General features: G+C 39.9%; 3 protein-coding genes across 5 annotated transcripts in view; 1 reads left to right on the top strand and 2 right to left on the bottom strand.

The window, feature by feature from the left end:
* BTAF1 (B-TFIID TATA-box binding protein associated factor 1) overlaps window positions 1–10,306 on the bottom strand; it is a 117,979-nt gene extending 107,673 nt beyond the window's left edge. For all 3 annotated transcript variants that reach the window (XM_034662944.1, XM_034662945.1, XM_034662946.1), the window contains exon 1: window positions 9,984–10,306. In XM_034662944.1, coding sequence (XP_034518835.1) covers window positions 9,984–9,997 — 14 coding nt within the window. In that variant the 5' untranslated portion in view covers window positions 9,998–10,306. The remainder of the gene's footprint in view (window positions 1–9,983) is intronic.
* Window positions 10,307–21,320: 11,014 nt separating this feature from the next.
* Window positions 21,321–23,078, top strand: FGFBP3 (fibroblast growth factor binding protein 3). The gene is made up of 2 exons (XM_019796265.2): window positions 21,321–21,473; window positions 21,783–23,078. Exon 2 carries the CDS (start codon window positions 21,870–21,872, stop codon window positions 22,641–22,643), a length of 774 nt encoding a protein of 257 aa, XP_019651824.2. The 5' UTR covers window positions 21,321–21,473; window positions 21,783–21,869; the 3' UTR covers window positions 22,644–23,078.
* Window positions 23,079–69,099: 46,021 nt separating this feature from the next.
* On the bottom strand, window positions 69,100–134,461 carry TNKS2 (tankyrase 2). Its single transcript, XM_034662943.1, is given in 28 exon segments — window positions 69,100–71,479; window positions 72,295–72,451; window positions 74,545–74,731; window positions 78,113–78,218; window positions 80,201–80,275; window positions 81,127–81,224; window positions 83,428–83,548; window positions 85,131–85,213; window positions 86,097–86,349; window positions 88,077–88,265; window positions 88,980–89,089; window positions 91,724–91,943; window positions 93,370–93,535; window positions 94,416–94,561; window positions 97,811–97,890; window positions 100,180–100,351; window positions 103,184–103,262; window positions 103,347–103,438; window positions 106,196–106,317; window positions 107,347–107,533; window positions 110,246–110,312; window positions 112,574–112,668; window positions 113,038–113,113; window positions 113,276–113,312; window positions 117,266–117,361; window positions 119,505–119,729; window positions 133,967–134,121; window positions 134,123–134,461. Coding segments are annotated over 28 exon segments (3,498 nt in total). The 5' UTR covers window positions 134,164–134,461; the 3' UTR covers window positions 69,100–71,416.
* Between the last annotated feature and the right edge of the window lie 9,718 nt (window positions 134,462–144,179).

Genomic DNA, 144,179 nt, shown 5'->3' with positions numbered 1-144,179 from the left:
CATTGAAATTGCAAGGATTATTAGAAACTTTTATCAACAGCTATATGCCAAAAAACTAAACAATCTGGAAGAGATGGAGGCCTTCCTGGAAACCTATAAACTACCAAGACTGAAACAGGAAGAAATAGATTTCTTAAATAGGCCAATTAACTATGAAGAAATTGAGTCAGTGATAAACAACCTTCCAAATAATAAAACTCCAGGCCCAGACGGTTTTCCTGGGGAATTCTACCAAACATTCAAAGAAGAAATAATACCTATTCTCCTAAAGCTATTTCAAAAAATAGAAACAGAAGGAAAGCTACCAAACTCATTCTATGAGGCTAATATTACCTTGATCCCCAAACCAGGCAAAGACCCCCTCAAAAAGGAGAATTACAGACCGATTTCTCTAATGAATATGGATGCCAAAATCCTCAACAAGATCCTTGCTAATAGAATCCAACAGTACATTAAAAGGATTATCCATCATGACCAAGTGGGATTCATACCTGGGATGCAAGCATGGTTCAACACTCGCAAATCAATCAATGTGATACATCATATCAACAAGAAAAGACTCAAGAACCATATGATCCTCTCAATTGATGCAGAAAAAGCATTTGACAAAATACAGCATCCTTTCCTGATTAAAACCCTTCAGAGTGTAGGAATAGAGGGTACATTTCTCAATCTCATAAAAGCCATCTATGAAAAGCCTACTGCAAGCATTATTCTCAATGGGGAAAAGCTGGAAGCCTTTCCCTTAAGATCAGGAACACGACAAGGATGCCCACTCTCGCCACTATTATTCAACATAGTACTAGAAGTCCTTGCAACAGCAATCAGAAGACAAAAAGGGATCAAAGGTATCCAAATCGGCAAAGAAGAAGTCAAACTGTCTCTCTTTGCAGATGACATGATACTCTATATGGAAAACCCAAAGGAATCCACTCCCAAACTATTAGAAGTTATAGAACAATTCAGTAAGGTGGCAGGATACAAAATCAATGCCCAGAAATCAGTTGCATTTCTATACACGAATAACGAGACTGAAGAAAGAGAAATTAGGGAATCCATCCCATTTACAATAACACCAAAAACCATGCGTTACCTTGGAATTAACTTAACCAGAGACGTAAAGGACCTATATGCTAGAAACTATAGATCACTTTTGAAAGATATTGAGGAAGACATAAAAAGATGGAAAAATATTCCATGCTCATGGATTGGAAGAATTAACATAGTTAAAATGTCCATACTACCCAGAGCAATCTACACTTTCAATGCTATCCCGATCAAAATACCGAGGACATTTTTCAAAGAACTGGAACAAATAGTCCTTAAATTTGTATGGAACCAGAAAAGGCCCCGAATCTCCAAGGAACTGTTGAAAAGGAAAAACAAAGCTGGGGGCATCACAATGCCGGATTTCGAGCTGTACTACAAAGCTGTGATCACAAAGACAGCATGGTACTGGCACAAAAACAGACACATCGACCAATGGAACAGAATAGAGAACCCAGAAATGGACCCTCGGCTCTTTGGGCAACTAATCTTTGATAAAGCAGGAAAAAACATCCGGTGGAAAAAAGACAGTCTCTTCAATAAATGGTGCTGGGAAAATTGGACAGCTACATGCAAAAGAATGAAACTTGACCACTCTCTCACACCATACACAAAAATAAACTCCAAATGGATGAAAGACCTCAATGTGAGACAGGAATCCATCAAAATTCTAGAGGAGAACATAGGCAACAACTTCTATGACATCGGCCAGAGCAACCTTTTTCACGACACATCTCCAAAGGCAAGAGAAATAAAAGATAAAATGAACTTATGGGACTTTATCAGGATAAAGAGCTTCTGCACAGCCAAGGAAACAGTCAAAAAAACTAAGAGACAGCCCACGGAATGGGAGAATATATTTGCAAAGGACACCACAGATAAAGGACTGGTATCCAAGATCTACAAAGAACTTCTCAAACTCAATACACGAGAAACAAATAAACAAATCATAAAATGGGCAGAAGATATGAACAGACACTTTTCCAATGAAGACATACAAATGGCTAACAGACACATGAAAAAATGTTCAAAATCATTAGCCATCAGGGAAATTCAAATCAAAACCACACTGAGATACCACCTTACGCCAGTTAGAATGGCAAAGATAGACAAGGCAAGAAACAACAATTGTTGGAGAGGATGTGGAGAAAGGGGATCCCTCCTACATTGTTGGTGGGAATGCAAGTTGGTACAGCCACTCTGGAAAACAGTGTGGAGGTCCCTTAAAAAGTTAAAAATTGAACTACCCTATGACCCAGCCATTGCACTACTGGGTGTTTACCCCAAAGATACAGACGTAGTAAAGAGAAGGGCCATATGCACCCCAATGTTCATAGCTGCATTGTCCACAATAGCCAAATCATGGAAGGAGCCGAGATGCCCTTCAACAGATGACTGGATTAAGAAGCTGTGGTCCATATATACAATGGAATATTACTCAGCTATCAGAAAGAACGAATTCTCAACATTTGCTGCAACATGGACGGCACTGGAGGAGATAATGCTAAGTGAAATAAGTCAAGCAGAGAAAGACAATTATCATATGATTTCTCTCATCTATGGAACATAAGAACTAGGATGATCGGTAGGGGAAGAAAGGGATAAAGAAAAGGGGGGTAATCAGAAGGGGGAATGAAACATGAGAGACTATGGACTATGAGAAACAAACTGAAGACTTCAGAGGGGAGGGGGTGGGGGAATGGGATAGACTGGTGATGGGTAGTAAGGAGGGCACGTATTGCATGGTGCACTGGGTGTTATACGCAACTAATGAAGCATCAAACTTTACATCGGAATCTGGGGATGTACTGTATGGTGATTAACATAATATAATAAAATAAAATAAAAAAATAAAAAAAAAAGATCAGCCCAGCAGTATTTCAGCATTCTGAACATCAAGGCAGTTATACCTGTTCCAAAGAGCAAGCTGAAAAAGAGACCATGAAGTAGGCACTGTATTCCTTCAAAAATCTCCACCCTTCCTAAACTTTCCTTTAGTCCCCTGCTACCCAGCTTCATTAGAACCACACTCCAGGCCAAAGACCTTGACTCCTCTCTAACCTAATGCTGATCCTGTCTCACAGCCACACAGTTCCTCATGCCTCTCCTTATGCAAAGCCTTTTATCCCAATGCAGTGTCATGTAACCTCTGCTCCTCCAGCAGCCAACTGTCCTGGGGTTAGCAGATCAGTTCACTCTCTCACCTAACCCAGGCCTATTTATCCTCACCATCTTCCACCTTGGTGGTAGCCAAACTTGCCTCCCTGAATAGAGGAATGGGGATACAAGAATACTTCTTTGGTTTTTTGGAGTTCTCCCTTCCTCTATCCAGGACAGCAGAATAAACACCACACAAGGGGAAGAAGAAAGGGATGAGCAGACCAGGATCTGACAAGAGGGCAGTCTGACCTGTTACCCCACGGTAGAAGGGTAAGCATCAGGGCCAGGACACAACGGAAAAGGCTGGTACAGTGAACTGGTGGGGGAGGGGAAAGGGCATGAGACAGGGTCAGTATTGTGTTGGAGGGCAGGTAGGGCCCTTGGTGAGGGAGGGGTGTGACAGAAGCTAGGTGGTCAGAAGAGAAAGGAAGTTAAAAGAAGGGCTAATTGAGGAAACACAGTACTTACCACAATACTTCTTTTGGCTAAAACTTCTCTTGCAGAACAGCTAGTAGGAAAAAAATGCCATTCTTCATTCTTTGAAGGATAGACAGATGGAGGAGAATGAGGTAATAGATGTCAAGCTGTATGAAAGGTACCAACGACTGGAAGAATAATTTAAATAAAATATAAGGCAATTATATTTGACAATACCTACTGGTTATGAATTTACTGGTAAGAAATCTGGCCTGTTTTCAATTTGGATTTTAATTCAAAGAGAATTTTATACAAGACATGATTCATGTTTTGTTTACCAACCTGTGACTTCAGGCAATTGCTCTAAATGACGAGAAAAACAAAAGAATACATGGAAGTTTGCAGAGGTTATGCTGGCAGCTGCAATCTAACCCCTCATCTCTTCAGCTGTTTGCATTATGATAATTCATGAAGTAAAGATATAAAACGATACGGAAAGAAATTACAGGTATTTTGAACTATGTCCTAAATTACTATTTCATCATTAACAAACAAATATATGTTGCACTGCCACTCCTAAAACATTTGAAGGAAAAAAAAAAGATACGGCATGCCTGGCTGGCTCAGAACATGCAACTCTTGATCTCAGAATCATGAGCTAAGCCCCATGTTGGGGGGCAGCGATTACCTTAAAAAAAAAAGTATAAATATAACTTCTTCAGTCTATTTCCGACCTCAATATTCTCAGAATAAATTTAAACTTAATCTCTTTGAAAAATAGTATAAGGTCAACTAGCAGAATACCTCACAAGGAAAGCTTTGTAACCTTAACTAAGAGAATTATCAGTCAAGTTTGTCCATTTTGTTATGCATTTTTTTACATTTAACAAAAGTGCAGTAAAATTTGAAACAGAAAATATTTGAATTTTTTTACTTTTCTGTGTGACTTAGGGAATAGGAAAAGAAAGTAAATGTCTAATACAAACACTGTATTAAGTCTCACATATTATCATTAAACAAGAAAGTTATGGTCAAAAGAAAAAAATTCCAAGAAATTCTCTAGACCAATGTTTTTAAATGTATACCTTCTAGTTCATATTGTGGGTCATTTGAAACCATGCTAATGTTATATTTTTTAAACAAGGAAGATCACTTTAAGACACCACACAGTACACTGAGATCAATATGAAGATGTGAAACCACAGCAAAGCGAGGTGCAAGGCCAGGTGCATGCTACAATAAACTGCATTCCCTCACTACCATACTAGAACATAATTCCTTACAATAGGGACTTTAGGGGCACCTGGATGGCTCAATCGGTTAAGCGTCTGCCTTCTGCTTAGGTCATGATCCCAGGACCCTGGTATCAAGCCCAGCACTGGGTGCCCTGCTCAGCAGGAAGTCTGCTCCTCCCTCCCCCCNGAAGCAGGCTCATAGCAGAGGAGCCTGATGCGGGGCTCGATCCCAGAACGCCAGGATCACGCCCTGAGCTGAAGGCAGACGCTTAACTGCTGTGCCACCCAGGCGCCCCTAAATTTTTTTTCTTAAATGGTGAATCTATTTTTGTTCTCTGCTGTTTCTCTAGTGCCTAGAACATAGAAAGCATTCTACAAATACTCATTAAATGAATGCTGAAATAGTACAACCAAACAGTTATTTCCTTTAGGACATTTTTTTTCTAACCTCTACACTTGATCCACCCATCAAGCTACAGCCTTTTGCATGACTTTATCTTAAAAAGAAAATCTAGGTTCTTCAGAAGAAATATCTGTTATTTTCAAAGTTCACACAAAATTGTGCACTTTAAAATGGTTAAAATGATGAATTTCGTTATGTGTATTTTAACACAATTTAAAAACAACAAAACGCTTTATATAAGTACTCTGAGGAATAAACCAAAGAAACGGGGAGGAATTTACCATACAGATTGAAATGAAAGCTATATACCTTTCTACCTTTCCTAGATTTTTTGTCCCTTTTTTAAAGTACAAAATATTTGACATATTATTATTTACAATAGTTCTGTCATTCCTATAATGGATTGAAATGAGCAGTAATGGAGGAACAGGCCTAACAAACACAAGAAGCCTGTGCTGTCTTAGAGATCATCAAGATCATTTTAGCATTTTCCCTGTCAGTAGGAAGGATCCACTGGAACTTCCCCCACATTAAGAAACTTCCTTGTATTTGGTAGAACAGGACTGCTGAAACAATGTTTCTCTGAAGTATCAGCAATACAGAGAGAATTAACAAAACTGAGCAAAGTTCTGATCAAATGTAGCAATTTGTTTCTTCCATAAGAGGGTGTGTTCCCCTTTCCAGAAACATTTCTGAACTCTGCATTATTTTCAAATGCAAAAATGTCACAGACCTGAGAAACCGTTTCTAATAATGCAGTCAAATCATAACTACTGTCTAGACATTTTAGACATGATCTTTATAGCTTAGGTCACTAAGGAAAAATTCTCTAAATTGTATTTTTAAATTTATATGATCAAGGGAAAGCTATGTTCCTATTAGCTAGTCAATGTACAATAGTCATCTCAGCCAATTATAGCAAAGTATGAAAAACAACCTTTAAAAAAACAACACAAAAACCTGTAATAAGCCACGGTACTCAACGCTGTCACAAATTCACCATCTTCTGTAATAAACGTATCTTAACAATGCTTCTAAGGCTGTCTTTACTGTTGATGGCCCAACCCCAACCAAGTGATAAATGATACTGGAGAAATGCTCACAAAGCAAAAGAGCACTATTCAAAGATTTAACAGTTATTACTTCAATAGTTTGCAAGCAACACTGAAAGCTGTAATATATATTAGTGTTTTTGCTTAGGTTGGGTTTGTGGGAGCAACTGGCTAGTTGAATGAGCTTCGCTGACCTTCCAGCATTCACATCTTAACAGCAACATTGTTCTCTACTCCTACATTTGTATACTTGTCTCTTATTAAGGGTCTAAATGAGTCCATACATTTTCCAGTAATACTTCACTGCATTTTACTGAAAACTTCAAATGGTATAACTGTATTTGGAATTTTAGAGAGTTTCAAAGTTTATTTGTTTACAAATTTAACTCTCCCACAAATCAAGAGTTGACCATGTATTTGATAATTTTGCCGCATTCTTATAATTCAAAGTATGGTAAAACTAGACCTTTATAAAACTATATGCAAGGTCCAAAAAATTTGATCACACAGAGTGCAAAGTTGTATTATATCCAATTTGCATTATAAAAGACCACACTATCACAGAATTCAATATGCTATACACTTTTAAAAAATAGTTCTGATAACATTATGTTTTTAAAATTCTAATCCTGGCAAATATCAAAGGTATAATGAAAGTTTGTCTTCTTAGGGAAAAACTATAGCTGAACTATAAGGACTCACTGAAAAACACTGGAAATGTTCTACTACATACATAAACTAGGATAAAATCATGACAGCTATTAAAACAAGAAACAAAGTCACTCGTTTGTTTAAAAAAAAGTGTGTAGAGCACCTACTAGGAGCCAAGCACTCTCCTGGAAAGAGAAAGATCAGACATGTTCCCTTCTCTCCAGAGTGTATGTAAATCCAAGCAGGGAGAACAATTAAACAATTATAAAATATACAATGAGTGATGGAAGTACATATTGGTGCAATAACTCAGATGAAATAAAACCAGAGAAAGCTTCCCAAAGTGACGTATAAGCTTAGACACCAAAACTAAGGTTGGACTAAAAACTAAGGTTAGCCAGATTTGGGGAGGGAGGTGGAAGGGCAAGAAAGAAATGTTCCAGACAAAAGAATGGGAGGTGAGAACACAGAATCAAAATGAAAGGGAGAGAGTGATGCAGGGAACCTGACACAAGGTGAAGCTAAAAAAGTGAAGCAGGAACTAGTTCACAAAGAACCTAGTAAGGTAAGTCTGTTAAGGAATTTGGACTTTATGCTAAGACAAAAGAAAACACCTAAAGGTTTTAAGGAAAAAAATGACATTAAAATTTGCATATTAGCAAAATATGGCTGAAGTGAAGAATAAATTAGAGATGCCATGGGAGGCAGGAAGAGCAAATGGCTGCTTTTGCAGGTGTCCTGAATCAGAGATGATGGTGGTATGGAACAAGACTGTGGTAACTGGTCTGGTAAGAAAGAAGACTGGCTGGAGAAAGATGAGAAAAATAGACTAACAGGATTGGATTTGGTAACTGGCTGGATGGGGGGGGGGGAAGAGGAGAGAGGGAAAAATCATTTATTATTCCCAGATTCCTGAACCTGGGAATTGAGGGAATGATGGTACAAACTAACCATTTCCCTTCTATTGGAAATATTTACAAGGTCCTAAAAATATTCCAGGGCAAAAGAATATTTTAGATTTGATTCTAGCAAATATGATTTGTATCTCTTGAGCTATCTTCCACCTATTCCACATAAAATATAAATATTCAATTAAGTCTGTATTCTACAAGCATACACCAACAAGAAAGTAAATTCCGTTAGTAAAGAAACATGCTTAGTGTACGGAGAAGACCGGCTTGAAATTCAAGTTTGCTATTCAAAGTGAATCTTTCTAATAAAAAAAACCAAGAACTGACAGTATCCCCAAAACACAGAAGGTGTCTCAAAAATGTCTTTCTTGAACCATCATATTAGCAAAATAGACACAGGAGTAGTTTTTAAATAAAACCATGACAGGCTTTTTAAAAAAAGAATTTAACAGGATTTTGACAAAGAATCTACATAAAAAAGAACACTACTCTTTGAAATCCAACGTCAAGAACAAAAGGCAGTGGCTTTCAAAACCCACTCATTCACTCAGAAATTTACATGCCCTAAACTTCTGAAAACAGATTAGCATAGGGCAGCAGATTAGTTTCTCTTTAAATACTTTCATTTTGTCTCTATAAAACCAAATCCAATACTGTGAAAACAATCTGCTCTAAGGGAAATTTCAAGAGCTAATCTTTTTTTTAAATTTTTTTTATTAAGTAAACTCTCCACCCAATGTGGGGCTCGAACTCACGACCCCTAGATCAAGAGCCGCATGCTCCACCAACTGAGCCTTCCAGGCACCCCAGGAGCTACTCATTTTCTTAAACATTGTATCACCTAATGAACAAATCTCATATTAAGTTGCAGTATCAATGTATTTATAATATATATATATTTATATAGGAGGTAACAAATGAGAAGATACACCTTTCAATATTCACAAAAAGTTAAATTACCACTTTATCCTCTCAAGGCAATTTTATATATCACAAAATAAGACTTTCCTCACACTGACTGAATTCAATTAACGTATGAAATAAAAATTAGATGCTCCATACTACAGGTACCTAGCAACCCCCTTAAACTAACTCCCATAGACTTCTCCCACACACTATTTCATCAGTTATCTAGGGAAACTGTGAGGGATGGGTTAACCTTTTGGCTTGCAAACAGACACAGCTTGAGCACCTACTGTGTCAAGTGTGTTCAATTAATTGTGAAAAATGAATGAAAACTATTTGTTTTCTGAACTATCATTGCTTCCTTTAGTCTATATGATAGAAAGACCCAGTTCTCATGAAAACTTACCTCATCAACGCTAGTGAACTTGGTGATTCCTGATTGCTATCAGTGCGACTATCCCCTCCCTACATTTCCAAAATCAAACCTCTAACAAAAAGTTCTCCCACCATTCTTATCATATTGAAGGAAAGGACTTTCCTCCCATAGCTATACGTCTTGTTGGCTTTTCTACAGTTTCCCTAGACGTTCCTGTTGATAGGCAACATTTTAAAACAATTTAAGATTTGTGATATCTTTCACGCCTTAGTTAAGAAAGACGGTGCTAATACAATAACTTGCCAAAGATTACAATGCTGACTGAATGCTGCTAAACAAAAGAATTATACTCTAAGAAAAATGTCCTCAGGAAAGAACATATCCCTAAAGCCATAAATAATTTCTAAAACAATTAGAAGTTTACTTAAATAATAGTAATTCAAATCTCCCAGACCTCGACAGTTACTACCAAGTTTTCCCATGAAATGGAGGTTAGGAATCAGCCTCAGGAACGCTAAGAGAGGTAACAGGCTCTAGAACTGAAAGGGGGAAGAGAAACCAGAGAAGAGAAGCATGGTGAGGAAAGAGCAAAACTAGTTCTAACGTGGCACAGGGCACAAGAAAAAGACATTTTTGAACCGTTTCACGATGAGTAACTCGAGCCTAAACCTTTACAGACCCAGAAGCGAACTCCGAAGTCTTTGGAAGAAGGAGCCCGAGCCCGGTGACAATGGGAACCGCTCCTTTCTAGGAGTGAGAGCACCGAGAGGAGACCGTGACTAGCCTGGGCCACCTTCCCGTCCTCTCTTCAGGAGCGAGACCCACCTGGAGACCGCCATGGCCGGGCGCCGGCGGTTCGGGACTCCCCGCGAGCTACGCGCCGCACCGCTGAGGCGCTAGTTTCCAGAGAGCAGAGCGGCGAAGGCCCAGGCCGCGGTCAGAGGGGAGCGGCCGGAGCGGCGGGGGCGTCCCGCCGTGGGCCCTTGAGCATCTGCCCCGCCGCCTACCCGAATTCGTCCCCGTCGCGGCCGGGGAGCAGGGGTCTGAGGCGGCAGTGGAGGCGGCAGTCCTCCGACCCGCACGACTTCAAACCGGGGGCCCCCAGCCCCGCTCTTTGCTGACGCAGGCGTCGGCACGCTGGACTGAGCGTCAGCGCGCCGGAAGTGACGTCAGCTCACCGCCACGGCCTCCGCTGCGCAAGTGAGGCGAAGGGGTACGAGTAGTTTCTGTTCGGCTGCGTGCGCCTGAAAGAAAATGTTTGTGGCTATGTGTCGTTAACCAGGCAGGAAGGATAAATAAGGGTACCCTTTTTTCCTAGAGAAGGAGAATGGGCGATTTAGCCAAGGTTCTGGAATTTTAAAAGCTTGGTTTCTAATTCCTTACTGCCCTGATCCTCATCCAACCAGACTGTAGACAAAACAGGATCCTGAAGACCTTAGGTGCTCTACTCAAGGTGGTGATGCCAGAGGGAAAACAAGAAAGATTTACAGTGGCACTTAGGACACGGCTCCAGTGTTTGCCATATTCGCCACATGTTCTGCGTAGCTATTGTAGGGAAGGTCTTCTGCCAACCATTTTGCCAAACCGAGTTTGTTTTCTCAGTTGTTTATGTTGTAGATACCATGATTTTCTCAACCCCACGTAAAAATTCTCAGTCCCCCCCCCCTTTTTTTGGCTTATCTGGCTATCGGGTAACTTAATTCATTAGGCTTTTAAACATTCTTCTGTCACTTAGTGCAAGTCCTTACCACCTTAAACTTGATTTTTATGATAGTGGCTAAAGGATTCTTTCTCCAGCTTCTTCAGTCAAGTCCATCTTAGAGGCCACTAACAGATCAAAATAAAAAAAAACACTGCTTTTGGAGCACCTGGGTGGCTCAGTCGGTTAAGAGACTGCCTTCCCCTCAGGCTATGATTCCAGGGACCTGGGATTGAGCCCCACATGGGGCTCCATGCTCAGCAGAGAGCCTGCTTCTCCCTCTGCCGCTCCCCCTACTTGTGCTCTCTCTGTGACAAATAAAGAAAAATTTTTAAACACACACACACACACACACAACCACAGCTTTTATCATGTCACTCTGCACATAAAATTTGTCCACTGGCTTCTCATTACCTGAAGAGTCTATGTCTCAACCCCTGAGTCGGCTTTTCATCTATAAAATGAAGCTAGTGAGAAGTACTATGAAAGGTTATGGAAATAAAATGAGGTCATGTATCTAGGAAAGCTTGCAAGAGCTTTGTAAACCATAAAGTAGTATGTAAATGTAAGGGAAAAGAAATGAACTTAGTGCCTGCTATGTGGTAGGCATTTGGCATTATCTCCTACAATTCCTAGGCTGACCCTGTAAAGTAAGTTTTAACCTTCAATTTATTTTTTTTGAGATTTTATTTTTAAGTTATCTCTACACCCAAGATGGGGCTCAAACTCACACCCCAAGATCAAGAATCACATACCTTACCAACTGAGCCAGCCAGGCATCCCATTAATCTTTAATTTAGAGGTGAGGAAACTAAGCTCAGGAAGTTTAATTTGCCCATGATCCAAGCTAGTAATATTTACTGTTGTTCATTCATTCAACAAATATTTATTTGGCACCTGCTCTGTGTTAGACACTTCGCTAGGCACTGTTTGTACTGTTAGACAAAATCTAATTAAGCTGATGTTCAAGTATCTTCACATTTCACAGTCTTCTCACACCCACCTTCTCAATATATTTCCCACCACTGAAACTAAAAAGTAGGTACTACTTAACTAATCGTGTACTACATCCATTTATTCAGCCAAAATTAAGTACCTACCCCTTGCTGAACTCTACTAGAGATTGGAGCTTCAAAAGAAACCAAAACAGACAGGGTTGAACTTACATCCTAATGGAAGGAAAAAGAGTAAACAGATAAAGAAGAAAATGTCATGTTTATGTTCCATGTAAAGTAGAAAGATGGGATAAATAGGGTGATTAGAGACTCTAGACTGGGTAATTAGGGAAAAACCAAGGAGGCACTTAACCTGAGGCCTGAAAGACAGAAGGCAGCCAGCTGTGTGAAGATCTGGGTAGAGGATATACCTAGTGTAAAAGCCTAAGGGAAGTCTGCTGTGTGGGGAGACGATCTAGGAGATAGAAAGGAGCCCTTGTAAGGAATTTGGATTTTACTCTAGATGCAGTAGAAAGTCATAGGAGAATTTTAACATGTGAATAAAATGATCTTATATACATATTAAAGATCTTACTCTTTAATATCCAAAGGTAAGTAGGTATATAGTTTGAAATGATATTTAGAAGAGGAAATGGCTAGTATCATAGGTTTGTAGGGGATAGTGTAATAATAAAATATATTGATGTCAGACTGTCTTGTTTTCAAATCCGTCCTCACCACACTTAATAGCTGTGTGTCCAGAAGAGTTGTACAACCTTTCTAAGCTTCAGTTCCCTCATCTGTGAAATGGGGATAATAATAGGACCTCCTACAGTGTTAGTAGTAAATGACATAATGAATAAAATGCATTTAACCAAGTGACTTCCACAATAAGCCTGCAAAAATATTATTAACTACATTGATTTTTCTTTTTATTAACTATGTGAACTTGATTAAGTGACTTGACTTCTATGTCTCATCTGTTAAATGGCGATGGTCATCATACTGGTCCATGACACATATTTGAAATCCCTGCCAGGTGGTTTTCGAATTTAGAGTTTTTTTAGATTTAGATTTGGCTTTTACGTTTTGATTGGATTTAGTAATCCAATGCATGTATCTTGTATTATGTCACACCCCAACAGCTTCTAGGGCAGCACCCTGTAATCAAATACATTTATAGCTCTGCAGCAAAATGTATGAATAGCCAGCCATACTAAGACAAATAAATCAAAGACTGTAAACCAGTTCAGGTCAGGTTTTGCTCCCAAATGAATTTTTTTAAATATGGTTTTTAGACCCTTTTCAGTTTCAGAATTGTAAATAATGGATTACAAACCTGTACTCTGTAAAGTTATGGTAAGGATTAAATGAGCAATACATGATACACTTAAAAATACTAAGTGCTAAATAAATATTGGCTGTTATTTTTTACCACCAGAAAAGTGGTTTAAAAAATCAATGGCAGGGGCGCCTGGGTGGCACAGCGGTTGGGCGTCTGCCTTCGGCTCAGGGCGTGATCCCGGCGTTCTGGGATCGAGCCCCACATCAGGCACCTCCGCTATGAGCCTGCTTCTTCCTCTCCCACCCCCTGCTTGCGTTCCCTCTCTCGCTGGCTGTCTCTATCTCTGTCAAGTAAATAAATAAAATCTTTAAAAAAATAAAAAATAAAAAATCAATGGCAGGCCTTCCCTGGGCCTGTGTCCGAGCGTCCACCACTGTGGGCCTGCTCAGACACTGAAGATCTAACTGCAGCCATGAGCAGCAATGAGTGTTTCAAGAGTGGACGATCTGGCTATGAGGCCTGGGGATGCCCTACTAGTGGAGGCCATGGTCATGGAACGAGAAGCCGTGGCAGAGGTGGAAACCTCAATAGAGGTTTCCAGTTTGGTTCCTTATCTCTCCCAGACACCTGTTATCACTGTGGTGAGTCTGGTTATCTTGCGGACGACTGTGATCTTTAAGAGGATGCCTGCTCTAACTGCAGTAGAGGTGGCCACGTGACCAGAAGCCTGAGAGAGACAGAGAGAGAGAGAGAGAGAGAGAGAGAGAGAGCAGTGCTGCTACAACTGTGGCAAACCAGGCCATCTGGCTCATGACTGTGACCATGAGGATGAGCAGAAGTGCTATTCTTTTTTTTTTTTTAATTTTTTTTAAAGATTTTATTTATTTGACAGAGAGAGACAGCCAGCGAGAGAGGGAACACAAGCAGGGGGAGTGGGAGAGAAAGAAGCAGGCTTTCAGCAGAGGAGCTTGATGTGGGGCTCGATCCCATAACGCTGGGATCACGCCCTGAGTGGGAGGCAGACGCTTAACTGCTGTGCCACCCAGGCGCCCCCCCTCCTTTTTCTGACTGATGGTTGTATTATTTTCTCTGAATCCTCTTTGCTGGCCAAAGGTTGGCAGAGTCTACTCCCAGGCCAGTGAGTTTTACTTGCCATGTTAAAGGAGAAAATGGGAAAAAATAAACTTTATGCATTTAACTACAAAAAATAAAAAGGGTATGTTTAGTTTGCTAGAGGTGTTATGTATGATCCTTTGTTAAAGAAACCCTTTCCACCCCACTGGTGAATAGGGATTGATGAATGGGAAGAGTTGAGTCAGACCAGTAAGCCTGTTCTGGGTTTCTTGGATATGTTCCCATGTAGGAAGTAAAACCAATTCTGGAAGTATCTATGGTTTCCATAAATAACTTTAATTTTAGCATAATGATGGCCTTGGATTGTCTGACCTCAGTAGCTATTAAATAATATCAAGTAACATCTGTATCAGGCCCTACAAAGAACATACAGTTGAGTGGGAGTAAACAAAATAAAAAGACAAATGTGTGTTAATGGCTGTGTGAGAAAAATCGAGAGAAAGGCCTAAACAGGAACAACTTCATCACAGCACTGAGGCTGGATATACATGAGGTGATGGCAAAGGTTTAGAACACATTTTTTCAAAGACTAAATCTAAAACCCAGAGTAAACACTTATGCTCAGAGTGAGCATAATTTGGAGTTATTCGGGAATTGCAGAGAAAGGCATTTTCGGAGAAATCAAGCTGTTATTTTTGTATACTATATCACTTAGACAACTGTGTTCCAGTTTTAAAAAGTCAGATGGAAAAAAGCAACTGAAATCCTAGAAAATAGGAATGTAATTTTAAACTACCCAATAAAGCTGGAGGAGGAAGGGGAGTTTGACTAAAGTTCTTCTTGTTTGTTTCAAATTTTCCTTAATGTATATGGTGCAAAATGCCATAATCCCATTCTCCTCCCTACCTTCCCAGACATAGCTTACGAAGTTTGTGTATATACTTCTTGTCCACATTTTTATCATTTTGCTACTTATAATGTGTATCCATAAAGAACAAAAAGTATCATGTATAAGCTCATTTTTAATTAATTAATTAACATTATGTTTCCAAGATCTAGTCCATAATATGAAAATCCGTAATTTATTCACTTCTTTACTGACCGATACTTAGGTTTTTCCGATTTTGCATTATTATAAATGAAGCTGCAGTAAGCATACTTTTTTTTTTAAGATTTTATTTTTAAGCAATCTCCACACCCAGTGTGGGGCTTGAACTTACAACCCCAAGATCAAGAGTTTGCACGCTCTACAGACTAGCCAGCCAAGTGTCCGTGCAATGAGTATGCTTGACATGAACTTTACATATATGTGCATAAACAAATATAAAATTATTACAAGTGTATTGAAAGAATACACCCCAAACTTATGATAAAATACAGGTTATCCTGGCTGGGAGTGGGGCAGGAGGAAATGGGATTTGATAGGGGTAATGAAAGTGGAAGATTTATGTGACCTTTTTTTCCTTAAAAAAAAATTGTGGAACACAAATATAACAAGATATTAATATCTGTTAATTCTTAATTGTAGGAATATACTCTTTAAAATTGTTTTTGTTATTTTCTGTTTTTTACATTTATTGTAAAATATTTCAAAAATATAAAAAAGTTGGAAAAAATATGCAGTGAATACCCATATACCTACGACCTAGATTCTACAATTAATATTTTACTATATTAGCTTTATAACATAACTATTTACTACTTATTTCCCTCTATTCATACCATCCAATTTTTTATACATTTAAAAACAAGTTGCAAACATCAATACACTTTATCCCTAAACACTCAACACTGATATCACTAACTTAGGTTGAATCATTACTTACAGATTTGGCTTCTTTTTTAGGTAAAACTGACATGCAATAAAATATATAAAGCTCAGGTATAACCTAAACCTTTACCAAAGGTTATTATTTACCAAATAAAATATATAGAATATAGATATATAATATATAGAAATATATAACCCCTAGGAAGCTCCTTTTTATCCCTTCTTGGCTAACACAAGCCATCATTCATCCCCCAGAGGCAGCAGTATTCTAATTTTTTTCCACCATTGATTAGTTTCATTTACTCTAGAACTTCATATAGTTGCAATCATACAATAGGGGCTCTTTTGTGTCTGGCTTCATTTGATCAACACTATGGTTTTGAGATTAACTCACACTGTTGCATGCTGCAGCAGTTCATTCCTTTTTATTGCTAAGTAATAAACAGATTTTTATTACAATTTGTTTATCCACTTACTTGTTGATGGATAATTAGGTTGTTTCCACTTTGGGGCTATTACAATGATTAAAGTGCTATAAATATTCTTTTACCTGTCTTTTTGTGGTCATATGTTTTCATTTACATTGGGTAAATACCTAGAAGAAGGATGGCTGGATTACAGAGTATGTAACCTTATAAGAAAACGTCAAACAGTTTTCTAAAGTGATTGTACCACTTTATGCTCCTACCAGCCATGTGTGAGAGTTCAAGCAATCAACTTTTTGCCTTGAGCATTGTATTAGGTACAAAAGAACTAAAAAAATTATCTTTGTCTAAAAAGCTTACATTATAATTTGCAAGATTAGGCAAATACTGATGAAACAAGGAAAATTTGAATATTGAACTATGCAAAGCTGATTTTACATGTAGAAAGAATTATGTAGTCTTAAGAAACCTAGGGCACCTGGGTGGCGCAGTCAGGAGAGCACACAACTCTTGATCACAGGGTTGTGAGTTCAAGCTCCACACTGGGTGTAGAAATGAAAGAAAGAAAGCAAAGAGAGAGAGAAAGAAGGAAGGAAGGGAAAAAAGAAAGCAGAAAGAAAGAAAGGGAGAAAGACCAAGAGGCTGGAGGCCTATTCACTGTAGTAGTTTGTTGGGTCATGTGCTGCAGCTAACTTTCCCTAGAAGAAGGGAAGGAGGTGCTGCATAGTTCCTTATGGTAATGTATTTCCTTTGTATTATTCACAGGGCAGGACTAAGAAGTTAATCACTGAAATTATCAAGAAATTCACCCCATTCTAAACTATTAGGTAGCATATGGTATGAATCCAAACAGACCTGCTGTATCACTGATGCATTAAAAAGATTTTTTTTTAAGATTTTATTTATTTATTTATTTATTTGACAGAGAGAGAGAGAGAGAGAGCCAGTGAGAGAGGGAACACAAGCAGGGGGAGTGGGAGAGGAAGAAGTAGGCTCCCAGCAGAGCAGGGAGCCTGATGTGGTGCTTGATCCCAGGACCCCAGGATCACGCCCTGAGCCGAAGGCAGAAGCCCAACGACTGAGCCACCCAGGCACCCCTAAAAAGATTTTTTAAAATCAATATTAAAATATTTATTTCATGCTTTCTTACACATCTCACATCATGATATTTTTTAAAATGTCTTCCCTTCAAAAACTGGGGATGTACTATATGGTGACTAATATAATAAAACAAAAATTATTAAAAAAAATAAAAATAAAAAAATAATGTTAAAAAAAGATTCAAAATCTTATTTAAGATTCAAAATAAAGGAATTACATCTCCTGTTGAAAAATAAAATAAAATGTCTCCCCTTAGACTACATCAAAATTTAAAACTCTTGTACATCAAAGGACACTATCAACAGAGTGAAAGACAACCTACAGAATGGGAGATAATATTGCAAATCATATATTCATAAGAGGTTAATATTTAGGGGCGCCTGCCTGGCTCAGCTGGTGGAGCATGCAACTCTTGTTCTTAGGGTTATGAGTTCAAACCCCATGTTGGGTGTAGAGATTACTTAAAAATAAAATCTTAAAAACATTTTTTTAAAAAAGAGGTTAATACCTAGAATATATAAAGAACTCCTGTAACTCAACAACAACAACAAAACAACCTGATTGAAAAATAGGCAAAGAACTTCAACAGATGTAGTTGCTGAAGAGATACAAAGAAGAGATACGAATGGCCAATAAGCAGACGAAAAACATGCTCAACATCACTAATCATTAGAGAAATGCCAATGAAAACCACAATGAGATACCACTTCATACCCGTTAGGATGGTTATTATAAAAACAACACCACGCATGCAAGCAAACAAACAATAACAAGCATTGGCAAGGATTTGGAGAAATTGGAATACTTGTGCACTGTTGGCAGGAATGTAAAATGGTGTAGCCATTATGGGAAACAGTATGGAGGTTCCTCAAAAAGTTAAAACTAGGGATTCCAGGGTGGCTCAGTCAGTTAAGCGTCTGCCTTCGGCTCAGGTCATGATCTCAGGGTCCTGGGGTGGAGCCCCTCAGCATTAGGCTCCTTGCTCAGCAGGGAGTCTGCTTCTCCTTCTCCCTCTGCCCTTCCACCCCTGTGCTTGCTCTCTCTCTCTCCCTCTCTCACTCTTGCTCTCTCATGTGTGCTCTCTCTCTCTCCGTCTCAAATAAATAAAATCTTTATTTAAAAAAAGTTAAAAATAAAATTACCATATGACCCACTAATTCCACTCTGGGTAAATACTCAAAAGAATTGAAAGCAGGAACTCAAACGGGTATTTGTACAGCCATATTCAGAGCAGCAATATTCAGAAGAGCCAAAAGGTGGAAGCCACTCGAAAGCCCGTTGAGAGGTTAATAGATAAACAAAATATGGTGAATACATACAGTGGAATATTACTCACCCTTAAATAGGAAGAAAATTCTGACAAACGCTACAACATGCAATAACCTTGAAGACATGCTGAGTGAAATAAGCCAGTCATAAAAGGGCAAAAACTGCATGAATGCACTTCTATGAGGTGCCTAGAGTAGTCAAATTCATAGAAACAGAATGTTGAATGATGTTACCAGGAGGTGGAGGAAGGAAGACACGAGGAGTTACTCTTTAATGGGTACATTTGGAAGATAAAAAATGTTCTGGAGCTGGATGGTGGTGATGGCTGCACAACAGTGTGAATGTACTTATGCCACTGAACTGTACTCTCAAGAATGGTTAAAATGGCAAATTTTGTGATACGTGTATTTTACCACGGTTTATAAAAAGTAACTTGTGGGGAGCACCTTGGTGGCTCAGTGGGTTGAGCGCTGGACTCTTGATTTCAGCTCAGGTCATGATCTCAGGGTGGTGAGCTTGAGCCCGCGTTGGGCTCTGTGCTCAGCGTGGAGTCTGTGTGGTATTCTCTCTCTCCCTCTCCCTCTGCCCCTGCCCCCCTCCTCCGGATTGTGCTCACGAGCTCTCTCTCAAAATAAATAAGTAAAGTCTTAAAGTAAAATGTAACTTGTGGTAAGACATACCTCTTTCTGGCATGGCAAAGCACATCTGTGTGTCCCTTTTCCTTGGGGAACAATGTTTCCGACAGAAAGCTCGGTCTCTGGAATATCTCTCCTAGTGATTATGACTTTCCAGATACTGAACTTTTTCATTGTAATTAGGGCTCAATGTCACAAGATGTCACTCTTTAGCTGAAAAACTCTTCCAATTCAGCTCCGTGGCTGATAACAGGAAGTAAAGCCGGAGCAACAGACAAAAGCCTCTAACTATCCTCATCCATCGGTGCTTCACTCCTACAAAGACAGTTTTCTGGGAAACAGGAGGTTTCCGTCTTTGAAGTACATTAGTAAGCTACTCTTGTTTATGAAACTTACACTAATATTTGTTAACTTCATAGGTACTTTTCATTACAAATCAGACTGATGTAACCAAAACATAACTAACTTTGAAAGTGATAGTATAATACAAAGCTGAAATGTAAAGATTATTTTTTTAAAGATTTTATTTATCTATTTGAGAGAGACAGAGAGAGAGAGCAAGCATGAGTGGAGAGAGGGAGAGGCAGACACCCTGCTAAGCAGGGAGCCCGATGCAGGGCTCTATCCCAGGACCCTGAGATCATGACCCGAGCCAAAGGGAGACGCTTAACCGACTGAGCCTCCCAGGCACCCTTGAAATGTAAAGATTATTGGTCACTGAGTCAGGTGGCATGTGGCTTTATCACTAAATGATGTGTGACATCTGTAAATCATTTAATCTTCCTAATCTCACCAGAGAAGTAAAAATTTCCTTTCTTAGGTCAATATACACTGCTATATATTTAATATATGCTAATATATATTTAAATACATCCTCCTAATTCAGAAATATTTTGGTTTATATAGTAGTAATCAAGTTAAAACTGTTCAAATACAATGTCAAAAATGAGTCCAGTAACAGAAAATACAGTCTGCAACAAAACATTAGGAAATATAGTGCGACTTCTTGACATCTTGGGTAATTATTTTAGGAATGTACTCACGTGTATAAAACAATTGTAAAGTAGTATAAAAACTCTTGAAGTGAAAGGAAAACATTTGTTACTGAGAACATTTTTTAAAAAGATGATGGAATATTTTAAGCTTTGCTTAAATATAAAATTCTCAAGATTCAAGAACACAGTAACTCTTAAAGATTACACCATTTGAATTGGCAATATTATCTTGTAACTTTAATCCAAACAAATTATTTTTTAACTTCTAATCTTTGCAAGCAGTTTGTAATTGATTTATAACACCTAAAAATAATCCCAAACCCAAATGCCCACCCCTGGGTGAACTGCAGGGCCCTATGGTGTATTAATAAACGAGGGCCTAGGGGCGCCTGGGGGGCACAGCGGTTAAGCGTCTGCCATCTGTCTTCTGCCTTCGGCTCCGGCTCCAGGCGTGATCCCGGCGTTATGGGATCGAGCCCATCAGGCTCCTCCGCTATGAGCCTGCTTCTTCCTCTCCCACTCCCCCTGCTTGTGTTCCCTCTCTCACTGGCTGTCTCTATCTCTGTTGAATAAATAAATAAAATCTTTAGAAAAAAATTAAAAAAAATAAACGAGGGCCTATTTCTATTTGTAGTTAACAGTTACTAGGATTAAGATTACATGATTAGGATTAAGAAGACTACCAAAGTGCCGGGTGAGAACACAGAACTCAGAATGATATGAAGACAGTGCAGTGCCTGGTTTAGAAAACAAAACAGTTGTTTTGTTTCTAACATGAAATTTTTGTTTAACTCTTAAAAACTTAGATCTTTCTGTTTAACTTCATGTTGGGATGATTAATACGTAAACAGAAAGAAAAGAATGATCTGTTAAAATATGCGTGATTCACTTCTCTCATACATTTGGGGGTGTGTGTGTGTGTGTGTGTGTGTGTGTGGTGGTGGTGGCTGTGGTGGTGGGAAACCTCCCAGGGTGAGAGAAGTCTGGGAGGGGCAGAGAGTGGGGAAGGCCCCTCCTGTCCCATTCATAACACGTTCATTCACTGGGAGCCAGCGAAAACGGACTAATCTCTCATGCAGTCATTCCTTCTACCCCAATAAGACTCCACCACCTCTCCTAGAACTCGGTAAGTTCAAAGTGCAGTAAAAATGCATGTTTCCCAAGAAGAATCTGAAATTATTTTGTAGATAGTATACTAGAGGGTGAAAAAAGGAGGGGATGGAAGTGGCAATTTTCAGGAATCGCTTTGTCTTTGTCATTGCACTGGGTTTCAAAAAGATACAAAAGGATTATTTGGACAGTAAGCGATTTTTCTCAGAGGGTCTCTCTCAGGCTGCTGCTACCCCCTGGAAACCAGCGTACGGGAACCGTAGACGGCACGGGAAGGGTAATTCGTAGACGCCTTTGCAGCAGCAGTCTCTGCCTCTGTCCCCAGGTCCGAGGGATGCCGCTCTCCTGGCCCAGCCGCCACTGAAGCGCCCAGGCGTCCGGAAGACCCGATCTGAGCACAGACCCGCGGACCATGAGTCCTCTGAGGCTGCAAGCGTCGCTCTCGCTGCTGCTCCTGCTGCTGCTGGGGGGCTGTCTCCTCGTGGCCGCCCGGAGAGACAAGGGCGCGGCAGGCAGCGCGGCAGAGCCGGCCTCGGGTCCCGCGGGCGGCTCGTCCGGGCGCTTCGTCAGCCCCGAACGGCACGCGTGTAGCTGGCAGCTCGTGCTGCGCGCCCCAGGGCCCGCAGCGGGGAGCGAGCTGGCGCTGAGCTGCCAGGACCCGGCCGGGGCGCTCCAGCGGTGCGCCTACCGCGGGGAGCCGGAGCGCTGCGCCGCCTACGCCGTCCGCAGCGCGCACTACTGGAAGCAGGTGCTGGGCGGGCTGCGCAAGAAGCGGCGGCCGTGCCAGGACCCCGCTCCGCTCAAGGCTCGTCTGTGCGCAGGCAAGAAGGGCCACGGTGCCGAGCTGCGCCTGGTGCCCCAGGGGTCCTCACCCGTGCGCCCCACTGCGGCCGGCTTCCCCCGGGATCCCGAGCCCCAGGCCAGGAGCCGGGAGAGGCTCCGGGAGCCTGCTCCCGCCCCCGCCGGAGGGGCCCGACTTCCCGCGAGCAAGTCTCCCAGAGGGAAGCCCTCTGAGAAGACCAAAGCGGGCAAGAGGAAGGTGGCCTCGGACCCAGAAGAGGAGCGACCCCTGGGGACAGGGCCGGATCCCGACGGGTTGGACGAGAACGCGAAGCTCACGGAGACCTACTGTGCTGAGAAGTGGCACTCTCTTTGCAACTTCTTCGTCAATTTCTGGAACGGCTGAGGCTGCCCGCCAGGGAAAGAACGTGGGTGGGGGGAGGTACGCAGACGGCGAGGAGACTTTAAGGGCATTTTAGGCCAAGAGATAAGGGTTGGAGCGTGAGAGAGGAGTCCAGGTTCTAGAACGGGGCTGGGGGGTGGGAGGGCGTGGGCCTTGGGATGGGAGTGTAAGGGGTCTGGAGAATCTCTGAGACAGCAGAGAAGTTTTAATTTTTGAAAAGTCCGACCCTGATGAAGAGCAGAAGAAATAGTGGAAACAGAAGTAGGCATACCTTAAATGTACAAAAACTGTAGACTGGGAGAGAGGCGAGTACAGAGGAAGGCTGGGAAAAAAAATAAGGGGGGAAAAGTGACAAAAGCGATGTAAATCTCCTGTGGGAAACAGGATACAATGTATATTGTTTAACACTTTTATATTAAAATGTAGTCACGAGCAATTGGTAACCTGAGCCGGGTTGAATTGTTTAGTGACTTCTCACCCAATCAGATGACAAGATTCCCAACTTTTCTTTTTTCCTTTTGGAATTAGTATGAACTTGGGTACTGCTTGGTGTCATAGATAACCTCTGTTGGGCTAGAAGCCATTCAGAAGTCAAAATTGCCTCCAATGAGAAGATTTTCAGGATGGTTGCCCTTGGATTCTTTTAAGAAGTGTTACTTTTAAACACAGGGATGCCTTATGTTCTGAAACTTTCCCATTAACCTTTTAAATTCAGAGGTGGATTGTAGTGCTCCTGTAGGTTTCTAAAAATAATTCTCTTTATATTTGATCGTATTTTTTATAAGTAGCTGAAATTAAGTATGTATCTCAGAGTCATTTGGACCACTATGGAAGTTATATCTCTGTTTCATGGAATTAATTGTTAACATATTTCATTTTAAGTAAGATGCAATGATAACTTTGCACATGTTAGGTGCTCAATAAAAACTGTATGAATTGATTTAAAGAACTGGCAGGGCAATGGAAATTCTGACCGCATATGATATAGTTCTTGAACTAAGTTCCCAAACATTTCCTGAATTGTTAGGAAAAGACAAGAAGTCTGCATAAAGCAACAGTGACAAACTGGCAAACCCTGGGTTGTATCATTGCTCTGCTGGGCCTGCATGCAGTTCTCTTTCATGTTTCCTCTTCTTCTTCCCTCCCAATTTGGATTTGTTGCCAGCATTTAAAAATTAAATAATTTCATATAACATTTCAGATTTCTGAATTCTCTTGAAAAATTAGATCTACAAACATTGGGACCTCCCTTCCCATGTGGTGACAACTGGCCGACACTGAATATTGTCTGCCCCCTTTAGAATAGGCAGGTTTTCTAGAGTTCTCCACTGCTCCTACAAATCCACAGTAAACTTCATTCATTTATATTACAGGCCTGAGCCCATAAGACATTTAAGCCACTGATAGATATAAGGCTTTTAACTTTTTGCTGACTATCTATTCTTCTCACACCTTCCCCTTCAAAATAGTGGTAAATGCAACAATTTTACAGAGAGTAAACATCTCCTGAACTCTTTCCTCTTTGACCAGCCTCTAGGAAATGTTAACTATCTCTTACCTAATCTATACATTCTTATATTCATACAACTGGCAAAATATTCAGATTGCACATCATTCCAGGCCAGGTTTCTGAGGTCACATACTGAGTAACACTGACCATTAGATAAAACACATCTTGGCCAGCGAAAGGAAGTTCGGAGTAGCTAGAGACCACTCCCTTAAGATAGGGACCAATGTACGCTTTCTCTAAAAAGTTTGGCAAAATTTGGGTGTCATCAAAGAAGGGTATTGGAAATGAAACACTACCACCTAGAACCATAGCTAGAATGATACATACAAGACAATGCCAATCCTTCTTGTGTGCCCTTTGATATTCTCATGAACTTACCTCTATGAAAGAAGGAAAGGCCAAACTCTAGGCCCAAGTACACAGTGCAAATTGCTACTGCTTTTGCTCCTTTACTCTTTAAGAAGAACTAGATCAGGACTTCATCTCAAGAACAGAATATGGACTGATATTCTTTCTTTGCAGTGAAGGGGAAATGGACAGATCCTGCCATCAGCTTCCAGAGTGACTTTGACTAAGTCCCAATGTGTCCAATATGTACATTGAGGGGAGTTAGGCCAGGTTAAATCTGTATGGCACATTACTAGCACTCCAGAATCCTATACATTGTTTTGCATAGTGACAATAGCATGTGAAAATCAACAACTACTCTGTGTACAGTACCATATGTTATACCCCAAGAAAGGTTATGGAGTTGGAAAAGCTCCAGAGACAGATGACTGAAATAGCCAGGGAAATAGAGAAGGGTGTATCTGGAGCATCTAGAAAGATTTGGAAGGTTGGGCCAGAAGGACAAATCTGTAGGTGGGAGAAGACAGGATCAAAATGTCTAAAATAATGCGGAGGATGGACAGGGAAAACTTGGGTATTCTCCACCCCCCAACTCCCCCCGCCAAGTGCCATCCAAAGGGGGAGGGGGCACCTGCTTGGCTCAGTTGGTGGAGTATGTGGCTCTTGATCTCAGGGTCTTGAGTTAGTCCCCATGTGGGGTGTAGAGTTTCCTTAAAAATAAAATCTATTTAAAAATGTGAAGGGAAAGGCATCCCCGAGTTTACTGTCCGAGCTGGGATCAGTGTGGGCATCAGAAGTATCTAGACATCTGTCACTCAGTCTATTGGAGACAGAGAAGTTATTAAAAGTGTTGAACCATCTTACTCTCTTGTACGTCCCAAATTATTTAGCACAGAGATAGCAGTGAGAAGTGGAATTACACCCATGTACTCTATTCCCAGTGTGCTTCTATTTTTATTTTTTTAAAGATTTCATTTATTTGAGAGAGAGAGAGTGTGTGTGAGCAGGGGGAGGGGCAGAGGGAGAAGCAGACTTCCTGCTGAGCAGGGAGCAGGACGTGGAGCTCCACCCCAGGACCCCGAGATTATGACCCAAGCCAAAGTCAGATGCTTAACCAACTGAGCCACCCAGATGCCACTCTTTTCTTTTTCTTTCTTTTCTTTTCTTTCTTTCTTTCTTTCTTTCTTTCTTTCTTTCTTTCTTTCTTTCTTTCTTTGAGTGAGCTGGGGGGGTGGGGAGAGGTGCAAAGGAAGAGGGACAAGCCGACTCCGTGCTGAGCCTGATGTGGGGCTCGATCCCATGACCCTGAGATCATGACCTGAGCTGAAATTAAGAGTCCAATGCTTAACTGCTTAACCGACTGTACCACCCAGGTGCCCCTCCCAGTTTGAAAAATCTTTTTTTATTTCTTTATTATTATTATTATTATTAATCTTAAGTAGGCTCCACACCCAATGTGGGGCTTGAACTTGGGACCCCGAGATTAAGAGTCACATGCTCTACCAACTGAGCCAGCCAGGCACCCCACTTATTAAGGATTTTAACTAAAGACAGAATCAGCAACAGTACTATGGGAAGCTATATTGGAGCCTGAGGCAAAAGGAAAATCAGTGAAGAATGATAATGTCTTCATTGATAAATTTGATGTTTTGTGTATCAGGGATTGTCTTGCATTAATTTTGATTTTTTAAAAAATATTGCATTAAAATATTATTTATCTTGGGACACCTGGGTGGCTCAGTCAGTTAAGTGGCTGTCTTCAGTTTGGGCCATGATCCCAGGGTCCTGGGATCAAGTTCCAGGTCAGGCTCCTTACTCAGCTGGGAGCCTGCTTCTCCCTCTGCTTGCTGCTTCCCCTGCTTGTGCTCTCTCTCTCTCTGACAAATGAATAAATAAAATCTTTAAAAAATATATTATTTATCTTGACTACTGAGTTTGTTGGTACTCCATTATATTTTGCACCCTAGACAAAAAGCCTCACCAGTCCCACTTACCTCCTAGTCCTGGCCCTAGGAGGCAGCCCCCATGATGTGGGCAAGCACTGCTGTTGGAGTCAGGGATGACTGGTTTGAATACTAATTCTGCCACGTCTTACTCTGGGTTGCTTTGAGAAGATTGCTTCATCACTTCATGTTTTTTTCTCTTCACTTGTTGAAGAAGGGTTACCTATTTCTAGGGTTACCATGAAGAATAAATTACGTGACATACTGGATACTGCCCAGCACCACGCGATACTTGGCATGTAACAGGTACCCAATGAATATTATGACATCTTTTTTTTTCCCTCATAGAATGATACATTTAGAAATGACTTAATTAAACAATAAACAAATAACTGTTGATACTGTGTCAGATGCCCTGGACTTTGTTTGGGGCTGAGGAAGCAGGGTGGGGAGACCCTGACAGAGTACTAGCCTTCAACAAGCAGGGATTTAGTATTACACCATGAAACCCTTAGAAATCAATGAGAACAACAACCAAAGAAATTAGACTTCTTCATGTAAGACATTAGAAAGATGAAAGGTGAATGTAGGTCTGGTTATCTGGGAAGCCCACCTGGAAGGTGTTAGCTTGAGGTAAACTTTGATGTAACAAAAAACAGGTGTGGGAAATGAAACCCTAAATTAAATGATGAAAAGAAATGATGGAAATCTAAAATTCTTGAGCTGACTCCCAGCTCTGCTTCTAGATCTAATTCTGGGCAAGTCCTAAAAATGTTTGTGTCTCAATATGGTGTAAGGAAAAAATGTATACTATGCTGCAGAAGTCTCCAGAAAACAACGCTCAGGTAACATTAGTGGGAGTATAAATTGGTATAACCTCAATGGAAGTCAAGTTGGCAGTTTATTTTAGCAAAATTTAAAATATCCACACCCTTTAACTTGGGAGTTCTCTATTTTTATCCTTCAGACTTATCAGTACAAGGACACATAGAAAGTCATACAAAGTTTTTTTTTTTTTTAAGATTTTATTTATTTATTTATTTGACAGAGAGAGACAGCCAATGAGAGAGGGAACACAGGCAGGGGGAATGGGAGAGGAAGAAGCAGGCTCTCAGTGGAGGAGCCTGATGTGGGGCTCGATCTCAGGACTCTGGGATCACGCCCTGGGCCGAAGGCAGATGTTTAACGACTGAGCCACCCAGGCGCCCCCATACAAAGTTATTAATAGCAACATTGTTTATGTTGGCAAAAAATTAGAAACAACTTCAATCAATGGCAAATTGATTAAGTAAATTGCAATTCGTTTATGTTAGATTGAACTATACTGTGTGAACCAAACTAAGGCCATCTTGGACAAATACACCATGATGACTATGCTGTGACCTGAAACCTCCTTGAGCACAGGCCCCTTCCCACATTCTTTCCTTTTGTATAACCGTACCCTTAAGCACACCCTAGGGGCATAACCTCCTTGATCTGCACTGGAGATATGACTAAGACACACACCTATTCTTTAGCATCCCCCCCCCAGGTCCCCCAACACTTACTCCCAGCCTCCAGGGCTACAAAGAGTAGCTGTTAAGGGAGGTGGAGTGGAGGAGATCTACCGGTTTTGCAGAGCCCAAGACGTGCTTCTGTCTGTAAGTTCCCTTAATAAGCCATTTCTTGTCAAGCTGGACTTCTTGGCCTTTTTCTTCCCTCTTATGGTCCCTCAGCCTTTGGAGCTCATTTTGTATATACTTCCCTTTCACGGAATACACATGAAACTATTATTTGACCATTTTAACCTCAAAAAGTGACAATTTTATATGGTTCAACTTATTACAATACTATGTGGCCACTTAAAAAACGAAAGATCTCTCCATAAACTGATATCCAACACTGTCAAATGTATACTATTAAACAAAACAAAACAGATAACAAATACATATATATGTGTGTGTGTGTATGTTTTAATATTAAATATATAAAATCAGGGAGGGGAAGGTGGGGAGAGTCAGATTCCCAGTTAATGATTGTTAGTGAAAACTTCTTGACAGAATGCAAGGATCCCGTGTGACAACTGCTTACTCCAAAGCTTGAAGCTCAGTTTTCATTTCTTCTTAACAAGGTGGGGTAGTTTTATCCTGAACATTTTGGTCCTCCATTTGGAACATACAGTTGCATATTACATTAAAACAATAAGTTCTTGGTCCTTGCAACCTAAACACCTATGACCTCAAACAAACAAAACAAAATCTATCTAAAAGAAATCAAAGTTAAATCCAAATCCTTCAAATAGAATAAATATTTATGTTATTTTATTTTATCAACTCTATGAGTTCTATACTGTGGCAGGCTGTATATATGAGTATATATGTATATATAATTACTTATATTTATCCTACCTCCTAGGATTCACACTCCTGTGTAATCCCTTCTCCTTGAGTATAGCCAGAACCTGTGGCTTGCTTCCAACCTCAATAGGATGCAAATAAGGACATGAAATGTCACTTCCATAACTACATCACATAATATTGCAACTGCTTTCTTGCTCACAGACTCTATTGATTCTCTCTTTTGCTGAATTTGATGAAGTAAGCCACCCTATGGGAAAGCCCACATGGCCAGGAACTGAAAACAGACTTTAGCTGACAGCTGGCAAGGAGCTGAAGCCCTCAGTCTGACATCTGCAGGAAACTAATCCCTGCTGACCACTCTGAATTTGGAAGCAGATCCTGACCCAGCCGAGCCTCAGATGAGACTCCGGCCCAGGCTGATACTTTGATTGCAGCCTCATGAAAGATTCCAAAGCAGAAGATCCAGCTGAGCTGTCTCTGGCCCATAGCGCATGAGATAATGAATGTGTGTTATTTAAGCCGCTAAGTCGGTGCTTGTTTGTTATGCAGCAATAGATAACTAAGATGAATACATAAAAATAACTTTGAAATTATTTTATTGTGCACATGTGCAAGTGTGCAAGTGTATCTGCAAGGTAAATTCTTATACATGGCTTAAAGGACAGGAGGACATGTACCCTTAGGGCTTCATTTTTTTAAAGATTGATTGATTGATTTAGAAAGAGAAAGCATGTGAGCATGGGGAGGGGAAGAGCGAGTCCCAAGAGGACTCCGCCAGGAGTGTGGAGTGCACAGGTGGGCATGACCTAGAGATCACCACCTGAGCCTAAACCAAGAGTTGGATGCTCAACCAACTGAGCCACCCAGGAGCCCTGCCCTTAGGATTTCAAAAGATGTTGACAGATTGTCTTCCATAACGTTGTACCAATGAAATTCTGAAAAAGACATTTTCATTGAAATTTTCTAAAATATAAATGTATAGGGTTGCCTGGCTGGCTCAGTTGGTGGAGCGTGCAACTCTTGATCTCAGGATTTTGAGTTCAAGCCCCCCATTGGGCATGGAGCCTACTTAAAAAATAATAATTTTTTTAAAGATTTTATTTATTTATTTGACAGAGAGAGTGATAGCCAGCGAGAGAGGGAACACAAGCAGGGGGAGTGGGAGAGGAAGAAGCAAGCTCATAGCGGAGGAGCCTGATGTGAGGCTGGATTCCAGAACGCCGGGATCACACCCTGAGCCGAAGGCAGATGCTTAACGACCGTGCCACTCAGGCGCCCCCCAAAAATAATAATTTAAAAAATAAAATAAGGATGTATAAAGAGTAAAATGTGAAGATCTCTATTCAGCTTCTCTCTCTCTTCTCCCTTTCCTCTTCATGGCAAGTGACCGCTGACTGGTATAATATATCAATATATAAAACTAGGGTTTGTTTTTCTCCTCTGGATGTGATAGATACTTAGACGACTGAGAAATGGCCTGAGGTTCTTATCTTAGGATGCATGTAAAGTTTCAGACCTTGTTCAGTACCAGTGTGTATATGTATTTACAAATATACTGGGTTTTTTCTTAGATAAATGGAATCATGCTATATGTTGTATGCTACAATTTACTTATCACATAATATATTTTCAATATGTTTCTAAATTAGCATATGTAAATATAATTATACTTCAGGCTTTTTCATTGGTACATAGCACAAAGTATGAATACAAAATAAGTATACTCCTACTTAATACTCCCCTCTTTTTTATTGGAGTACAGTTGACACATAGCATTACATTAGTTTCAAGTGTACAACAAATGATTCAACAACTCTGTTATGCTGTGCTCACCACAAGGGGAGCTACCCTGTGTCACCATACAACACTATTACAATACCCCTGACTATATTCCCTGTGCTGTACTTTTTATTCCTGTGACTTATTCATTCTATAACTGGGAGCCTTGTCTCCCATGCTCCTTCACCCATTTTGTTCTGTGTATTTATGGGTCTGTTTCTGCTTTGTTCTTTTGTTTTGTTTTTTAGGTTCTACATATAAATGAAATCATACGGTGTTTGTCTTTCTCTGTCTGACCTATTTCACTTAGCATAATACTCTCTAGGTCCATCCATGTTGTCATAAATGTCAAGATCTCATTCTTTTTATGGCTGAGTAATATTTCAATGCATATATACATCCCATCTTCTTTATCCACTTGGCGATAGACATCTTGGCTTCCATATCTTGGCTCTTGTAAATAATGCTGCAATACACATAGGGGTGCATATATCTTCTTAAATTAGTGTTCTTGTTTTCTTTGGGTAAATATCCAGTAACAGAATTACTGGATTGTATAGTATTTCTATTTTTATTTTTTGAGGAATCTCCATACTATCTTCCACAGTAACCACTTCCCTCTTGATGAACAAAACTAAATCTCTTGGGGCATCTGGCTGGCTCAGTCAGTGGAGTGTATAACCCTTGATCTTCAGTTGGTGGGTTCGAGCCCCACCTTGGGTATAGAGATTACTTAAAAAGAAAATCTTTTTAAAAACTTGTTATTTAAATAAACAAACAAAAACTAAATCTCTTTAGCCACATGGGAAATGATCACAAAGTTGAAATCCCCTGAGTACTTCCATAAAGTTTCATTCTACACTTAAACCTCTTTAAATAGTAGTTGTCTTAGTTTGCTAGGGCTGCCATACAGAGTACCACAAACTCCGCGGCTTAAACAGTGGAAATGTACTGTCTCAGAACTCTGGAGGCTGGAAGCCCAGAGTAAGGTATTAGCAAGTTTGGCTCCTTCTGAAGACCACGAGGCATAATCTGTTCCATCTCTCTCTCCTAGCTTCTGGTCATTTTGTTGGTAATATTTGACATTCCTTTGCTTTTAGATTCCTGCCTTCTTCACATGGCATTTTCCCTGGAAGTATCTGTCTCCAAATGTCCCCTTTTTATAAAGATACCAGAACTTACCAGATAAGGACACCAGATAAGGAGCCCATTTCCCTGTAATAGGACCTCATCTTAATTAATTGCATCTGCTATGATTCTATTTCCAAAAACGGTCACATTCTGAGGCACTGGGGATTAGGATTTTAACTGAATTTTGTGGAGGACAAAATTCAACCCATTATATATAGTAACAAACCTCTCTGCTCTCTTCAATTGCCACAAAAAAATCAGTCCTTTGTTATTATACACAAACACGTTCCCTTTTCCTATGGATAGAGTTTTCATTATTTTTTTTTTCCTCTCTCAATTTTATTTAACGAGAAGGAGGTATTTAGAGACTGGTCCAATTTGGCTGTAAGTCTGCCTGGCACTCATGGGAAATGCTAGGCACAATGTACTTGGCATGCTGTCAGTCTGCCCTGCTGTTTCCATCCAGAAAGCAAGTATGTGCAGGAATATTATTGGGCCCATAAAATGCCAACTTTCGACCATATCTCATTGCCTGAGCAGACTGTCACCTGAAAAATCCGTCTTAATTTTCTGCATTCTGATGACTGAAAGAAAATTCCAGGAGTAAACTTCAACAGGACAAAGTTCAAGGCCAAAACAAGATTACTTGAAACAAAGGCCAAGCTAGAAGCAACAGGCAGTCAGGCCACCTGAGAAAAAAGAAACAATGGAGAATCCATTTCCTTGGCTTTTCCAGTTTCTGGAGGCTGCCCACATGCCTTGGCTCATGGCTGCCTTCCATCTTCAAAGTCAGCCATCACCTCACTCTGACCTCTGCTTTCATTACCACATCTCCTGCTCTCTCACTGTCCAGCCCCCCTCTCTTACATAAAAGGACCCTTGTGACGGTGTTGGGCCTGCCCAAATAGGCCAGCAGAGTCTCCTCATCTCAAGGCCGGTTGATCAGCAACCTCAATTGTGTCTGCAACCTTAATTCCCGATAGTTATCGAACACAACTCACAAGTTCTGGGGATTAAGACATGGACATCTTTGGGGGCCATTATTTTGCCTACCACAAGGGGCTAGGTGAATATCCAACAAAGCTAACTCCAACACAAAGAAAAAGGAGAAAGGCGACATTACAGGGCTGCCTGGCTGTCTCAGTTGGTAGAATGTGCTACTTTTGACCTCAGGGGTTGTGAGTTTGAGCCTCATGTTGGGGAGAACTTCTGAGTCCTATGCAGGGAGAGTGGTAGGAAAGAGGATTGGATAGGAAGAGCCTTGGCTCTTGCAGCTCTGAGGAGACCGCAGCCAGGCCCATGCGGAGCCCCAGGACAGAAACTGGAGGAGTCCCACAGTGGACAGAAATGGCCTGGGTCCAGCTCTCCTGCAGGCACAGCCATTGCTGGGAGTGGCCTGGGAAGGACATGCTCTGGGCGTAGACACTGCGGCAGTTTCTGAAGGCACTGCTGCTGGACACGGGCAACTAACGACACGGCTCACGGTGGCTCTCACACCAGTTTAATAAAAGAAACGATTCCCATTTGATTGAGGTACATTTTCGGTCTTTTTTCTTCCACTACCACAAAAGGATATTATATGACAGAGACCAAAATGCACGGGTTCAAGTCTTGGGGTTCCCACTAACCAGCTGTGTGACCTCGGACAGTGTATTCATCTCTCTGGGCCTCAGTTTTCTCCCATGTAGAATTGGGAGGAAAATACTAGTAATTTCCCATAGGGTTGTTGGGGGGATTAAGTGAGCCGTGCATGGAAAGCACAGCCCTTGGCACCTTGCAAACATGCAGTAAGTGCATCCCTAGCACCCCCTTTCCTTCAGTGCACCAGTGCCAGCCTCTACGGGGAACCTTCAGCCTTAAAGGGCACTGACACGAAAGGGTGACCAGCAACCCTCCACCTTAGCTAAGAACAGCGTGAAAAGAAATATGCGAGAAATGTGCAGCCACAGAAGAGAGAAGTATCTAATGAGAACGCCCTCCAGTGCTCGCATCCCTGATATGGAAGCAAGGGGGTATGTGAGACCTCCTTCCATGAGGACGATGAGGACGACTTGAAAAGAGACAAGAATGTTTGTGGCCTTGGAGGCTTGGGGACCACAGCTGACCTCCCACTCCACTCTCCTTACTCTGCAGGGCCCTCTGCTTACAGCTGCAGGGCTTTGATGCACTTAACCCAAGGGTGTCCCTCCTGCGACCTCTAGCTCACCACATTCAAACTCTTCCCTCTTTCAATTTTTAAAAGCAGGCATAAAAGCAGAGCAAAGCCCTCCTCTCTCCTTTAAGGCAAGAAGGCCATTTCAGCAATATTATTGGGTGGTCATCACATACAGACAACAGCAGTTAGAAAAGATCATAGAAAGGGCCATCAATAATAGCAACGCAAGGTAAAAGTCCTAAGAGCTAACTTGGGACTTTTGCAAGAGCCATATGAGGAACACAGAAACACTTCCAAGGCCAGAAAAAGACCTGTAAATATTTACATTTACATCATGTAAAATATTAACTCATGTAAAAATGATGACAATAAAACCACCAACAGGATTTTGGAACGTGAGGCCACTGATTGTAAAGTTCTCAAGGAAACCTAAAATTAATTTGGGGGATGGAAGGATGCAGGACTGTAAGTTTCAGAAAGACCAAAACAGAAAGAAAAGGATGTTTTCATGAAGCATACAACCTGAAATGGCTAAACACGGAATCTCCCCAAGGACTGTTGGCAGCACAGTGCAAAACAATGTAAATGACGAGAGGCGACTGTTTCTAGGTAACCACAGGGACTCTCCGTGAAAGGCCAGAAGCTTCCGACCGACCAGCACTTCTGTTGACAGTTACCTCCTTTGAGCTGGGTGGTCATGTGATCGCGGTGGGGCTGAAGACCCTAAACCTTTGATCCATATGTTCTTTTGTTCCCACGCACAATGATCACAATGAGAACGATTCTTCTCCAAATCGAGACAGGGATAGGGTCCTTGTGCATTGATTTGAGGACGTGGGGAGAGGGATGAAGAGAAGATGGCCAGTGTGGGATCCCCAGGACGGGGAGAGGTCACAGTTTATGTTCAACCATGAATAAGTATTCCTTCACAGTGCCCCAGGATGAAATATTTACCAGCATTTACAGGACTTACTTACCCTTCTCTCTTCTCATCCCTTCCACCCCTGGCCCCAAGGCTCTGGAATGCTCTCAATTTGGAAAAAAAAAAAAAAAAAAAAGGAAAAGCAAAGCAAAACAATATTGAACACAACAGCACTCGCGCGCGCGCACCCACACACTCAGGATGGGAGTATTTCGAAAACTTACCAGCAGCAGTGTGCCTAGAGGAAAGATATTTAGGACAGTCCTATCTATAATTCCTCCACTCACACCAGAAGCCTCAATCTGTGGGTATGCAACCAGTTCCTTAGATGGGTTTGGATGTTCCCGCAAAGCCCTGTAAAGTCTGCAACATAAACCCTTGGGGAAATCTGGAGGGTGAAACCACTCTGAGTAACTGAATGGCTGGCGCCTACAGTGTTATAAAAACTTCGGGTGAGTCACCCAAAATGAAGGGGGACCTCAGTGCAAGCATGTGTGCTTACATGTGTGCCTAAAAGAAAGTAGGCCACCTGAGGAAGGCAGGGGGCCGAGTTAAGCCTGGAGAGCCGGGGTTTTTTGCAGCGGGATAATCCGCTGGGTTGGTAGGATGTAAGAGGGGAGGGGCAGGGAGTGGCCTGTAGCGGCATTTGGCTGCAGCCTTTATTTAGTTCCTAGCAGCCTCAAAGTTTGACAACTGCTTAGTGGTAAATTTGTTTAAAATAGCAGAAGATGGGGCACCTGGGGGGCTCAGTCCGTTAAGCATCTGCCTTCAGCTCAGGCCATAATCCCAGGGTCCTAGGATCAAGCCCCACAGCGGGAAGTCTGCTTCTCCCTCTCCGGCTCCCCCTGATTGTGCGCTCTCTCTCTCTGTCAAATAAATTTAAAAAATCTTTAAAAAATAAAATGAAATAAAATAAAATAGCAGAAGAGGTGGTCTCTTTTAATAGCCACGCAGTTCCATTTGCCATTAGAACCAGCACAACTATTGTTTAGAGTCTGAAGTATCTTCTTTGAATTTTGAAAATAATTTGGAAAACCATTTAGGCATGACTGGTGTGTTATTTTGGTAGTGCAGTTTTACAAAATTTAATATCGATGACACAAAATTTCCTTTGTTTATCATTTGTTTATCTCCATGTTTGCCATTAGTTCTGAGTGGAAATTCATAGACTTCCATACTTGCTGACTATTGAAAGGGAGAGCTCAGATCGAAGGGTGGGAGGAGACTTGCTGCGGTCTGTGAGTCTGTGGGCTCATGCAGGTGGGGTGGGGGTGCCTGTTCCCAAGTCTGAACCCTGTACCTGGTCGGGCAGCAACTGCTCCCTATTAACCTCCCAGGTATAACAGCTGGTGGGAATCAAAGGCACCTTATACTGTGTGGTGTTGCTCACATAGACGGGGGTCCCAGCCCCAGTAAATTGTGCCGGGTCCTTCCCCGAGGACGCATAAGAAGAGACACATAAACTTGTTGAGTGTTTCCTCTCAGATAGCAGGAATGCAGTAAATTCTTGCTTATGATGATGGTATTATATATTTCCCAGTACCGCTGAGACACAATTTTCTTGCTTCTCCTCTGTGTTCAAATTCGTAATTCCAGAAGTACTCATGAAAAAGTTCAGTATTCACAATACATACCAGCTAAAAAATGTTTTCAAAGGTAAGTGATTCATATAATACTTTAATTTGTATATATGTGGGTCTGGACATAACACGCATAAAAGCTTGATAGCAGTGCTTTATATTGGCAACGAGAAATGGACATTGAATGCCAGAACCAGAGGTTGTGGGTTGGAGCCCCACATTGTGTGTACAGATTACTTAAAAGAAAAAAAAAATCTTTAAGAAAGGATAGAAGGAGCACCTGGGTGGCACAGTCCATTGAACGTCTGACTCTTGATTTCAGCTCAGGTCATGATCTCCGGGTCGTAAGATTGAGCCCAAGTCAGGCTCCAGGCTCAGTGGAGCCTCCTTAAGATTCTCTCCCTCTCCCTCTGTCCCTTCCCTCCCCTCCTCCACTTGCACTCTCTCTTCTTCGCTCTCTCATTCTCTTTCTAATAAAATTTTGTAAAAAAATAAATAAATAAATAAAAATTAAAAAGAAGAAGAGCATGCGACTCTTGGTCTCTGGGTTGTGAGTTTGAGTCCCATGTTGGGTATAAAGATTACTAAAAAAAAAAAAAAGTTTTTTTTTTATTTTAAAAAAACTTAAAAAAATATTGTATGGGTCTAGATATTGTTTTAAGAAATGAAACACTGGGGATGCCAATGCCTCAATTGGTTAAGTGCCTGCCTTTGGCTCAGATCATGATCCCAGGGTTCTGGGAAGGAGCCCTGCATCAGGCTCCTTGCTCAGCAGGGAGCCTGCTTCTCCCTCTCATGCTCCCCCTGCTTGTGCTCGTATGCTCTCTCTGTCAAATAAATTTTTATAAAAAGAAAAATCTTTAAAAAGAAAGAAAGAAATGAAACATTGCACTCTAAGTGATAGCAATTTATATGACGAAATTAAATTATTTAATATTTTCTGCAATGTCAATTTATCATATGCAATTCCAATACAATTCTTGAATATAATATGTAAAACTTAAGGTTCATTTCTGAATTAAAGAAATTTATAGACAAATTCAGTTGCTACTGCCTCAGCAGAATGAAGTATCTCAAAATTGAATTGAATAAAAACCATCTAAGAACTATACTGACTCAAAAATTATTCTCTAATTCGGCATTTCTGGCAATAGACCACAAATTATGCTGTTATAATCCCAACAACATAATTAGCAATTTTGCTGATATGAAGATAAAAAATATGCAATAACTTGTGAATTATATTTTGCTATTACTCATCCTACATTCACTGCTCTATCAACAGAACACCCGACACGTACCATAATCATTAAATCTCATTGTCTTGGGCATTTTGCCAACTTTCATTCATATAAAATCATAGTTTTCACATGTGCAATTTAAAAATTATGTTATTTAAAGGTAGAGTGAAGATAGGATAGAATATATTTTAAGCTTTTGTTATGATTATTTAATATCTAGATTATTTAATATTTAGACATATACGTGAACTTCCCTCCACTGGAACTCTAGCCCCAGGCCCTGCAAATGTTGGAGGGAGACCTTAAAAAGGCAAATGTTACTTGGTGTGAGGACCATATTACACCCACTAGACAAATTACTGATCTTAAGACTTAATAGCTTCATCTTTAAAATGGAGGTAATAAGGGTAACTTGGTGACTCCGTCGGTTAAGCATCTGACTCTTGATCTCAACTCAGGTCTTGATCTTGGGGTTGTGAGTTCAGGCCCCACATCGGGCTCCACGCTGGGCATGGAGCCTACTTGAAAAACAAATTAATTAATTAATTAATTAAATGGAGGTAACAAAAAAATAAATAAATAAAATGGAGGTAACATTGGGGCACCTGGCTGGCTCAGTCATTACAGCATGAGACTTTTGGTCTTGGGGTGGTGAATTCAAGCTCCAAGTTGGGCATAGAGCTTACTTAAAAAAAAAAAATGTTGGAGCGCCTGGGTGGCTAAGATGGTTAAATGTCTACCTTCAGCTCAGGTCATGATCTCCGTGTCCTGGGATCCAGCCCGGTGTCTGGCTCCCAGCTCAGCAGGGAGTCCACTTCTTCCTCTCCCTCTGCCTCTCCCCCTGCTTGTGCTCTCTCTCTCTCAAATAAATAAATAAATAAATAAATAACATGTTATTAAAAAAATAAAAAATGTTAAGACAATGGAGGTAACATTAATGGTGCCAACTTTCTAAGACTGCTCTGAGGATTAAGTGAGGTATATACAAAGCACTTAATATACTATCTGCCATATAGCAAGCACTCAACATGCATTCATTGTATCTAAGCCAGGAGAGAAAGGCAATAGGACTGTAGGAAAAGAATTCCGAGGTCCACACATGGAACAAGAGTGATAGGACTTTGGGGAAGTTCGAAAATGTTTTTAAATGTCAGTGTAAAAAGAGAAAACAGAATGGTTTAATTTGGGTTTAATCAGAATCGTTGTAAAGCAGCAAGTAAATCATTAGGACCCAAAGGAGCAGTAAAAGAAAATGGAAAGACTGAGAGCCACCAGGGGGACACTTGGCCCTGGAGAAGAGGGTCTGGGAAAGGGAGTTTTATTGCATAAGTCCTGGGTGAGACCCTGGGGCAGAAAGGCCCACTGGTCTGCATATGAAACCCAAGATTTGTACCAGAAGCTTAGCAACAAAGGATTTCTGTCAAAAGCTTGGTTTGTCTGTTGTTGTTGTTTCGTTTTTATTTATTTACTTATTTTAGAATTTGTACTTATTTTAAAATTTTTTATTTATTTTATTTGAGAGAGAGTGAGAGCAGGGAGAGGAGCAGAGAGAGGACAAGCTGACTCCACCCTGATTGCAGAGCTGGAAATGGGACTCCATCTTGCAACCCTGAGATCATGACCTGAGCAGAAATCAAGAATCGGATGCTCAACCAACTGAGCCACCCAACCGCTCCTTGGTTTTGTTTTTTTATTTTTAGTATTTTTTAAAGATTGTATTTATTTGTCAGAGAGACAGTGCACAAGCGGGGTAGCGGCAGACAGAGAGGGAGAAGCAGGCTCTCTGCCGAGCAGCGTGCCCCACGTGGGGCTCGATCCCAGCATCCTGGGATCATGACCTGAGCCAAGGGCAGACACTTAACCCACTGAGCCACCCAGGCGTCCCTAGATTCTGGATTTTAAATTAAAAGTTTAAAAACTTAATTAAAAGGGGTTTTTTTGAACTGAGAAATTTTAAATGTGGCTTATATTTTAAGTGATATTATTTAATTAGGGTCATTTTCTTAAGTGTGATAATTGTGGTTATGAAGGAGACTGTCCTTATTCCTAGTTGCTGCATGCAAATCAGATCAGGGCAAAATGTCACGAGATCATCATTTTACTTTCAAAAGATGCAGGAGAAAGAAATCTCTCTATGCAGATGGGTGATAAAGCTAATAAGGCAACATGCTATCAAGTGGTGAATCTAGATGGATAGAGGAATGTTCATTTATATTATGGCACTCCACTGTCAGCTTTTCTGTAAGTTTGAATATTTCCTAAATAAAAAGTTTGAGGAAAAACTAACTGGAGACTGACCACGCCTTTACTTAGGAATATACTGAAGTTACAGAGAGGAGAAGAAAAGAAAGAGACTGGGCTTCTGCCTCAGTGCTCCCAGGTGCAAAGTGTGGGGGAGACAGCGGTTTTAAGAGCCTTTGCCCGCCCGCCGGCTCCCCTTCTCCCCTTCGGGGCGCTTGTGCCCCGGGACTTCCAGTAAAGAGAAGCCACCAACATTGCCCTGGCTTCCCGGGCCTCCAGTGACCTTAAAACGCGTTCTAAGTCATTTGAATTGCAGCGAGAATCTATGGTTGTGGGGGACGTGACCACAGTGATTAAATGGCGAGATTAAACCCAGAAAGACGCCAGCGGAAGAGCCGCGCGCCCACGTGGGACGAGGACACTGGGCCGGGGCCCGGGGCGCGCACAGGGTTAACGGCAGGCCGAGGGGCCCGCGCCCCCCGCCCGCCCGCATTCCGCCGTTGAATGGAGGCGATGGCCTGACGCCGGTGGGGTGATGTCGCTGCTCTGCGTGCGACCTTCCCACTGGCCAGGCCCGCGCCCCTCCCGGGGCGACCCCGCGCGGCGCCGTCACGTTACCTCCGCCGCCATTGACGCGGCGCGGCGGGGTACAAAGCGGGCCATTACGGAGTCTGCGGGCGTCGCAGACGGGGGCGATGCTGGGCCGGGAACGTGGAGACAATTACGCGGGTTCTGAGGGCCCCCGCCGGCCCGCCGTGTAATCTGACCCCTTCCGTGATGTTAAGGGGGCCTGTGTTTGCAGATCTGTGTCTCTGTCTGATTTTGGAAACAAAGCGTGGTTCAACTTCAGAAGTGCGTGTGTGTGTGTGTGTGTGTGTGTGTGTGTGTGTGTACGCGCCCTTCCATTAAATCCATATGGACTCAGCAAAATGGACATTTTTACTGATTTGCCTTTGCCTCATTTTGTAAAGCGTATCATATCAACTTTTTTTTTAAATAAAAGAGAAAAACCAAGTTTCAAGTCTACAGAAACCTAAATTAAAATATATATTTTCACATGTAACGCTCCTGAACCACGTCTAATCATTTAACCTTGCGAAAAACCACATTTTTGGATCTTTTATTTGATAGCTTGAGCTGGCAGCATTTCCTCAATTTATGAAATATTTTAAAAATTAAATACTGTAAATACTTCATTTTTATTACATGATCTAATGACCATGAAAATTGGAGAAAGTGTGATTAAGTGGGCAATATACAATTACATTTATTATCTATGACCAGAGAAAGTAAATTGGCATGGCCACAATGAGTAAAATGGCATGTCCAAATAGAAAATTAATTCACACACACACACACACACACAGAAAATTAATTCACTCCTTCAACAAGAATTTGGAGAGCCCAGGATGTGCCCAGCTGTGGGGATTCACACTGGTCCTGCCTCAAGAATCTCCCAGCATTCCCAGGGATGAGTGTTGAGTAAAGTGACCAGTATTATGAAAGGCTAAGGAGCAGGTTCCGCAGGAGCCCACGGGAAGGCCACCGCACAGGGTCAGGGTAATGGATGTTTGTGATGATAGGAGAGGGAGAAAATCAGGGAAGTGTTCCTGAAGGAAGAGACAGGAGTTAAGCCAGTGGTTCCCTAACTCTGTCGACATTAGACTCACCTGGGGAACTTTTAAAAATCCTGGTGGCTTATGTCACACCCCTATTAAATCAAAATGGGGGTGAGAATGTGATGTCAATTTTTTTCCCTTAAGTTCCCAGGTAATTCCAACATACAGCAAAGTTTGGGCAATTACTAGGGCAAAGGGAGGGAAGCTGATCGATTTTAGTTTTCTGAAGGAAAACATTTGCTGGAAGGCACGTAGTAAGAGCTAGTAATTGTTTTTGCTCCCTGCTCCTCCTTTGTACTGCCTTACCTCGAAGAAGCGTTCAGGAAATATTTACTGATTAGCAAAAGCTAATCAGAATCTAGATGTAGAAGAAAACCAGGTCTGGGGCGCCTGCATGGCTCAGGTGGTTGAGCGTCCCAACTCTTGGTTTCAGCTCAGGTCGTGATCTCAGGGTTGTGCGATCGAGCCCCTCATCGGGCTCCGAGGTCAACGGGAAGTCCGCTTGAGACTCTCCCTCCCTCTCCTTCCGCCCCTCCCCCTACTCTCTCTCTCTCTCAAATAAATAAATCAATCTTTTAAAATAAACAAACAAAACAACAACAAAAACCCACGTCTTCCTAAAAAATGCCCTTTCATACTCACTGTGGACTAATTTGGGTGTAAATCTTGCACTGGCAGGTCCTCACCTACAGAGAAGGTAAAATGCAGCATTTTGGCAACTGGAAAAAATGCACTTTTCTCTTGATTTTCCTGCCTCATCTTCAGCTGTGTGCTGTAATTGCCCATTCATAGACAACAGCTGATGAACTATTGTTCCTATCTTCAAATGGCTTCCCTTTTTCTATTAAAAAAAATCACAAAGCCTGCCAAAATGATGAATACATTAGTCATGAAAGGTCAAGAACAGCCAGCCTAAGGAGCAGGCCCCAGGAAGGAATAGTCCCTCCGGTCAGTTGAGGTCTGGTGTGTGGGTGGGAATCTAGGGCCCTGCCTGCCCAGAGCCACTTTCCATGCCTGCTGCTCTTGGGAGGAGAGAGCCCACCGCTCTTTCTTAGCTCACATTCCCTGAGATTCTATTCTACCTCGGCAGGAAATGGCTTTTTGCAATTTATCTCTTGTTTTAAATGGTGGATCCAAGCCTACAGGCACTTTAAAAGGGAGAGAGAAAAGAAAATGTCTTTTAATCCAGGCTGAGGCAGGCTGCATTTTCATTAGATCAGAGACCACAGAGTAGGAACTCCTTTTTTGGGAGGAGGGGGTGCTATTATCTGACATTCTAAGAGACCCACTGAAGGCCTCACTGGACAACAGGTGAATCAACATCACAGTCCTGAGGGAGAGCCCCAGGGACCCAACGTCACATGGCTCTGATGAACTAGGCACCTTTGCAGCTCTCCGTAGGAAAGCCGGGAGGCAACTAAGATGTTTATGCCCTTTCAGCAGTCCTTCCCTGACCCACCGGGTGCAACCGTGACCCCGCGGGATTACCAAGGGCAATTCTGTGACCTAGATTCAAGCCACAAAGGCGATCCTAAATCCAGGGTACACCGAGGGGCAGGGTCAGGAATGGGTCTGGGGGGAGAGGACTGTTCATCGTCCCATACCTGATGCCAGAATGAGTCTGAGCCTCTGAAACCATCCAATCCGCAAAGACACGCTAGGGGAAGCTGACCTAAAATGAGTCACAAGCAAAGCCCACTGACAGAGAGGATGCTTTGTGGGAAAATAAGCGTGGATTTTGAAGCCGACTTCCCAAGGATAACTGGGAGCTGCTGCGGAGCTCTGAAAATAAATCAGGCTCTTCCAAATATCTTCCTTTTGGGCACGGTGGGGTAACGCCTTCTCACATTTATATGCGGCCTATAATTTGCCAAATATTTTCACAGACATTACCTCGTCTGAACCTCACAACCACACCGTGGGCATGATCCTTTCCCTACATTTAACACTATGAGAAACTGAGGCTCGGAGCAGGCGTCTTGAGGGAAAGAGCTGCCCTGAACCTGGGTCTGATTCTAACGTGCTCTTTCTAGTCACTGGTTTTTCTTCAAATCTGGGCTGAGCATTAGCGCTGTTTGAACCACTCAGGGAGCCTGGGAAACATACAGATCTCTGGACCCCACTCCGATCTGCCAAAAGTGACCCCTGTGGCAGCACCTGGGAAACTATTTTTCACCTGCAGACCGCCCGGATGCTTCCGATAGGACACCGGGATCGGTAACTACCACGCGATTCACACCTGGACAAGACCCGGGAGTATTTAATTTTGATTCCTGGTTCTTTGGTGAGCTCTGGGATCTGGCGATCCTTCGGCCATGCCCTGACGAGGCTCGTGTGCGGCAGGAGAGATCGGATGTCTGCCTACCGCCTCCGCCCCTGGTGCTGCGCTAGTGGTGCTGCCGGAAGCCCAGACTGCCCGTTGGCTCAGGTGGTGCGTGATCACACGGGCACCTGCTGTCTTGGAAGAGCTGGTGAAACGCCCTGCTGCCCACTGAGGACGCAACCTGTCCTGAGAAGGGCTGAGGGTCCTGGCGTGAGGACAGAAGGATGTAGGCATTGCTTGGGAGACCCAAGTTCTGGTGCTGCTCATACCAGTGGTGACCTTGAATAAGTGGCACAACCTCTCTTGGCCTCACTACCCTCTTCTGAAATCCAAGGGGGTGCATCAGACACAAAGCCTTACTTCTAACAAAATCTTATGCTGGGCACCAATGCGTAACGCAGGTGAAGGCTGAATGGGGTAGGAGACTTGCAGGAGCTTGAAGTGACAGATTCCAGGAGTCCCCAGGACCGGGCAAGTCAGACACTACAGAGCATTTGTGAGGCTTCATTTCAGCCTTTCCCTCCTGCATCCTTCTTCCTCCCACCTAATGGGTCAGAGATGGAAATGCAAATAGGATATTCAAATAATAGCCCCCCCCCATCAGACACATCTTAAAAAACAGATGTAACCTCTAAGAGTTTTTCCAACTCTATCAGAATCTCAGGCTTGAGCTAACTTACTTTCTAGCTGGATGAGAAACACAGTGAAAAGGAACGTGTCTGATTGCATTACACCGAGTATGGCTAGAAAATCCCCCTTTGCACAGAGGCGATAATACACCAACATGGAAATATCTTGGAGCTTTAGTGTAGAAGGAAAAAAAAAAAGCAAGGTGTCTTGTGTACTACTCTTTGGGTTAAAAAAAAAGAATAAAAGAAAGAAGAAACCAATATATATTTGATTATGCACATAATCTCTGGGGAAATACACAGGAAATGAATAATTCCGGCTGTTTCCATGAAGGGAACTGAGTGGCAGGGGATGGTGTGGGAGGGGGGCTTGCTTTTCACTCTACACTCTTGTACCTTTTGAATTTTTCACTATATGCACTTTATTTTTTAAAATTGCACTCCCATCACTCCCTCTGACCCTTTGATCAGCAATTCCACTTCTGGGAATTGATCCCACAGATACACTCACACAGGCAAATGTGCCCATATAGCTGTTCTGAAGCATTCTTTTATTATTATTTTTTTTAGGGCTATTTTAGAGAAAGAGAGAGCGAGAGCAAGAGCACAGGGGTGAGGCGGGAGGAGGGTTGGAGGGTAGAGGGGTAGAGGGAGAGAGAACCTCAAGCCGACTCCCTGCTGAGCATGGAGCTGGATGCAGGGCTCCATCCCAGGCCCCTGAGATCATGACCTGAGCCAAAATCAAGAGTTGGAGGCTTAACCAACTGAGCCACCCAAGCACCCCCCATTCTTTTTTCTGTCTTGCTTGCTTTCTGGCTTTTTCTCTTTCTTTCTCTTCCTTTCTTTCTCTCTCTCCTTCCTTCCTTCCTCCCTCCCTTCCTTCCTTCCTTCCTTCCTTCCTTCCTTCCTTCCTTCCTTCCTTCTTGTAATGACAAATATTTGAAACATTGTCACTGTCTAGCAATACAAGACTGGTGATATGGATTGTGCCACATCCACAAAAGGAAATGTCATGCGTTTGTAAAGAAGCCGCAAACGCTCTCTCTGTACTAATGTGGAAAGATCCACAAGATAGTCATTGAGTGAAAACAGGAAAAAGCAGAATAGTGTGTATAATATGAATTTTAAAAGGGGGTTAAAACATATTCATAGATATACATTCTTTTGTCTGTGTGTGTCTTAAAATCTCTGGTAGGAAACCCTAGAACCATAATAGCATTTCTCAAATGTGGGTGACTGGGGAATGAGGATAGGAGAGAGGCTTTATTGAATATCTTTTTGTCCTTTAATAATTTTGAGTCATGGTAAATATAATACCTATTCAAAATGAAACAATATGTCAAACAAGCGAATATATATAAATTACACTTTGGCTTCCCCCTCCTTTACACTAAGCACTGCCATTAAGGTTTTGTTTCAGGGAGGGGCGCCTGGGTGGCACAGCCGTTAAGCTTCTGCCTTCGGCTCAGGGCGTGATCCCGGCGTTATGGGATCGAGCCCCACATCAGGCTCCTCTGCTAGGAGCCCGCTTCTTCCTCTCCCACTCCCCCTGCTTGTGTTCCCTCTCTCGCTGGCTGTCTCTATCTCTGTCAAATAAATAAATTAAAAAAAAATCTTAAAAAAAAAAAAGATTTTGTTTCAGGGCCAGAAACACAACACTATGCAACACAACACAACACAACACAACACTACTTTAATGAAGCAGGACTTGGGCCTCCCTTCATCCTTTNTGGGAGCTGCTGCGGAGCTCTGAAAATAAATCAGGCTCTTCCAAATATCTTCCTTTTGGGCACGGTGGGGTAACGCCTTCTCACATTTATATGCGGCCTATAATTTGCCAAATATTTTCACAGACATTACCTCGTCTGAACCTCACAACCACACCGTGGGCATGATCTTTCCCTACATTTAACACTATGAGAAACTGAGGCTCGGAGCAGGCGTCTTGAGGGAAAGAGCTGCCCTGAACCTGGGTCTGATTCTAACGTGCTCTTTCTAGTCACTGGTTTTTCTTCAAATCTGGGCTGAGCATTAGCGCTGTTTGAACCACTCAGGGAGCCTGGGAAACATACAGATCTCTGGACCCCACTCCGATCTGCCAAAAGTGACCCCTGTGGCAGCACCTGGGAAACTATTTTTCACCTGCAGACCGCCCGGATGCTTCCGATAGGACACCGGGATCGGTAACTACCACGCGATTCACACCTGGACAAGACCCGGGAGTATTTAATTTTGATTCCTGGTTCTTTGGTGAGCTCTGGGATCTGGCGATCCTTCGGCCATGCCCTGACGAGGCTCGTGTGCGGCAGGAGAGATCGGATGTCTGCCTACCGCCTCCGCCCCTGGTGCTGCGCTAGTGGTGCTGCCGGAAGCCCAGACTGCCCGTTGGCTCAGGTGGTGCGTGATCACACGGGCACCTGCTGTCTTGGAAGAGCTGGTGAAACGCCCTGCTGCCCACTGAGGACGCAACCTGTCCTGAGAAGGGCTGAGGGTCCTGGCGTGAGGACAGAAGGATGTAGGCATTGCTTGGGAGACCCAAGTTCTGGTGCTGCTCATACCAGTGGTGACCTTGAATAAGTGGCACAACCTCTCTTGGCCTCACTACCCTCTTCTGAAATCCAAGGGGGTGCATCAGACACAAAGCCTTACTTCTAACAAAATCTTATGCTGGGCACCAATGCGTAACGCAGGTGAAGGCTGAATGGGGTAGGAGACTTGCAGGAGCTTGAAGTGACAGATTCCAGGAGTCCCCAGGACCGGGCAAGTCAGACACTACAGAGCATTTGTGAGGCTTCATTTCAGCCTTTCCCTCCTGCATCCTTCTTCCTCCCACCTAATGGGTCAGAGATGGAAATGCAAATAGGATATTCAAATAATAGCCCCCCCCCATCAGACACATCTTAAAAAACAGATGTAACCTCTAAGAGTTTTTCCAACTCTATCAGAATCTCAGGCTTGAGCTAACTTACTTTCTAGCTGGATGAGAAACACAGTGAAAAGGAACGTGTCTGATTGCATTACACCGAGTATGGCTAGAAAATCCCCCTTTGCACAGAGGCGATAATACACCAACATGGAAATATCTTGGAGCTTTAGTGTAGAGGAAAAAAAAAAAGCAAGGTGTCTTGTGTACTACTCTTTGGGTTAAAAAAAAAGAATAAAAGAAAGAAGAAACCAATATATATTTGATTATGCACATAATCTCTGGGGAAATACACAGGAAATGAATAATTCCGGCTGTTTCCATGAAGGGAACTGAGTGGCAGGGGATGGTGTGGGAGGGGGGCTTGCTTTTCACTCTACACTCTTGTACCTTTTGAATTTTTCACTATATGCACTTTATTTTTTAAAATTGCACTCCCATCACTCCCTCTGACCCTTTGATCAGCAATTCCACTTCTGGGAATTGATCCCACAGATACACTCACACAGGCAAATGTGCCCATATAGCTGTTCTGAAGCATTCTTTTATTATTATTTTTTTTAGGGCTATTTTAGAGAAAGAGAGAGCGAGAGCAAGAGCACAGGGGTGAGGCGGGAGGAGGGTTGGAGGGTAGAGGGGTAGAGGGAGAGAGAATCTCAAGCAGACTCCCTGCTGAGCATGGAGCTGGATGCAGGGCTCCATCCCAGGCCCCTGAGATCATGACCTGAGCCAAAATCAAGAGTTGGAGGCTTAACCAACTGAGCCACCCAAGCACCCCCCATTCTTTTTTCTGTCTTGCTTGCTTTCTGGCTTTTTCTCTTTCTTTCTCTTCCTTTCTTTCTCTCTCTCCTTCCTTCCTTCCTCCCTCCCTTCCTTCCTTCCTTCCTTCCTTCCTTCCTTCCTTCCTTCCTTCCTTCTTGTAATGACAAATATTTGAAACATTGTCACTGTCTAGCAATACAAGACTGGTGATATGGATTGTGCCACATCCACAAAAGGAAATGTCATGCGTTTGTAAAGAAGCCGCAAACGTTCTCTCTGTACTAATGTGGAAAGATCCACAAGATAGTCATTGAGTGAAAACAGGAAAAAGCAGAATAGTGTGTATAATATGAATTTTAAAAGGGGGTTAAAACATATTCATAGATATACATTCTTTTGTCTGTGTGTGTCTTAAAATCTCTGGTAGGAAACCCTAGAACCATAATAGCATTTCTCAAATGTGGGTGACTGGGGAATGAGGATAGGAGAGAGGCTTTATTGAATATCTTTTTGTCCTTTAATAATTTTGAGTCATGGTAAATATAATACCTATTCAAAATGAAACAATATGTCAAACAAGCGAATATATATAAATTACACTTTGGCTTCCCCCTCCTTTACACTAAGCACTGCCATTAAGGTTTTGTTTCAGGGAGGGGCGCCTGGGTGGCACAGCCGTTAAGCTTCTGCCTTCGGCTCAGGGCGTGATCCCGGCGTTATGGGATCGAGCCCCACATCAGGCTCCTCTGCTAGGAGCCCGCTTCTTCCTCTCCCACTCCCCCTGCTTGTGTTCCCTCTCTCGCTGGCTGTCTCTATCTCTGTCAAATAAATAAATTAAAAAAAAATCTTAAAAAAAAAAAAGATTTTGTTTCAGGGCCAGAAACACAACACTATGCAACACAACACAACACAACACAACACTACTTTAATGAAGCAGGACTTGGGCCTCCCTTCATCCTTTCAAATAGGCACTTGCTGAATACCCAAAGACGCATCTCTTCCCTCTGGCTTTCTAGTTCTGGAACTGTTCTATATCAGCTTTTTAATCCTTCTTCCCCCACCCATCCGCCTTACTCAGTTTTAATCCGTCCTCTCTGATCACTGCTCTAGCCTCTACAGCTCTGACAACAGCTCCCTGGGCTTGGCCAACCCCTGTCCCTGCTTCAAGCTCTTAACTGGCCCCACATCTCACTTTTCTCATACAGTTGAAATCCCAGGTCTCTTCAAGGAGTAAGTAAATTCAGCCTTTCACACTCAATCGGTCTTTTCACACTCAAGGCCAGCTGAGCCTGTCCCCAACCTTTGCTAAAAGCCCCCGCATACCCTGGTCAGCCATCGTGTGCTTATCCTCACCTGTTTCCTCACCTGTTACCTCCAAACTTTGCTCAAACTAGTTCTTAGAGCCTACAGCCCCCCACGACCCTCCACCCCTGCCCAAAGCCAGTGCTGGGTCTAAACAAGCTGCCATTCAGGCTTTAAATCAATGAACTCCCAAGAGCATCAGCACAGTCATTTAGCACAAATGCCCCTGGCATTGGGCCGGATGCTGGGCAGACAGTCACGACTAAGACTGAAGCGGTCCCTGTGTACATGGAGCCAGCAGCCCAGTTGGAAAGGCATCAAATACTGCATCTCTCAACTCTGGCTGCACGTTAGAACTTTCTGGGATGTATGTATTTATGTATGTATGTAATCCCTGCTCTCAACAAGGGGCTCAAACTCACGACTCTGAGATCAAGAGTCCCATGCTCTTCCGACTGAGCCAGCCAGGCGCCTCTGATATTTTGGGATTAAAAAAAAAAACAAAAACCAATACTCTAAGTCCATCTTGACCAATTGAATCAGAATCTCTGGAGGCGAGGCCCAAACAGCAGTATTTTTGAAACTTTCCAGGTGATTCTACCCACAGGCAGCATGGGGAACCCCTCTCCAGTACAATGCATTTACACAACCTCCTACTTGATAATACAATCTAAATGACTCCTAGATGATAGTCCTTATTTGAATAATAAAATTCGAATTTATTTTCTGTAGACACAAGGCTAGGAACTAGGGTATGGCTCTGAAAACCCATGTCATACCACAAACAACAATTTAATCCCGAAAATAAAAGACAAGAAACCCAAATACATGCTTTAAAAAGTATCCAGTGGCAGGCATACAACATTCTGACATGTCGCAGAGCGACCATGGCCTGCCTGTGAGACAGGACGGACCCGCTCGGTGGTGATGACGGGAGAAAAAGCAGCAAAGCGCAGGCTTGGCAGCAGCTCACAGTCTCCAGGCAGAGCTCTCGAGGCAGCTGCAGCTCTCAAGGACCTTATTGCTTTCCCACTACAGCTTTGCTCCTGTTAGTGTCGCTTTTCCAGAAAGCTGTGAACACTCCCCAAGATACATGTTAGCAATCATCTTTCAAACCTATGGCCCACTGATACACATCCGAAGGGTCTCAAGTCTGCTGTTGACTAGGCAAGAGTCAGTAACCTTATCTTAGCAGCAGCTGGCCCCTCACGGTCCTGAAAGCTTCCCTTCCAATTCCTTAAAGACTTAGGCTATCCTTAGCCCCTCACTAACTTAAAGGTATTTAACCAGTCACTTCTCACAGACACGAGTGCAGCTCTTTCTGCCCATGGGTCCTGTCCTCCTATAATATAATAAAGGAACATTTTTGCACTGAAAACCTCCCAAGAATTCTTTCTCCACCATTTGCTCCTGGCCCACATCACATCATTTTGGCATCCGATTGTGGGGCCTGAGTCTTCTTAACTGGACTCTGAGGCTCGGTGCAAATATGGTGAGTACTCCTTCTCTTCTTTGACTTCCATTCCCGGGGCTTTACAAGGAATACGGTCTTACTGGAACACTTCCCTGTCAGTGGGGCCGGCTGCAATCCTCTAGCCTCTGGCTACTCTCCAGGGAGGTATAAAAACCTGCCTTTCCCATCACCGGTGATGGGTAGTAAGGAGGGCACGTATTGCATGGTGCACTGGGTGTTATACGCAACTAATGAAGCATCGAACTTTGCATCGGAATCCGGGGATGTACTGTATGGTGACTAACATAATATAATAAAAAAAAACATTAAAAAACAAAACAAAACCAAAAAAACCCTGCCTTTCGCCTGGAAGCTAGTACCCTGGCCTGAAAGGTAATGAGACCCGAAACTTGATGCCCCCTCTTTATCCCTATTCTTACACAAATTGTCTTTCTGAGGCACAGGCAGCCACCTAAGCCACGAGGACAGCTGCCAATCTTGATTCCCTGTAAGCTTTCCTCTTCATTGGTCTAATGTGATTGCCTCCACATCTCTGGGCTAGCCACTTCTGGCCAAGAGACCTCCACTCAGAGCTGGCTAAAACCAGTACCCGACTGAATTAAAACCAACTGGGGACCGTTTTCTAGGAAAGTAGGCTGAAAAGACTGCATGTGTTGGAATGCTGCTTAGACCATGATGGATTTCTATCTTTACTGTTTTTCATCAATGACCCCTACTGACTACTTAACTTACAATATTGGGTAATATCCAATTTCCCCTTGTAGAGTTTTTCTAGTGTTCTCTATGAGTTACAACGGTGGGTTCTTCTTTGGTCATTCACCGGCACCCACTCATAGCCTAGGATGCAATGGGGACGTGGGGGAATGCTGGCATAGGGTAGGGCAGTGGTCATAGCGGTTTTGTTCAAGGGATGCCACAGGTTGCTTTGATACCAGGAACCTCTGACATATCCTGCGCGGGATGCCACCTGGGAGTTGGGGTTGGGGTGGGATTTTCTTAGTAATGGACCTTCCCTACTTTTCTCGGAGCATGGGATCTTCTTCAGTTACCAAAGGACTCTCCCTGGGGATGCCTTTTAACCCAATGACAACAATCTGGATTGCAAAATTTAAGAAAGAAAAAACTGATCTTCGGTAATGCATCATGGCTTCAGTTCTCCTTATGAGACAAGAAAAAATGGCCCATTAATGGGACACCAAACTTCAGTGCAATCTATCCTGCCCTTCTGTAGGAAACGGGGCAAATGGACTGAGGTACCCTGTGTCTAGGCCTTTGTGGCCCTGAATCAGCACCCTGACCTAACAGCCTCCTGCAGAACGTGTTTGGATGCTAACCAGGCTACCAAGCCCGCTCCTGATACCCTGAATGAGATTGTCTACACAGGCCTCTTCCTCCCCTAAAAACCCTGATCGCCAGAAGAATCGCAGGCCAGCCCCAATGAAGGGGACGCTGACCCTCTCACTGCTCCTCCCCCTAGTGAACTGAGCTTACTGGAGGAACCACGGGCCTCTTCTCCGGATAAAGGGGACATTGATTCTGACGCTTCTCCTCTTTACAAGCCCCCAGAGTCTTCTGCGTGCAGCCTGGCAGGACACACTAGGAGCGGGACTACTTGTCTTCCTGGAATACGCCCTCAGTGAGGATTTGATCCTGGAAGGGAGGTTGCTAATGGAGAAATGGGTGCTGTCAGAGTCCGTGTCCTGTTCTCCATGGCAGACTTGGCTCAAATAAAAAGTTAGGACAATATTCTGGAAACTTTTCTCAATTTGTTGGAGTTTTTCAACAAGTATCCATTATGTTTGATTTGACCTTTCCAGGTGTGTGTGTGTGTGTGTGTGTGTGTGTGTGTGTGTACTAACTCGTTGCAGCACCCTTGAGGAAAAGAGCTGGATGGGGGGGGGGCTCAAGAGTTCCCGAACTGGCGACGATCGGTGGGGAACGTTATCCAGTAGGGGGCAGTGCTGTCCCAATTACCGAATCACTGGCACTATCAGGCGGCTAGTCAGGGAAGAAATCGTATGATGGATCATTGGTCTGATGGAAGAAATGAAAAAAGGATTTATGAAACCTGTAAACTTTGACAAAATATGGGAAGTCACTCAAAGAGCTGATGAAAGTCCTGCTCTATTTCAGAGTCCCCTGTAAATATACAAACCTGGACCCTTCTACCCCTGAGGGAATAACCATTTTATTTGATTTATTTAAAAAATTTATTTACTTAAGTAACCTCTACAGCCAACGTGGAGCTCGAACTCACGACCCCGAGATCAAGAGGCCCACGCTCCGCCGACCGAGCCAACCCCGGGAGAATAACTATTTTCAACACGCATTCTATGAGTCAGTGGCAACTGACATGGGGGAGAGTTAGTTAAAATGGCTTTAGGCCCTCAAACGCCCACCCAATGCTTCCTGAAGTGGCTGCAGGAGTTTTTAATAATAGAGGCACGCTATTCAGACGGGAAAAGGAGGGAAGGGCTTAGTTACAGGGTAAGGTACAGGCTGGAGTGTTGGCTGCCCCTATTGTGGACCCCCCACCACATCTGACCGAGCAGGGGCAACGGCTGACTGCGGATGAGAAGGCAGGTAAGACCCCATGTTTCAGATGGAGCAGAAAACGTCCCGACAAAGGCTCTCCTCTGGGGTCATGTCCTACTTGTTGACAAGAAGGACCCTGGAAGAGAGACTGTCCTTCTCTCCAGAGAGAGAGGAGGTCAGGCACCACTTCCTGGCCTGAGAGCAGGAACCGGAGGGTTGGCATGAGGGGCCCTGAGGCTGGTCCGCTCCCTTCGAGGGCAAAGTGACTGAGCCCCGCGGTACCCTGGATGGGGGAGGTAAGTTCATTATTCTCTCACTGATACAGGAACCACTTACTCCGTCCTTGTTCAGCACTCCTGGTCCTACTTGTCTTTCTGACCATAAAACTGTTGACATAGAATGGGAGACTAGAATGTGCCATCACACAATGCCTTTAACTTGTAAATACAAAAGTCAGTTGGTTGCTCATGTTTTTCTGGTCCTTCCGGCTTGTCCCACTCCATTACTTGGAGGAGACTTGATGTATGAACTAGGGAGCAGGTTTGCTCTTTACTAAAGGAAGGGACAGCCTGTTCTTTTTAACACTTGGAGAGCCAAAACCTGACCCTGATATCCCTTCTAGTATCTGGAAGGAAGTAAATCCACCAGTCTGGGCTTGTGATGTCCCAGTATGGGCTTTTAAAGGACCCGACTACTAAACCTCATTAAAGCCAATACCCTCTATAACCTGCGGCAAAACCTGGGATACAACCGCGTTTTGATAAGTTTCTTAAACATGATATTTTAAGGCCTTGTTAATCTCCTTATAACACTCCAATTCTACCAGTAAAAAAGCTGAATGGAGAATGTTGCATGGTACAAGATTTAAGAGCTATAAACGAGGCCATGGTGTCTGTTCATTTCATCCCATCGTGCCCAATCCGTACACTCTTCTCACCCAGGTGATGCTAACTGGTTTACAGTACTTGATTTAGAAGACCCCTTCTTTAGCATCCGTCTAAGTGGGGAGATGCAGCCACTCTTTGCTGTTGAATGGACCTCACCTTCAAGTCCCCAGGCTGCTCAGTTAACCTGGACTGTCTTGCCCCAGGGATTTAGAGACAGTCCTCAGCTATTTGCCACTGCACTTAGTAAAGGCCTGATAGATCCTTGCTTCAAGGGACTATAATTCAGTATGTGGATGATATTTTAATCTGGAGTCCCACCAAGGAACTGTCTGACAGTAATTCTATAACCTTGATTTCTCAGCACCTCCCCTAACAAGGCACAAATATCCAAACAGAAAGTACAATACTTAGGATATGAGCTAATAACACCAGGTCACTGTACCCTATCTGCTGACAGAACAAAAAGCTGTATCAGATCTTGAGCCCCAACGACGAAGAAGCAGCTCCACACTTCCCTAGGCATGGCAGGCTTCTGCCGCCTGGGGGTTCCTAGATTTGGGCTCTTAGCCAAGCCAGGCTATGGTTCGATGTAGGGCCCTGATGAAGAGCTTTTACTCTGGACTAAAGCCCAGCAGATGGCCTTCAAACATTAAGAGCTAACCAGCCCCAGGCTTGGCTCTACCAAATTTAGAAAAACCTTTCACTTTATATGTAGCCGAGAAACAGGCCCACGCTTTGGGAGTTCTAACCTAGAAATAAGGAAATGAAACAAGACCAGCCATTTCTCAAAGCCACTTGACAAGGTAGCACAAGGGTGGCCGGCTTGTCTTTGAGCAGTGGCTGCAACAGTCCTCCTGCTAGAGGAAGCCTCCGGAACTTTCTATGGGGCAGTCCCTGACTGATGACTTCATGTCAGGTTGAAAGTGTTTTAGAAACTAAAGGCCACCAATGGATGAAGGCGGGTGGGCGTGGGGCTGACTGACTAAATCCCGGGCTGTGCTCTTAGACACACCTGACGTGGTCTTTAAGACCTGTCAGACTTTAAACCCAGCTGCCCTTACGCCTGGACCTGACCATCGTACTTCTAGAGAACATAACTGTCTAGAAGTTATTGATCTTGCTTATGCTAGCAGATCAGACTTAAAAGACTCTCCTTTTGATAATGCAGATGACAACTGGTTTACTGATGGCAGTGGTTTCATGGAAAAGGGGATAAGAAAAGCAGGGTATGCTTTAGTCAGTCTAACCCAGATCTTGAGGCCGAAGGCCTCCCAGCAAATGTCTGTCCAGAAAGCGGAGCTAATAGCACTCACCTTTACAACTGGCAGAAGGCCTCGGGGTTAATATCTATACTGACTCTAAATGTGCTTTCCTAGTCCTACGCTCAAATGGGACAATTTGGAAAGAGAGAGGGTTATTAGCAAGTCCCATCAAATATGGGCCTGAAACAGTAGCCCTTTCACAGGCTGTACACAACCCTGCAGAGGAGGCTGTAATTCACCTCGGGGGACAGCAGAGGACGTGTCTATGGAATCTAACAGAAATAACTTGGCAGAGCAGGCCGCCAAGCAAGCCGCACAATGTCTGCAAATACTGAGGCTCATACCAGTCCTAATACCAATTAAAGATATGCCCCTGGTCTATTCACACCAAGAAATACGAGTAGCTCAGGAACAGGGATTAAAAAAAAAAAAAAAAAAAAAAACCCCAAGNCCAAGACTGGTTTACAAATGATAGACGAAAAGTGTTTATATTCAGCATTGAGACTCAAAAAAATTGGATTATTCTTTTTACCAGTAGGGCTTCCCAGAGTGAGAACTGCCCAAAACAACCAACAGGGCTAAGTCCCTTTGAGTTATTATATGGGAAGCCTTTTCTCACTGCAGACCTACCAATAGACAAAGGCTATAATGCTCTGTTAAATTACTCACTTGAGGGCTGGCTAATTCCTTAATCTCTACACGAACACACAGGCCATATCCTCCACACACCTGACTTAGTTACTAACAACCTACCGCGTGTAAGCCCAGGAGACATGGTCTAATACAGCAGGGGATTCAACTCCAAAAGGCACTCCCGCAGCCATAAAATTAGAAGTACAATCCTCGTGGAGTCACATATCTAGCATTAAACCTGTATCTTCCTTTCAGGGATCCGCGTGCCAGCTAATATGCCTTCTTATTCCTGTGAACGTGTGGAAGACCTCGAACTTCTCTTCCAATGACAATGAAGGTTGTACCTCTCTCATTCTCTTTTCCCCAACTTATACTGGTAATTCCTTCCTACAATGGGCACAGCGTTATGCCGAACTTCAAAATCAAACAGCTTGCTGGATACGTGGGCTTCTGCCTGTATCGAGTGCATCGAGGCCCTGGTGGGTCTCCCCATGCAGGGCCCAGACTGGCATAGAACTCTGTCTTAGCTACGACCTATGGCTCATGATCACCTCAACAAAGTGAAATGGTCCTTTCTGACCTACGGTCAGTACGACCTGGGATCTCCCAGGCCACCATCAGACCTTTTCATACTCTCCACCCACTCACTAACCCGGAAATGCATAAGGCAGTATTACAAAATAGAATGGCATTAGAGGTTTCAACTGCTGTACAATCTGGAACTCCTCAAAGAGCTTCCCAGCCCTCCTTTTTAGATATTAAAAGAAACAGTAACAAATATTATCTACTGTGTGGTGTTTTATATAACAGACTGATGTCCAGAGGGGTTCCACCAATTTACACTCCCACCTGCAGTACCAGGGTACCCATTTTTAGCACCTTCGCTCAGAGTATTATTCTTTAAAAAAATTTGCCATTTGAGGGACGCCTGGGTGGCTTAGCTGGTTACGCATCTGCCTTCAGTTCTTGTTATGATCCTGGGGCACTGGCATCAAGCCCCTTGTTGGGTTCCTTCTTAGTGGGGAGCCTGCTTCTCCCTCTGCCTGCTGCTCCCCTTGCTTGTGCTCTTTGTCAAATAAATAAATCAAATCTTTATAAAAAGAATATTTGACTTTTAATCTACTAGGGATTTATTTTTATTTAAAAATTTATTTTTATTTTTATTCATTTGGATTTTATTTTTTAAGTAATCTCTACACCCAACGTGGGGCTCGAATTCACAATCCGAGATGGAGTTGCACACTCCACCAACTGAGCCAACCAGGTGCCCCAAGATTTTATTATTTTCTTTGGGGGGGGTAGAGGGAAGGGAGAGAATCTTTTTAAAAAAGGTTTTAAAAGATTGTATTTATTTATTTATTTATTTAATTTTTTAAAAAGATTTATTTATTTGAGAGAGAGAATGAGTGGAAGGGAGAGAGCCCCTCAAGCCGACTCCTCTCTGAGCGCAGAGCCTGCCACTGGGGCTCTATCCCGTGACCGTGAGAGCGTGACCTGAGCCAAAATCAAGTCAGATGTTTAACCGACCGAGCCACCCAGGCGCCCTGTAAGATTTTATATTTTTAAGTAATCTCTATATCCCATGTGGGGCTAGAACTCACAACCCGGAGGATGAGTCACATGCTCTTCTGACTGAGCCAGCCAGGTGCCCCACTTGGAATTTATTTTAGAATATGATGTGAAATAAGCATTTAACCTAATTTAAATTTTCCCCAATCACTTGTATTAGAACCATTATATAACTCATCCTTCCCCATTGATTTGAAATACCATTTTTTATTGTTTCAATAATTTCCAGTCTCTTCTTGCAAGAATAGCCCATATTTTAATTATTATAGACTTAGAATATCCTTTAGCCTAATATAATTTCCTATAGCCCTTTTTTAAAAAAGATTTTATTTATCCATTTGAGAGAGAGAGAGCGAGCAGGAGCAGGGGAGCAGAGGGAGGGGGAGACACAGCCGCCCCCCCCCTCCACTAAGGAGGGAGTCCACTGTGGGGCTCTGTCCCAGGACCCTGGGATCATGACCTGAGCCGAAGGCAGTCGCTTAACCAACTAAGCCACCCAGGCGCCCCTTGACTGAACCACCCAGGCGCCCCTTTAAAAATAACAATGAGTATTGACGGTACATCCTTGCTGGCAGTGAGTTAGATAAACAACTGTCCTTAACGATTGTTGCTACTGGTAATGCCACTATTAGCTGTTACTCTCTCCATGTAATGGTTAAGTAGACTTTAGAAGAACTGAGTGAAGAACATATAAGCCCACTCACTCACCTTCCTCTAGCGTTCCAGTGTCAGCTAAATTCAGGGGACAGTCTGAATACTTCACCTTGTTTGTGTGGCACATGCTTGTTCATCACGTTGTCCCTTGAGGTAAAACACATTACTTTAGCTAATGCAACCTAGGTTGAGACATTTTATTCTTTATGATGGAACACTATGCAGTCATTAAAAATAAGCTTTTCTCTTAAAGAGATATTTAAGAACATGGGAAAATGCTTCAGATATAATATTGAAAGAAAAGATGGCTAAACAATAAGACCCGGCTTTGTTAAAACAAAAGCAACCAATCATTTGCCAACACGCATAGAAAACAGACTGTAAATAAACATAACCGAAGTGTAGCAGTTAGCTATATCTAAGAAACGGGATACTGGGTGATTTTTCACTTTGCTGCATTTTTTAGCTTTTTCCAAATTTTCTACAACGAATATGCTTTACTGCTACCATCAGAAAAATCGGTAATTAGTATTATGTAAATGGTGTTTTTAAGGCCCACCCTCAGGGCTTGTCCGGGCAGTTGGAAGAGTCAATCCCACCCCAGAGAAGAGATGATCTTTCTCTCCCTGGGGAGTCCTGGACGGGTAGCTAGCCCTGAAAGGGGATGCATTTACCACTTCAGTTCAGTCCTTTTGATTGGGGGATGCTGCCATTAGATGTTAAATGCCAAATAACATCATCTGGAGTCTCCTGGTGACCCTTTGTGTTGCCAGCTGCGAGAGGGGAGCATGGTGTCACCTCCTACGTGCGCCCTCCCCGCACCCCACCCAGAAGGGCTGGGAAGGCACAAAGATGTGCCCTGTATCGGGGCGGGCGGTATGCAAATACAGGCATGTCTCCGACCCTCTAATCCTATCAGGAATGCTTAGGGTGTTAATTTGACCATCTTTCACAGCTCGTAAATCTACTTGGGGGCAAAGCCAAGCTGTCAGACACCATCAAGCAAAACTCCTTCTGAGGCTGGCAGCTTCAGTAAAGCAGTGGGGATCATGCCTCAATAAAGTCCAATAAAGAGCTTTGTATGTGGGGAACTGGAAAGCAGCTTCTCACATTTGGATACAATAGAACAAAACAGTGGGAAATGTGAATGTCTGATTATCCGGACTGGTGGTCTCCTCTAGGCTCCGCCTGCCCACTGAGCCATGGATCCCCATTCATTCACGATTCTTTGCACGCAGATGGATCTATCTTGCTCCCAAACAATTGCCTGCAAAGACTCCTGTCGGATTAGTTTATTTAATCCCTGTCTATAAATACAAATTGACTATATTCCCTTCCACTAGGATCTGCTAGCCTTTTTATATTAAAATCTATTAAGCTTCAGCCAGGTCATTTCTGCCTGGATTCATTCTCCCTTTATTCAGTGGTCAGAACAGAAAACATTCTTTTCTTTCTGGGACAGAATACTCCCCCAGAGTTCCCACTCTTCCCTCCTGACAAACAGGGTTGAACCTGCCAACAGAAATCAGTTTCAACCTCGGGATTACAGCTTCATCCAGGATCCATCTGTTCTTTCAATTGGTCAGTTTAAAATTCCGTTGATTAGGGATCCTAAATAAAAACATCCTCCCCAGCATGTTTGAAGAGGCGAGGCACTGAAGGCATGTTGGACTGGTTCTCTGCCTGAATCTGCAAGCTGACTGACGTGGGGAGAAGTGCTGCCTCCAGGAGAGAAACACAGCAATCATGACCCATGATCTGAGACTGAAAGTACCAGAAAATTCAAGAGACTGACCCATCCTGCATCTCTGTGCGGTTCAGGCAGCAAATGGCATTCCCACAGAGTCTCGAGAAAAAGACTACAGCTTGCCAAGAGCACTTACAAGGTTGAGGAACACAGAAAAAAGGGAATCTGAAAAGATTTATCAGCCTTGCCCATGGGCAAGTTGAACTCTTGGCTCTAGTTCCCTGATCTGAAAGATAACCAGTGTGAGATTATCTGGCTCGCGGTGTAAGGATTTAATACATGGTGTCTGGGATTCCTGCTATTATTGTTACCGGTGGTGAACTTTAAAAATAACAATGAGTATTGACAGTACATCCTTGCTGGCAGTAAGTTAGATAAACAACTGTTGTTACGATTGTTGCTACTGGTAATGCCACTATTAGCTGTTACTCTCTCCATGTAACAGTTAAGTAGACTTTAGAAGAACTGAGTGAAGAACATATAAGCCCACTCACTCACTCACCAGGTATTTACTGAGTATCATCCATGTGCCAGGCACTGTTCTCGGCACCAGGCGACATCACTGTAATCCATCCTTGTGAAGTTTATCTTTCAGTGGGTGGAGATGGGCAATAAATACAATCAATACACTACAATGAATTTAGAACCCGTTTGGTTTAACAGGAAAAACAGAGCAGGTTAGGGAGGATTGGAGTAAGCTGGGAAGAGGGAGGAGACAATGAAATTTAAAACAAGGTGGCTGTGGAAGGCTTTCCCGGAGAAGGTGACGTTTGAACAATAAGGAAGTGGTGGAGTAAGTCACGGGGATGATGGAGGGAGGCCTGGCTGCCTGCTTAGAGGCTGAAGTGACTGGGGGTAGAGTGGGAGGTGGTGACACGGGGGTGGCACAGGCAGGTCATGCATGTCCAACTGTGCATTTGAAGGACTTCATCTTTTTAGGTGAAGTGGGCAGTCACTGCAGAATTCTGAGCAAGAGGCAGGACATAGTCTGACTTCTGCTTCAACAGGATTATTCTGGTTCCTGAGTTGAAAGTAGATTAGAGTTTAATTAAAAAAAAAAAAAAGACTATGGGACCTGAGAGTGGGAGGCGGTGGTGGACAAGGGTGAATGTGGGCCATGAGGAAAAGAAGATAATGACTCCAAGGTTTCTGTTTTGAACTGGAAGACTGGAGAGGCCACGAACCAGAAGAGGAAGACTGAGAATAGAGCAGGTCTGGGGAACTTCTCAGTTCAGTTCTGGTTACCCTTTTGCAGACTTAAGAGCTTAAAAGAACCCTTAGCTATTACCTAACTAATCTCATCTTAAAACAGAAATATATATATATATATATAGGTTTTAAAATTTTTTATTTTTCAGTAATCTCTGCACCCAATGTGGGGCTCGAACTTAGAACCCTGAGACCAAGAACCTCATGCTCTACCAACTGAGCCAGCCAAACGCCCTAAACAAATTATTTTTTTAAATGAGTCCACATAGGGGCACCTGAATGGCTCAGCCGGTTAAGCGTCTGCCTTTGGCTCAGGTCATGATCTCAGGGTCTTGGGATGGAGCGCCATGTTGTGCTCCCTGCTCAGTGGGGAGCCTGCTTCTCCCTCTCCCTCTGCCCCTACCCCCATGCACTTTCCCTCTCTCAAATAAAGAAAAAAAAAATACATGACAAGTACAATGAATACGGAATGGAAACTTAGCTTTCATTTCCATCTGTAGGTCTCCTGCCAGCCAGATCTCCTCCTCAGATTACTGTTACCATGTATTTGCCATATATTCTTCCCCTGCCCTCCGCCCCCAGAGACAGCCTATGAGCAAACAAGCCTATATGTTGTTTCCCCTCTACTTTTTTTACAATGGTAATTTATACACTTCTGAATCTTGCCTCACTCCCCACTCCCTTCTCCAATAACCTTGTCTTTATCAGTACACATAGGACTGTCTCATTCTTTTCATGACTCCAGACTTTCTGGTGTATGAATGTGCTATAATTTATTTAACCAGTTTCCTATTGATAGACAGATGTGCTACTTATAACTTTGTCTTTCCAAATGAGGCTGTGATGTATTTTCTTATCATGGGTCCTTTCACTCAAAGGACCCATTTAAAATCTGGCCAAATATATACTGTTTTCCCTTTCGAGGCTGTTTCTCAACAATGCAAGAGAGGTACTCTCCTCCACCAGGTGTGATAGGTAGCTCTACTGCACCAATGGGATTGTACTGGTAGGTGAATATCAGCATACTTCCATACCCACTGGCAACAAGCTGCTGCCCCAAGCCCGAGCGCTCCACTCAGGTTTCTCAGAGACTCTAGTTCCCCCACCCCCTTCCACAATCCACCAACTAAAGGATTGACACCAGACAGGAGTCTTCAGAGTCTGTTCTGCTTGACCAGTGCCAGGGTGTTAAATATTTTGAATACCACTCTTTGAGCTTTGCTAATAGAGGTGGAAAATAGTATTGCAGTATAGGGTAAGTTGCATTTCTTTTCTTTAAATGCCATTTTAATTTCCTTTTCTGTATATTCATTTTCTTTTGGGTTGTTTTTTTTTTTTTTTTTTTGCTTCTTGATTTTCCAGGAGCTTTTTATGTTAAAGAGAATTCCTTGTCTGCTGTTTGTGTTGCAAATATTTGTCAGTCTATTTACCTTTTTGTTTGCAGACGTAACATTTTTCTGAGGTTGGATTTATCGATCCTTTCATTCATAGCTTCTGGGTTTTGTGTTACATCAGAAAGATCTTTGCTCTGCCTAGATGAGTAAGATTGTTCTGCCTTTCTTCTTATAATTTTGTCTTTTCATTTTCTATCATTACACATTTGACCCACCTGAAATATTCTGATGTAAGGAATAAGGCTTGGGTCCAACTTTATTTTCCCCAGATGAAGGCTCAGTGGTAGCAAGACCATTATGTTTCCCACAATTTCATAATATGTTATCTTTATCACCTACTGTGGATGTGAAACCACTTCTGGGCTCCCTCTTCCGTTCCACTGATTAGCTTCACGTGTCAGGATTACTGTTTCAGTAATAGTTTAAAAATATTTTTAGTACATGATATGGCTAGTAGTCCTTCAGTACTTTTTTCTTAGATTAAAAAAAATTTTTTTTATTTATCTGGGGGCGGGGGAGAAGCAGAGAGAGAAAGGAGGAAACAGATTCCACGCGGAGCCCAATGAGAGGCTCAATCTCAGGACCCTGAAATCATGACCTGAGCCAAACTCAGGAATCAGACGCTCAACCCACTGAGCCACCCAGGCGCCCCTCAGGTAATTTTTAATGAGTCCTTATATATTCATTTTTCCATGGTAGCTTTAGAATCAGTTTGGTTTTCCATTCCTTTCATCAAAAAGGTTGACATGTAGACAAATACTGTATGATTTCACTTATACAGGGACCTAAAATAACAAGTGAATAAACAAACAAAAAGCAGAATCAGATCCATAAATAGAGGACAAACTGGTGGTTGCTGGAGGAGGTGGGGGGAATGGGCAAAATGGGTGAAGGGGAGTGGGAGACATGGGCTCCAGCAACGGAACGAGTAGGTCACCAGGATAAAAGGTGCAGTACCGGGAACGTAGTCAATCATACTTAAGTGTTGTATGGTGACGAATGGGAGCTACTCACGTGGTGAGCACAGCGTAAGTGGACTTGGGGAATCACTGTTGTACACCTGAAACTAATATTAACATTGTGTGTCAACTGTATTTCCATTAAAAAAAAAAGGCTCAATATGTTATTAGGTCATGGCAAATTTATATATTAATGTAGGGAGAAACAGTATCCTGTTGAATCTAAGAATAGCACACATGGTATTATTCTATTTGTGCTGTCTTACTTTCTGTCTCTAGCATTGCGTTATTTTTTAGGTATTACATGTATTTTATTATAAACGGGATCTTTCCATATCATCTTAACAACTGCTGCTTAGGTGTAAATAGGAAGTCTGCTACTTTCTGCTTATTTTGTACCTACTCACTGAATTTTCTTACTGTAACAGTTTTTCAGTTTTCTTGCATTTTTCAGGTATCAACTGTGAGTAAAGTTTTACTGTCTCACCATTTTTACGTTTTCTCTCTCCTGACCAACAGTATCAGCTAGGTCCTCTAGAAAAGCGCCACGTGGTGATAACAGACAGCCCTCATGTGGTTCATGTTTCCCCCATAAGCAGGAGGCTGGCTTTTGGCTTACATATAAAATCGATGTAAATACATATTATTTATTATATGCAGTTTTTAATATAATCTGAGTCCTTTGCCCTTTATATGTGTTGCAGATATTTTCTCCCACTTTGTGACTTGTCTCTTTACTTTCTTTACAGGGGTTATTAGATGAACAGATGTTTTTAGTTTTAATATGGTTAAATTTATCAGTCTTTTCTTTTAGGGCTAGCATTCTTTAAAGCTCTGTTAAAAGTTCTCTCGTCTCTCCAAATCGGAAAGTCTTCCATAGTTTCTCCTAAACATTTAATATGCTTTGCTTTTCATATATAAGTACTACATAAAATACACTTACAATTTTTGTATGCACACCCAAATAGATTTTTTCATGTGGATAACCAGTTGTTCCATAGTAATTGTTGAAAAGGTCCTCCTTTCCACATTATCTGTATCTCTAGTGTACATAAAAATTCCATATATACTCTGTTCAATTGGTTAATTGAGTTTATTCCTGCACCTTACACTTAGTTGCTAGAGCATTAATTCGATTCTTAACCTCCGCTCCCCGCACCCCCCCCCCCCCCNCCCCCCCCCCCCGCAGGAGTGTCTAGCCTATTCTTAGCCCTTTACAGGTATTTTCCACTTACACCCAAGGTTCTTTTATGAGAAAAAAGTGCAGGAGTTGTCTGTTATTTCCATTTCTGTGGGAGTGTTCACTTTTTTTTTAACCCTTTTTCACCTTTTCAATTCTATTTCTACTCTTTCAGTGATTATCCTTAAAAACTTACTATGCACACTTAACATACTCTGAAGTTCATCAACATTTTAAAGTTTCTCCCATCTTCCATATTATTGTCAAGTAGTACATTCCACCTTGTCTTTAAAACATCAAATCTATTTTTTACTTCTACAGTATCTTCATAGACAACACTTACTACAGTGTTTCATTTAAATAGATAAAATAGCCCTGATACACAATTCGAAAGTAATGAAAGGATATACAGCGAAGGGGCACCTGGGTGGCTCAGACAATTAAGCATTTGCCTTCGGCTCAGGTCATACATGATCTCAGGGTCCTGGGATTGAGCCCTCTATCCAGCTCCCTGCTCAATGGAATGCCTGCTTCTCCCTCTCTCTCTGCCCCTCCTCGCCTCATGCTTGCTCTCTCAAATCAAATCTTAAAAAAAAAAAAAAAAAAAAAAAGGGATATAAAGTGAAAAGTNAACGCCTCTGTCCCCCTGGCACCTCAGATGTCCTCCCAAGAGTTTCATGTGTATCCTGGAGGTATTTTATGCATAAAGAAGCAAATGCACATTGTATTTGTCCCTTTTATAGAATAGTAGTAAATCATAGGTATTGGTCAACCTCTTGTTTCTCTTTTCGTGTCTTTTTCATGTTCTGTCTTGAAGGTTATTCCCTACCAGTTAATAAAACATTTCTTCTGTTTTTACATGAGTATTTCTGTTTACCAATTTCTTCATTCACCCTGCTTGCATCTAACTCTTTCCTTCTGGACTCAATTGCTTTCTTTCCTAAAGAACAATCTTATGTTCTTTCAGCAAAATCTGAAAATGTTTTTTTCACCCTCCCTTTCATTTTATTTTTTAAAAGATTTTATTTATTTATTTATTTATAGAGCACAAGCCGGGAGGGGGGGCAGCAGGCAGAGGGAGAGGGAGAAGCAGGCTCCCTGTCGAGCAAGGAGCCCAATGTGCGGCTCAATCCCAGGACCCTGGGATCATGACGGGAGCTGAAGGCAGTCGCTTAACTGACTTGAGCCACCCAGGCGTCCCCCCCATCCTCCCTTTTATTTTATTATTTTTTTAAAGATTTTATTTACTTATTCGACAGAGATAGAGACAGCCAGCGAGAGAGGGAACACNCCATCCTCCCTTTTATTTTATTTTTTTTTTAAAGATTTTATTTACTTATTCGACAGAGATAGAGACAGCCAGCGAGAGAGGGAACACAAGCAGGGGGAGTGGGAGAGGAAGAAGCAGGCTCATAGCAGAGGAGCCTGATGTGGGGCTCGATCCCATAACGCCGGGATCACGCCCTGAGCCAAAGGCAGACGCTTAACCGCTGTGCCACCCAGCCACCCCCCATCCTCCCTTTTAAATACTAANACCCCTCATCCTCCCTTTTAAATACTAATTTATCTACATGTAGAATTGATAGCCAACATCAATTTTTTTTCCTCAGCACTTATTTTACTGGCTCCTGGCCTATATTGCTGCCATTGGAAAGCCTGCTGTTAATTACTCCTTTGCAAGTGATGTCTTTTCTCTTTGGTTGCTTTTAGATTTTTCTCATCTTTTGCAATTCTACCACCTGTCTAGATGTAGACTTGTTTTCATTCACCCTCCTAGATATTTTTTTTTTTCAACTTCACGTCCTTAATAAATTGTGGAAAAATCTTCAAATGTCTTCCCTCCCTTTTTCTGTAAGTTGGATCTTCTATACTCCCTATTAGCCTTCTTCTATTTCCCATTTCTTCCCCTGTTACAATGCAGATATTTTCCTTATTTATCCTCTCACAAATTCCCTCCAGATATGCCCATCTCCTCAGATATGCCCAGTCTGTGGCTTAATCTATCCACTGTGTTCTTAATTTCACTAATTATACTTTTTAGTTCCAAAAGACTTAGCTTTTCATATCTATTTTGCCTTTTTCATAGTCTTTTCTAATGGTTTTTATGCTTTCTTCCCTTGCTCCAATTATTGAAACCATTTTTATTCCACAGTTATTGTTTTAAGTTTGTGGAGGTGCTAATCCTCCAAGATTATGTCTGACTTGTGCTCACAGTGCACAGTTTTTGATTTTTGATCATGAGTCCATTTGTTTTTTCTGTACTGGAGGAATGATGCGGCTTGGGCTATGGGTTCCCCAACCAGGTTGCCAGAAGGTCTATGTGCTTTTATCAGTAATTTTCAAACTGAGATTCTTGGGCATCTAAAGATTTATATACTTTACATTTTGAGCTTTTAAAGATTTCATTTGAACACTGAAGGGATCAGTGGCTAATAATTCTTGCTGTTTTAAAATTCTATGTTCTATGTCTCCATGACAACTGAGAACACTCAACCACTAGTCCTGAAGCATTCTCAGTAATATTAGTTACAATAGCCAGTTACCGCCAACTACAGAACCTAGTGGCACATACAGAACATCATTCAGTTCTCTCAACCCTACGAGACGAGTACTATAAAGGTTATGTAACTTAACGTTGCACAGTTGGTGGGGGACAGGGTAAAATTCAAATCTAGATCTATATGACCCTAGAGCCCAATCACTTAATCACTATTAATTTATTCATGCAACAATTTACTAAGGAATTATTATGTGCCGGGATGTGCTAAGTGGTAAGCATGGGGTTAACAAAACAGATATTTTTCCTATTTCAAATGATCTGTGAGGGGCCAGTTTTTTCTTCCTCTTAACTTCCAATTTGTTGCAGACCAATATTTTTGTTAAAGAAATTAAAAACATTGTAGCAATGTCAAATTGCTATAAAAATTTCCTCTCAATTTTGTTTTCATCTCTCCATGGACTGGTACCAAATAACGTGCAGACCAACTCCCCCTGCGGGAGCTTCTCTGTGGCATAGCTCCACCGGCAGACCATGTGGGGGCTCTGGGGATGACAACTGTGGGTGGATGATGAAGAAAAAAGATACTTTAAAAAAAATTATCTTTATTTTTTTCAGAAAGACACTTCTGACAATAGTGGCTTCTCTGTGCGGAGCAAGAACCTTCTAAAAGGGTGTAATTGAAACCAATACTATATGTTAACTAAAATTTACGTAAAAAATTGAAAAAAAAAAAAGGGTATAATTAAGTATATTTTAGGTCACAGTCTACCTAAGGAGTATGCATGAAAAGGAGGTGGCAGGGTGGGAGGTGTAGACTGAGTAGATAATGAAAAGGCCACATTATGGTCTAACTTTATAAAAATCTGACCATTTTCCTGGTGAAGACTGGCTACTATTACTTGCTTCCTCTGTCACTCTAGTTCTCTAACGGGGCAGGACAGTAAGTAAAAGGCCAGTCAGGAAAACTAATTACAGAAGCTTATGGAAATTTATTTACATGTTTTCTTTCCTCACCACCCAGCAGACAACTGGATCAGAGCAGACACTGGGACGCTTAGGAACTAGCAAGCAAACACTTTAATATTATCCTAACTGAAGCAGTAAGATGAAGTTGCTGAAAAATCTTTCAAAGCAAAATGACTCCTGGCTTATCTGCACCATGATTTTCCTATCACGGAAAGCAGAGCATTGATCACATACACAAACACACTTATACTGAAATCTAAAATAGAGACATTATTATACTTTAAGACTAATAAATACCACTAACTTTAGGATTTTAAAATCTATAAAGATTTTTTTTTTTTTTTTTTTAAGGACTGCCTGGCTGGCTCAGTCGGTAGAGCATGCAACTCTTGATCTCAGGGTTGTGAGTTCAAGCCCCATAATTGGGTCAAGAGCTTACTTAAAAAAATGATAGAAAACAAAAAATACATTCCTCTTTAGAAGAAGACAGATTTCCCAGGAATAAGCTTTGAGGTTTGCCAAAACTTGTACTGGAACAATTAAATGTCTGAAAGCACCTTATAGCTACTTCTGTTTTAAAGCATCTGAATAAGTTATGGTCACAACATTCAAAATTTCAAACTTTAAAATGCACTCTATCACTGTTAGACTCAGAACTACATTGTTTTCCTGCAATTGTGGTTTATTGTAATCTTAATCCATTTTCTCAAAGACCATTCAACACATTTATACTATTCCAGTAATTACCATGCTACCCAGAAAAACAAATGAACACTTTATTAAGAATTAAATGAAGGTATGGAATGTGATACAGTACAAGTAAGACACCCAAGATGGATATAATAGTACTACTCACACAAAAAGTTAAATCTCACTTAAAAAAAAAAAAACAAAATCACAAGACAAAAGAAAAAGCAATCCATCATTATAAAGTAAGATATTTCATGCAAAAACTCCAAAAAAATCCTCCCAACCACCCCCCAACCACCCCCCCCAATTGCCAACAAACAAAAAGCTATCTGAAAATATTGCCATGCTAACATATTAACCGCAATGTAATCATTCATAGGAAAACAACACAGTAATTAAGCAACAGATTAGATGACAACACAGGCTGCAGTATCATAAACTCAGAGACCTCGGAGGACTATGTGATAAGCAATTCCAGATTCACTGATGGGGGAGTGGTATGGGCTCAATGTTGAGAGGTAAGTATGTAAATATAAACTCCATTAACTCATTATCTTCTAATTATAAAATCTGGAAGCTTCCAGAATCTGAAAAATTATATAAAATTTGGCATACTCCATTTGTGTTCTAAGAAATTACTTTAGGATCATAACTGCAATTATTAGAGAGCTGTATAAAAGCACTTCAAGGTCAGAAACTGACCTCTTAAATAATGATCACAATTTACATCATAGAAACAACTCCAGATATGCATTTACTCTGATTAACTCTTACTTAGGGCGAGAAACATGACTTTCTAGCACTTTATGTACAACTTACTACAAAGAGCCAGATAATTTATAGATGGAATAAAATATAAAACAAAGGTGAACTGGTACAGAGAGTGAAGGGGAACATTCTCACTTAAAAGAGATTTAAGTCAGTAAAAACCTGCCTTGCCTCCTGAGGCAGCTAGAGTCAACAGACTGCCAAGCTGCGATTCATGTCTCTGTGCCAAGAAGCTTTAGCCTGTTTCATGGAAAAGATAGTTTTCTATTAGAAAACAGGAATGGCATTTTATGGGACAGCATTCCCCTCCACAGCTGCCCAACAAGCCTGTCACCATGTCGTGCACACACAAAGCATATTTCCAAGCATATGTGGATTTCATGATGAGGCTGCCCAGGACCAGGAGGCACCATGTCACAGCACCTGCCCATTTAGGTGACCTGGAGAGAACTGGGACACCTACATTTATTTCATGGTTCTGGGTTCAGCTTACCTATGGTGTACAGACTGGCTGTAACCATGAGGCCAAGGAAGAAGAAGAAAAAAATACTTAGGACAAAAAAGGGACCCACTCCCATTTGCTTTTTTTTTTTTTTTTGCCCCTTTAGATTTAGGGTAATTAGAACAGATTAGAAAATTATTCAGGATTACCCTTCCTACCTCTGAAATGTAACTTCCTATTCACACTCCACGAAAAGAATACCGTAATTGCTCAGTGGCAGGATTTAGCCTCTAAAACACAGAAGCAGTTGCTCTAATTTTCACAAAATGAAATGAGAAAATTTTCCAATGTGAAACCCAGAGTTTGAAGCCAGTAAAGAAGTGTCTTTAATAATCAGGACGTTCACAGAGCTCTTTGGAATGTGTCTTATACATACAAAGTTATCACAAATTAAATCCCCAGAGCATTCATGAAATAAGTTCTTCAATGGGAAAGATTTCTAATGAGAGATAAATGCTTCCATCAGGAAATTAAATCTGATAAACCAATCTTTCCCAACTGACAAAGTCCGCTAATAGCTCAACATAGCCTGTGGAATCAAAAGTAAAGTTCACTCAATCATGATGATGCAAAGATGAAGTACAGATGTGCAGTGCATATGAAAAAAATGTGTAGACCGCTGCAGTTCTAAAACAGATTTATATTACAAAGCAATGTAAATAAATATTGGGCTAGTACAAAAGCTCTTATTTACAGTTTTACAAATGAAATCGTATTCAGTGTAAATGCTGTGTTTTAAAGAACACAGTACTGTATTAGTCAAATGAGTTCTGTTGAGGGGATTACAGTTTCTGTTAGAATCAATGCATAACATAGAAAAGATTCAAGTTAACTTGGTTTATAATTTAGTACAGACAAACCCAGTTTAACCTGGAATGGCATCTGTTAAAGTGCTGAAAAACAGGAAATATTTAGAAAACACTGTACATTATTAAAGCTTTATCAAGTCAGAATGTTAAACTTCTTTCACATTTTTTATCCTTTTGCCTCAGGCTTGTGGACAAGATGTTATTTCTCGGCAAAGGAGTAAAACTTAAGAGGCCACCAGCTGCTTTTAGATGATTTTAGGTTCAGTGGATTTCGCTTCCTAAAACAACTACTTATCCATCAACCATACCTTCAGGCCTCATGATCTGGTAAGTAATTAAATACTCAGGATAAGCCTGGAAGAGAAAGATTAAATATTGGTAAACACATTTTTGTTTAGGTGATTTTACCATAAGGATTCCTAATCTTTAGAGAAGAGGTTCTAAATTAGAGTGTGAATCAGAATCATCTAAGGGCATTTTCTTAAAACAACCTACCTTGATTCCAATCCCCCTTAGGTGTCTAGGATGAATACTAACCACGTGTTTCTTTTTAAGAACTGAGGCCACCCTGCTACATATCCTCAGTTCAGAACACTGCGCTACAGATGCTTCTGACTGGACCTGTGTCACTAAGAGCAAGAGGGAATGGTACACTTCTTTGCCACACACAGGTTAATTACTAAATACAGGATTCTGATTAATTATATTTTACAGAAGCTAAAAAACAGAAAAAAGATCTACTATAATTGAAAAATCTGAATCAAGTCTGTAAGATAATATTCTATCAATGTTATTTTCCCAATGTTAATAATTTTAAAAGAGAATGTCCTTGTTTTTGGGACATACACCCTGAAACATTTAAGGTTACAGAGCAAGCCTACAACTTCCTCTCCAGCAGTTCGGGGGGAAAAAAAAAAAAGCTGTATTCACACACACAAGGGAGAACAATAAAATGTCAACATTGGGAAAACCTGGGTGAAGTATATATGGGAATTCTCTATTATTTTTGTTACTTTTCCATAAACTTAAAATTATTTCCAAATAAAAGTTAAAAAAAACCACAACCCAGTTCTTAAGGCAATGTGCCTTGTCAATTTAAGAGATCAGTAAGAAGAGGTTAACGCAGGACTCTAAATAATTTCTGAAGATGAACAATAAAACTGAATTACCTGTTCTCCTCTGTAAATAACATACTCAGCTAAAGCTAGACCATTTACGCTGGGTCGACCAGTGACTGAGTGATGTCCTGGAGGAGAATGTGCCATTTTCATTGCACTGAACTGCAGGAAAGACTTTCCCAAGGTTACCCGGCAAAAGAGCAGCTGTCTGGAACATAAAAAGGAAGAGATCTCCCTGACGACAAGGCAGTCCAGGAAAGGTTTATTTCTGTACACTGCATAAGCTTTTTAATATATTTATACAAAAACGGAGTTGTCATTTCATACTTAAAAGAACTTTCTAAGAATGTCTTCTACTACTCTCATTAATGAATTTGCCACTTTCTTATTTTAACTATATAAACTGAAAATGTAACAACCTTATAGAGAAGGAGGCTCTGCTATCTTGTTTGTACCCAGAGCGAAAGCACAAACCATAGCCCAAGTGGGAAGGAGGGGACTTAAGGGGCTCCCATGAAGTAGCTTGCGAAGCTGGACATTTATCTGACTAGGTCTAATTGATTCCACCTTCAAAATAGATTTGAAGTTCATTCTCTTAATTCTATTGCTACTGTTAAGTTCAAATCACCAAAATATTTACTTGGACTGGGAACAATGGCCTCTGAACTTCTCTTCCTATTTCTCCTCTAATTCCCAGCTAAATTATTTTCCATCCAAACAACCAGTTATTTAGAAAAAACAACCCAACACATAAAACATTAATCATATCACATCATTTTTCTGCTTAAAACTTTGTAGAGGCTACTCAGCGTACTTGGAAGAAAATCCAAATTCCTTACAATGACTCCAAATTCTCAAATCTTACTTTGTGTTCACTGGGCACCAGGAACATTAATTTTCTTTCTTCACACAGGCCAACTTTCTTAATCCTGTGGCCATCATACACACTGTTTCCTTTACCACAAAGAGTGGTATCTATTCTGCCACTCTTCAACTGGCTAACACTCATTTTTTTAGATTTCAGTTGAAATGTTAGTTCTTCAAATAGTCTTCCCTTACCAGAAGTTTAAGGAGATTACTCTCCCAATCCCCTCAGGCATTTGACTGACCTTCCTTATTTCCAATGAACCCTTTTTTTTTTTTTTTTTAAATTATTTTACAGTTTCTGTTTTTCAGAGGAGAAAAAATTTTGGTCAACCAGTTGATTCTGTTCTCCAAAGAAGAGAGGTTATCCATACTTTTTATTCTAAATATGCCTGTTGGAAACCCTAGCATTTCTAATAGATTTCTATTACACTCATAATCAGCCCTGTGATAATCCAAATACAAAAGTCTGAAGTTAATAAGCTTATCTGCAGACAACCAACCATTCTGTTCCAAAGACAGTTTACAAGAAGTACTAAAATACTGCTTATTAAAATCAAAAACTATTTTAAGTAGGAGTTAAACAGGCTAAGTGCTCAGAACTTTTACCTCCAGATAATACAACAGCAGAGTTCAAGTTATAGAATCTGGAGAAATTATAAGCCTTTTAACATGTTCAAGTAATTTATGATCTAAAACGGAAGTGGATGGGAGTTCATGCCCAGAAGGACTGACTTCAGGCACCTACACAAGTCTAAATTTAAGGGGAAAACAACAAGAGTAATATAAAAACAGACCTTGTTTTTATATTGTTTACAGCTCTTTACCCTGGCAACCTTTCAAAATCAGCTGGGAAGACTTAAAAAAAACCTAATGCCCAGACCAATTATAAGAGAACCTCTGAGGGTGGGACATAGGCATCAGTTTTTAAAGCTCCCCAGGTGATTCCAATGTGTGTCACTAAGGCTGAGACCTACTGCTCTAAGGCCTTCTTCTGAATCAGTGATCAGAAACATCAGCATCACCTGGGAACGTGATAGAAATTCAAGTTCTGTAATATTTAAGGGACACAGTAAAATCTCTCATGTCCAAAGATATTTTCTACTCCATATTCTTTAAAACACTAGGTGTTCTAATGATTAAATGAGTCAAGAAATAAGACAGAGGATCATAGGGGAAGAGAGGAAAAAATGAAACAAGACGAAACCAGAGAGGGAGACAAACCATAACAGACTCTTAATCACAGGAAACAAACAGGGTTGCTGGAGGGGAGAGGGGGTGGAAGGGATGGACACTGGGGAGGGTATGTGTTGTAATGAGCACTGGGTATAATATAAGACTGATGAATCACAGAACTGCACCCCTGAAACCAATAATACATTATATGTTAATTAATTGAATTTAAATTTAAAGAAATGAGAATAAGTAATCTCTTACCTGTGGCAAACATAACAAGATCTATCTTTGTGAACTGGACACCCAGTACCTCCTCCAATTCCATAGACATACTGATTGCTTTTGGAAGAGTTTTCAGCAAAATAAATCCCAGCTCCAAACATGCCACCTATGTAGGCATGCCTTTCATCGAAGCCTTTATGGATAATTGCATTCACAAAGGGAGATCCTAAAATACAGGTAGATGGATAACACTTTAAAATTATCTTAGAAGAAAAATAAAATGAAATCCTCTTTGAAGTTAAATTCTTATACATACATGACCACCACAATAAAGGATATAAAAAATAAGGATAACAAGTTAACTGTCAGCTAGTTTATGCCTTTAGAATAAATAATTACTTTAGAAGAATTGCTAATATCAATTAATATTTCTAATAAGGTGGTGGATGAGATGTCAAAAAAAAAAAGACATGCACAGATTCAACTAGAAAAAAGAGATTACTTGAAATACCAATGCTAAAGTTATCAAATTCGACCCCAAATCCATACAAATCGAGAACCAAGAGTCTCATAATTCACCTCATATAGCAAGGCTGAATGCAGTTAAGTCTTACACTGACATCCACATCTGTGTACATTTTCTAGGTATCAAAAGTGGCTAAAATGTTTTTTTTTGGTTTTAAAGATTTTATTTGACAGAGAGAGAGTGTGTGAGCACAAGCAGGGGGAGCTCCAAAAGGAGAGGGAGAAGCAGGGAGCCCGATGGGGAACTCAATCCCAGGACCCTGGGATCATGACCTGAGACAAACGCAGATGCTTAACCGACTGAGCCACCCAGGCGCCCCTTTATTTTACTTTTTTAAAAAGTTTATTTATTTGGGGCACCTGGGTGGCGCAGTCCTTAAGTGTCTGCCTTCGGCTCAGGGCGTGATCCTGGAGTTCTGGGATCGAGCCCCACATCAGGCTTCTCCACTAGGAGCCTGCTTCTTCCTCTCCCACCCGCCCTGCTTGTGTTCCCTCTCTCGCTGGCTGTCTCTGTCAAAATAAATAAATAAAATCTTAAAAAAAAAAAGTTTATTTATTTATTTGTCAGAGAGAGAAAGCACAAGCAGGGGGAGTGGCAGGCAGAGGGAAAAGCAGGCAGAGGGAAAATCAGGCTCCCTGCTGAGCAAGGAGCTCAATTTGGGACTGATCCACAGACCCTGGGATCATAACCTGAGCCAAAGGCAGACGCTTAACCCACTGAACCACCCAAGCATCCCCAAAGTGGTCTTTTCATGTTCATTCTCTTCTTCTCCTTTTTTAAAAAGGATTTGAGAGAGAGAGCAAGTGAGCAAGCACAAGCACGCATGTGTGGGAGGGGCAGGGAGAGAGGGAGTGTTAAGCAGACTCTGCATGGAGCCCTACATAGGGCTCGATCTCATGACCCTGAAATCACGCGAGCCAAAACCCAGAGTTGGATGCTTAACCGACCGTGCCACCTGGGTGCTCCTGTTCACTCTTCTTTATACCTCTTCTCTCCCATCCTTTCACTTCTGTTGCCTTTCATTCCATTACACCAGATTCTATCTGCAAATGTGGTGTATTCCTTCACTCTCTGCATACTGACTACTTCCTCCCCCGTCCCTGCATGTGTGCCAAAGACAGCCTAGCCAAAGGGAAGGAGGTAGTCATGGGAACCAGGCCCAAGAGAAGGGTGAGGGGTGGGCGCTGAGAAAAGCCAATATTAACAGTTAGCTGATTCATCAAGATTAGTGTCCCTGTTCATAAAGGAATGGAAAAATACACTGAATTCCACTTTATAGATATACTGAAGAATAGAATCACTTATTTGAATTAATTTGGAAAAACCATAATCATTTATACTATAAAACAGAAAAGTCATTCATTATAATTATCAAGTCAGTACATTAATAAATATTTATTACACTCTGTGCNTGGAAAAACCATAATCATTTATGCTATAAAACAGAAAAGTCATTCATTATAATTATCAAGTCAGTACATTAATAAATATTTATTACACTCTGTGCCAAGGGATTGTCATAATGATTTTCAGGGTTTCAGAATGAGAAATACTATTTAGATGTGCACCAATTCAGTCTGCTATAGCCATTCTTCAGGGGCTTGTGAAATTTAAATGCTGTGCTTTATGGAACTTTATAGGTCTCTAAAAAATTTTCTGCAATCAAGGCCAAATGAAAAAACAGATGGGAGGTACTATGTGATTGAAGACTTGATAAACACTGTATTACTATCTATATTCATCTTCGCTATAAATTTAAAAGACCAGGGGCGCCTGGGTGGCTCAGTAAGTTGGATGTCTGACCCTTGATCTCAGCTCCGGTCTTGGTCTCACGGTTGTGGGTTTGGGCCCCACGTTGGGCTCCATGCTGCTTTTAAAAAAAAAAAAAAGAAAGGAAGACCAATCAACATCTGTTAGTTTGCAACATAAGAAAACCCAGGAAATTTCAAGAATAAATATTGGTGCTCTCAATACTACAGAAGTTCTCAGAAAATCCCCTAAGTTCAATGACAATGGTTTAAAAAAAAAGATTTTATCTATTTATTTATTTATTTAATTCGACAGAGATAGAGACAGCCAGCGAGAGAGGGAACACAAGCAGGGGGAGTGGGAGAGGAAGAAGCAGGCTCATGGCGGAGGAGCCTGATGTGGGACTCGATCCCATTACGCCAGGATCACGCCCTGAGCCGAAGGCAGACGCCCAACGACAAAGCCACCCAGGCACCCCTATTTTTATTTTTTGAGAGCAAGCGAGCAAGCTTGTGTGAGGTGGGGGAGGCGGTGGAGGGAGAGGGAGAGAGAGAATCTTCCTTTTTTTTTTTTTAAGGATTTTATTTATTTATTTGACGGAGATAGAGACAGCCAGAGAGAGAGGGAACACAAGCAGGGGGAGTGGGAGAGGAAGAAGCAGGCTCCCAGCGGAGGAGCCTGATGTGGGGCTCGATCCCAGAACGCTGGGATCACGCCCTGAGCCGAAGGCAGATGCTTAACAACTGCGCCACCCAGGTGCCCCAAGGGAAAGAGAGACTCTTAAGCAGACTCCACATTCAGTGCAGAGCCAAACTTGGGGCTCGATCTCCTGAGATCATGACCTGAGCCAAAATCAAGAGTCAGGCGCTTAACTGACTATAAGCCACCCAGGTGCCCCTCAGACCTTAATCTTAATTCAATCAACTAGTTAAAAGTAAAACACACCATTTCTCAGTGATCATAATATGCAATATCTATATAAAGAGAAGGAAAATATGTATAGTCAACATTTCTATTTCTGTATTTTGTCCTTATGGCAATCCTATATAGAAACAATCCATTATAAAATATACAAATTCAAAAGAGGTTGGAAATACAAATATAAATGTAATAGTTACAGAAATAATGTTTATTTTTAAAAAGTGGCATGAGAAAGACTCATTATTTTACATGTGAGAAAAAAAAGAATGTAGCAGAGGACGGCGGTAGGGTAGTGGAAGAAGAATCTTTTTTTTTTTTTTTAAAGTGAGGTTTGAACTCACAACCAGAGATGAAGAACTGCATGCTCTCCCAACGGAGCCAGCCAGGCACCTCAGGGAAGAGGAAACTTACCATGAAATAGCATTCTTTCATTTGCATGGTTGTGGTTTTCTTCAGAAACTTCTTTTCTCCTATGAGTATATCTTTCCCATAGTTTCTTATTACAAACTTTCTGAATCTATAAAAAAGAAATCAGAAAAATAAAAATCTTTAGGTCATAATTACTTACCTACTTGTTCATCTTAACCAAATGGGCCACATAGCCAGTAGAGAGGCAAAAGTTTTTTCTGAAAGGTAAAGTATGTTTTATTTTAGTCAACTTAAAATAACTTGGTCTCAAACAAAGAGACGGAAATATAGCTAACGTTCTGGAAATCAAAAACTTCAAAGTAAAAAAAGCTACATATAGCCTTACGTGAATGTCAAAAATACTGTTCACTGACTAAAATACTTCTAATTTAGTATTATTACTAAAATATCTCCCCATCAGGTATGTTGAGTTCTCCATATAAGTATTAAAAAGAGAGTCTCTTTCACCTCTCCCTGCTTTATCTGGCTCAAAGTATCATCTTTTCTGTTTTTAATTAAAAATATTGGAAATAGCCACACCAAATACCATTTTTAAAACCCTATACAGACACAGAGACATACCCCTACTACTTCCTCTACTCTTCCCTATCCCTCCACTTTCTAAAACTTTTGTCCGGCATTTGGAGTACTAGGGATCAAAATTCACACTCCTAGCGCTGTTTCTTGGCAGTATTTAAAGGTGTTACAGCCCTCTGCTGGTCCCAGGGCACATCTGGGAGGTGGTGGTTTTAGTCTTGGCTCAAAAAAACTCAAAATACTGCCACAGATGTAATCAAGGAACACAAATGACACAGAGATCTCATTTATGTTATAAAAAAAAAAAAAGTAACACAAATACAAGTTTTATTACTGAAAGGCTCATTAAACATTGTATTAAAATATCTTTACAGAGGAAGAAAACAGCGTATCTTTTCTCGACTTTTAGCTATTTTGAAAATCAAAAACATATTCTCTCTCCTGCCCTCACCCTTAACAAGTCTCTATACATTTTGTAACTGCTTGCAGATAATGCAGACCTCACTGAAATTTCCCTGTAATAGGTATAATTATTTCTTATTAAAAATTATTATATATGTTCATGAATGGAAATCTCAAGATATTATTCTTATCATACTATGATATACACTAATAAAAAGGAGCTTCCAGAAGTAGGATTCCTCTACATGAATGTGTACTTGTTTTAAGCCATCTAACATAGCTATCTCAATAAACAGTCTTAGTATCCACTAACTCTAAAATATGACATCTAATATTATACTCAGTTTATTATTTTGAAACAGTAATATCAAACAGATGAAAGATGTGATGCTATTCAGTTTTGAGTTTAAAATTTAGGTATTATGAAGACACTTGCCACATTTTGATTATCTTATTTTAGAATTATTAAAATACATCAACATAGTTAACAAAAATATTTATGCATCTCATTTTTGCTTGCTGTAGTTCAAGAAAAACACAGAAAAACTGGAAAAAGCCCTGAGAGGAGTACCTGAGAAAGTCCTGTCACGAAAAAGATAGGACTCCCATGCGAATGACTTAAAACATTTTTTAAAGACTGTTTTTGGAAAAGATGAAGGTATAGAGGGAACACTACCGAAATTATAAAAAAGTGGTATGTATGGGGACTCACAGAAACCTGGAGTAGCTGCAAGAGAAATGAAAGGAAGCATGGTATAAATATAAAGATGGAGGCCTTTCCTGAGCCACAAAAAAATTCAGCTTTGTTTTAACAAAGTACCTTAGTAGTAATTCATATATTTAAAGTCCTAAACCTACAGGATTTATCATTATTCCAAGATAAAGCATATCCTCTAAACTTGAATATGTTCAACAGGGGCTGAATTATTCATTATGAAAACAGCACTAAAAAACCACGGAAAACCAAAAACAAAACAAAAAACCAGTACAGGGATTTTGTGAATCTTAACTTTCCAAGGATATAATGGCTCCCAAAATATCCCCTGAGGCTAATGTCAAAGACAAAACTAGGCTAGAAAGATCATTATAGTCTTACAAAAGTTAATTATCATTTCAGACTTTGAAAAAACTTTATTTTCACTAACTTTTTACCTTGAGAATATTGTATCTGTTGAAGATTCCACCTGCATGACCTCCATCTCTGTGCTCTCGGACTGTACTTTGCATCTGATGGAAAAACATGTCAAATACATGTATTAACTTTTTTTTTTTTGATGTGGGGAACATGGTTCTTGACTCCTATGATTCTATTTTTGAGAATACAAAATGAGATTTTAATATTTTTGCTGTTTAAGGAATATGAGTTCTATAAGTTCACAAGTACTATTTTCTAGAGATAGCTATTAGCTAATTAGCTAGTCAACCTGAAAACTATTTACAGGTGAAAATTATATAATGCAAACTAAAGGAAGAAAAAAGAAACAGATGCACAAGTGAGTGAAACATACAAAGCTAACCACCTGACACGCTACAAAACAAAACAATCATTTATTTGTTCCCATTCATGTTGCCCTAATAAAGCACAATTTGTACTTTATTGAGAGTTGGAGTTTCTTGAATTTTAGAACTCAGTCCTACTCAACTTTTTATCTCTGTGCTCCTCACACACGTTCTTCAAAGTGTAAGGCACTATTCAGAGATTTCAGGGGATCCAAGAGTTTTGTGAAAGAAAGCTAGAAGAAAAATTTCCTGGATAAGTAGCATCTACATATTCTGGGTTTTGTCTGAGATACTGGGCTTTGTAATTGCCATCATGAAGGGAGGGAATATTGGCACCCCCCCCCAAATGACAGTAAACTTTTCTCCAACAGAATCATGGGTTAGTATTAATTGTAGTACTGAACCAAGTTACTGGAATTAAAGTTTATTGAGGGAGTGTACCTTAAATGCTAATTTTGAATGTTTTCCAGGTGGTAAAGAGTTAGGGACAATTAAAAAACCCTACTACATTTTTAAGATGGAAACCTCTACGAAGTTTAGCTACTGAACCAACATTCATTTAAGGTATATGAACATACCTCTTCCTCCACAGACTGAAACTCTTTATCATCAGGAGATAGATCTATGAGAATTGTTCCACTTCCAGAGGTGTTCAGAGTTAAGTATGGGTTAAGACCTAGCAAATGAAATTTGAAGGTAAAAAAATATATGCCAAAAAAAAAAATCCCCCAATTAACATCAACCAGAAACGGCTGCTTGATTTATCTGATGCCTACTACCAATTTTTAAAAACGTTTAATTTTGGACTAATTTAGATTTTCAGGAAGGCTGAGATCATACAGAAAGTTCCTGTGTACCTTTCAGTCAACTTCCTCATGTTACCATTAAGTACATTAATGCTGCCCCAGTGTTACCATTTTATATAGCCACAGTGCATCTGTTGCATTTACTAATAAGTAAATTACAGACTTTATGTGGATTTCACTAATTTTTTTCCATTACTGTCTTTTTTCTGTTCTAGGATCCAAACCAGAACACCACACTGCATTTAGACTACTAATTTTGACCCGACAAGCTCTAAGGGTTCTCTGGGAATAGTTCAGAAAATATTTCTATTTTTTTTATCTCTTAAGGAGTCTGTCACACATTTTTTCTTCAGATTATTTCCTTCACTAATTATACAGCCCTTTCAGCAGTTAGTCTTTAATTTTTGTAAATATGAGGAAGAATTACGACAGAAACTTGTATAGCCTCAGGTAATTTTGAATCATCTCAGAATGGTAACTCCATAAAGTTTACTAACTACTGAATGCTTATTCTAACTCCTAACAGTTTTTAATTCAGCAATGAATATTGTTTTCTGAATGTCAATAGTCAAGATAACTATATATTTTATACCTTTACTCTCACAAAAGTTTTTTAAATGGAATCTTAAACAGAATTTTCTAATTTCTTTGGTGTATTTTAACACAACCTCTCCTTCAGTCCCTACAACAAGATGTCTGAAGCTCTGCTGTTTTCCCAAGTAGGAATCAAATCCATTTCTGCTGGGTCAGCGCATGGCAGTTTGCCCCTGGAGAGTTAGAGCACTATTTTAGTCTTTTTCAGGACTATCAGCAACATGCTAAACTCTGATGAAGACTTATAGATATGGCTGAAGGTATAACATAGGTACAGAATCCTGGCTTCAAAGGAAGAAAAGAAAGGTGGTAACTTTATGCAGGCAAGTGACCCTGATGTGCTAGAGCAGAAACAGTCATTCTGTGTCACCACAACTCTCCTTCACGTAGGAATGAATGTCCCTTTGCACTTGCAGCTGGATGTATCAGAATGACTACAGAGCAGAAGTGGCATGGAGTTACGTACCTCTGATGTTTTTTATATTGTATACTAACATTCCAGGGAGCCAAGGGTGTTCCCTCCTTTTTCGCTTATACAATTTTGTCATCTATAAGACATATTCCAGACTACCTCACATTTTAAACATTTTAGCCGTAGACTCTACCAGGCAAGTAAAGTGCATCTACCTTTAATTGATCCTATTCCAGAATTCCAGTTTGAGTATTCCTTAGCTTCAGTCACCTAATTTTGAGAGGCATTTTTTCTTTTTCAAGAGATGGACCCTATCCTGCCTATCACACATTCTTCCCTGAAAATGTCTTCATTTTCGCTAGTCTTAAGTTTTTCTTGAACTCCAGTTGTATAGCCAGGACCTCAATGACAGGAAGTGTCTGACCCCAGGCAGGGTAAATCACACCCTCAGTTTAACAATGTGGTCTTGATACTTAGAACAATTCACCTTTTCATACCCAAGACTTGGTACACAGGAAATGTTAACATCTGTTGAACAAATGCAATCTGCATTTTTTTCAAGTACCAACATTCAGAAGAAAGAAAGATATTATTCATTGGTGTTTTGCCAAATTTCCTCAGTTACAACACTGTTTCTCACTACTTCCACTACAAGTGTTTAGAATTTAGCCATTTACAACAAAAGAGAGATTTACAACATTATTTTACGGGCAGGGCTGAATGCCTAGGCATTGCCTATTATATTACCATAAGATAGGAGATATTCAAGTTTCTGATCTTTTAGAATCATAAAATTTTAGAGCTACAGTAACTTCAGAGCGAAAGCAATTCCCAAACTTCTGAATAGTCCAGAAATTTTACTTAGGTTCATACAATTACCAGCAGAAGCTCAGGAACTAAACAGTAGCAGCACTATGACTTGATACCAGGTTTCCCGAATCCTAATTATTGTTCTTCCTATTAAATGGACTCGCTCTCACAGATTTATAAATTATCATTTAGTAAGCTGAGGGTTGTCTTTATGCCAACTGTTAAACTGATGATAGCATTAATTTAAAATGAAATACCTTGCTGTCCAGAGATAAGTCTCTCAACTCCTTTAATTAGTTTGTGTCTATGTCCATAAGCATTGATTCCAATCTCCTTCAGCTCCTTGTGCCCCATCTCAACTAATACATCCAAAGTGATCTTACAAAAGAGGATGAAACTGTTTAGAAGACTTACATTTGGTAGACATTCACATACTGGTGCTCTTATAATGTATTAGGTTCATACATTTACTTCAGATTTTTTGTGAACAGCTTAGAAATGAAAGCAAACTAGTTGTTAAACTGAACCTGAAAAGTTGCAGCTAATTAAATTTCAGGTATGAACTACCAAAAATGTCATCGTTTTCATTTAGTTTAAGAACCTGAGCCGACTTAAACTGCAAAACAAAAGTGCACTTTCAAATTAACCACATTCAGATCTTCTATTTTGTCTTACCCACCATCACTCTACAACCAACCCATTTATACAATGTCTTCACTGCTTCCTCCAGACTCCACTAACTGCCTCGGGGTTCTAACTACTCTTTTTCCCCTCAAATATATTATTCCCACTTTATGAAACTGAAGACATTCAGAAATCCTGTTTTATTTATACATCTTCCATGAAGCTTCCCTCAATAGTCCAGCTTGCGGTAATTTTTTCCCTTTGAATTTCTTTTTTTTTTTTTTAAAAAAGATTTTATTTATTTATTCGATAGAGATAGAGACAGCCAGCGAGACAGGAAACACAAGCAGGGGGAGTGGGAGAGGAAGAAGCAGGCTCATAGTGGAGGAGCCTGATGTGGGGCTCGATCCCATAATGCCGGGATCACGCCCTGAGCCAAAGGCAGACGCTTAACCGCTGTGCCACCCAGGTGCCCCTTCCTTTGAATTTCTAAAATCTATGCCCAAAACTTTTTTCTTCATATACTGTTAGAGCTCCATTAAATAGATCAAAAATTCCTTAGGGGTACAAGTCTATACCGACCATATTTTCTGAACCAAAAAATCAGTAAATACATTCTGGCAGTGTAATTTAAACTAGGACTGTTCTAGAAAAGCCCAAATATGTACTTAGCATACCTATATACCTTCCCATAGCAGCTAGTGAAGTGTCAGACTTAGAGCAGGTAGTGACTGACACAACTAAAGTGAACAAACAGAACTTAAAGATAACCTACTTTAAGGGCTAAATAAGTTAAGCTTTCCATTAGAGAAAGCTATTTTACTATTACTACATGAGAGTCCATTGTTGCACGTATTTTTAAATTTCTTCGATGTCCTGTTGACCCCATTCATTGTTTAATAGCAAGCTGTATAACCTCCATGTATTTATGGTCTTTCCAAACTTTTTCCTGTGGTTGACTTAAAGTTTCATAGCATTGTGGTCAGAAAATATGCATGGTATGATCTCAATCTTTTCTCCTTGTTAAGGCCTGATTTGTGACTTAATATGTGATCTATTCTGGAGGATGTCTCATGTGCACTTGAAAGGAATGTGTACTTTCCTTTGTTTCCATGTTTTTTCTTTAATTTCATGAGAGTCCATCCTTATGTGCTAATAAACTAAACAGAAATTCCAAGATCAAGCCAAATTAGAAGAGTGACAGATTCCCAGTCTCTTAAAAAATCATTCTCTCCCTACAAACAGGTTGAATGGTTCAAGGCATTTCAAGTATGTCCTAATTTTTCCTTCACGTCCCATAGAAAACCAAATCAAGCAAAACAATTCATCTACTCACCTGTTCTCTCTCAAATATATCCATCAGGTGCTCAAGTCCAAGATTCCTTACAAACTGTGTTATGCTAAAATCTACTGCTGGAACTGGAAAATAAAAAATCCAGAACAAATGAATAGAATAATGTATATCAACATTATAACAACAAAGTTTTGTGGTATTACTGCACATATGAAGAATGTAAAGATGAAGCAAAATACTAATTGGCATTTGGGATATAATACTGAATATCTGAACATAGCATCAAAAATTGCAAAAAGAGGAAGTTACAAAATTTCAACAGCATTAGAAGAAACAGACAATGGGGCACTCTCAGGTTAAAAAAAAATTCTTTTCATTATAAAAAATTTTATTTTTAACTGTATCTTTAAAGTAAGTTTCCATACTGAAACTAATACGTCAATTTTATTTTCACTCAAAAAAAATTCCTTATTTTTGAGAATGTAAGTGACTTCACAAAAAAGTTTCTACAAACAAGTTTCATTCACAATGTTGCATAAGGTGAGATGAATTTTGACAGGTAAAAGGTAGAACAGTTTTACAGACTGTGTCTTTTTCTTTCTCTTAAAAAAAAATGATCTTCACAATTGGGTATTTTGACATGGAGTCAAGGTATTTCATAACTCTGTAATAATACACTGGAAGGGGTAAATAAAGGCATACCTACTCAACCACAAGACTTCTAAACCTTTCAAAAAGCATATTTACATCTAAAGAGTAGGTTAGCAGTGTAGGACTCATTAAGTCTCCTGGCAGCTTAAGACTCATTAAGTCTCAACTCAGGAGAACGTTTCATTACGAATTCTACTAACATAAAGAAAACAATAAAAGACTAAAACTTAAAGGCTATGCTAATTAATCTGATACTAACAGTTGTATTTAAGGTTAAAAAATGACTTGTTAGCATTCTAAATGACAAATACGTGGCTACATTAGAAGACAGAAAGTTATTTTTGCAAAATGTCTCACCCTCCTTTTTCTCCAAACTAGAGGCACCCTCTGTTCCACTTGAACTAACTACTGAAGACAGTTCAGAAAAACTCCCAGATAAGTTGTCAAGACTGCTGGCTGCGGAAAGACTTGATGGGCTGGATGGACTTGAAGACAGAGCGTCTCCAGTAGCTCCAGGGCTTCTCACACCGTTGAGCACTTGAGGTTTATAACACGAAGGCAGAGCAGAAGGGGGCATTGCCGCTGTCAGGAGAGCACTAACATCATCTGCCTGGTGTGTGTGTCAGAGAGAGATTAAATCTGTGATAAGCAAGTTTAAAAATTCTCCTATATTCAATAGAATGCATTTAAAAATATGACTCAGCAGATTTGCACTAGAATTGCATATTATATAAAAACATTAAAAAAAATAAAACAAGTGATATCATTAAACTGTTATTAAAATAAAACAATTCAGAACACGTTTCAAGAAACAGAAAATTAAAAAACCTGTTAAATGTGGCAAAGCATAAAAAATCTAACTTTGATACTATGATTTTCTGAAAAACACTGAAATGAGTTATAATAGTATCAATTTTATTTTATTTATTTATTTTTAAAGAATTTATTTATTTTGCGAGAGAGAGAGAGAGAGGGAGAGAGCACTTGTGCGAGCATGAGCGGGGGGGGGGGCGCGGGGGGGGGAGGGGGGGGGGGGCGCGGGGAGGGGAAGAGGGAGGGAGAAGCAGACTCCCCACTGAGCAAGGCACCCACTGTGGGACTCAATTCCAGGACCCCGGGATCACGACCTGAGCTGAAGGCAGCTTAACCGACTGAGCCATCTAGGCACCCCTAAAGATTTTATTTTTAAGTAATTTCTACACCCTATGTGGAGCCCAAACTCCCAAGCCCAAGATGAAGAGTAGCACGCTCTTCTGAGCCAGCCAGGTGTCCCTTAACCAGACATATTTTGCCCCCATTTACAGATGACGTGACTGACATTTAGAGATGAGGCAAGGCGAAAGACTGTTAAATGGTAGAGCTGGAATTCTATGGCAGGTCTTTTTGATTCGAAAGCCCATGCCTGTCCTCTAGAGCATTTTGTTTCATGTCACTTATGTCTGGTAGACTAACAAATGGGTGGAATGAATTAGAAAAGTGCACTTCCAAGGTAGTTTGGAACTAGAAAGACAATTCCCTTAAGAAATATTGCAACTACGGTTGGGTTGTCAGCCTGCTGAGAAAGATCTATTTAACCCCCAATGCAGGTGAACTGAATCAGCTTCTCCATGTAACTTGTTAACAGTGGAATCTCTCTCAGTAGAAAGCAATCTGTAGAAAAGACTTCCATCTCAACAAGAATTTCTTCTCCCTTTCCCCCCACTGCCCTGGTCAATTTCCTCAGTGGTCGAGGCAAGACAGGCACCTGTGTCACACTGGCCAAAGCAGAGGTAGAGGCTATAATGGAGATGCCTACATGAGCACCCCTGGAAGAGGAAGGAAAAAAACAAAACAAAACAAACAAAAACTTCATAGAAAACTGGAGGAACAAGCTTGTTTCATGAATGCTGTTGGTGAGGTAAGCAACAGGAACTTTGGGAAGAGGCAGTGTGGGAGGGAAGGGAATCCCTACTAGAAGCAGGCTTTGTGACTGCACCTTGAGGGCAATGTCCCTGGCTGGGAAATTTCGTCAAGACCCAGACGTCCTATATGACTGCACAGTATGCACTGTAAACAGCCTTCACTGAGGGCCTGCGCCTGTTTTGTTTCGCAACTAATAACGTAAGCAGCTATACCATGTACTTCTTTTTCCTATTTCCAAAAGCACTCGGGATACAATAACTGATTGATAACCCTATTATTTACATATTGTATTTTAATACCAAAGAAGTCCTACATTTAAATTGAGCTAAAAAATAGATTTTGCAACATTCACCATGAAGACATTTTCTATATAGCAACTGAACTTCAAAAAAAGTCAGAAAAGCACTAAGATTTTTCAAAGATTCCATCACTTACTGAAACTAAATCTAAAGGCGTTTGTCCTTCCTGATTTTTAAGAGTAGGGTCAGCTCCATGGGCCAACAATAAAGCACAAAGCTGTGTTCGTCCCTTTTGGGCTGCTTCATGCAAAGGTGTGAAAGCCCATTTGTCCGTGGCATTGACACATGCATTATACTTTATTAGTAAAGCTGCTACATCTACATGCTGTAAAAGAAAACACTGTTACCGTCTGAAATATTACATTTTAGTTCCTAAAAAGAAACTAGCTATATACCTATTTTTCCATATTTTCAAACATACTCTGGAAAGGAAAAGAAAAACTGTGTTTCTCCCCAACATCATAATTTATCAGTAGTTGATTAAAAATTACAGTTAGATGTTTTAATAATTTGAGAAATTAGAAAATATTTAAGAATTCTACACAGGACGGGAACTAAATAAATGACTACAACTTAAAACAATTTCTCATTTTTTCAAGGATTGTAATTGCTGAACATCAATTTATAAACCAGCAAGCTTTCTCAGGTATTCCAACTATACTACACTACTGAAGATGGTCAACACTGATGATAACATCTAGGGCTGCTGTGAACTCAGGAACAATGCATCTGAATCTCTACAGACTCCTAGGAGGCCTAGCGGGTTTCCTGGCACCAACAAATAAACAAAACCATCAACACCTCACTGAAAATAAGAGAGGCCAAGGAAAGTAATACAATGAAAGACAAATCCGCTGCATGTCACACAGCTCACTTACAGCAGATTCAGAGCTGAGACTTGGACATTATTTAATCTCTTTAGTCCTCATATTTACTCTTCTATAGAATGAGAAAGTCAAACTAATGCCCTTTTAACTGCAATACTGATTTCCACTTAGAAAATTTCATAGATTTTTAAAGGTAATATGAAAGAGCTTACCCCATAAGACGCCGCATTATGTAAAGGAATAAGTCCTCCTTTGTCCTGGGCATTCACATCAGCTCCATGTTGTAACAAATACTCTGCAACTTCTAAATTATTATAACCAGCTAATTTAGAAAAGAAGTAAAATTACTTTCACTTGTTAATATAAAAAATAATTACATCTATATATCTATATAAAAAGCACAGACATTCTTTAAAAAAAGAAGAGATTTTATAGGAATCTGATATTCCCCATTGGAGTCTATTAAAAATTTATCTCATGGAAAAAACTGCCCACTGGTCTCAAGCTGGAAGCTTTCAGGGATGACACTCATTCATTTCAGACTCTCAAAGTTATAATGATTGATTTGCTTCTATCTTTCCTTTTAAAAATCTACCAGAGTCCTTGCCTTTATGGTTGTTATATGTAACTTCCTAAACTCAGGTACTTGGTGGTCTCAAGGGCTACAAGTAAAAGGCATTCAAGCATATAAAAGCCAAGTTAGGAACACAAGTGGCCGGCAGAGGAGACAGCACACTAGCATTAGTCTCAGGACCCCATTTTCCCAGAAGGACACAAAGACATGCTTTTTGTAGACGGAGATCTTAGGGATAAACATCTCTGCAAGTCTGGCAGCAAAATCCAGTGTTGCTGAAGCCCTGAAATAAAACTTAGTATTTTATAAATATACCATAATATCTTAGCTGTCATCCTGGGAACTGTCAGCTATCTTAGTACAGTCTTATGGTATAGTATATTTTATTTGACACATAATCATAGACTGAGAGCAAATCTGGAACTTAACTTTGTCAACATAAAACCAGCTATCACTTAAAACTTTAAAACAGTTCAAAATATTTTTCACATTTATTTTCTTGTAGTTTTTATTCTTTTGCTGAAGGATTTGAAGCCAAAAAACTTAGATCAAGGAGGGAAAAACAAAACCAAAGAACTACCATAAGCTAAGTATTACAATGAATCAAAAAAAGTCCTTCTAGGTCTCAAGGTATAATGCTGCACAAGTGGGCAGAAATGTTTTGTATATACAACCTATTTACCATTTACAAAGACAACATAGATTTATTTTTATTTTTTTAAAGAGATTTTTATTTGAGAGTGAGAGACAGCAGGAGAGAGAGCAAGCAGAGGGGAGGAGCAGAGGCAGAGGGGGAGAGAGAAGCAGGCTCCATGCTGAGCACGGAGTCCAACATGGGGCTCGATTCCAGGACCCTGGGATCATGACCTGGGCTGAAGATAGACACTTAACCAACTGAGCCACCCAGGCACCCTACAACATGGGTTTAAACAGTAATTATGAAATGTTCCAGATATGCTACCATAAAGATACAGAAAAGCTAATATAAAGAAATATACACAGCATAATTCAAATATACACAGGTCACATCCTGTCTTGCATGGACGAGAAACTCCTGTCAGTGGAAGTATAAAAGCCTTTTCTCATCATATTAGCATGTGTGGTTATCACTTTCAAAATTCTCTAAAAAACATATAAAGTAATTCTTTTCCTTGGACAGTGGGGTGCCAACTTTCAGGGGATGAAAATTTAAAAGTAAAAACCACATATAATCAAAATTATCTTTTAAATACTAGAAACACACTCAGTTATTCACACTATGAGACTATGAGAAAAAAAAAAGAAGGGTAAACTTCTATCTCCTATATTACACAAAGGGGCAAAACACATGCATTACTTTTTTCTCTATTTACTTTTTTCTTTTTAAACTGTATGTATTTAGATAAACTTGTATGAGTCAAATTATGCCTACAGTGTAACACCACTGAATATTAGCTGTAAGTTCAGTGATTTCAAAGGCCCATTCCCGAGCATTTTCAATGCAGCTAAGGAAACTGAACCAAATGCACCTGCACTAAAACAAAGGTGCACTGTGTCAATTTCACGAATGAAACTTGTAAAAAATGTTATGTACTCAATTTTCTCCCAAATTCTTGTACTGGCTCTAACCATCAGTACCTTAGCATGTGACTGTATTAGGAGATAAGATCTTTAAAGAGGTAATCAAGTTAAAATGAGGATGTTAGGGAAGGCCCTAATCCCACCTGACTGGTGTCCTTATAAAAGATTAGGACATACAGTCAGAGAAACCAGGCATGTGTTCGCAACAGACAAAAGGCCAAGTGAGGACACAGTGAGAAGGTGGCCATCTGCAGGCGGAGAAGAGAGGCATCAGGGAAACCAATGTTGCCAATGCCTTGGATTTCCGCAACTGTGAGAAAAGAAATTTGTTAAGTCACCCAGTCTGTGGTACCTTGTTACGGTAGGCCTAACTAATTAATGTAACAACTCTGGCAACAGGTTTATGTAACTTCTGAAAGTCTCAAGATTTTTTTTCTGCTTGTGCTTAACAGCTGTAATAAGAAGAATGAAAAGCTTTAACTTCTCATGAGGAAGGCTGGCTCAAGAAGGCTGATTTTTCAAGTTTCTATAGCCAAAACTCACTCACCAAAGAGGATTTAAAGCTATGGTAACTGGAATAGAGATTCCAAAGCACTATAGTGACTGGCAGAGTCTTTTTCCATTATTCTTACTCCAGGTAATGCACCAGCACTAAAGTGAACATGAAACACAGCTGGCCTATACACACACACTCAGGTGTAATGGTGGCATTAGGAGATATTTGAGCTGCATCTTTTCAGTTTACTTTCAGGAAATATTTTCCTCTGGTATAATGAATCTTAGACGTCACCAGCTTAAATCTGTGAAATTTCATTCACTTACCTGCTAAATGTAAGGGGGTTGAATGTCGGCCTTGGGTATCACGGCAATTTACATTATCAGGAGAAGACAACTTCTTTACTCTGGCTAAACAACCCTTCTTGGCAGCATCTAACAAAGCTGCATCTCCCCTAAGTAGATCTTGGATATCTGTATCTCCATCTTTAACAAGATCCAAAGGGGTATTTCCATCTCTGTTTTTCTTTGTAGGATCTGCACCATGCTGGGCATGTGAAAAACAGACAAAGAGGAACTGGCTTAAGTTTGCCCTTAGTCTATGAGAAAATAGTCAATGGAACTACAGCAAAAAAACCTATTTTATACTGAGAGACTCTACCTTAAAGGTTGACATGTTTGTTATATTTAATTTAGTACGGAAAATTATAATGAAAAGAATATAGAGGCAGTTAAATATTATTGGGTTTTTATAATGCAACTTATTATTATTGTTTTTTTTAAAAAAGATTTTATTTATTTATTCGACAGAGATAGAGACAGCCAGCGAGACAGGGAACACAAGCAGGGGGAGTGGGAGAGGAAGAAGCAGGCTCATAGTGGAGGAGCCTGATGTGGGGCTCGATCCCATAATGCCGGGATCACGCCCTGAGCCGAAGGCAGACGTTTAACCGCTGTGCCACCCAGGTGCCCCTTCCTTTGAATTTCTAAAATCTATGCCCAAAACTTTTCACTACTATTTTATATCACATTTTTATTTTTATTTTATTTTTTTATAAAGATTTTATTTATTTATTCGACAGATATAGAGACAGCCAGCGAGAGAGGGAACACAAGCAGAGGGAGTGGGAGAGGAAGAAGCAGGCTCATAGCGGAGGAGCCTGACGTGGGGCTCGATCCCAGAACGCCAGGATCACGCCCTGAGTCAAAGGCAGACGCTTAACCGCTGTGCCACCCAGGCGCCCCTATTATTCTTGTTTTTTAAAGTAGGTTTCATTCCCAGCGCAGGGCTCGAAATCATGACCCTGAGATCGAGCTGCATGCTCTACCAACTGAGCCAGCTAGGAGCCCCTATAATGCAATTTAGTAAAAATTTTAAACTACATTCAAAATAAGGCAGAATTTCATAAACAACTTATTTTCATGTATGTTATTTTTAGTTTTCACAAACCCTGAAATAAAGTATAAATTTAACATATTTTTTTTTAAATTTAACATATTACTTAAGTAAGTGCTATGCCCAAAGTGGGGCTTGAACTCACGATCCTGAGATCAAGAGTTGCATGAGCTACTAAGCCAGCAAGTGCCCTAACTTTTGTTTTTACTGTAAAATATGTACACGGCTACCTGTATTAAACCAGTACTATCAATCTTATTAGTGCCAAATAAATCTGCCTTGTAAATTACATAATCCATCAAATATTTTGAGGTTAAAGTACTGTATAGGAAAAATTGGGATAATAATCAGAAAACTGTTACTTGATGATAGCTTTTTCATACAATAATAAATCTATGTGTGGTAAACATCCCCATCGGTTAAAATTTAGTGTTCACGACATTTATTCTGAAATCTAGGTAGAGAACTATATAGCTTTGCTTCATACCCCTTTACCAGTTTAAGTTTATATTGAAAGTTACAAGAAATATAAACACCTATGTAATAAACCATGTCTACAGTAAATACTTAAATATACCTGGAGCAGGAGTTTGCAAATTTCGTATTTTCCTTTTGCTGCAGCTTCATGTAAAGGTGTAAATTTCCATAAATCAGCTACATTAACTACTGCTCCATGCTTAACAAGAAGTTCTGCAACTTCATAATGTCCATAAGAACATGCATTGTGCAAAGGTACAAGGCCTCTGAAAAGAAAAATTACATAAGCAATGCAACACAAAGATATGTTTAATTAAGATAACTGCATATAGCTGATAAATTTCTTGAATTGCATAAAGGATCACACTGCTTATATTTTAGGAACCTCAATTTATTAAGCAGAAATGGAATTGTTTTCGGAGGGTGTGGGGAGGAAATTTTAAAAATACGTATTTTTTTCTTTTTGGTGGGAGCAATAGTGAAGTGATAGCACGAAGCTCCCGAAGAGGGAGGGGACCTGAGAGCATTGCCCTAAAAATATTTTAAATTGGAGAGAATATAACAAGCACCTGTAGACTTGATCTAGAATGGAGGGGTATGTGTGTGTATACTTTAAAGATTTGATTTATTTATTTAGAGAGAGAGTGAACACAGGAGTGGGGGGGGGGAGGCAGGGAGAGGGAGAGAGAAAATCTCAAGCAGACTCTGGGTGGAGCTTGATTCCCTGACCCCAAATCATGACCTGAGCTGAAACCAAGAGTCAGACACTTAACCGACTAAGCCACTCAGGCACCCCAAGAATTGTGTATTTTTTAAAAAAAGTAATTTTAAGATAAACTGGAAGAATTCAAATATCTTCAATGCAAATTGAAAAATTTACTTAATATTAAAAATCAAGCACACTAATCTCCTTAGTCATTGTAAGATTATAAGGCATTATGCAAATAAGTCTTTATATAAATGCTAATCATCATAAAATCTTAACTGAAATTAAGAAGCTACATTTAAGCCAGTGTTAGGTAACAGACTTCCCTAAAAACAAATGAGCTACCAACTATAATAAAATTACCAAAAAAATGTTTTTTCCAGATTTTCCTAAAAAGGTCAGGTAAAGGAAAAGAGGCCATGGCAATTGCCGGTACTTGCCCTTTATCTTTAGCGTGCACATCAGCTCCGTGTTGCAGCAGATACTCCACCACAGACACCCGATTGTAGCCAGCTGCAAAATGGAGCGGCGTCGACTGACGCCCTTCAATGTCTCTGCAGTTGACACTCTGAACAGTACACAGTTTCTGCAGGATGGAATACAGTATACACATGACGCTACAGTCTGATTTGTTTTCATTCATTTAGTAGAGATTTCAAACGTCTGATTTAATTTCTTGTCTCATTAAATCAGTATTCTCAGAAACTACTTATTCTTATTTCACCTTGTCATTTTTTGGGAATCCCTGTGGTCCTCTTATCTATGCCTGTATTATCTTTTGCTTAAGTTAGTGGGTAAATTTTATCATTATCACTACTACCATTTACATAAAGGTAATCTAAAGTACCAATTATCAGCAATTCTAACTTCCATTTCGTGACACATATAAGTAGACGTATGCTGGATCGTGGGGTTTGTTAAGGATGCAGACTCTCAGACCCCCATCTACTGAGTCAGAATCTGCATTTTAACGAGATCCCTAGATGATCTGTAAGCACATTAAAGTTCAAAAAGTTCTGCTGTAGACCAGCAGTTCTCAAATTTTCACGTGCACTGGGTCCTGCCTCCAGATTTTCTAATTCAGTGTGTCTGGGGTGGGGCCTGAGAACTTGCATTTCTAACAGGTTCCTAGGTGATGCTTGTAGTCAAGGAACTACACTTATGATCCTTGGGAAAACTAAGAAAATAGTCAAATACTTATTTGTGTTCTCTGGTTTAGATGAGGAAGCCTGGCTGAGAAAAAGCTTTAAGAATAACACTTTTATTCATGCTTGTATGAAAAGTACAAATGTTTGGGGAAGAAAAGCAACATAAATAATAAATCATGGCGCTCAAAAAAAGTTTAAGGACTATCAACAGTAGTAAAAAGTCCCCTATTCCTTAGGGATAACCTAAGCCTAATAAATCAATGGAGGTAGCTACCTGTGGGTTTAACTTCAAGGGGTTTAATTATTGGACTAGTAAAGCTTTTTTATACTTCCTAAACAAGAGGCTGTTAGATATACAGATTCAGGGTCCCATCTAAGACAGTATTTCATGGCTTTGAAGTTGGGCTCTAGGAATATTTTTTTTTTTTAAAGATTTTATTTATTTGACAGAGAGACAGCCAGTGAGAGATGGAGCACAAGCAGGGGGGTTGGGAGAAGAAGAAGCAGGCTCCCAGCAGAGGAGCCTGATGTGGGGCTTGATCCCAGAACGCCGGGATCACACCCTGAGCCGAAGGCAGACGCTTTAACAACTGCGCCACCCAGGCGCCCCAGGAATGAGTATTTTTAATACATGTGCCACATGCTGCTAGGTTGGGTACTTTTCACCAGCCACTTTACTCCCTACTTCTCAGTTTAGTTTTCTGTACTCTGAGACAAGTTTTCTAATACTTAGAATATCTAGCATGATGGATCACCACTAAACAAACACAACTGAGCACATAATTTAGTGTTCATTGGGTAATATGCAGATGTTACTGTCCCAGTAATTCATACCAAGCCCCCTGTCTACAGATAGATAATGGCTAGAAGATTGTAGAAATAAATTACTATCAAGTGAATTCTTTTTTTATAAGATTTTTAAAGGCAATCTCTACACCCAAGGTAGGGCTCAAACCCACAACCCTTAAGAGTCACACACCCCACCGAGCCAGCCAGGTGCCCTGCCATCAAGTGATTTTAAAAGCAGGGGTAAGCGAAGATGGCTCATTCACAGATAATGAGAGAGAAAGGACAGGCTTCCTCAACCCATTACTGAGCATCATTTTGTTCCTGAAGTCCCAATTCCTGCTCCAGCTCTTTTATTTCTTCCTCGAGACTCCTAATGAAAACAAAGTCTAGCCTTCAATATTATATATAATGAATACAGCTTTATGCTCTTTAACACATGTGCGTGCACGAACGTCTGAAATTTTTACCCTCCCAAACAAAAAAATCAGCTAGTCGCCCTTTAACTAATTGCCTTTCATTTTTAAATCAATTTTCCAGAAAAAAAAATCAGCTATTTTCAACTCAAGTAACTTGTTTTTCCACAAGTCAGCAGTATTTAGTAATAGAAACCAAATCTTCCTTCCAGTATCTTATTAACCTCCCACTTAAGGGAATGAGAATGTAAATATAAAATATGTCAAATAAGATTCCATTATAATGGTTTTTTTCTTTGAAAAATGAGATTATTTAAAATATAAAATCTTAAGTTACTTGGAGATGATTGTACTATCTACATAAATAAAGCAGTAGGAAAAGATCGCATGGACTTTTAAATCAACTTCCCCAACAGTGAATAAGTTTCCTCAGAGCTCAAGTTCAGTTGAGACCAATATATTTCATTCTCAGAAAATCTAAAATTGACTTTGTGTGGTGGGTCTGTTCAGGATTGAGGACACCAAATAGAAATATTGTGAAATTGCTTCATGTAGCTACTCCTGTCACAAATCAATAAATTCAGATTTTTATAAAATTTATTACATGTCACTGTTCCCTCAAATAGGACGAGCACTACTTTTGAAAAAGTCCAGGGGCAAGGGCGGGGAGGGATGGCAGAATATAACAAAGCTTTTTTCTCCTTGCTAGCTTTGGGAATTAAAATAACAGAATAAAATGGAAAAAACCTGAAACCCCATTGCATTACTGAAGAATTATTTCATTCATAAAACATGTTGAGTTAATTTTAATCTGTATTAGTTGAATGGAAAAGAAGTCTTGCTCTTTCAAAACGTTAGGCTTCTGAGTTATGTACTGGGATATACAACTTCTGTAGGTAACAGAAGTATCTGGTACAGGCACTAAGACATTACATATGACTCTACGGTAAAAAGTAAAGGAAAATCTGAGGAAGGTTTATTCTACGGAGGACAACCCCAGGAGTTGGGCCCTGTAAGAGCTTAAGTTGGCTAGATGAACTGAAGATTACTAGGAGACAGTGGCTCTGAAAAGTGGCAACACAGTGGTAGAGACAGCAAAGAAATAAAAACAGAAGAAATACATCGACACAGTGACATGCTGTTTAGTTCTTCATACCTTTCCTATTCTATGTGTCGTATGTAAACAATGGACAATTTGATATTATTCTTTTAAGGGGACAAATAGGTCATTAAATGAAACTTATTTCCATAAACATGCACTTTATTTAAATTTGTGATTGTGAAGTATTTACTGAGATGCACATGAAACTAAAAAGTTTCTTTCACTGAACAATGATTCTTACTTGCAGAGAACTAGATTATAATTATTTACCTTTAAAAACAAGGCACATATAAATAACTAGGCTCTTCATTACAATAGTACAGATTCATTAAACACTGAAAGTAAAAACCCAAAGTTAACAAAAACATAAGACCATATCTTACTTTTACAGTTTCTACATCACCAGCCTTTGCAGCTTCCAGCAATTGTCTGTCTGCCTCTGAATTACCTAATGGGATACCCTCTAAAAAGAGAAGGAAAGAGTGATTAAAACTCCCATGGAGAAGGCAGGACCAGGCTTTAAGAGAGGCATCCTAATCTCAAACTAAAGTTCTTTTACAGTTTGGTAGATTATACAGTAAATCTCCACAGCAGTAGAGGAAAACCAGAAAGACTTTGTTAAAAATTTTTGTGAGACAAAAAAGTTTTTTGGGGGAAAACTTCATGTATATACATATAAATAAGCAAAATGTATGTAAATGTGAACAATAAATGTGATTTAAACAATAAAATGGAATATAAAACATATGAAAGATGGCATGTTCTACAACCAAGGCCACTGGATGGTGGAAAAGCTTTAAATCAGGAGACCAATGGCCAGAAACCTAACCATGGGTCTGCCCTTAACTAGCTATCTGAACTGTGGCAAGGGGCCTTAGATTTTTTCAGTTCTAAAAAGAGAAAAGATGGACTAGGAGATAACTAAAGTCATTTTCAGGTCTGAAATTCTGTTTTATAGCTCATTTAAAATTTCACAAGAAAGGAAGAAAACATGTACCTTCATATCTTAGAACAAAATAAACTCCAATGGATTAAATACTTAAGAATAAAAAAATTACACCTTAAAAATACCAGAAGAAAAAATAAGTGAATATTTTATACCTGGAGTAAAAAAGCATCTTAGAGTAGTACACTGAAGGCAAAACCAATATTGATTTGGAAAAATATGTCAGGCAATAACATAACATTTAACAAAGTTATAAGGCAAATAATAATTGGAAAAAATATTACAACATATTATCTTAAAAATGCAAATTAAAATGAGATCCTGGGTTTTTCTTTTTCATCCATTAGTGGGCAAAGAGGAATGGGGGAGCTACACTGACAATATTTCTATACTCTGCGTTAAAAAAAAAAGCATTACTTCTGAAGTTCATAGATATACATTCACCAAACGTTAAGAATCATAATACCCAGTGCTGACAAACAGGTCTTGTCACACGCTGTTAGTAGGAGTATAAAATGGTACTTAACAACGTTTCTAGAAGATGATTTAACAATTACAGGTTATCTGTAAGTTGACCTGGAAATTCTACTTTGACAATTCACTCTAAGAAATTAGCTTGAGGGGCACCTGGGTGGCTCAGTCAGTTAAGCATCTGCCTTCAGCTTAGGTCATGATTCCAGGGTCCTGGGATCAAGTCCTGCATCAGGCTCCCTGCTCAGCAGAGAGCCTGCTTCTCCCTGTCCCTCTGCTGCTCCCCCTGCTTGTGCTCTGTCAAATAAATAAATAAAATCTTTAAAAAAAAAAAAAAACTAGCTGGAAAGGTAAGAAATTGCACTTAGCACAAAACTAGTGAGACTGTAATCCTCCATCACGAGGCAACTGAATAGGACTGGTGTTATAACCCCAAAACTGACACTGAAACAAATGTGTGGTACATGAGGAACTAAAGGGAATCCTGAAAGAGTCTTGTAGTTAGTTCAGTTTTGGCAGTTTCTAGGTTGTTTTGTCAACCTGCCTTCATCTAGTCAGTGTTTTTCTCAAAAGGTGGTTTCCAGATCACAGGCATAAGGATCATCAAAGATGACTGTTAAAGATACAAGAGGCTTGACTGGTTCTATTTCTTCTTATGTGAGCTTTCAGATGTCAAAGTCACTTTAAAATTTATTGGACCAGATTTCTAGGGTGAAATGTATAACCTATGCAAAATGTATAGATATTTGATCTAAATATTTAAAAATATAATGAACATGCATGTATTCAATAGTTAAAAATGTTTTGATAAGTCAAATGGTTGGTTACCTTATATAAAAATTCTACATGCCTTATATATAAAGGACCTATGAAGAGGCAGGGCCAGTCTTTAGAGTATTATTTATCATTATGGATGCTCAACTGAGAAAGACCTACCTTTTTATGTTTTCCTGTCTTTAAACTATTACATCTTTAACACTTTCTAGATAAAAACTTAAGAGCCAGCTATTACAGAAATTAGGCAGATGCTTCTGGAACAAAATCTTAGTAAGATTTAATGACATTTCAAAAACTGAGTATAATGAATTAAGAAGTAACAGCCAAATATTCTACATTTTCTTTTTATTACCAACTTCTGCATAGTATGTGAAAAGGACTATTTTTATTTTTAAAGTTTTATTTATTTAAGTAATCTCTACACCCAAAGTGGGGCTCAAACTCCCGACCCTGAAATCAAGAGCTGCATGCTCTTCCGACTGAGACAGCTAGGCACCTCTATGTGAAAAAATTTAAAGATTAATTTTAAAAAGTTGATTTCACGAAAGCACTTAATACCTTGAAGAAGTTGCTGCACGTTTTCATTTCCCATCTGTAAGGCAGTAAAGCCCTGAAGGGATATGATGTTAGGGTCACACCCATAGCTCAGGAGTAGGCGGCAGGTTTGCAGATGACCACAGTGTGCAGCTCTGTGCAGAGAAGTCTGACCGAGATTATCCAGAGCATTAACCTTAAAATGCAGAAAAAGCTAAAATTAGCCTGTAAATCAAAATTTAAAACCATCCAATCATGTGTTTAATGCCTGCTGCTAAAATTTAAAAATCCCAATTATTCTCTAATGAAACCTATTATCAGTGCTAAAACAAGTGTTTTTGCTCAAATATAGAGCATATATTCACCAGTTTATGAAGGCTGATTTTAGAAAAGAACCCTTTTTGGGTTAAGAGCAGGAAATGTTGAATAACAGTTGTGTTTGGCATTAAAGTATTAGTATATTTACTGCATTTAGAGGTAGACATTGCCTAAGAAAGTTCAATCCGTGTGTTTTTATGGAACTCTGAGGTCCAGAAATGTGGTGACTATCCCAAGAGAGACAACAGTAACAAAGCCAGAGACTAAATTAGCATTAAAACATTTATTCCTACTGGCTTAATCTACTTTTTTAACCATGTATATAATCTGTATAGATAAATATATTATGGTCTATTCACACAACAGAATACTTTTAAGCAATAAAAAGGAACAAGTGATTGGTACGTGGATCAATCTCCAAAGCAAACAGAGGAGAAAGTCTTACAGAAGAGTATGCATTGTACAATTCCATAGACATAAAGGCCTAGAACAGGCAAATCTAATCTACACAGGAAACAAATGAAATGGTTGTTGCATCTAGGGGTGGAGATTGCCTTGGATGGGGCCTTGCCTCTGCCATGAAATAACATTCTATACCTTGACGAGTTTTGGTAGCACAGGTGTATACATTAGTCAAAATCAAGCAAATGTACATTTAAGATTTGTGCATTTCATTGCATGTAACTTTTGCACCCCCAAAAAACCTGTAAATAAATACTGACCTCTAGATGATGCCTACATGGAAGTATTTAAGGAAAAGTGCATAGCAATTTGCAAATTACTTTGAAATGTGTAATATGTATATATACATTTATGGATAGATAAAAGGAGAAACTGATGGATATGTAGTAAGACAATATAGTAAAATGCTAATTCCAACATCTCATCTCCACCTGCACTCTTCCCCACCAGGTAAGAAATTTTTTTAAATGTAAGTGAGAAATTAAGTTCCTCAGTAATCAACCCTGTGGCCACTACTGTGACCTGAGACATAGTCCAATTCATATTCATGGAACTGGAGAATATTTGAACAGGAATATAGTAAGACTTTCTCAATGAAACCAAAACTGAATTATAAATTGCTAGTCTCCAAGCTTAGGGAACTTGAAAATTGATTTAAAATGTTCAGGACAATTAATTCACTTATTCACATACCCAAACTCACTGAAATGTGAAACACACCCACTTGAAAACTTTATTTGGGTACCACTTTGTGTTAAGATCTGGGTGACAGGGGCGCCTGGGTGGCACAGCGGTTAAGCGTCTGCCTTCGGCTCAGGGCGTGATCCCAGCGTTATGGGATCGAGCCCCACATCAGGCTCCTCTGCTGTGAGCCTGCTTCTTCCTCTCCCACTCTCCCTGCTTGTGTTCCCTCTCTCGCTGACTGTCTCTATCTCTGTCAAATAAATAATAAAAAAAAATAAAATAAAATCTAAAAAAAAGATCTGGGTGACAAACTTGTCCTGCTTTGCCTGGGACTTCCCTGCTTTTAGTACTGACAGTCCTGTGTTTCTGGAAATCCCGCAGTTCCTGGACAAACCTAGATGGTTGGCCCCACTAGTCAGGACTGTTTCATTGAGTTTCACAACTGACATTTAATACGCATCCAGATATTCTAGTAATGCTCCACATGCATGAAAAAAAGCAATCAATGAAAAGTTACAGAACAGACAGACGAGATATGCCAAGCAGTCAAGCAGAATAAACTTTATTTTATTCAATAATTTACAATAGGAAAGATTGGGATTATACATTATCAAGAATTCCCCCACAGAGAAATTAGGACACTGAGAGGAAACACAAACAAGAAGTTGTAGAAAGAATTCTAAATGGTTCCATGAGTGGGAACCCAAGGAAAGACATGTCAGAAAACTATTCTGCAAAGCACCTTTAGGGAAGAGCCCTGGGGTCACCCAAGAGCTAAGGGTCTCTACTCCTTTCTTTTCCCTTCATTCAGAGCAGCTCCATTGTTACATAATGAATTTCTACTAAAGATTTTGTTTGGAAAAGGCAAGGATCTGTGGCTAAAACCCGTCAAAACTGTTGAATTAGGTGACTGTTATCTCTTCCAATCTGGGATGCGATGTGTTATATTTTACTGAGTAGTATTTTTTAAAGTTCCTAGGTAAGAAATGATGATTTCTAGCCTGATGAAAACATAATTATTTCAAGAATAAAATGCTTTGTATACAAATGCCAACTAGAGAACACTGACTTGGGAACTGTTTTCCATCAAATTATTTAAATAATTTATTTCCTTCTATTCCAAGTCCTTTAGTTTAGTCACAGAAATAACAGAGCAAGATTGTGGCTGGGGTAAACAACAAGAGTTATCATGGTAGCCAAGGAACAGAAGACAAGAGTGAGAGAAGACTGGAGATGACTGGTCATAATCAGTGTGTTTCTAGCTGAGGATATTATGAAGAGTATTCTGTTACAAAAAGACCTTAAGGATAACTTGACCAGTGGGGTATGACTAAAAGAAATGGAGAAGGAAGGATACATAGGAAGCATGTATTTTTGAGTAAATCCTTAGGCTTTCTAGCAAAAAATCAAAGAAAAGTTATCTGCTAGATTATTTTTACGTATAGATTAAGAGGAAAAAAGTAATACTTATGAGAGAGTAAACAGTTTAGGAAGCCAGGAGTTTCATCTGCTAAACAGAAAATAACACACTGGATTACCAAAGATTACCAAAAAGGAAGTATACCTTTGCTTCATGTTTCACCACTACTTCAACAACGTCATTATGAGCTTTCTCAGATGCCACGTGGAGAGGAGTCAAGAATCTTAAAAGAAAAAGTCAGCCAATCAATGTATTTTCAAAAAAAAAAAAAGTGCCAATAATTTTTAATTACTAAAAGCAGACTTACTCTTTAGTCTTTTCATTGATGTTTGCTCCTTTTCTTAGCAATAGTTCACATATTTGCTTTCTTTTGGGGTATGGAGATGCAGCAGCACAATGCTAGATAATTTAAATTGCAGCATTAATCAAGGACTATACATAACTAATTTTTACTTAAGAACATTCGTGTTTCCAATCAAGAACAACTAAGAAGTTATTTAACTTCTTTGTTTTATTTATTTATTTAAAAGATTTTATTTATCCACTTGACAAAGAGAGACGGCCAGCCAGAGAGAGAGAGAGGGAACACAAGCAGGGAGTGGGAGAGGAAGAAGCAGACTCGCAGCATAGGAGCCTGATGTGGGGCTCGATCCCAGAACGCTGGGATCACGCCCTGAGCCGAAGGCAGACGCTTAAGGACTGAGCCACCCAGGCGCCCCTCTTTGTTTTATTTTTGACCTGACTTTGCTACTCAAAGACTTTCTATTGGATAGAATGTATAACAATTACCAAATTCTGGCCGGGTCTGCAAATCCTATTTATCAGAAATGTTACTAAATATTCTGATCAAGTTTTATAGTTGCCCTGTATCTTTAAAAAAGCCACTGCTGATGTGATGAAAATTTAAATTAATGTCACCAACACTCCTTTCAAAGCTATTCCCACATAGCATGGTGTCTATGTTATTTTTAAAAGTTTAATTAATAAAACAGTCCAAAGGTCGGAGTTTCTTTACATCAAGTAATAAAAGACACTCATCAGCTCTGGATGCTGCCTGGTAACAGCACAGATAAAGCAGCTGACAAGATTAGTATATACTTCTTTCTCAACCAGTTGCTCAAACAGAATAAGGAGCTTGGATTACCTGTTTGTCAAAATCAATGGGAGAAGATGATACACTCTAAGCTGGAGTCTGTAGCATCTATATCTATGATATATCAAAGAGCAAAGGAGACAAGAGGTAGGGATTTGCTAGTTATACACCTAGAATGTATCTCATGGTCATGTCCCAAATCTTTGCATCCCCAATATTGGGGATGATAGTCATTTACAACAGGTGTTCAATAAATGTCTGGATGCATGAATGACTAGGTCAATGTAAAAATATGAAGTTAAACTGAAGCTTGAGAATTCATGAATAAAAGTTCTGGATAACTGTTAAGTTGTTCCACACACCTAAATACGCAGTACATATGAAATCTGTTCTCTTATTTTAACCTGCTGTTAATTGTAAAGCTTATCTGATCTTCATGACTTTGCTTCAGATTCATTCTTTGTTGTGGTTGCTGTCACCAAAATTATTCCTTTGCCTTCAATAAAACCATTTCTAATTGGTAAACATAGCTACTTTGGTATGTTGTGAGTATCATCCCAGGACATCTATCGGGATAGCACACAGAATGGAAATCATTTATTTCCAAGAATTCCTGATCAGGCCCATTTCAAAATCGCACTCCTACTCCTCTGACCCATCCTGGAAGCCTGAAAGACACTGCCCCTGCACCAAAACTATCCACCAATACCTAACTCCTAGTATGTCTTGAGGTTAATAACAAAAATAAGTTGTTTAATAGCAGAATATTCAGGGAGAGATAATATGCAGTATTAGCTTTTCAGACCAGAAAATTTTCCTGTCAGTCTTTCTAAATTTCTCTGCACCATCTTGATAATGTTGTGATTTTAAATTTGCACTAGCCTTTCTTAATAGTCTGCAGCTTTGCAATTTTTTTACTTGGACATTTTTTACAAGTTAAGTTAGAAGAAGGCTTAATATGTTTTATAGATAGGTTTCTACCTAACCTTCACATAGTTTACATCATAGCATAAGGAAGAAAATTAACCAATAACCAAGAAAATTAATTACCTATAAAACATTAGGTAAGTAAGACTATGAGTTAAATTTGCCCTGAAACACACCGGTTTATTTAGGGTCCTCTTCCCTCCCCCACAGCACATTCTGCAATTCATACAGCAAGACTGATTTTGTTCCTTTTAAATTGCTATTTGGAGAGCCTGGGTGGCTCAATCACTTATGTGTTGCTTTCGGCTCAGGTCATGATCGCAGGGTCCTGAGATTGAGCCCTATGCTGGGCTCCCTGCTCCGTGGGGAGCCTGCCTCTTCCCCCAGTCTGCCCCTCCCCCTGCTCACAAGCTCTCTCTCATAAATAAATAAAAATCTTTTTTTAAAAAATTGGTAATTCTAAAGTAGTCTCTGATTACACCATTGCCTTCCTATCTTCCATCACTTTATCCCTACTAGCTCTCATTCTTCTCTGACTGCTTTTCTATAGACTGCCCAATTTTCATCTTCTTTGTTACAGCTCCAAGGAAGTGTTATTACCTCTATCAGCGAAGTAGCCTCTATTCACATAGACACTTTATTTACATAGTATGGAGGGGATACATACAGACTTCAGATCTAAATTTGAAAAAAATTTTAATACTGAAAGGAAAACCAAGTGCTTGTTAAATGGATGACAGAATTTTCATTACTTTCAGATGGTTTAAAATTCTCAATTACAAGCATTTATAATTTTTATAATAAGAAAAGGAAACAATATGTACTATTACAATAATAAAAAAGCTACATATAACATACGCCAGTATATGAATGAAGTTTTTTTTCTGGAAGGATACTCAAATGAATAATAGTACTGCCTTTTGGGGGGTGGTGAGGTTGTCTATTTTTCTGTACTGCTTGACATTTTTTCTTTATATATGTTCAGGCATTTTTAAAACACAGATTTTTAAAAACAAATCTATTACTAGAAGTAGGACATTATGTTACTCTATTATCATCAAAAGAAGTAGGACGTTATGATTAGTTCAACATGTTTTTGGTTATTGCATCTTAAAAACTTCAATCTGAAATATTACCAATGCTGTTTCATGTGTTTGAGGATGCTTAAAATTCACCATTTCCAGAGAGAGATGTTTTTTGATTCGTGTTACATCAGCTTCCCGTGCAGCCTGCAGCAATGAGTGGCCTTTAAACTCATCTAGACGAAGAGAAAAACATGTAAATTGATGGGACTTAGCTAGTAAAAGATACTTAGCATTTTTCTTGAAAATTATTTTCAAAATAATCTGACCAAAATAGTCAAATAGAAGCTCTAAAGATACTCTCCAAATATAACCCCCCAAGAGACAGTGCTATACCAGTTTCCCTCAGTTATGATATAATTTATCCCTAAACATATACACAGATTTAGCCGATGGCCAACTCAGAGTTTATTTTGGTCTGTAGGAATCTGGAATACTGCAATATATTACCAGACCAGAGAGTTCTAAGAATTTTCCAAAGCAGAGAACTTTTCTCAGTAAAGAAATAAAACAAAGAGTGATCAATGGTTCATACACTAACATCATGGCAGTAGCAGATGATTTTGCTCACACATCAGAGAACTAGTGGCCAGAAAACTGAATATTTCTAAGAACCACCTACTGATGAATAAATGAAAGAGTATTTTCTCAAGATTCCTCTTTTACTCATCAGATTTGTGAAACCACCCATTATCCTTTATTGTTCCAGAATAATACAAATTTAATACAAGTTTCCTATCAACGTACAGCAATACTGTATCTGAACTAGGTGGCTATTTCTCACTACATTTAGTTCAGTTACAGACAGAAAACCATAGAACTGCCAGATACCAAAGAATATTAGATGATTAAGATCTGGGGACCATGTTTACAAGACAGCAATCCTACAAATAACAAGGCAGATTAGTAAGAAACTCACACCAAAGATGGGAACAAAACTCAAATTCATTCTTTTCAAAAGCATACCATCTCATTTAACTTGACTTGAAAAAAAAATACAAATATATTTTCTTTTCATAGCATCTTAAGAGTAGAATGAGTAGAAACCTCCAGATGACTAAATATGCTAGTATGAACAATAGATACCCACAGGTAAGGAAAATTTTCCATTATTTAAAAATTTCTAAAAACAAATGAGAAAGAACAAATTTTTAGTTTGTTGGTATTTTAATATCCTGGTTGAACATTCATCATTTTATACTCACATGATAATCTTTCTTTTAACTGCGGCGTGGGAGCCAAGTCTATAGCACTTTTATTATGACAATTCAGCAGTGTTGGATCTGCACCATAACTTAGGAGAAGAGAACACACTTCAACCCTGTTCTTTGAAGCTGCCTCATGAAGAGGAGTGAATTGCCACAAGTCCATTGCATTTACACAGGCACCATGCTGAGGGGTTGGAAGGGGGTGGGAGGGTAAAGCATATATTTAGTGTTCAATTTTTAAAGAGAATTTAGAATTATTAGTACTGTGTAATTTAACATCATGCAAGCTTAAGACAGGCTATATCTTAAAAGTTCACTTTTTAAACCTATTATTTCAGAAATACATTTTTTCCCTATGGAAAACCAGTAGCTGGTTGCTAGGCTTATGCACAGGGGCCTTACTTAACTCTTTTATTGTTAAAAAGTTAAGAATGAAGCTTTAGATTTAACTTGCATCTTTACTAAGTTTCTCCCTTTTCTGAGGTACAATTTACATACAACAAAACACAGTTCTTTTATATGTGTATGTGTAAATATATATATATATACATAGATCTCCATGATACCATCATCCAATTCAAGATATAGGACACTTTCATTACCCCAGAATGTTCCTTCACATTCCTTTTATAGATAATTCATGCCCCCATTCTGTTAGCACATTAGATTTATATGTTCTTGAACTTCATGAAAATAGAATAACACAGTATGTACTTTTGTGTCTACCTTCCTTCACACACCATGTTTCTGAGATTCATTCATGATGTTGTATCAATAGTTTTTATTGCTGAATAGTATTCCATTGTATTGATGGACCATAATCTACTTACCCATGATCCTGTTGATGGGCATTTGGACTATTTCTTTTTGGCTATTTTGAATAAGGTGTTATGAACACTCATCTGTAAGTCTCTTTATGGACACATGCTATGTCCCTAGGCATGGAACTGCTGGATGGATGATACATTAGATACAGGTTTACTTTTATCAGAAACTGACAAATAGTCTTCTAAAGTAGCTGTGTTGTTATTTTTAAAGTGGCTGTAGTATTTTTACACTGCCTTCATCAGTATTTGAGTTCTAGTGTTCCTCCATCCTTGTTAATACTTGGTATTGTTAGTCTTTTTAATTTCAGCCATTTCCAAGTATTGGAGAAGTCATTCTAGCTCAACCTCTCATCTCTCACAATCCCTTCCCAAAGCATTCCTGCAGATGGCAAATGAGCTACTCACTCTTTTAGTACTTTCAACGATGGGAAACTAATTCTCAACTAACATGACTTTTCATAATTACTAGATAACACATCTCATTAGAAGTTCTCTTCCACATTAAGTTAAATATGTATTTTAAACTTTGATCTACCAGTCTTCTTTGGAGCAAAAGAGATCAATAATATTCTTGGCAATATTTGAAAGCAATTCTTACGTTTTTCTTTTTGAGTTTAAACACCTTCAGCTCCTTCACTCATCTTTCTTATCAGATGGTTTCTAGGTTTCCTTTCACCCTCATGGCCCTCAGCTAAATATGCTTCAGTTTAAAAGCTCCATTAAAGAAATTATTGAGTGCCTAGAATAACAACAGAGTCTCAATGTGTTCTGAGAAAAGTACACTGCATCTATTGTTACATTTGCTTTTGACACTATACTTCTACTACTGGCATAAAATCACCTTAGCTTCTTAAGCAATCACATCACGATTTATTTCTACAGTGTCCAGCTCATGAAAAGCAGTTAAGTGAATGTTTGCAGTTAAATGCCAGCTTCTGCTAGCCAACTGTTTAGCAAGGGTTGCCAACTGACTCAGTGTTGCCTACACCTCCTGCCTGTATTCCCCGTCTCTATCTACTTGCCTAATCCAGACACTCCTGAGCCTCACTGCTCTGGTAACTGCACCTTCACCTCAGCTAACCTCTTCTATACATATGACCTCTAGTCAGCCTGCCATTCTTATTTACTGAACATCGGGTCTTAAGAAAACACCATTCAGTTGTCTGTAGGTCCCAATGCAATCTGTCTCATGTTTCACCTTTATCCACGGTAACATTCCAAATGTTCTACTGAATTCAAGATTCAGTTTTACAATAAGAAAAGCATTACTGCTACAAATGTATAATGTTGTAGCTGCCTTATACACTTAAAAGGGCTTAGGGGCTACTCAGATTATCTAATCGTTAAAGTCATTTCTATGGGAAGATATTCCGTTGTAGCACATGCCAAAAAGCAAGCACGGAGGCACTGGAAACAAATATACTACCCACGACGGCTGCTGCTACAAATGAGGAAAAGTATTAAGGGACAGAATGGTGAAGAGTAAGAGAAGCCTCAAGAATGTGGTTAAATATATGTGTAGAAACTGGGGGACAAAGGGAAATAGGTGTGGGTAACATTCCTGTATCTACTCTGAAGGAGAGTATGTATCTTCCATTTTCATCCAACAGGGAGAAAAATAAGTTTGTTTTCAGTCCTGGGAGGGTGTTTGTTAAACAAGAGCCTCCCAACATATTGGAAGAAGTGCAGCTTACAAATGAGCCTTCTGCAACCCAAAGTATAACTGGGAAGATCTTGCAAATGTAACTAGTGGTTTTAATAATATATATGAATCACTAAAAATTGCTTTCTGATAAAGAATTTTGAAACTTCACTGTTAGCCACAAATTACAGCATCACTTCAGGTGCTATTCACAAGATGACAGTGCTATTTTATATTTAAAATCTTAAAGTATCTCAAAAATCTCAAAGCAGTCAAATGTTGACCTATCAATCATCTACATCTTATGATTATACATATTCCTTCTATATCCACTCATCCACCAAGCACTAAAAACACAGAGTAAACAGGTATATAATGTATTTCAAATGATTTCATGTAATTCTAAGGAGAACAGAAGGGAACTAACCTTGACCAGAAGCTCAGTTACTTCATAATGACCATAAGAACAGGCATTGTGTAAGGGCACCAGATCACTACAATATAAGGGGGGGAAGGTGAAAAGAAGCTTGTGTTAATACAGATTCCCTATAGGCCTAGTTTATTTAATTTTAATTAACTTAAATTTACACTTCGATTTAAATAGCAAACGGCTTTTGTGATCTTCTAATAGAAATGCACAGAATTTAACATCCATCTGAACACTAAGTTCTAACAATTCTAACTTCCAAGTCTCTTCCACATCCACCTTTTTTTCCTCCAAGGCTACCACCACTGCCTTTATTATTTCTCCCTGTACTAGTCAGCTTCCTATTTCAATTTCTCCTCCAAACTGTAGCCAGATTTTTCTAAAAGTAAATCTGATGTAGCTACTTTTTTTTTCTTTAAGAGGGGGAGACAAGAGACAGAGGGTGGGGGACAGAGAAAAAATCTCAAGCAGGCTCCATGCCCAGTGTGGAGTTCCACGCAGAGCTTGATCCTACCACCCTGAGCCGAAATCAAGAGTTGGACACTTAACCGACTGAGCCACCCACGTGCCCCCTAATGTAGTTACTCCTTGTTTTAATGTCCTTCATTGGTTCTTCCTTGCATTTGAAAACTGGTTCCAACTGCTTAGCCTGGCATGCAATAGTCTGACCCTCTGGAGCCTTACCCTTCAATGATGGTATGCTTGACCACATGCAGTTCCCTCCATGCCTCTGGGCATACTGTCCCCTTGGTGTAAACAGATTTCCCTCCCTCCTGGTTTACTTCTACAATCTTTTCCAAACTCAGAGCTCAAACACTGGCTCTTCTTTGAAACTTTTTTTCAGGTTCTGTAGCATAAATTACTTAATAAACTAAACCTAATTCCTTCATGATAGCAACGGAGAAAGAACTTCCTATATAGGAAGGTACAGTGGAACCTTAAAATCCTGACTTGTACCTTTAAGCTGCTCTTCCTTGGGCATCACTCACTAATTACCACAGACACTGCCATGATGGCCTCTGGTGAGTAATGGCCACTCACAGTCTTTAATTCTACCTGTCTGCTCTTTAAAGGCTTATGGCTTTGCTCACCATTTTTTTTTTTTAAGATATATTTATTTTAGAGAGAAAGTGCTCACTCAAGCAGGCTCCCCACTGAGTGTGGAGCTCAACGCAGGGCTTGATCTCACAACCCCAAGATCATGACCTGAGTGGAAATCAAGGGTCAGATGCTCAACCGAATGAGCCACCCAGGCACCCCTCACCATTTTTTGTTGTAGGATTTCCTTCCTGATCACCAATTTCATTTCCAATTATCAACTGGCTATCTCTACTTGAGTTTCCTTCATCATCTCATAAAACCAAGAGTTCTGGTTCCAAAATAATTCTCCCAAAATAATTTTCCCTCCTGGATTTTAATATGTGTATCATTGGGTATCAGTCATTCAATTTCAAAATTTGAAATGCAGCTATATTTTTATTCCTTTCTCTCTCCTCACATCGACAGTCAACAAATCTTACCCATTCTTACACTACAATATCTCTTGCACCTGTGTCTTCATTTCCATTCCTCTACAACATTATTATGGGTCCTCATTATGCCTGAACCCCTACAATGATTACTTTCATTGCTCTTTGATCTCTGGTCTTTCTCTCCAAACTACCTGACACATTACTGCCCAGAATGTGTCCCCTAAAACTCCTCTTTTAGAACAAATCTTTTCCCTTGCTTAAGATCTTTCAACGGCTACTGTGGCTCATAGCATGAATTCCTTAGACTATAATACCAAGTCCTCTAAAACCTGGTTCTTACCTACTTCTCCAACCCTAACCTTCATTACTCCCCTGTGCAAATCATCTGCTTCAGCCACACTGGTCTAGTCACTGTTTCTTAAATATGCTGTAATATCTGCTTTAGCACATCCTTTCACATAAATTCTCTTGCACAAAGATGTTCCCTAAACTCTCTGCTTTCTTGAGCTGAGTCCAGGTCAAGTATCACCTCCTCCTGAAGGATTTTCTATCCAGTACAGCCACCACTCACAGTTCCCTCCTGGGAACTCCTACAGGACTATTTCTATTATCACCTCACACTTAGTAGAGAACTTATATTGTTAGGTATCTTTTCTTGCTTCTCAAAGTGTAGTGTAAATCCTATGAGTGGTAGCTTTAAAGTTTTATAATTCCCTGTGTCCTCAGAGCAAGCTGCATATTGTAAAAGCTCAATAATGTTATACTGTTTAGCAAGAAGATTTTTATACGGTTACAGAGATAATTATAAAGACAGTAACATTTAAGAAATTCTCATTTTTCCCCAATGCTTACTTACCCTTTATCTTTAGCATGGACATCAGCTCCATGTTGCAGTAACAGCTGTACAATTTTTACTCTGTTGTATCCTGCTGCCAAATGCAATGGAGTTGACTGAAATATTAATCAGACAAATTAATGAAATTACAATAGCTTTTTAAAGTGTGAAAAAGTAAAAATCCAAATACAATACCAGAAATCCAGAAAAAAACTGTATCTTCATAGTTATCAATTTGGTTTTTACAATATCCAACATATTTACCGACGGCATAGTATAAAAGTTTTTAAGTTCGTTATTGTAAATAGGAAGCAAACTACTAAATATTTATTATCAATACAATTTTACTAAGTTTAAGAATTAATCCAAATTACTGCTTAAAAGGAAGTATCAGCATTCTCATCAAATGTTTTAATTTTTAGTAAGACAAATTCATTTTCATGTTACCAGGAGGATGAACACAACTTAGTTGCAAAAGGAAGTACCTTTCTGCCATCACTTGCATGGCAGTTGACATTTAATGGTGTCAGTAGAGCCATCATTTTTTCTTCATTGCCACTCCTAGCACACAAAAAAACGTATTAGCAATTTGTATTCTTCATCAGATGCTATCTGGAGACATACATGCGATCAAAAATTCATTCTTTTTTAAAGTTTCCTTATTATTTAAAAAAATTAATGATGAAGTTATTCACGATACATATTTATAACACCAGTACACACCTGGCACTTTCCAAAAGTTCATCTTTCTTATATTCACCTGTGAATTAGGGGGAAAAAATTTTAAAAAAATTAATCACAAAAGTAATAACAGTTTAATGCATAAAGGTCCTCATGAACGGTATTTAAAGTAGATAAATTTAGAAATAAATTTCCAATAAATAGAAAATGATTAACAGAATATTGTACAGTTTAAAAATATTTATATGAAGAACATGGAATACATTTGTTATGAAAGTAAAAAAAAAAAAATCCAATGCTACGTAATGAAGCTATTTGAAAACAATATGCACCAAAAAAGGAAAGACAAGAAGAAAATATACCAAAATTTCAACAAAGTTTGTCTTAGGTGGTAGGTTACTGGTGGGCTTTTACTTTTCTTTTTACTCCTCAAATTTCCTAAAACCAATATGTTATTTGTGCAATGGACAAAATACACTCACAACTTCATTCAAAAGTAACACAAAACAAAATCCAATATGCCATAATTATTGAGGTAACAAAAGACAATTATGGCATTACAAACTGGACATAATCGTTAATATTTTTATGAATGCATAAGATTTTCCAACACTAGGGGCGCCTGGGTGGCACAGCGGTTAAAGCATCTGCCTTCAGCTCAGGGTGTGATCCCGGCGTTATGGGATGGAGCCCCACATCAGGCTCCTCTGCTATGAGCCTGCTTCTTCCTCTCCCACTCCCCCTGCTTGTGTTCCCTCTCTCTGGCTGTCTCTATCTCTGTCGAATAAATAAATAAAATCTTTAAAAAAAAAAAAAAAGATTTTCTAACACTAAAATTATATTATAGTGCTACTTTAAATATATACAAATAAAAACAGGATTAAGTATAAACTCTTTATGCCTATAGCTTCCATATTTACAAATGAATACAAACAAAACTTTAAAATGAATACAACTTAAATTAACAGACAGTATTTACTGATTTGCTGAAATAAAATCCGAACTGCTATCCACAATACAAATATACACAGATTGCTAATGCAAGGATTCTTTGAGTCCCAAGATTTTTTAAAGAGAAAAGCAAGGAATAGCATGGAATAGTGAAGGGAGAATTGAATGCTTAAGTTATAGTTATAATAACAGCTTGCTTTTCTAGAACCTTTTTTGGGGACTGATCTAAATTTTCCCAGTAATACCAGAAGAAATATCACAAAGTCCAAGCACAAGAATTCATAGCAGAACCCCTCTGACTCTTGAATATTAGATCCGACATGATTCTCATTCATGGTGATCACACAGATAAGAATCCAGAAAATAGTATGGCAGAGAGCTTCTTAAGAGGAAACATTCTGATGAGGGAGAAACATGTGAAGTGGATACTACTATTCAAAAAAGCCTGACAGTCTAAAATGAACCTAGAGACTAAGCCTTATACATTTTAATAGGTTCCAAAGACATGAACAGGTTATGAGAGAATAACTGACATTCTTCAAGGCACTGAAATTGGTATGCCCAGAATCCTCAGAAAAGAGAACAGTAAGAGCTTTTTGAAAGGTTTTCATAAAAAAAAAAAAAAAAAGATTAAAATACATTTAAAAAACAGTACATAAAGGGGTTAAGCATGTTATCTGGAAAAGTCAGGGACACTTATTTTATTTTTTTTAGATTTTAAAATATTTACTTCTTAAAACTGACAGCCCATATCGAACCTTATCATAAAATCATATACCTTACAAAAAATTTTTATCAGAACAACTACAATGCCTAGAAAAGTAGCATTTTTAGGCAGTGCCAGCCTGGAAATATAAATTCTCTGATTTCAAAAGGAGATGTTGCATAAACCTATTCACTGTTCAATAAAAATTAATTTCTGAGATTTCAAATATTTTAAGCTACTTTTTAAAAAAAATTTTTTTTATTTTAATCACCAGGTGCTTGTCACAACAGTGCACTCCTTAATCCCCATCATCTATTTCACCCATTCTTCCACCCACCTTCCCTGCTGGTAACCATCAGTTTGTTTTCTATAGTTAAAGAGTCTACCTCTTGGTTTCTTTTTTCCCTCTTTGCTTGTTTTTTTGTTTCTTAATTTCCTCACAAGAGTGAAATCATATGGTATTTTTCTTACTCTAACTGACACTTCACTTAGCATCATACTCTCTAGCTCCATCCATATTGTTGCAAATGGCAAGAATTCACTCTGTTTTGTGGCAAATATTCCATTGTGTACCATTTCTTTTTTATCCATTTATCTATGGACGGACACTTGGGCTGCTTCTGTATTTTGGCTATTGTTAATAATGCTGCTATAAACATCAGGGTGCATGTATCCCTTTGAATTTGTGTTTTTTTTTTTTTTAAAGATTTTATTTATTTGACAGAGACAGCCAGCGAGAGAGGGAACACAAGCAAGGGGAGTGGGAGAGGAGGAAGCAGGCTCCTAGTGGAGAAGCCTGATGTGGGGCTCCATCCCAGAACGCCGGGATCACGCCCTGAGTTGAAGGTAGACGCTTAAGGACAGCACCACCCAAGCACCCCGAATTAGTGTTTTTGTATTCTTCAGGTAAATACCCAGTAGTGCAGTTGCTGGATCTTCAGGTAGTTCTATTTTTAACTTTTTGAGGAAACGCCACTCTATTTTCCGTAGTGGCTGCACCAGTTTGCATTCCCACCAACAATGCATAAGGGCTCCTTTTTCTCTACACCCCCACCAACATGTTGTTTCCTGTGTTGCTGATTTTAGCCTTTCTGACAGGTGTAAGGGGGTAGCTCACTGTAGTTTTGATTTGCATTTCCCTCATGATAAGTGATGTTGAACATCTTTTTTTTTTTTTTTGAGTGAGAGCTCGAGCGCACATGCGCACAAGAGTGGGGGGCGGGGAAGGGGCTGAGGGAAAGGTAGAGAAAGAATCCATGCTGGACATGCAGTCTGATGCAAGGTTCGATCTCACGACCCTGAGATCATGACCTGAGCCAAAATCAAGAATGGGAGGCTAACTGACTGAGTCACCCAGGTACCCCAATGTTGAGCATCTTTTCACGTGTCTGTTGGCCATCTGCATATGTCTTTTTGGAGAAATGCCTATGTCTTCTGTCCATTTTTAACTGGATTGTTTTTTGGGTGTTGATTTTTTTCTAATTTCTTTATATATTTTGCATAGTAATCCTTTATTAGAGATGTCATTTACAAATATCTTCTCCCATTCTGTAGGGTGCCTTTTAGTTTTGTTGGCTGTTTCCTTCTCTGTGCAAAAGCTTTTTATTTTGATGTAGTCCCAATTGTTCATTTTTGTTTGTAAAAGGCAGGGACATTTAAAAAATATCCTGAATACATGAGAGTGAAACACAATTATCTATTACCCCTGACTGAAATAAGGCCGGAAGCACAAATTTAAACACCAATTAAAAAAAAAAAAATAGATGGGGCACCTGGGTGGCTCAGTCGTTCTTCGGCTCAGGTCACGATCCCAGTGTCCTGGGATTGAGCCCCGCATTGGGTTCCCTGCTCAGAGAGGAGCCTGCTTCTCCCTCTCCAACTCCCCCCTGCTTGTGTTCCTTCTCTCACTGTCTCTCGCTGTCAAATAAATAAATAAAATCTTAAAAAAAAAAAAAAAAAAAAAGCTTTACTTTTCTTAGACGAGAATCAAATGCCAATTGTCCAGATGTAGAAAAGAGTAACAACTGAACTGAGAGTATTTTGAAAATCTAGTTGAGGGGCGCCTGGGTGGCACAGCAGTTAAGCGTCTGCCTTCGGCTCAGGGCGTGATCCCGGTGTTATGGGATTGAGCCCCACATCAGGCCTCTTCTGCTATGAGCCTGCTTCTTCCTCTCCCACTCCCCCTGCTTGTGTTCCCTCTCTCGCTGGCTGTCTCTATCTCTGTCGAATAAATAAATAAATAATCTTAAAAAAAAAAAAAAGAAAAAAAAGAAAATCTAGTTGAAGTCGTTAACTGCAGGAAGCAGACCGTCTACCTAGCAAGCTCAATTCTTTATATTCTTCCTAGAATACCCAAAGTGAGTACACAGACTTACCAGTCAGCACTGCTTTGGCAGACGGGTCTGCTAAATCTAACGCTGTCCTTCCGTCTGTATTTCGGATGGTTGGCTCAGCTCCATGCTGTAAGAGCACTGCAACATAGCAACACTACCTTTCAAAATGGTAACATGACAATTTGATTTTAGTAAATCATCTTCTCAAAAATTTTGGTCCAGAGGTGTTCGAGTTATTTAAAGACCTTTCATATCCTGATAGCATGCTAAATGTTATATTTTAAAGATTAAGATTATATAAAATATTGCATTATATAATGTATAAGACACATTAAATAAATGTCCCCTAAGCTCAATGTCAGGTTTCCTTTGCTTTGTGACTAAGGACAGATAAGAGTATATAAGGAAATAAAAGGCTAGTTTGCTTGAAAGCTTGTTCTTTCATTCCAAATGAACGACTGCCTACGTTAAAGACTGTCCTATCATAACAAAAACGGAATTTCTAAAGCTATGGATAGCCCAGGAATAGGGATCTGTGGAATTAAAAAAGAAAAAATGAACTCATACAGGTAAATTCTTTAAAAAAGAAAAAAATACTCTCTGTAGGATTAACAAACCCCTTATCAAAACCATTATATTACATCCCAGAGCACATTAAAAAAAAAAAAAAGACTTGTGCTATATTCTGTATTGTTATTTGTTATATAAAGATATTCTAGCACACTCTATAAGAAAGGTGTTGGGGAAAGACAGGCAAATATATGCAGAAAGGGGAGCCTACCTCCTGTTCTTTGACAGGGTTATATTCATTCCACTCTACTACTTACTACCTGTAATAGTGCTAGCCAATAGAAATAAAATGTGAGCCACATATGTAAATCAAAATTTTCTAGTAGCCACATTAAAAATAATAAAAAGAAACAGGTTAAATTATTTTAAACACATTTTATTTAACCCACTATACCCAAAGTACTGTCATTTCAGTATTTTATTTTTATTTTGATCAATATAAGATTGAGATATTTGCACTCCTTTTTTTCAAAGTAAATCTCTGAAATTTGGTATGGAAAAAGTACATCTCAATTCAAATGAGCCATATTACAAGTCCTCAGCTACCATACTGGACAGTAAAGACGTAACTATATTTGGAAAACCCTACACTACTAAAGCTGATTATTTATACATCTGAGACTCAGGAACTACAGACTATAAGCTGCAGGAGTAGCAACTTAGAGAACACATAGGAAAGGAGAATGGGGCAGAGGTTACTAGATAATGTGTTTTGTATCTCTATAGATGACCTAACTTGAACTAAGCTAGGGACCAGTATAGTGATCTGGGGCTTTGGGATAAGGGGAGAACAGTTAAGTCCAGCTTAAAGCACCTGGACTTTTCCTAGTGTACAGACCTGGTTTTCTATCTGTCCCAAGGATTTCCACCGTCCCTGTTTTGCATCAGGAAACAGAGCTAAGATAAGCAGAGTCCAAAATCCCTGACTGGTAGGCTCAGAAAAGTCAATACCAGATTAATGAAAACTCTCAAATAAGCAATCTTTTCAATGATAATCTTCTGTCAGTGATCAACCTGTCAGGCAAATCCTGTATCAGCTGTTAAAGCAATCTAAATGACTGATAATTTGTCCTTCAAATGTTTCTGTACTTATCCTGCCATTTCTATTCTACAATAATCCTACTTCATGCCCTCATCATTTCTCATCTGGATTATTCTACAGCTTCCTAGCTGGTCTCCCTGATGCCATCTATTCAACCCTACCAGATCACTCTTTTGAAAATATACTCTCACCAGACTGTTTCCTTAAAAGCCTTCAATGATTCCACACTACCTCCATAACAGTATCAAGCTCCCTAACCTGGAATTCAAAGCTCTTTATAAAGAAGTCTGCCTACCTTTTCAATCCTTCTCCCACTACTTCCAGGAAAGACTCCAGGAAGAAGCAACCTGACTCCAACCAAGTCACCGTACTCAGTTCCCTCTAATACTTGCTGTTCACTTCCACCATGACTTTACCTGGTTCTTCATGTGTCTTATCTCCCAGGAGAATCTAAATTTCTAGAGAACAGGAATTTTGTATTCTCTTCTTTAAAGAACTTAAGCTTAATACCGTATAAAAGCAGACACTCAGTAAATAATGATTAGATTAAATCACCAAGTGTTCTTTAGTATTTAAATTCAGCCTGGCAGAATTTGATCATACAAATGAATTCAACTTAGAATAGTTACAAACTGTTTCAGGAAAATTCTGGAAAGTAAATAGTCTTACCGATGCAAACATCAATCTTTCCTTTAATTGCAGCTTCATGGAGGGGGGTATAATTCCAATTATCACGAGCATTTGGGTCTGCACCATGTCGCAAAAGGAGACTGACTACTTCAGCATGACCAAAAGAACATGCGTTATGAAGAGGGATAAGTCCCCCATCATCACGTGCTTGGACATTTGCACCATTCTGAAGCAAATATTCAACTACATCTTTCCGCCCAAAACCTAGAAGAAAGCAAATTATCCACATTTAAGTGTGCCAAAGAAAATATATCAATTAGTATTGATAAGTACTAGCCATGCTAATGTGTCGATAAGTATCGGTAAGTATCAGTTTAGCCATGCTAAAATGTCTCTGGATGAAGAATAACAAAAGATTCAACAATTCAAAAAATAACGAAAAGATCTGGATATCAATAATCTTAATGAGAAAGCCAAGGGTCTCTCTGATGGTTTAGGTAATACAGCTGATCCTTGAACAACATGGGTTTGAACTGCATGGGTCTACTTATAAGGAGATTTTTTTTACAGTACTGTAAATGTATTTTCTCTTCATTATTATTCTAAGAATATAGTATACAGTACATATACAAAATATGTATTACTTGACTATGTTATCAGTAAAGCTTCTATGGTCAACAGTAGGCTGTTAGTGGTTAAATTTTGGGGGAGTCAAAAGTTATATGCACATTTCTGATTGCACAGGGGGTCAACATCCCAACCCTCACATTGTTCAAGGTCAACTGTACTACTAACTTCAGAGAATGGTTATGAAATACGTGACAGAAAGCCCAAAGTTCAAATGTTTTCCACTCTGTAATAGCATTTCTAATTGCAAATACGGAGTTCTGCATATTTAGGTGCATACATTTTCAGACTTTTTCTTTTTTCTTTTTCTTTTTAAGATTATTTATTTATTTATTTGACAGAGACAGCCAGCGAGAGAGGGAACACAAGCAGGGGGTGTAGGAGAGGAAGAAGCAGGCTCATAGCGGAGGAGCTTGATGTGGGGCTTGATCCCATAACGCCGGGATCACGCCCTGAGCCTAAGGCAGACGCTTAACCGCTGTGCCACCCAGGCGCCCCCATTTTCAGACTTTTTAAGTATGTAACTCTTGCTATATAAAATGGTTCCACTAAATTGGGGGACTATGAGATAGCAGCAAAAAAAACTGCTTACAGTTTATATTTGTCTATGCAGTGAAGATAAAAGTGATCCCAGGCAAAGGTGGATGGATGAATGGATGAAGGAAATGTGGTATATGTGTGTGTGTGTGTGTGTGTGTGTGTGTGTATATATATATATAATGGAATATTATTTAACCACAGAGTGAAATATTGAACTAAGCTAGGGACTTAATTCAAAGGAGCCCCTACTTTGCCACATGCACAACGCAAGCAACTTCTTTCTAGGTAGGAGGCTTCCTTTAGAAAACCATGTCCCACAGTTCTGCTGTAACTGCCCCCATATCAAATAAAACGAAAAAGCCCTACAACTCATTTATACTAGTTTACAGATTTAGTACCAATGCATTTCAATCTCTTACAATTCTCATTCTCAAGTAACAGCACTTAAAACCTTTTTACAGCTAAAAAAAAAAAAAAAAAAAAAGAAAGAAATGGAAAAGAATTTCAGGGATATGTTAAAGCAGACCGGGAGGTATACGTGTGTGGTGGGAGAGAGAGAAGGCCCTTCTCACTCATCTGAAGTTTTACCCCAATATTCTTAAAACCACAAGGCTGAATACAGTTCTTCTAAGACTAGAGTGGGAGCTGAATGAGAAAGCAGCGATAGTATGTTTTTAAGGTGTATGCCTGGGGATGGCCCAGTTGCAGCCGATGGAAGAAGATGGCTGGAAAGATTAACTGGATCCTATGTTTTGTTTTAATATTGCTAGGCTTCATGTCACAAAGATGAGTATCTTTGTATCTCTGATTCTCCTTATTCTCAAAGAGCTCACAATTTAAGACAGGGAGAAACAAAAAGAACCAAGAATTTCAATACAATATGACTGCCGTAATAGAGGTATATATAAAATGCTACTAGAGTCCAAAGAAGGGAATACCCAAATTGGGGGAAAGCAGAGAACAGGAAAGACTACCTGAGGAGATTCCAACAATGACATCTGAGCTGAAGGCTTACAGAAAAATTAAGGGGTCATTAGGAGAATGGGGAGAGGAAAAGTGAGGGGAAGGATTGGAACAAGGGAAGAGCATGGCAGTCCAAGCACAAGAGACAAAACGTACACAGCCATGGAAGCATGAAAGAGCAGATCATTCATGATACGACACAGAATGCCAATTAGGAAGATGCCAGATGAGGAGGACCCTTTTATATGTCATACTGAGGCAGCATCTGGATTTTGTTTTATGGAACAGTGAATAGTGTTTTTTAAAACTGTTTTCAGGCAGCAAATTTTAATGGAATCATTTTTTGTCCTTAAAAAAAAATGTGAGATATATGGGGCGCCTGGGTAGCTCAGTCGTTAAGCGTCTGCCTTCGGCTAAGGGCGTGATCACGGAGTTCTGGGATGGAGCCCCACATCAGGCTCCTCCGCTGGGGGCCTGCTTCTTCCTCTCCCACTCCCCCTGCCTGTGTTCCCTCTCTCGGTCTCTCTCTCTGTTAAATAAATAAATAAAATCTTTAAAAAGTGAGATATAATTGACATAAAACGTATTAGTTTCAGGTATACATATAATTCAATAATTATATACATTGTCAAATGATCATCACAGTAAGTCTGGTCAACATCCACCACCACACATAATTACAAATTTTCTTGTGATGAGAACTTTTAAGATCTACTCTCTAAGCAACTTTCAAATATATAGTGATTAACTATACTCACCATACTGTACATTACATCAGCAGCACTTATTTTTGTAACTGGAAGCTTGTATCTTTGGACCTCCTTTACCCATGCACGCACCCCTCATCCCCTACTTCTGGCAAGCCCCGATCTGTTCCATCTATGAGTTTGAGTTTTTGTTATGTAAGATTCCACATGTAAGTGAAATCATACAGTATTTCTTTCTTTTACTTAGCATAATGTGCTCCAGGTCAATCCATGTCACAAATGGCAATATTTCACTCTGTGGTTAAATAATATTCCATTATACACACACACACACACACACACACACACCACATTTCCTTCATCCATTCATCCATCGACACTTATGCTGCTTCAGGTCTTGACTATTGTATGTAACATGTAATGGAGAGGGGGGTGCAAATATCTTTTTGAGCTAATAATTCCTAATGAAATCTTACAAAATTCCAAAATATGGCATGATCACTGCAAAAATACCCAATGCCTGGTACATACTGGCACCCATACGGTTGCAAATTAACTGAGTTCAATGTAACAATACAATTCAGGTTGAATCCTTCAAAAGCCCTCACAAAGACCCAAATTTCCAAAGGAAATTAACCTTGTATTGCTGAGGCATCTCTTAGAAATAGTATGAAAAATACCGCTATACATTTTAAGTGGTTACTGAAGGACAAGCAAATACCTAGTAGTGTTTAAAAACAACAACAACAAAAAACTGTTCTCCATCTTTCTTTAAAAAAATCTAATATCCTAGAAAGCAACTCCTATCAGTACCTATTTTATTTGTTGGAAGTATCGTAAATTTAACTATAGATCTTCCTCAACTTCTGATGGGGTTATATCCTGATAAACCCATTAAAATGAAAATACTCTTACGTCAAAAATACACCTAACCCACTGAACATCAATCATAGTTAAGTCTAGCCCAACCTTAAATGAGCTCAGAATACTTATGTATTAGTCTACGATTGGGCTAAATCATCTAACACAAAGACTATTTTATAATAAAGTGTTGGGTATCTCCTGAAATTTATTGGATACTATACTGAAAAAGAGTAACATAATGGTTGTACAGAATGGCTTTAAGTGAACTGGTTGTTTACCCTCATGATTGCATGGCTGACTGGCAGCACCTCAAAGCCCCCTGCCCAACATCATGAGTATTGTACCGCAGAGTGCCAGCCCAGGAAAAGATCAAAATTCAAAATCTGAAGTATGGATTCTATTGAATGCATTCCACTTTTGCACCACTGTAAAATCATACAATCTTAAATCAAACCATCATCAATCAGAGATCTGTAGTTCCTTTCTCATGGACAGTTGTTACAATTTTTTTGCTATTGTACACAATGCTGCCAGAAGTAGCTAAAAAGAGAAAATTGACAGCATCTGGTGACTTCTTTAATTTGGGGACAGAGAAAGAATGGGGGTGACTACCAGATCTCTGAGAAACAAAACAAAACAGGTTCTGTGGGTTAAGATGATTTGGTTTTGGAAATGCTTAGTGAGGTGCTTGTGGATCAAATACCAAGTAGAAAGTTCTGCAGATTTTGAACTCAGGAAACCAGTATGAGCGAGAGCTGTGACCATCAAGATGGCATTTGAAGCCATGCACGAAAATAAATGAGGCTGACTACAAAGCACTAGTTTTCTATCCGTTTTGTTGAAAGAAGTGTACTTCCTATCAAAATCCATCCCTTTTCATCTTGCACTTTAGTCCCTTACCTTCTCAAGGTCTCTCTTCTCTCCTCACTCCCAACAACCTCTTCCTTTCTGCTAAATATTCTCCCCTAAACTCAAATTTCCATTTCTCTGCTCCCCTCATAATCAAATCTCTATAGGCTGTCAGCAATTCTATCCTATTCACAATTCTTCCAAATCCAATCTGGCTTCTGCTTCCTTACAACTGCTTTCATCAAGGTCATTTAAAATCTCCATGTTGCCAAACCCAAGGGACATATGTCTGTGTTCACTTGACCAGACCCCTCAACAACATTTGGCAACTAAGTACTCCCTTCCTTGCTGAAACAGCCTGTCCAAAATTTCCATTTCATCGCACGCTCCTGGTTTTCCTCCTGTCTCATCCACTCATTTAACAAATGATCAGGGAATACCTACTATGTGACAGACACTTTTTTTGGTGCCTAGGACATGCTAGTGAACAAGAGACCAAATCCCTGCCTCTGAGGAACTTCTATTCTGTGGAGATGGGGGGAGATGAGCAATAAATGCAAAAAATAAATATGCTAGAAGGTAACAGGAAAAAGAGCAGAATAAGGAGTGATCAGGGTGTGTGTATGGAGGTGGGTTATGAAGTTGAATAAGGAGGTCAGAGGAATAGGTGTTGCTGAGATGGCAACATTTGAAAGACAAGGAGTTAGCCTTACTGCCAACAGTACGGCCGGAGTGACTGGAGCTGAGTGAGAAAGCAGCAGCAGAGTAGGAGATAAGGTTAGAAGAAATGAGGGCCAGATATATAGGCTCAAGGACCACTCTAAGAATCTGGTGGCAATTGTTAGAATAATTAGTGGCAGATTCTGGATACTCTGAAGGTAGAGCCAGCATAGTTTCTCATGCATTGGATGTGGGGTGAAGGTAGGGATGAAAAGGTGAGAGTGAGAGAGGAATCATGGATGACATTAAAGATTTTGGACTGAGAGATAAAGGGGTGGAGCTGGCATCAACTTAGATGGGAAGGCTGCCGACAAAATAAGTTTGTGGTGGAAGAGGAGGAGTTCAAGTCTTGGGCAGTCCTATCTACCTGAGGCCATCTTGCCTCCTCCACCCCAATTTCTAAATGTCAGCACTCCTCCAGACTCAGGTCTCTACCCTTTTTTCCCTTCTTAGATTATCTCATCTACTCCTATGGCATTAAATACCATTTAGATACACAACCGCCAAATTTAAATCTCCAGTCTAGCTAGACTTTTCACCTGAATTCCGGATAGTTTACTGGACATATCTCCACCTGAATATTTCAAAGGCATCTCAAGCTCAACATGTTCCCAAACTTCCCTTCATTTCCAGTGACCCCTGATCTGACCCAACCACTACTGTCTCCAGCCTGAACTACTGCAATACCCTAACTGGGCGTCTCCACTTCCGTCCCCAGTGACCTTTTAAAACCAATCATCAAGGGGTGCCTGGGTGGCTCAGTTGGTTAAGAATCTGACTTTTGATCTCAGCTCAGGTCTTGATTTTGGGGTTCTGAAATCAGGCCCCAGGCTGGGCCCCATGCTGGGTGTGGTGGACCCTACATAAAAAACAAAACAAAACAAAACAGAAAAAACTCACCAAAAAACAAGCAATCGACGTTATTAAGTTATTTAAACCATGATATAATATGTACCAATATTATATTATCAATGATGTATTTCTTTTTTCTTTTTTTTAAAGATTTTATTTATTTATTCGACAGAGATAGAGACAGCCAGCGAGAGAGGGAACGCAAGCAGGGGGAGTGGGAGAGGAAGAAGCGGGCTCCCAGTGGAGGAGCCTGATGTGGGGCTCGATCCCGTAATGCCAGGATCACGCTCTGAGCCGAAGGCAGACGCCCAACCGCTGTGCCACCCAGGTGCCCCTCAATGATGTATTTCTTTAAAATAGTTCACTGGCTTCCCAGTAATGCTCACAGAATAAAATTCAATCACTCTACTGGCCTACTGCATGAACTGGCTCTTACCTACTTGTCTAACTTCATTTCATACCACTCTTCACTTTCCAAGCTATGATCCAGCTTTCTTTCAGTTTATCAACGTTACTTCAGGGACTCGGTACATGCTGCCCTTCTGCTTAGACTGCTCCTCCCTTGTGCTCTGCATTTCTCACTCTTCACTGTAGTCATCCCTCACTATTTATTCCTTCTACTTATTGTCTAATCCACTTCAATGTCGCCACCTTAAAGAGGCCATCCCTGACAACCCTACCTAAAGCAGTCCATTCTACCCACCACTATTACTTCTTATCTTAACATTGTTTACTTGGACTCCCCCTCTTCTCCACTGGAATGCAAGCTGCAGAAAAATGAGGATTTTTGTCTTTGTTGTTCACAGCAATGTCCTCTGGCACTTTCTAAAATCGGAATTTACTATTTACTTACCTCCTTATGGACTATTAAGTTCCGTAAAAGGCAGGAACCAGTCTCTCTTAGCTTATCATTACCGTCCCAGTGGCCTTCATACTGTGTGGCACACAGCAGTTTACTGGTATTTGCTGAGTTAATGTATCATAGTATGAGAAAAGGAGACTGAGAAGTAAAATTAAGAATGACACTGCAGAAGCCAAGAAGGAAAATTTTAAGGAGGAAAAGGCCAAATGTCTTGCGACTATGCTCTGACTTGAGTCTTCCTTATCTCTGCCTGGGCGTCATTGATCTTACTGTCCTCTCCAAGTAAGTCATCCAGTCGCCCCAATTGACGGTTCTATTGCAGCCATTCAGTACCCACATGGAGGAAATGCTTTTAGAAAAGAATTCTTAAACTAGAGAGTAAGAGAAAAGTAATCAGAATAAACAGTGTCAATTAGGAAGGCATCTGTTCTAAAGGATCAGTAATCTAGCTAAAGACAGGTCAAGTAGTAGCCTTTTTTTTTTTTTAAGATTTTGTTTATTTATTTGAGAGAGAGAGAGACAGAGATAGAGAAAGAGAGAGAGAGAGAAGAAGGACCCTGGGATCATGACCTGAGCTGAAGGCAGATACTTAACTGACTGAGCCACCCAAGCAGCCAGTAGTAGCCTTTTGTTAAATTCGGGAAGAGAAGAAGGTTGCTTAAAACCAGAGTTAAAGAGACTCAATAGTGACATGTATGAAAGAATACCAGACTGAATACTAAAACTAAAGTTTTAGCTGGGGACAAGATATAGGTGGAAACGGTCAAGTTATTATAGCTACATAGTTACCAACAGTCCGAGACACAGATGACTAATTCCATAACTTTCTATCAACATGATTCTCTAGCCATTAAGATCACTGAAACCTGTCTAGGAAGACTGACAGCAGAAACCAGCACCTTTTTTAAATTTATTTTTTTGAATTATTTTTTTTAAAAAAGATTTTCTTTATTTGAGAGAGAGAATGAGAAGGGGGGAGGGGCAGAGGGAGAGGGAGAAGTCAACTCCCAGCAGGGAGCCCGATGCAGAACCCGATACCAGGACCCTGGGATCATGACTTGAGCCAAAGGCGGATGCTTAACCAACTGAGCCACCCAGGCGCTTTTGAAATCAGCATGTTTTTTAAAGTCGCATTGTAATGACTACAATATGTGAGTGGAGGTCATGTTGCTATCCTGAAAGACTAGATGAAGAGCAAGCTTTTGAAGGTCTGAAGCCACTTCTTGGCATGAAAAAAAATTATTTAGAGGAGGTCAGTAGGAGCTATTTCAAATTTTAAAATCTTTGATTTTTGGGAGTTTGGCAAAACCTTTAGATTTTTTTAATAAAGATCTGAGAGAGAGAGAGAGAAGCAAACTCCCCACTTAGCAGGGAGCCCGACGCAGGACTTGATCCTAGGACCCTGAGACCATGACCTGAGCCGAAGGCAGACACTTAACCAACTGAGCCACCCAGGCACCCAAAACCTTTAGATTTAAGATGCTTCTCAAACTCTGAGGGCTAATCCTTGATGAAATCCTCATTCTTATGGTCTCAAGAACAGTTCAGAGTTTTCCGGTAAGTACTCTTAAAAAAAAAAAAAGAAGCAGCTTTGCAGGATATATTCTGATCATGTTCTCACTGGCCAGGTAAAACATGAGAAGGCATATCCTTAGAGTTAATGCCAATCTCCAAATCCTAAGGATCTCTTTATAAAGATATCAGAAGCCTCAAGTTAGTAGTCATGACTGCTCAGAATACACTGCAGTCTATTTTACAATTATGGAACAGGACTCATCTTCAAATACTGCTCCACATTTGAAAATACTGATGAAATCATACATTGAGGTTGAATTCACTAAAAAGCACCGACAGGGAAACATAACAGGCTTATCTGGGAAGTAAATCTGCTCATCAATAAACTGTGTCACTAAATGGTAGGTATTATGTCCTGTTCATTTCTGTTCACTGGCCAAGGCCAGTAACTGGGATATAGGAGGACTGGATAAACATTTGTTTAGTTCATTCTCTAATACTTTGTTGGAAGAATAAGCAAATGACCCTCAGAAGAGAATGTGCAGTTGATTTATGACCATTGAAGAGTCTACTCAATTTTTTTCTTGTCAAATTTCACTACTATCTTGGTGCCATCAGTTTCAGGACTATTGCCAACCATGACTATTACTAACAACATCTTATTTGCTACTATGCTAAAACATGATTTAATTTGAATGGCTTCCAAAGAGCAGCGGAAGTCACAACAGAAAAACCAATGTAGACTCTTAGGAAGTTCCACCACCTCCCTTTTTTTTACAGTCAAAATGTGGGATGGGCCATTGATATAACCCATCCAATATGAAATGACAGTGATGTCCAGGCTGGCGTCACACAGCACTTCGTCAGAAAGAAAAGCTCAGAAACAGAAAATGTCAACAAACACCATGAAATAGAGAAGTCTCTTGTGGTCTGAGAGTTGGGAATGCATAATCAAGCAGCCTTCAGCTTTGACTTATACAGCCAGGACTCTCACCAGATTTTTCTGTGGGATGACATATTAAGCCTCTCATTTACTATTTAGTTCACCAAGATTCAAAAAAGGTATTTTCCATATATATTTCTTTAGAATGAGGAATACAAGGAATAAGGTTTTGCCCAGTTCAACTTGGGACAGATACACTACCTCTCCCGTCAGACTAGGAGAAACCTGGAAAAGAATGCCATAGCCTCTGGGTTGATCAAATCCTGACAATCTGAATGGGCGAGTATTGAAACAAATACCCCAAACTAGTTATTATTGAAGTCAATTGCTAAGTCCAACAAGATCTGAAGAAAGAGGTGTAGCTCAAGTCTTGGTAATATATTGGGAGTTCTGGTAAGTCAAGAAAGATTCTGAATTCTTTTTTTTTTTATTTTTTTTATTTTTATTTATTTGACAGAGATAGAGACAGCCAGCGAGAGAGGGAACACAAGCAGGGGGAGTGCGAGGAGGAAGAAGCAGGCTCATAGCAGAGGAGCCTGATGTGGGGCTCGATCCCATAACGCCGGGATCACGCCCTGAGCCGAAGGCAGACGCTCAACCGCTGTGCCACCCAGGCGCCCCAAGATTCTGAATTCTTAAACAGACTGGTCTTTACATGATATTGTTTTTTTGTTTTGTTTTGTTTTTTTTTTTTTAACTGATGCTGGATTTAATAATTTCCCACAACAAAAACAAATCCGGGAAACAATCTATAATTCTAGTCCTAGGTAAGGAATATGGGTCCATTTTGTGCATCTCCTGTAATTATTGCATTAGCCTATAGTCAAAAGTAGGAAATGCTGGGGCGCCTGGGTGGCACAGCAGTTAAGCGTCTGCCTTCGGCTCAGGGCGTGATCCCGGCGTTATGGGATCGAGCCCCACATCAGGCTCCTCCGCTATGAGCCTGCTTCTTCCTCTCNAGCCTGCTTCTTCCTCTCCCACTCCCTGCTTGTGTTCCCTCTCTCGCTGGCTGTCTCTGTTGAATAAATAAATAAAATCTTTAAAAAAAAAAAAGTAGGAGATGCTATTGAGATGTTTTTGGAGGTCTTCAACAGCACCATTTTGGGAAAGGATATGAATGGCAATTACAAAGGCTATTATATCTTTGGTAGCCGAGTTGTTAAAACATTCAATTGGGGTAAGCATTCCACTTTCTTACACCACTCCAGATTCTGACCTGTTGGTCCAACTGCTCACTCTTTCTACAACATCTCCGAAAGATGCCAATCCAACCACTGTTTGGACATTTCCAGCCAATTCCACAGTCAAACAGATTACTAAAGGCAGTCTGACTCCTTGTAACCTTTCACCTTGGCCCTGGTTTTGACTGCCCAAGCCACACAACTCATATCCAATATCCATTTTACTTTTCTACTTGTCTTCTACATATGTGAAAACAGTAGCATTGTCTAACCTTAGTCTTCTTTCATCTCTAAAGTAACTCTAGTTTTCTTATCTGTTGCTTTTATAGGAAATTCCACATGCTCTAATTCCACTTCCCTCCTCTGAATAAAAACAAAACCAGGGGAGCTTGGGTGGCTCAGGTGGTTGAGCAGCTAGACTCTTCATTTCAGAGCAGGGTCGTGGGATTGAGCCCTGCACTCAGTGGGGAGTCTGCTTGAGATTCTCTCTCCCTCTCCTTCTGCTCCTCCTCCCTGACAGCATGCTTTGCATCTCTCTCTCAACTAAATCTTTAAAACAAAAAAGACACCAACCCTCCCAAAACCCTCTTACATGCAATTCACACAACTGAATATAACTGAAATTCAGTCTGACCAATCCAATGTAGATGTCTGAGTAGCATATAAATACAAGTGTTACCTTGTTTAGCTAGAACTCTACAATGCAAGCTCTTTTCAACTTGTCATTCTCCAATAACATATAAATATGTACCTCATCTCTTTGCATCATCTCTATACGTGAATTCCTTAAACCTAATAAATGTTTTACATATTTCTCTACTGAATGATACCTCTCTGCACACCCCAAATACCGAAGCCACGGAATTCTATCACCACCCCCAACCCCATTCTAAGATTCCAGAGAATGCTATGTATTTCTTTCTTTGGCTAAGATAGACAACATGACTTTCTCCCAAAGTTTTTGTCTCTCTCCTTTACTTTTCAGAAATAAATTCAGAGAACCAATCTCCTTTACTGAAATCTGCTATTTTCCAGGGGATTATACTGTCAAGTATTTCAGATGCTACTGCTTTTGGCAAAATTAGACTTGCAGCCTCCCTATCCATCAACTTGCCCCCACAAGTTTTGTGATGTATTACAAAAAAAAAAATCGTTCATATCGTGTGTGTGTGTGTGTGTGTGTGTGTGTGTGTGTGCGGTGGGGGATTGAAGAGGAAACAATTTCTCTCGTAAGAAATGGCTTCTGAAGGGGCACCTGGATGGCTCAGTCCATTAAGTGCCCAACTCTTGATTATGGCTCAGGTCAGATCTCAGGGTCATGAGATCAAGCCCCACATCCATCGGGGTCCAAGCTCAGCAGAGTGTCTTTCTCTCTCTCCCTCTGCCCCACCCCCCCACCCTGTGCTCTCTCACTCTAAAATCAATCAATCAATCATAAAAACAAAAACAAATAAATAGCTTCTTAAATCATATTTATCTAGAAGAAATGCAATCTAGTTTAATAGTAAAAAGCACCCAACAGAAAAAAGCTCCTATTTATATTGGTTATTTTTCATTAACAGAAGAACTTAACTCCTTGGGAGTTAACTGACTATTGGGAGCAGGTGACTATTCATTTAACAATTTTAGATGAGAAGACAAACCAAATTTTTTCTAAACTGTTCTTCTACCATGATTCATTTCCTTAGCCTGCACAGATCTCATTCCTACTCCCTGGAAATCAAGAGAGAAAGACAAAAACGTGTCTTCTCCCCCCATAAAACCTCCAAACTTTAATTGGTTAAAAAAATAAATAAATAAAAAGAATTTCCCCCCATAGCTTACCGTACAACGTACAAACACCAGGAACTGCTTGTCAAGCAGTTCCACAGTCCCCACATCTACACTGAGCTTCCAATGGCATGTTTAGGTGCACACCAACATGAGTGACAGCTCACTGTCCACAAGAAATTATAAAATGTATTTTCCACATAGAAGAGAAAATGCAGCTGGATGCATTTATTTAAAAATTAAAATAGCTTCTCTCATTAATTAATAGACTGAATTTACAAACCAAATTTTTAAAGTTTCTTATACACCTGGGTTTAAATGCAAGGCTCTTAATACTTTAATGTACACCATTAGCAACTTTTATTTTATTATTCTCCTTTTACACCTTAAGTTCTTAGTTGTATAACCTGTATCAGATAATTTGGGTAAATAGTGAGACAGGTTGGTTCCTAAAGCAAATTTTCCGTTTCAGTCAGAGCCACAGGAAATCTATGTAAAAAAGTGCTTTGAAATGTTGGGAAAGAACTGAGGATGGGATGGCGGAGGAACAAGGTCAATAAGAAGCTAATCTCACAACCTCTAAATATTACTATTTTCAGATATGAACTCATTAATACACCAAATTCTTGAAAGGTAGCAACTGAGATCTTGCTTGGCTATTTTTATCCCACAGATCAAGTGAACAGAATCTAAGCAACACTACCCTTTGGATTACTTATCAGTTGGTTATGACAATTTGCCAAATCGGTTAAGTGTTGACTACATGGCCAAACAGGATAATCCAACTTAGCTGAGAAAAGATAGCATTGATCACTAAAATTTTAGGGAAAATGGCAAACAGGTGAGATTTGACTTTAGCATTTTTCTTCTTTCCCTTTCTGCAGCCCACAGGCTGTTTCTAGTTCTCCCACCAAACCTTCCTCTTAAAAAGGCTCCCCAAATAGGAACCCCACAAAGTTGGAACTGATAAAGAAAGCATACCTTCTAGTATTCAGATTTTAAAATGGACAAAGTTAAAGCAAACAAATCAAGTAAAAGCAATGTCTGTGAACATGGAAAATTTTCTTACACTCTTTCTCTGCTCATCATGCCTACTCCAAAAGAAGGGAACACTTTAAAACGTATCCTTTTTTTAAAAAAATTATTTTAAACAATCATGTAATACAAAATAAAAAACCAAGATCATGAGTACCTACTCCTATTTTCAATCATGCATAGCTCACCTGAGGATATAGTCATGATCTTTCCCCAAGTGAAAGGTATAAATGCTTTATGGAAATAAACTGAGTGTCTCATCCCTAGTTCTTTTAAATTCTTCAATTAAACTTAATACCTTTATATCATAAAGTCAACCCAGTAAATATGAAAGGAAAAGTAATTCAAACGATCTAAATCTCAGAATGGGGTGAGGTTCGTCCCAACTTCAATTCTAGATCCAGGCTGAAGTACTTCCACCATCCTTTCCTCTCATCCTACCGCTTTCCACCCCAACTTGTGTGTTTATGTGGCAGCCACGACCCGCCCGCACCCACCCTAAGTCAGATCTCAGTTCACCCAAACTTGACTATTTCCAGTTCTAGCCTCTCCAGAAACTTGCTAATGACTGACCGCCCTGATAAACCCATTAACACTAACGTGTCAATGGCTAATTAAGCTACTCCTCCTAAATTACATCCCTGCATTTTTACAAAGGCTAAGACCTTAACCCAAAGGATTGATAAGACTTATAGTGGAACTTGCGAGAACGACAGACTTTGGAGATAACTGGCCTTTCAAATCACAAGGTCTCCTGAGTCCCCTACTTTTTTTTTAGCGTACGGAAGGCTCTTAGAGCAGCAAGACCGGAAGTTGGTACAGGTATTGTTGATACAAAACAAAGCAAAAAAAAAAAAAAAAAAATCCAGNAATCCAGCGAGTGGGGCACTCTCGCCCCCTAGCCCCAGGTCCTCGCCTCGGTCCCCAATCGAAGAGAGCGAGATGACCAGCAAGGGAGTCCTCGGGGGGGGAGGACCGGGGGGCAGAACAGCACCGTGTTTGGTTTCAGGCCTGAGAGCCAGGGTAGGCAGGTGGGGTGTAGGGCGAAGCGAGGCGGCGTCGGTCCCGGTTACCTGCGGCGAAGTGGAGAGGGGTGGATTTCCTGCCTGCCGTGTCGCGGCTGTTCACCTTCTCGGGGGTCACTAGCCTCTTGACTCGCTCCACATCCCCGTTGCGGCACGCCTCGAAAAGCTCGCGGGCGGCTGGCTCTACGGCCTCGGCCGCCGCCCGCGCAAGCCGCACCCCCACCGGCGCAGCGGCGGCCCGACATGATCCTGGCCGCCGCCACGGCCAGCAGCAGCGCCAGCAACGGCAACAGGAGCCCCGGCCCTGAGAGCAAGAGGGCGAGGCCCCCCGGAGGAGACGCGCTCAGGGCCCGGGCCGCTCGGCTCCCTGCTGTCACCGGGGTCGGCGCAGTCCCATGGCCGCGTCGCCGCGTGCCCCTCGCTCGGCCCCGCGACCCCCGGCTGCCCCTCGGCGGCGGAGGCAGCGCGACCCCGCCGTTCGAGCCCCGAAGCGACGCGGCGGCGGAAGCTGGCAAGGCCCCTCCTGCCAGCTCCGCTGAGCCCTGGGAGGGCACGTGACGTGGTGCGGCGCGTGCGCAGTGGTGGGAGACCGGCCAGGCAGGTTTCTGAGAGCGGGGCCTTGCGGAGGGGCTTGTGGGAAATGTGAAGCTAGAACTTTTGGCCGCGGGACGAGAAGGGGCTTCGTCCCACCGCCATCTTTGCAGTGGGTTTTGCTGAAGTCGAGTGGTTTTCGTCATTGTCTTTTTTTAAAGCATGGATTTCCTGAGCTGAATTTCTTTATTGTTATTACACAGAAAAGAACCCTTGAAAGTTTCCCCTCCGATCTTGCATATTATTTTGAAAATCTTGGCGTGGCAATTTTCTATTTTTCATCTTTCACAATCCCTTTTCCCTGGGGGATTTCTTTTCCGTTTTCCTTACTGCCTCTTCCCTTTCCCTGCAACTACTATTCTGTTGCTTCTTGTGAGCCACATCTCGAAAACGAATGAGTTGCTTTCCACTTCATGGGAAGTTTGGACGAGCTGCCCCAAGTTCATTTAAAATTAGGAAAACAATGAAAGTTTGTTCCAATTCTAAATTAATAATTGAGAGGGATGGCTCTGATTAATTACTCTTCCCATAGTTGTTAGCTCAGAAGTTACTAATGGGCCCATAAAGATATCAGCATTGTACTGACTCGGTTGGGATGTGGATACACTGGGTATACACCAACAAAGTTTAGTGATTTACTATAACATATGTACCATCAAAGGAAGGAAAGCACAGTTAATTGTCACGCTTAAGGTAGTGCTCTAGCTGTTATCATTCCCTACTCCATGCCCTGGTCTCAGGAAACTGCTTGAAAGTAAGCTATGCTTACATGAAATGATACATGTTGACCTTTGGCATGCTGACAAGCATTTTTCCCCTTGTTGTCTTTAACTTCTTAACCTGTTTTTCAGGAAATTCAGTTTCTGTTTGGGAATGTTGACTCACTACTGTGCAAGAAGATAGAGGATGTACAGTTTTAGGAAGGAACATTTTTATACATACGTAAGTTTAAATATATATACATAATAATATATTTAGTAATTTAAATTATATTGCATATTAATAAAATGAATATCCATGAATGCATGTAAGAACTAGAGCACCAATACTATTCCATCTACCCTTTTCTTTCCCATTTCATCCACTTGCCAAATGTGTTCCCAATTTTATTATTCTGTGTATACTAATTTATCCTTATTAATCCTTTCCCATGTGTGTATCCCTCAACAACATATTGTTCAGTTTTACTTGTTTTGGAGCTTTATAAAAATGTCAGTCTTTGTGGTCTTTTTTCACTTGAGATGTTTGTAAGTCTCATGAATTCATTTTCATTGCTTTATAGAATCGCCTTGTATGAATATACCACAAATTTACAATTTTACTGGCCGCTTGGTTTGCTTCTAAGTTTTGGTATTATGATCATTTTGTTTTTTTATAAGGATTTTATTTATTTGAGAGATAGAAATGCAACTGGTGTCTTCAACCAGTAAACACACTTCTCCATTGCTTAAAATTGCTAATTGTGACTCTCAGTAAATGGTTTACAGAACTCACAAATGAGTGTTGACTCAGGATTTGAAAAGCACCACAGGAATGGACTACCTAGGAATAGAATTGCTTAGTCTTAGGGAAAATGAATGTTTACTTTACAAGGTAATGCCAAATTATTTTTCAAAGAGATTGTTAATGATGTATATGCCCACCAGCAGTGTGTATTTTTTAAAAAATCTCTGTCCTTGTCAAGTCTTGGTATTGTCAAATTAATTTTTCCAATAAATATAGTGGATGTAAATGGTATTTGAAAAAGGTCTTAGTCTGCATTTTTATGTATACTGAATGATCATTAGGAAAATGCAAATGGAAACCATGATGTGATACTACTGCACATCCATTAGGATGACTACTATCAAAAGAACAGAAAATAGTAAGTGCTGATGAGGATGTGGAGAAATTGTGGAATTCTTGCGCAGTTTTGGTGGGACTATAAAATGGTGCGACTACCATGGGAAACAGTATGGCATTTCCTCCAGAAATTTAAAATCAGGCTATCATATGATCCAGTAATCCCTCTTGCATATATACAGAAGAATTGAAAGCCTGATTTCTAAGAGATATTTGCACAGCTGTGTTCATAGCAGCATTATTCACAACATCCAGGTGGAAACAACTCAAATGTCCACAAGCAGATGAATGGATAAATGAAATGTGGTATACATATACAATAGAATATTATTTTACTTTTAGGGGTGCCTGGGTGGCTCAGTTGGTTAAGCTTCTGCCTTCTGCTTAGATCGTGATCCTTTTGTCTTGGGGTCCTGGGCTCTAGCCCCAGAGTCAAGCTCCCTGCTCAGTGGGGAGCCTGCTTCTTCCTCTTCCTCTGCCTCCCTCCCTCCACCTCTCTCTCTCTCTCTCTCAAATAAATAAATAAAATCTTAAAAAAAAAAAAGAATATTATTCCACTTTTAAAAAAGGAAGGAATTCCTGTCATATGCTATGACATGGATAGAGCTTGAGGAAAATATGCTAAGTGAAATAAGCCGGTTACAAAAAGGACAAATACTGTATGATTCCACTTATATGAAGTGTATTCGTTTGTTAGGGCTGCCATAATAAAATACCACAGAATGGGTATATACATTTCTATACCTTAGCAAAAAATAAGTAGAAAATATAATTTTAAAGTCTATTATGGACAATTTCAAACATACACAAAAATAAGGAGAATAGTATAATGAACTCCCTTATAACCATTACCCAGCTTCAACAATTGTCACTCTTTTGCCATTCTTCTTTTATCTCTTCCCTTATTTGTAAAATAAACTATTTAAAATGATTTTTATTAACTTTTTTTAAAGATTTTTTAAAATTTATTTGACAGAGATAGAGACAGCCAGCTAGAGAGGGAACACAAGCAGGGGGGGTGGGAGAGGAAGAAGCAGGCTCATAGCAGAAGAGCCTGATGTGGGGCTCGATCCCAGAACGCCGGGATCACGCCCCGAGCTGAAGGCAGACGCTTAACCGCTGTGCCACCCAGGCGCCCCGATTTTTACTAACTTTTAAACAAGCAAAATATCATGTCACTTTACTAGTAAATATTTAGGTGTGTGTTTCTAATAACTAAAGATCTTGGTGTTTTTTTTTTACCATAATGAATATCATTTAAACATATTAACCTAACCAAGTTAACATCAATACCTTAATATCATCTAATATCCAGTCCATATTTAAATGTCTACAAGTGCTTTGAAAATGTCTTTTTACAGTGGTTTGATAAGCCATACTTAAAAAAAAACCCACTTATGATTGCAATAAAACTAGAATGTGCAAGACCTATATTAAGGAAACAATAAAATTTTATTGAAATTCATTAAAGAAGACCTAAATAAACAGATATGCCATGTTCAAGGATGGGAGGACTCAATATCCTGAACACAGCAATTCTTCCCAAATTGATCTATAAATTCAATGCAAGTCTCATCAAATTCCCAATGGGGTTTTGAAGGAACTCGGGACTCATTCCAAAATTTATATGGGAGACCAAATCTCAAAAAAAATCGGGGAAGAGTTAGGTGTGAGATTTGCTCTACCTGATATCAAAACTTACTACCAAGTTATACTATGATAGTGTTAGAGGATGTGTTAAGATGTATTGGAGGAGGAATATCTAAATGAATCAATGGAATGAAATACAGTCCAGATATAGACTCATGAATATATGGAAGCTTTAGTGGCCCACAACTCTTATCTGAAAGGAAGGAGTTCTAATAAATGGTGACAGGACAATGTGAATATAGTTACCACTACTGACTGTACACTTAAAAACGGTTAAGATGATATAAAGTGCAAATAAAGTTGAGTATATTTTCACATGTTTATGGTCTATTTGTATTTCCTTTGCAGTAAATGCTTATTTATATCTTTAGCCTATTTTTCTGTTGGGTTGCTTGCCTTTTACTATTGACTTGTGGGCATTCTTTATATAGTTTGGATACTAATCCTTTGACAGTGTTGAAACTATCTTCTCCCAATTTATGGTTTGCTTGTTTACTTTCCCAATGAAAAGATGTCTCAGTTTTAATATAGTTGAATTATGAATATTTTCACCTACTTTGTGTTTCTGTGTGTGTTTAAGGAATTTTCCCTTATCCCAAGATGGAAAACATATTCTTTATTTTCTTCTAAAAGTGAAAATTTTCACTTCTTACACTTACATCCTTAATCCTTTTGCCCTTGATTTTGGAGTATGGTATAAGATAGGTATTCAATATCTTTTTTTTTCAGATAGATAGCAAATTGATTGTTCATAATATTTAGATTTAATGCTGTAATGGGTTAAGATTTGGGGGGATTTTGAGATGGGGTAAATGTATTTTGCACATGCAATGTATGTGGGTTTGGGGGAGCCAGAGGGCAGACTATACTGAATTAAATGGTATCTCCTCTAAAATCATGTCCAATTTGACCTCAGTATGTGACCTTATTTGGAAATAGGATCTTTGCTAATATAATTAAGTTGAGGTCATATTGGATTAAGATGGACCCGAATACAACCACTGGAGTCCTTACAAGAAAGATAAGGACACACAGACACAGACTCATTGGGAAAATGCCATGGGAGGATTGCTGGCAATCACCAATAGCTAGAAGAAGCATGGGAGGATCTTCCATAGAGTGTTTCAGAGAAAGCATGGCCCTGCTGACACCCTTATAATCCAGAATTATGATTTCTGTTATTATAAGCCACCCAGTTGTGGTACGCAGCTCTGGGAAATTAATACACCAAGCCACTGGTGGTTGTGAAGAAATGCTTGTCAAACACAGGTATGTGTAGGACTGAAAGCTCACAAGATCATAGTAGATGGGGCAGGTGGATCAAATGAACAAGTGGTGAGGGAATGAAAAAGCATTACTAAGTGATCTTGGCTCAAGTGTGATATTGCAGGACCTTGGGAATGAGACAGCCACTGCAAAATGATTTAGTGAGGAAGCTTTGGTTTGGTATTTAACTTGCTACCTAATGGGAACTGATTATATGTCTATTTACTTTTCATTGTATATTCCTTTGAATTTCTCTAGATAAATAGCGATGGTATTTTGGCTTTTCAATTTCTATGGTATTTTCAGCTATTTTATATTCAAGACAAAAATTTGGCATGCTTTGTTACTTCTACAGCTGATAGAAATACATCCTCATCTTATTTTGTAAAAAAAGAAAAAAAAAGAACGTTTCGTATTTTTTCTTTTCCCCAAATGTTTGTTGTTGAAAATTTGAAAAATAGAGGTCAGCAAAAGGGAAAAATATGTTAACAAAGGTTAAAGCCACAGCCACGTACTTGTATTAATGTTTGTGTCATAACTTGGGTTCTTTGGGAAGCTGACTTTGAGATGGAGATTAATGTGCAGGACGTTTATCAGGGAGTGGTCCTGGGAAGGGAGGCAAAGGAAACAGGATTGGTAGAGGGAGAAAGTTGAACTGAGATGCAGTCCCAATCAACCAACCTGATGATAAACTCTGGATCTGGGAATCAAAACTGTCCCAAGTTTGGGCAAGGGGAACAGATGCCTATACTCCTGCACTGATCAGTCACTGGATATGAGCTACCCTTGGAAGGAGGTAGGATATTGGGCCAGTTTTCTTCAGGCAAAACAATCCCCCAAAGAAGGCTGAGAGCTCAGAGGTGCCTTCCTGCAGCACTTCCAGGGGCTGAGGGGATAAATACTCCATTTCTGGAGAGGGGTCTGGGTGGCCAATGCAGCATCTACCACATAGAGCTACAGAAAATTGAGTTAACCGTATGCCGCAATTCATGGCTTCATGGCTACTATGGACTGAATGTTTGTGTCCCCACCAAAATTCATACAGTGAAGCCCCAATCCCCAGTGTAATGGATTTTGGATGTGGGACCATGAGGGTGGAATCTTTACGATGGGCTTAGTGCCCTCAGAAGAAACACAAGAAAGATGATCTCTCTTTCCACCATGTGAAGATCCAGCAAGAAAGTGGCCATCTGTAAACCAAAAAGAGGGTTCTCATCGGACATGAGTCTGCTGGCCCCTGCATCCAGAACTGTGAGAAATATTTGTTTTTTACTTTGTATATTTATTTTTCTAAATTAATTTACAGACAGAAGTGTCCAATGACAAGTTCTATAATTTAAATATATATTTTGTCATAGGACACCTAATTACAGCTGGGATTTAGAGACCATCATATACCTAATTTAAAAAAAAAAAGATAAACTCTCTTGTTCAGCAGTCTAACTTCCCAAATCATAATCAATAGCTCTACTGAAGGGGAAGCTCTGAAACTCTGTAGTTAGAACGTCTACTTTTAGCACTATAGGGTAACTTATGGCAGAAAAATGCACCCTTTAAGAGTAACTAGAGAAGTTGGATTTTAAAAAAATCTTGGGTATGGGGACGCTGCTAAGGCAGCTTAGAACTTGAGAGGTCAAGATTCTGAACAGGGGAAAACCATGGAGAGCTGAACTAACATTCTGCAGTCATGTTTTTCCATGGGGAATTTCACAAACATGGGCTCAAGGAATGTGGCTGGAAATGTATAAGAGTCTTGGGGGGAAGGGTTGCTGCTGGAAGGCAGAGAAGCCATCAGAGCTTTTGGCAGTCCTGTGGATCTAAATAGACACAAATTGGAAGCTGGAGGGGCAGAAAACTGAGCCCCATTGAATAGGTTTATTCCAAGCCATTTTGCTGAATCCTGAAGCAACAAAGTGTAAGAGGCAAGAAGCTAGGGAGAAAGTTTCTGAAAAGCAGAGTGGAGTTTTTTGATCATCTCAGTCTACCAAAGAGTTAGGGATTAGAGTTCCAAGATAGGTCATGAATAGGACTGTGAGGAACTGCCCAAGCTGTTGGTTGGGACTCTGCAGGCTATACTGTAGGGTGGACTGATCAAGAGGTCAAAAAAGCATATACAGTAAAACTGCAGCCTAACCTTGAGTCATCAATCCTGATTAGATAAGGTGATTAGCCTTAACTCTACCCACCTAGCAGAGGAGATGATGAACCCTCCCCGGAAATTCCGGCATGATGCAGAGCTTCTACAGGTTTTCAATACGATATCTGACTGTCAATCAAAAAATATCAGGCATACCAAGAAATAAGACAAAATGACCATGAACACGAGAGAAAAATCAGACAGGAGATTCAGAATTATAGATATCAGACAATTTTTAAAATATAACTGTGATGAGGATATTCAAGAAAATAGAGAAAAAGGAAAAAATAGATTAAGAAAAAGAGAATTTCAGCAAAGACAAATGGGACAGTGAACAGATCTGACATACATGCAATTGGAGTCCCAGCGGACTAAGAGCAAAAGGGAAAGCAAATGCTCCAAGATGGAAAATAAAATGTAGAAAACAAATGAAGGGCAATGAAAAAGCTAAATATATGGGTAAATACAAATGGGTTTTGACTATATAAAATAGCAGTAACGTTCTTTGCAATTTAAAATATATAGAATTAATGTAGAATAACAACACAAAAGGCAGGAGATGGTAAATGGAGTTAAAGTGTTCTAAAGTCCTAGCATTGTCAGGGAAGTAGTAAAAATAATAATTAATTTAAGGCTGTGTAGTGGGTTAAATTGTGTTCCTCCAAAAAGATACAGGGAAATTTGTAGCTTTAAATGCATATATTGGGGAAAGAGCCAAGAGGTCCTTCAATAGATGAATGGATAAAGAAGATGTGGTTCATATATACGATGGAGTATTACTCAGCCATCAGAAAGGATGAATATCCACCATTTGCATCAACATGGATGGAACTGGAGGGGATTATGCTAAGAGAAATAAGTCAAGCAGAGAAGGACAATTATCATATGGTTTCACTCATATGTGGAATATAAGGAATAGCACAGAGGACTAGAAGGGAAGAGAGGGAAAACGGAATGCAAAGAAATTGGAGAGGGGGACAAACCATGAGAGACTCTGGACTCTGGGAAACAAACTGAGGGTTACAGAAGGGAAGGGGGTGGGGGGATGGGGTCACTGGGTGATAGATATTAAGGAGGGCACGTGATGTGATGAGCACTGGGTGTTATACACAACCAATGACTCACTGAACACTATATCAAAAACTAATGATATACTATATATTGGCTAATTGAACATAATAAAAAAATAAAATAAATGCATATATTGGAAAAGAAGAAAGACTGAAAATGAAGTATCTAAATATTCACCTTGAAAATTTAGAAAAACAACAGCAAAATACATCTATAAAGTAAGAAGTAATTAAAAATATGAGCAGAAATTAATTAAATAGAAAACAAATGCTCAATAGAGAAAAACCAACAGAACCAAAAGTTGGGTCTTTGAAAAGACTAGTAAATTTGAGAGACCTCTAGCAAGGTAAGTCAAGGAAAGAAGAGAGAAAGCACAAAATTCCAAAGCAGGAATAAAAAGAGGCCATTTCTACAGATCGTATAGACATTAAAAAATAAGGTGATATATGCAACACAGATTGTATAGTCCCATATCTACGAAATAAGTTGATTCTGTAATTAAAAACTTTCCCATAAAGACGTTTTCAGGCCCAACGGCCTTATGGGTCAATTCTTATAAATATTTCAGGAAGAAATAACATGACTTTTATACAACTTCTCCAGAGAATAGAAAAATATAAAGCACTTCCAACTCATTTTAAGACCCTAGCATAACCTCTGATACCAAAGCTTGAAAAGGACATTAAGAAATGAAATGAAAATCACAGGCCAATTTCTTACAAGAAGAGATATGCAGAAAATCTAAACAAAATATTAGCAAATTAAATCCATCAATGTATAAAGAGGATGACATATTATGACCAAATTGGCTTTTGTTGAGGTTGGTTTGACATTTGAAAATTAATCAGTGTAACTCACCATATTAATGGAAGAAAGAGGAAACTCATGATCATCTTAGTAAATGCAAAAAAGCATTTGATCATGCAAAAACCATTGATGATAAAAACTCTTAGCAAATTTAGAGTAAAAGGAATTTTTTTTTTAAGGTTTTAAAAATTTATTTGTCAGAGAGAGAGAGAGCACAAGCAGGGGGAGCTGCAGGCAGATGGAGAAACAGGTTCCCTGCTGAGCAAGGAGCTGGATAAGGGACTCAAGCCCAGGACCCTGGGATCACAACCTGAGCTGAAGGCAACCACTTAAGCGACTGAGCCTCCCAGGCGTCCCTAGAAGGAATTTTGTTTTATCTGATAAGGAATATCTACAAAAAACCTGGAGAAAACATAATACTTAAAAGTAAGTTATTTAAAAACACCCCCTTGAGGTGGGCAATGAGACAAGGTTACCTTTTTTAAAAAAATATTTTATTTATTTATTTGAGAGAGAGAGACAGAACATGAGCAGCAGGGGAAGGGGCAGAGGGAGAAGCAGACTCCCCATTGAGCAGGGAGCCTGATGCAGGGTTTGGTCCCAGGACCCTGAGATCATGACCTGGGCTGAAGACAGATGCTTAGCCGACTGAGCCACCCAGGTGCCCACAGGTTACCTTTTATCATCACTTCTACTCAACACTATACTGGAGGTCCCAGACAGTGCAAAAAAAGCAAGAAAAGGAAGAAGGAAACACATTAATCTCACATGATATGATAGTGTATGTAGAAAATCCAAAAGAGTTCATGAACTATTAAAACTACATTTAAGCAGGTTGTAGGATACATGATCAAAATGTAAAAATCAATTTGTATTTTTATCTACTAGCTATGAACA

The sequence above is a fragment of the Ailuropoda melanoleuca genome, chromosome 6 (assembly GCF_002007445.2).
Source record: "Ailuropoda melanoleuca isolate Jingjing chromosome 6, ASM200744v2, whole genome shotgun sequence".
Classification (NCBI taxonomy): domain Eukaryota; kingdom Metazoa; phylum Chordata; class Mammalia; order Carnivora; family Ursidae; genus Ailuropoda; species Ailuropoda melanoleuca.
Note: the sequence above shows the minus strand (reverse complement) of the source record. Positions and strands in the feature narration are given on the sequence as shown.

Bases quoted from the DNA above. Each gene is read 5' to 3' on its own strand.
- FGFBP3 (XM_019796265.2), top strand. From the start codon at position 21,870: ATGAGTCCTCTGAGGCTGCAAGCGTCGCTCTCGCTGCTGCTCCTGCTG.